This window comes from Opisthocomus hoazin, chromosome 5, assembly GCF_030867145.1.
Source record: "Opisthocomus hoazin isolate bOpiHoa1 chromosome 5, bOpiHoa1.hap1, whole genome shotgun sequence".
Lineage (NCBI taxonomy): Eukaryota > Metazoa > Chordata > Aves > Opisthocomiformes > Opisthocomidae > Opisthocomus > Opisthocomus hoazin.
The window spans coordinates 37832069-37976247 of NC_134418.1; the positions used below are offsets into that span (position 1 = coordinate 37832069).

Sequence of the window (144179 nt, forward strand, 5' to 3'; positions counted from 1 at the left end):
TCTTGGAAAGAATTCAGAAAAGTAGGACTAACGGCATTTCCTGTGATTCTTCAGTCTTTTACAATGGGCAATATTAAAAAAAAAATTGTATTCATCCAGTAGAGGTGCATACCTCTGTATAGAAAATACCGACTGACAGTAGGTTTGCTAATCTTAATTTCTGTGTTATGGATTTATGAGTAGTCATCCACGAGTTCCCACGGAGCCTGCAGACCACTGAGTGAAAAAACTCCGTCTCAGTCCGCTGCGGGTTTATAGTGTAGCACAGCAGTGGGCACACGCTGATTAGATAATACGGAGCAACAACGTCTCCAGTCACTGACTCTGTGGGCAGTACTGGAAATCAGCGCGCGGGGCAAGTTCCTGGCAGCTCAGGGGTAAGATGCTGGGTGTATGAAGGTAGTTTTGGCAATGAGTGGACTATTTAACAGACAGTACGTTCTGGTGTGTCGCACAGCTGATCACAGGTACCATGAATGGCAAAATCTAAGGCCCTAATCCTGCAGAAGTACGAACGACACGAGTGGAGATACTTCTGATTAGACTGCTGATGTGTGCGAAGCTACTCCATTGGGTATCTTCACAGGTCTGGATGCCAGGGTAAGTGCAGGAGAATGTGGAGAACGTGTGTCGGTTTTTTTTTTTTTATTTTCATGTAGATGAAAACATGGGGAATCAAAGTCTTAGTTTAGGCTCTAAAATCTTGAAGATATCTCAGGCTGTTCTATGAGTAGAACCACGACTGACTTATTTTCACAGTGAAAAAATATCTTGGGGGGAGGAAGGATATTTGTGTAGTAAACTAGAACGTTGTAGGATGTGTAGCAATGTAAGTACTGTTCCATTATTGGGTGGGTAGGTAGGTGGGCGAGATGGCAGGGCAGATGACTCGGTTTGCGCGGATGAGTAACGACCCAGTTCCTCTGTTGAACTCAGGTGTGATTCTCTGGCAGACTAATATCGCTGCGGAGGCGGCGTTAATTTGTATTTGCACACTGTGGGGACTGCTTTCCTTAATTCTGTGTCTGAGGTGATGTTGAATCTTCTTGGCGGTGTTTATTACCTCGCACTGTATTTGCTCAGGAGTTCTGCTCAGAAGGGGGAGTTCACTCAGGGAGCACAGGTGCACGGCGTGAGGTAGAGTGATTCACGTGGAAAATAAAGAAATCTGCATTCAAGCATACTTTTCTTTTTGATAATGGAAAGTTCAGTATGTAATTTGGTGCCAATTTAAGGTCATTTCGTTTCCTGCTCGAGAGATGTGGACCGAGCCGCAGGACGCGTTAGCTCTTTCTGCTCTCTGCGACGCGCCGGGCTTGGGGGCCAGGCGGGATAACGCGGGGGGCTCAGGATCGCGAGCCCGCCGTTTTATTCTCGCCCTGGCACTTCCCCGCGCGGTCTGTGGCCGCCGCATTTAACCCTCGCGCGCCTCGGTTTCTCCGCCCGAAAAACAGCGACCGACGCGGCGCGGCGTGGGGAGCCTGTGCGGCGCGGGGATGCCTCCTGCCAGACCGGCCCGGGTTTGGTTTCTTCGGAGAGAAGGCTTAACTGTTGCCGGGCAGCGCCGGCGCTGCCACAGGCGGGACCGGGGCGCAGCCACGCACCGCTGCCCCCGCTGCCCGCCCCGCCACGCCGCCGCCCGTCTCCATCTTCCAGCCCGCTCGCAAGCGGCGGGAGCCGGGCGGCCGCGCAGCCCCGGGCTCCGGCCGAGGCGGCGCGGTCGGGAGCGAGGAGCTCCCCGGGGAGCCGCCCGCCGCCGAGGGAGACGCGGGGGACACCGCGGCGAAACGCAGCCCGGCGGGCGGCTGCGCGGCTCCGGCCAGGCCCGCCAACAGTTAACGGCGGCTCCCCCGGGCCCGCCGCCGCCCCCCCAGCCCGGCGCTACATTATCGCTGTTATTTCCCCTCCTTCCCTCGCCTTCCAGTTTTGGCAGGGGATTAAAGTAGCTCCCCCCTGTGGCAGCAGTGACCCAGAAACGAGTTCGATTCACGGAGTCCTTCCTCCATAACAAGTACAAACGTCAGTCAGAGGGAGTCTCTGCCCGTGTGTGTGTGTGTGGCGTGTGGGGCGCCGGCAGCCGCGCTCCGCGCCCGCTCTCCGCCGCCGCGCCGAACTCATGCGGCGGCCCCGAGCCCTCCGCGCAGGGGGAGCCCGGCCGCGCCGCCCGCCCTCGCCGCCGCCGCCGCCCCGCCGCCGCCACCAGCAGGTAACCGTGCCCGCCGCCGCCCCGCCGCGCCAGCCGGGGGACCCGCCAGCACAGCCATATTTGATGGTTTTTTTGTCGCTCCGGAGGCGGCGAGAGAGCGGCTTCGTGCCGAAGGTCGCTGCCTAGTGGAAATAAGATAGTACGTCATTAACATGGCGCCAAGAGCCGCGCCGCGCGGTGCGGGGCGAGGGGAGGCGGCCGAGTTGCGGCTCCGCTATCCCACAAGCAACTTGTGCCGGGCTGGGGCGGGCGGGAGCGACGGGGCGGTGGGAGGAGGGAGGGGAGGCTGTGCCGGTGCCGGCAGCGGCGGGCGGCTTTTTGTTCCGCTGCGGGCTCCGGCGCGGCGAGTGAGGGACCGGCGCAGCTTTGAAGGGGCAGCGGCCAAGTGAGCCGCCGGCCCCGCGCCGCTGCGGGCTGCGCCGAGGGGCGGGGGGCATGGCCGGGCACCCCCCTCCGTGGAAAGCGTTGGAGCAACTTGGTGGGCAGATAGGAATGGCAGAGCGCAGGTCCCGCGCGTAGCGGTGCGGGGGGAGCCGCGGCCGGCGCCTGTCGCCCTGTCACCTGCATGCCCACGCGACCGGCCGCCTCTCGGCGGGGGCGGGGGGCGTGTGCGGGGGTGTCCGTATGCAGGAGCAGCGCTGTAGGTACGCTGACCTCCCCCCCCCCCAGTCGCACTTGGCACTTGCTTTGAAAGCGTAAAAACTGCTCATCGGTGAAACTGAGCATAAGTTGCCTTCCGGAGGGAGCGGGAGAGCCGCGGCCGGCTGGCCGCCTGCTCGGTGGGCGCGGGAGGGTGCGCTGCGGGGCACCGGCGGGCGTTCCGCTGGAGGCGGCGGGCGGTCACCGGTGCGTCGGTGCCCCCCGCCCCGGCGGCGAGCGCACGGTGTCCCCTGCCGGGGAGCAACTCGGCGGGGCGGGGGGCAGCGGCCGCCAGGTGCACGGCGCAAACTTCGGCGAGGCCGGGGGAGGGGTGCCCCGGGGCAGGACGGGGCTGTGCCGGCCTCCCGGGGCGGCTGCGGCGCGCCGGAGTTTGTTGACGAGGCAGCGGAGCGTCCCCGGCGGTGTGGAAAGGCGAACGTCGCGCAGCAGGGCAAGGAGCGGCGGCGAACGCCTCCAGTTGCCCGGGCGGCAGTCGCGGCAGCTTCGCGGCCCCGCTCCTCCCCCGGGGCCTGGCGAGCAGGGTGGGTCCGGGCGGCGGGGGGCCGGCGGTCCGGCTCCGGCAGGAATTCCACTTGCTGAAATTAGACAAAGCCGCCCTGATGCTGCCGCCGCTGCCCCCCTGCCTGTCCCTGCGCTCGGGCAGCCGCCCCGCTCGGAGGATGATTTTTCCTTTCTTTCTCCCCTCCGCTTTTCCCTTCCCGTCGCCGCCCGGCAGCTCGTTAGCGGCAGGCGGCGGGGCGCTCGTTATTTCGGGGAGGGTGGAGGCAAAGGGTGTTTGTTTGTTTGCACCGCCTGCTGGTTGGTTTCCTGTGACAAGAGGTGATACACAGTTTCCAGAACTGTCTGGGAGTGGGAGGAGAGACAGACACAGAAAATGAGGTCGTCTCCTCGGTGCTGCTGCTGCCGCCGCCGCCGCTCAATCCGCCAGATCGCCGTCCCGTCCCCCCCCCCTACCCCCCGCGCTCCCTCCGTCGCAGCGTGGAGATGGGGCGGGCGGGCGGGGAAGGTGCTTTGCCCGTTTTCGGCAGCGGCGGGGGCTTGGGGGAGAGGCAGCGGAGCCGGGGGCACCAAGTTTGATTTGCAGCCGGGGCCGAGCGGATTGGTGCGGCCGGCGGCGGGGAGGAGCGGGAGCCTCCGGGAGGAGGAGGAGGAGGAGGAGGAGGAGAGGGCGAGCCGGGCCATTTCAAATGGAAGCCGGCGGCCGTGCCGCTGCCCGGGAAGGTGCCACCCCCGCGGGGGAGGTGTAGCCCGGCGGCGCCCGGGCAGGGAGGCGGCTCCGGCTCCGCTTCCCGCCGCGGGCCGTGTCTCGCCGCCTGAGGAGCCCTCGGCGCGGGCGTTAACGGCCGGCGGGCGCCCGAGGCGGGTGTGGGCCGCCGCCGCCCGCCCGGGCTGGGAGCTGAGGTGAGGAGGAGGCGGCGGAGAGCCGCCCCGAGCGGCACCCGGCCGGCCTAGAGCCGGCGAGCGGGCGGCCTGAGGCGCCGCTTGTGGGTCTGCGCTGCGAGCCGCGGCTCCCGCCGTGTGGCGGGGCGGCCCCGAGCCGGCGGCCGCTGGCTGGGGCCGGCGGAGGCTCTCCTCGTCCCGGAGAGGGCTTCGGCGAGCCGCGCCGGGCTGGCCGCTGCCGCGGCCGCTTGCCCTTCCCGCGGCTGACAGCTTGGTGCCAATAAAGTTTGTTAGACCCACCCGCGGGTGAAGTCCGCGGGGTCTGGGGACCGGCCGGTGGGTGACAGGCGAACGGCTGGTTCCTGCCGCTCCGCGCAAGTGTCCAGAATGGGTTACTGCTCCTTGGGTAGTTGTGAGGTGGTACTAGGGATTATGATAGCGTTTAGCAACACATTTTAGCTGACACTTTAATGTTAAAGCAGGGAGACGCTTTTATTCTAGCCCCGCTTTTCAGAGAAAGACCTGGCTGTGATTTGGAATAATTTCCTTTTTAAGCAGGCGCTGTCTTTTAAGTCAGTCAGAAGCTGCCCACATGGGTAAACCTGAAACCTTCATAACAGTTATGCCAAAATATGCTTGTTGTGATTCTATTTCTAGAGGTTTCTCACACTCAGTAGGATATTGTTGAAACAGCAAGGGTTGTACGTTTTAGTGGCAGGATTTTCCCTCTGGCTTCAGATACTGCTCGCTCCCTGCTTTTGAGCTGTGTTTAATACATATGTTTAAAATAATAATAATAAACTCTCCTTTCCCCTCACAGCTGCAGATTTCCCTTCCAGCTTCTCTGGTTTCATTCCCAGTTCACAGCGTTTCCTCAAATGTTTTCTCCATCTGGTTAGGACTGCTGCTTCGTGCTCCTGTTTTCAGCTGGAGCTGACCAAGCTGACAGCTTTTTCTGAATGGAAGAGCTGAACTGCAGTGGATGCAGGATGGGTTGAGTTAAGTCATGGAGCCCAATTTATCATTGCTGAAGATTCTGGGCAGTCGGTTTCACCAGCACAGTTCGGGAATGGTTTGCTGCCACTGCCCCGATTCTAAGGTAGCATTATGAGCCGACTTGCACAGGTGCATAACTGAGCATGTGGATTGCTGAGAAGTGATGGGCTGATAGGTCCAAATTGTGCTTCTGCCTTCCCTTGATGAAATTTTAAATACATGTGAAGTCAGCAGAAATATTCGTCGTGGAGAACACTCTTGGCCTTGGAATGTACTCTTTTGTTTCATGATACTTGGAGGACTTTTTCTCCAAATTTAAGGTCTGTGGCTTCTTTGTGCTGTGGACTGTGCTATGTAGTACTGTAGTATTTCATTCAAGAGCTCTTCTTGTGTCTGCATGACTATAAAATGTTGCTGTCGAAGCTTTCATAGGTGATTAAGAGGAATTGTAAACTTGTAGGTGCATTTTAATGGTGTAACTTATTTCTGATATAGTTCCTCTTTTTTTTTTGGTCTGGGCATAGATGGGAAAAGCCAGGTTTTTTCCTCACTATGTCAAATACTGGTTGGTGAAGACTGGGGTGGTGTCATAAACAAGCTATTTAAAAAGAGCACGGTAGTAGAAACCAAATGTCTTCATTTACTATCCATGTTGTTAAGACTATGTCACACTTCCATTTGTACAATAACTGTTTTGAATTGATTTCTCACATGCTAGAGATAATTAGGTCTTATTGTCATTGCAGTTAGTGGGTTACTTTCAGGAAAAGCCAGTTTTTCAGTTTGTCTTCGGGGTGTACATCTGTCATAATTCCGCTTTCTTCCCATTCTGTCTCTGCAGCTGTTCAGTGCAGTTTATATAGTGACACCGGTTAACACTGTTACAGTTACTTGTCTGTCAGAGGTTGAATTGTACACTTTTTACCCAGAGGTGTATACAGCCCTTAAAAATACTTTAGTAAGATCTGTGCTATGTAAAACCTTTGACCTGAGGATTTAGATTTTTTAATGTATAATTATTTTAAAAAATTTGGTTCCGTTTAGCTATTTGCATAACAAAGACTGACACACTTTACATGTTTCTCTTTGATCATCTCGCTACTTGGGGTCAAACTGAGTGGAGAAAGTATGCTGCGTTCTTAACAGCGCAATAGTGGCATAACATGTTCTGTGGTGCATTGCACCTGGGTGTACCTGTGTGCACACTGCTATGTCAGGTTTATGGGGTGGCATCTAGATTTCTGCTCTGAGGAAGCTAGGAAAAAGGATTTGGATTTTTTTCACTCGTATCTGTGCAACCCCTGGGACTTCAGTGTGGGACAAAAAATGTAAAAGGAAAGATTTTGGCATCCCTGTCCAGTGGTTTTTTTTTTTTTTTTTTTCTGTTTCTTTTAAGTTGATCTCTTGCAGGAGAATGGAGGAGCATGATAATGCTTACTGGTAAAAATAGTGAATCTGCTGTACTGTATCATGTTGCTGATTCTAACCCATTCCACTGCATCTGCCAGCAGATCCTGGGAAGTAGGCAGAAATGTCTGTACTCCTAACCGTATCCTGCTTGACCAACCTGATCTCCTGCTATGACCAGGTGACCTGTCTAGTGGGTGAGGGAAAGGCTGTGGATGTTGTCTACCTGGACTTTAGCAGGTCCTGTGACACTGTTCCCCACAGTATCCTCCTGGAGAAACTAGCTGCCCAGGGTTTGGATGGGTGTACTCTTCACTGGATAAAGAACTGCCTGGATGGCTGAGCGCAGAGAGTGGTGGTGAATGGAGTTAAATCCAGCTGGCAGCCAGTCATGTGGTGTTCCCCAGGGCTCAGTTTTGGGTCCTGGCTTTCTTAACACCTTTATCAATGATCTGGTGAGGGGATTGAGTGCACCCTCAGTAAGTTTGCAGATGACACCAAGTTGGACGGGAGTGCTGATCTGCTGGAGGATAGGAAGGCTCTGCAGAGGGATCTGGACAGACTGGATTGATGGGCCGAGGCCAACTGTGTGAGGTTTAACAAGGCCAAGTGCCAGGTCCTGCACTTGGGTCACAACAACCCCATGCAACACTACAGGCTTGGGGAGGAGTGGCTGGAAAGCTGCCAGGCGAAAAAGGACCGTGGGGTGTTTGTCAACAGCTGGCTGAACATGAGCCAGCAGTGTGCCCAGGTGGCCAAGAAGGCCGACGGCATCCTGGCTTGTGTCAGGAATAGTGTGGCCAGCAGGAGTGGGGAGGTGATCGTGCCTCTGTACTCCACAGTGGTGAGGCCGCACGTGGAGTACTGTGTTCAGTTTTGGGCCCCTCACTACAGGAAGGACATTGAGGTGCTGGAACGTGTCCGGAGAAGGGCAGCGAGGCTGGTGAGGAGTCTAGAGAACAAGTCTTACGAGGAGTGGCTGAAGGAACTGGGTCTGTTCAGTCTGGAGAAGAGGGGGCTGAGGGGGGAGCTTATTGCTCTCTACAGCTATCTGAAAGGAGGTTGTAGCGAGGCAGGTGTTGGTCTCTTCTCCCAGATAACTGGTGATAGGATGAGAGGCAATGCCCTCAAGTTGTGTCAGGGGAGGTTTATATTAGATATTAGGAAAAAAATCTTTACTGAAAGAGTGGTCAGGCATTGGAACAGGCTGCCCAGGGAGGTGGTTGAGTCCCCATCCCTGGAGGTGTTTAAAAAATGTGTAGATGCACTTCAGGATATGGTTTATTAGGAATGGTGGTGTTGGGTGGATGGTTGGGCTTGATGATCTTAGAGGTCTTTTCCAGCCTATGATTCTATGATTCAAATGTTACTTTGTGGCCTGACATTGATAATATTGGATTATCATCTAGTCATTTCATTTGCATAGCATTTTATAAGTATTTTGAAAAAGCCTTAGCGCTCTCTCCAAAACACAGTCGCCAGAAGAAACATTTCAGGCATTGTAATCTTGCCTTTAAAAACAATCTGAGCAATTGTGCCATGTAAGTCCGGGGTTACATTTGTGTGTTTGAAGTTTGTACCTGATCAATGAGTAAAACTCAGAGCTTAGCTTTCAGAGCTAGCATGATGAACAACGATGGAAAAGCCACCGGTGACTTGTCACTGTAAAGCACAGTGCCTTCAGCCTCTGGAGCACTGCAGCAGAGCGCATTGCCAGCCTCACCGGTACTGCCCTGGTGTGGCTAGCTCATCTGCAGGTGCTTGGTGGCTGAAAAGTCATGGCCTCTGCCCCAGCTATGCCCTACATTGCGGTGGTGTGGTTGCACGAAGCGCACTTGGATGCTTCGTCCACCCTTGGAAATGGTGTAGCACTGCCAGCAGAGTCATGGCTGTGTTTGGTTGAAGGCTGGCATTTGTATGAGCTCACTCCCCTCTTCCCCCCCAATAAATGGGTAAATGTTATAATACAGGAGAAACAACTGTCGGCATGGTGTGTGTGGGTCTGTCTGATTTCTGAAAGGATGGTTTTAACGGAAAGAAACAATCATCTTTCAAGGAAATGAAACGACTTACAGAAGTTGCTGGGTTATTAGGAATTTACACGTGTCACTGAAACCTCGGAGTGTCTGGCCTGGTGATCTGGCAGCCCCTGTTGCATTAGGGCTGCTGGACTCTGGACTCTGTTGTAGCTTTGCAAGTGTTGGGCTTACTCTGCAGGTGAACGGTGTGTGGGCAAATGCCCTTCTGGGGGCCGGTGTAAGGTGGAAAAAACAGCTGTAGAAATGTTAGTGATGGAAGATGCAGGGTTCAAAGGCACTGCTTGTTTGGCTGCTTCCTTGCTTCAGAGAAGTGTTATTTTTGCGCAGGGGGTTGGGAAGTTCTGTGGCATGTGTGGGTGTAGCGAAGGTTTTGTGGAAACTTCCGGACTAAATAGCATTTATGTGGTGGCATGCAATTGTTGGGAACTGAGCTCAGTAACTTGGGTGGTCTCTTCCTGTCCTGCAAGTGTTACAGGCTGTGTGCATAGTTGTTACTTACTATTGGTGTGAGTCTTAATGCTTGGCTTAAATACTTCACCCTTTTTGTGCTTACATGTCAATTCTCTTTGCTTACAGGCATAACGATCATAGCCAATTTGTACCATTAAACTCCCTGTGGTACAAGCAGTCTTTACTTCTGACCCGTTGGAATCGACAGACGTACTTCGGTTTCAGAATATGTTTTAATGAGATCAGTGTTGAATCAGGTGCCTTGTATATGCCCCTGAGTATATTAAGTGTATGTCAAAATAAAGTCAAGTGAAAAATACCAACATTTTCGTGACTCTTAAAACTGAGAATTTCAAAGAAAAATGATATTGCTGGCACTCAGGTCTCAGATTAGGAAAGAGAATAAGTAATTTTACTGAAAAAGCTTGCAAGTTTTTCTGTTCTGCCTTCTTTGGTATAAAAATACCTCCTTATTTTTAGTTAAGGATGTCCCATGAAGAATAAGTTACTATAGTTTGGTTTGTTTTTTTTTTCTTGAAGATGAAAAAGCATTACTTGCATTCACAGTATTCTCTGAACATGCTGGGAAAATGTGTATGTCTGTGGTTCAAGATGGAAAGCCTGCACCTGCAGTCTGTACCTAACCATCACTATCCATAATCCGCATTTTTTTAATGCAGATCTTGCGTGACTTGAGGTCGCCATCACCTGATAGAAACCGATAGTCTTTGAGGTAGAGGCACTGAGATACCCTTAAGAGCAGCGTTATTTCAGTCTGTGTGGTTGTAGTTCTTATTAGCTGTTCTAATGTTATCTCTGGATCGTGTGTTCTGAACTGTGGATATGAACATCTGGTGGAAACAGGTTAAAATTATTTAGAAGTTGAAAAAAAGCTGGTTTATTACTTCTAATGACAAAAGTTTTAGGGGATTAATCTTAAGAGGTTTGAGATTTGCTCTAAGAAGCCAAGTGCTGCTTTTCCAGCTGTGATTTAGCTCCCTATAAAGTCAGGTTAGGTTCCAAGATGGGAAAATGAGACCTCTTGATTTTAACTCTTCCCCCCCCCCCCCCCCCCCCCCCGCCATGTGTATCTCACGGAAGCTTCATCAAATGGGGTATTTCTTCTAGTGTTACTTTTGGGAATGCAGGCTTTTCAATGTGGCCAACTTCAGAAACCTAACTAGAGTGGACAAGGAAATTAGCTGCCTTATCTAATACTCTGTACTCCAGGAAAGTGGCTGCTGTTCTGGCTTCTCTTATTTCCTCAAGAACTATGGAGAGTGCTTGATTTGGGAGGTGTGAATATCACTCTGTCCTTGAAACAGCAACAAAAAAGATGTTTAGTTTATTTTTTAAAGACGTGGTAGGAAGGAGAATCTTCTGAGTCTTTCCTTGTTTTCTGAATTTGCAGAAAGTATGGCTAGGAGAAGATGAACTGAAAATATTCAAAACGATGTGGAGGAGCAGAATTTCGAATTTTGTTGTCCATTGCAAGCTCATGAGTGTGTCCCAGTGTATCTATGCTATGTTATTTTGCTTCATGGCGCATAGTACTTTTCAGACTGTGTGAGAATGAACCAAGGAGTGAGGGTTTTGACCAGGAATATTCAAGTTATGTTTCTGAGAGAACTTGATTTTTCTTTGCTTTCTTCCATGTCTTTTTCACTTTGTTTATGGGAGATATTTCCATTCTGAGTATGTTCTTTTACATTGCTATTGTTAATATTTCTGTAAATTATAGGAAAAGTATGTGAACTACTGGAAGAAGTACCTTACAGAATAGGTGTTTATCCCACTGGTTTTGACCTTATAGCAGCTAATTGATTTTTCAGTTCTGTCTCAGCCTGTTTTGGATCTGAATGTTGGCATTCTGTCTTTATAAGTGACCGTATTTGAACTTGGCTCTGGATCTACTACATTTATACCAGATCTGTGTTCAGATGGTTTTGATGGTGCGGGCTGGTCTGTGTATTTATTCATTGGCAGCATTTCCATCTGCCATACAAAGTTCTGGTCTGCTTCAAAGGAATTCTTTTGGAGAGAATTCTTATAGCACTGTGAGAGGTTGTTATTTATGATTCTTTATTCTTTGGCATCAGACATTATATGTGAGCTTTTACTCTATGAAATGGTGACAGAAGGTCTTCGTGAAGTGAACCATTCAGTTTGCCTTTACCTTTAGTGAGCAAAGTTTGCAGCTCAAAACTGTTACGTGTTTCAAAGACAGCCATATTAAATGCCACTCAGGAAGGTCACTCTGTGGGAGGGAGGCTTCCCCCTACATCTGTTTGTGTGTATGATATGAAAAAGAAGGCAATCTTGCAGTGCTTGAGCACTTACAACTGTATTAAGTTAATTGGAAGTGTAAAATAGAGTCTCAGGTTCAGTTGCTGGTGATCTACTAGTGATGATGAAATGAATTCCCTCAAAAATGTGTATTTCTTTTAATAGGAATCACTTTTGGGAGAGAAGATATTTTTGTGTTGTTATAAAAACAGTATCAGGCTTTGGTTAGGCTTTTTGGGTTTCCGCATTTTGGGAATTAGTCTCATGAAAGTTGAAAGCATTATTGAGTTTACTACAATGAGACGTGTTCTCAGTGAACAAACTTGAAGTAGTTAACTGTACTGAAGAGCCAATGAAAAGAGTTTTGCTGAGAGGTTTCTAGGAAATCCCAACTCATGTAAAAATGAGGAGGTTAGATTTTCTGCACCTACCTGGAAGCAAAAAAGTATTTTGGCATCCGATTTCCAAATCTGCACCCCAGAGGTATGTACGAGGGCTTTGCTGCTAGCAGAACACCCAGACCTTGTTGATATCACGATTGATACGGGGTAAGCAGAGACTCAGGGGATTTGATGTACATCTAGAGTCATTGTCAGTTTAACTTATGGTAGATAGGCCTTTCTGCGCTTGTCTTGTCATGTTTTTTCTGCTCTTCAACTTGGACTTTTTAATAGCTTTTTACATGTAAATGCTGACTGGCTATTTACAGCTTCCTTCATTTTTCTGAATTTGGTTTCATTCCACAGAGAATACATGCAAAAATACCAATGCCCTGTGGATAGCAGTTGAAAAGATTAACTTTTTGCCTTTACATCACTGGTTCATGTGCAGTTGAACTCGATATTGCTAGAAGTCTGGCAGTTTGGAGGAGCTTCAGTGTAATCAATTGGTGGTCTGATTCCTGAAAAACAGTGACGTGTTTGGCATGGCACTATAAATGTGCCTGCACGGGGAAGTTACCTTAGAGGGTGGTGCCGTGCGGGGCCTAGATAATGTGTGTTTAGTTAATCTGGGAAAAATTGGCTTGCTACTGCTTATGTTTCTTTTTTTTTATATATAAGTGGATGACTTTAATCTTTGATTTCATGTATCTGGCACTTTAAACAGGAATAAAATCATTCCAAAAAACAGATTAGCCAAAGTAAATATTTACACAAGCAGTTAAAATGTTATTGTATTGCAAATCTAGTGTCAGAATGGGCAGGGGAACTTAAGCGCATTGACTGCAGATATTTAGTGATTTTAAGACCTCTCCGAACAAAATACGCTTTTGTTTTGGGGTGAAGGTGTTGGTGGGGTTGTTGTTGATACTCTCCAGTGTAGTTCACCTGCTCATATGATGACTGCCTAATTAAGTATCCTTGAGATATTCACTGTTCATATTTCAGATGCTGTTTAAAGTTGTTTTCCTTTGTGTGCTGTAAATCCTCAAATGCCATCAGAAACACAACTTGATGACTGTGTATTATTGTCTTGGGTTAAGTGCTGTCTCATTGCTTTGCAGGCTGCCTGCTGTTTCCCGTGGAGATCATGAAACGACGTCGGCTTCCTAGCAGCAGTGAGGATTCTGACGACAATGGCAGTAAGTGCTCCTTTGTTGTAGAGTGCAGTAGGTTATGAGTTTGAAAACACATTTTGATGCAGTGTTTTGTGTGACAGAGGCATTTTGCATATTGGTTGGACTGGTAGAAATGTGTGTTATAAGGATCCAGGAGCACAGGTGCATGGTAGATTCAGGATCCCCCCTGCCATATTGACTATATGGTGTTAGTTAATAACATAAAACAAGAAAAAGTCAGTTGTCATCTTTGAAATCTTTGAAAGCAGTACAATTTGTCATTAAAAGCACAGAACTTGCATGGAGATGTCTGCTAACATTGTCCACAGCTTAGTATTTAATAGAAGTTTGCATTAGGATTTTAAATTTGCTTCAGTGTTCTCATACTCTCTTGGGCAAAGGAAAGGTATATTGCTTCAAACTTAAGTAGAAAAGATTGATGGTGCATATAAGTTGTTCTTTACTTTGAACATTATCTTATTTGAGGAATAACTTTCAAGAATTTCAATTCAATAAATCAGTAATTTAGATACAGAATGTATTTTTTTTAACTGTTTCTCTACTGACATAACTAACACTGAGCTCTGTATGGTATATATATTTCTTATGTGTGGATTCCAGGGATTGATAATCTTTGATTTAAGCAGAAAAAACAAGGCGAGGGGGGAGACGATAAAATGACAGTTTGGGAAAAGTGCCAAGGTGTTTTATTTGCCCAAACAAGCAAGTTGATTGTACTTGACAATAGTGCAGCTTAGCCAGTTGTCAGATTTTCCTGGTTTTAATTTGACCTGTCTGGGTGCACATCTTCAAATCAGAAGTCTTTTGTGAGACTTCAGCCTGAAATGTAACAGAAAATGATCAGGGAGGTTTTCCAGGTGCTTCTGAAAGCTCTGCTCTGAGAATGTAGCCCTGTGCTGCACTGTTGCCTTGCATAGGTGACTACTTCACCTGCATGCATTTCTTAGGTGTGTCTGTGCTGCATGGGAGTCAGCTCAGGTATGGCCAAATCTGCACCTTAAAACAACCTCAGGCCAACTGTTGCTGAAATGAAGGAGTGGTAAAAGTATTGGAGAAGGTGAGAACTAGCAAGCTGGTACGGGGTTAGTCCAAACAAGTACTGAATAAAATCTGTTAAAGAAGTGGGGGCTGTAGCTTGTTTTTGGAGAACTTCGTGGAGCTGGGGGATTTGGGAAGACAAAAATCCTGAATCAGACCTGTTTTGCCTTGGTTAGAAGTTTGCTTGAGGTTATAAAATTTGAAGTCTGTGTGTTTCCTCAAAGGTGATGTGTAGTTCCCCAAAACAAAGATGTGTTTTTACTTGTAAAATAGACAAGTACCAGCAAATGTGATGTCTTTCATTAGAATTTTGCTTTACCCTTTTTTCATTCCCTAGCAACTTTATATTAGTGTTTCATTTTGATCATGGTGTTTATTTTCACTCTCTTATCTGTGTTTTTTTTCTCTTTGATCCCTTCATGTGCCTTGTGTTACGGGCTTTACCAAATAAAATATGAAGCAGATAATCTTGGAATTGAAGTTCTGAAATGGATACAGTTGACTGATCTGTTGCTGATTATAATGCTTGTTTGTAATCTCATTTGGTTTATAACTATCTGGAATAGAGCTGTCAATGTACTGAATTATGTTTTCCAAAAAACTGTATTTTCATCTGTTCCATAGATCAAGATACAAGAAAATGATTTAGGAAAAGAAAAACAAACCCTTGGCCTTTTATGATCTCTCTATTTTAAAGCCTAATTAATATGAATATTTATTGAATAAATTAAATGGCAAAAGGCAGTGAAATTTTAAAAGTATTTTCAAGTATTGTTTGAAATATATACCACTTCTCTTTCATTACACTTACTTTTTCTTGACTTGATTATGATTTTTTTCCCCTTGCGCAGTTACTGGGCAAATTCAGATACAGGTTCCTGCATATTCAATCTATTAGTGTATACATGGTCAAAAAGATCCAAGGGTTCATAATTGGAAGCGGAGATATCACTAGTGTAGGGTCAGCATCTCCAAGGCTTTTTGTCATTCACACTTCCCTGAGAACAATGTCTGATGCTCAGGCCCTTTCTCTCTGCTTGCCCAGTTAAAGGAGATACCAGTAGTTCCTTGTAACTATGTTTAAATGTCAAGGGTCTCCCCTTACAGGCTTCACCTTCATTTAATATTTTCTTGTCTTTACTAGAATTGCTGATTACTCTCACTATGTTAATTTCTGTATTGTGATTTTGTCAGTAGTATCTCTGATTCAATGTGCTGCTACTAGTGAAGGGTAAGAAAATTTTGTTGCCTCAAATAATAAAAGGTAAAAACTTATGTGAATTTCTGGGCTCCGTGTTGAAGCCGTTAAGTTTTCCACTAGCAGTTTTTCCCTTCTCAGAGTTTCCAGAGGCAGATAACAATTAAGTAGGCTATTCTGAGCACTTCAAACAGCCATCTTCTAATTGAAAAGTTGAAATTTTAATCAACACTTAGTTGGAATCCTGTTGCCAAACATCTGCTTCCCTTCAGTCAGCGGAACCTCTTGATCTCTGGTACACTTCTTGCGTTCCCATCATACTGAACTCGATAGTCCTTCATCTTAGAGCTTAGCGCTGCTCTTCCTCATCTCTCAGGGTGAGGGGCGGGCCTCCAACTGTTGGGTTTCTTTGGTTCTGAAGTTGAGTTTTCGTACTGTGCCTTAGCAGACTGTGCGATCAGGCGTCATCATGAGTGTCACTGGATAAATGTTGTTGGGGTAACCTGAATGATGATGCCTCTCTGGAGTAAACTCCAGCGTGTAGACTAGTGCCACCTGGAAAATATTTTGGCATGAAGAAATACACATTCTGTTTTATTGAACTCGGGAACAGGAGTATTTATAAGGTAATAGTAATGATGCTACTAATAATGGAATTTATCTTAAAAAAAAAAAAATGAACATACAAAGATTGTTTTCCATTATATCGCTGAACTGAATCAATTTCCTTGGCAGTCACAAGGTGATAGAAAAACAAACCTCATAACCCAGGCACTGAAGATGTATTATACTGAAGATACAAGCATATCTGTAGTTCTGCAGAGGAAGTAAAAGATGCTCTCCTTTTGTGAGATGAAAGAAGGGGGAATTGTTTTCATTTAGGGGTGAAATACAGAAGAACACTTAACGACATGGCTGCCATCCTAGAGTACATACATGTATTTACTGACTTATGTAAGATACTGTAGTATGGATGGATATATATTATTTTCAGTATTTTAAAGCTTTGCAGCTTAAAGACAGAACCTTTGCTTTTCTCATCACTTCTTTTTTGCCCTCTGACTTTATTCTTTCCCAAAGCTAAGTGCAGACTTCAAGCCCCCAAAAGTGTTTATTTTACGTCCTTCAACCTAACTATTGAAAATTGTTGAGCTGTGTCCCCTTAAAATCAGAGTTTTAAATCCTTGTTTAGACATGAGGCCAAAATAGCATATTTGAAGGACTGAGCAAGAGGTTTCAGTGAAAGCTGTGCACAGCAGTTCTGCAGTTAGTCCCTGGATATCTGAGTGTGTTCTCAGAGATTTCGTTTTCTGAAATTATAGGTCACTTTTGAACATTTTATCCATGAAGTATAATTGAATGAAAAATGGCTGCAGGCATAGTTCTGGATGTTGAACTTTTGTCTAAATACAGAGGAATGATATTGGGAGAGGCTTGGGGAAGGATTTGAGATTATTTGCACCTCAAAGTAATCCTTTTTTTGTCATCTGGCAGCTTGTTAGTTTCTGTCCCTTTCCAGATAATGTATTACACCAAATATAATAGACATTAATATTAGCCAGGCCCATCATAAAAGCCTTGTGATGTACATGCCATCTTCTTCAGAACCTCTATGAAGTAAATTAGTAATGTTTACCTCAAACTCAGTTATGTCCTTGTTACCTGCATGGCTGACTAGGCCTTTGATAATCTTTAAGCAATTTTTGTTACATTGTATTTCAGCTTCCTCTTCTGTTGCAAAAACTCCTTCTCCTTATGATTCCAAGTCTTACTCAAATTAAATGTTAGATACTTGAAGCCGTTTAATCTTTCCTGCTCAATGTTTGACCTGATGACTTATCCTCATTGGTCTGTAAATCTGCAAGGATGGTTTGTGCTGCGTATTCCATGTGCTTTGTTTCCTGGTGAGATGAGGTTGTGCAGTGGAGTAGTTTCCAGTTATAGCTTCAGGGCATTCCTTTTGCACAAATTGCTTGGGCACGTGGACAGACTGTGTCTGAGACAAGATCTGAAGCTCAGACAGTTGTGTTGTAGGGAGCTTGGGTGAAATCCAGGCCCTGCTTGATGTCAGCGAGAGTTTGGTCTCCGCTTTCCATGAGCAAGGAGTTCAGAGCATGATTTTCTTCACACTTTACTTGCTCCAGTGATGCCTCTTCATTTATTCTTGGAGGGGTTATCAATTCATCGTACTCCTACATGCAGAGTGTCTGAGAGAAGAACTGAAGACACTTGCAGATGAGAAATACCTAAGATTTACAAGGTTTCACATCAGTTCCGAGAAATGAAAGATTTAATACTTATGGAGTGTATTTCTGAAATTTAGATGGACCCTCATTCTATCATTGCTAAACAAATACTATTTTAAAGTGAAACATATTTTGCTAATATCCATTCCTCTGACTGAATGATGGGGGTCTTAGGTTTAGAAGGGTCTTTTTGTCCCAGTGGATTCCCGTTTTGCTTGAGATGGATGCCAGAGCGCCTTCACACAGGTTGCTGAATACAAAGCCTTAGGTGTGTAAGTCATTCACCACAGAACTGCAGCCGCTGCTGGCCTGAAATGTGGCAATTGCTTACGCATTGCGCATAATGCTCCACAGCCTTTTATGAAAAGGAAGTGAGGAACATTTTTTGGTTTTCAGTTGAACTGGCTGTTAGGTGCGGCATGGTGATTGAACAGCAGACTGATGTAGTTACAGGGCTAGAATATGAGCAAAGTGACAAGTTTAGTGGTCACTACTGTGCGTTTGAAAAAAGATTGTGGCATTTAGAGCGATGACAAATGGTTAGAACAAGCATCTGATAGGACATTATATCTGAGGGAGGAACATCACACAGAATCATGGAATGGTTTGGGTTGGAAGGGAACTTTTAGAACATCCAGTTCAACCCCCCCGCCATGGGCAGGGACACCTTCCACTAGACCAGGTTGCTCAGAGCTCATCCAACCTGGCCTTGAACACTTCCAGGGAGGGGGCATCCACAGCTTCTCTGGGCAACCTGTTCCAGTGCCTCACCACCCTCACAGTAAAGAACTGCTTTCTTACCTCTAATCTAAATCTGTTTTCTTTTAGTTTAAAGCCATTACCCCTTGTCCTGTCAAATCGTAATAATCATATTCATCACATAATCATATTCATTGTTTTTGGAGAGGCACATTTTTCTTTACAAGATTGCTGAGTACACCTAACTCCACTGGAGTTGAAAGGCCTGACAACATCATGTTATCAACCTATGAATGCAAGCTTGGGAGGTTCTCAAATTGACTTTGGTAATCTGTAGTAAAACTTGTGCTAAAACTTTGTATACTGTTATGGTAAAGCATTGCTACAACCAGAAGCCTTGAGCTAGGGAGCTGGAGTGGCACCTGAGACCCGTGATGAAAAATGAGATGGGGTCTAGGAATTCCTCACTGTTAGAAGAGTGACGTGTGCCTATGCATGGTTAAGTATGTGGTGTTTATAGAACTCAAATGTGTGCTACTGAGAAAAGGGGTGATATGAGGGAATTTGTATTGAACTGCTGTTGCAGGGAGCTGCAAAGACTGTTCATTGTGTGTGTCAGATACTGAGCAATTGTGCGATGTTGTAAAGCACTGCAGAGATCGTATGGATCCGTGCATTGTTCTGCAGCTGCAGTTGGGTAGTTGTCAAATGACACTTAGTTTTGAGTGGCATCAATGATGGCAAGAGATAAAAGGCTGTTGCTTTTTCTGTTTTGATCTCAAATGAGATTATTGTATAATAATACACTATAATGTAAAGATAAGCAAGATAGATGGGCAAATCCTCCAGCAACACAAACTTGAGAAGGGGAATTTGGCTATGTGAAACGATGTCATAGATCGTGTTTGCATATGTGCTGCTTTCTCTGTGATAAGGCCTGAAGACTTCTGCACAGCTCTTTCTATACCTAACATCATGGAAAACTGCCCTTAGAATACTCTGCTTCTATTTTATTTGTGCTGGAATTTGGGTCTAGACATGTGGAGTTATGCCTAATTGACATAAAGCCTTACCGTAGAGAGTTGTGAGCCAGGCAGTAAATGGGGAGACTCTGGGCATTTATGTTTTCTCTTCAGGTTGCAGATCTTTCCGACAGAGTGTTGGCAGCAGCACCTAGTTGGTCTCCGAGTGAGCTGAAGAACAGTACAGGCATCTGGAAATGCCAGTGTTAAGCAGAAGTGACAGCCAGACACACATCGGTGTCGAGGAGGTTTTGCTCTGTTGTGCTGCCTGGTGTTAACGGTGTAGTGGGAGTGTATTTATGGTGGGAGAAGTGCTTTCAGGCTCCGGGTGCTCTGAGGCTTTGAAGTGTTCAGAGGCTGTAGCAGCAAGTAGTTCTCCAGGGACACAGCTGGGTGCCTTGCAGGTGGCTTTGCAACAGGCTTGCGCATGGTGCATGATAGCTGAGCCTTTTCTGCTCATGCTGAGTGGTACATTAGTTGTGGGGTAGAATTCCTTGAAGGCTTGAATTGCTTTACTGGTCCGAAGGAATTTTCTATTTTGATGGTCATTTTTGGAATCAAAACATTTTCTTGACAGATCGTTTAATACATTGATACGGTTAAAATTGATCATGTTTTTCATTTTGGGAAGTGTGTGTTCTTCACAAATACGGGAAAGTAATTCATTCCTTGATTGCTTGCTTTTATTATCAGGAGGTGTATGTGTTATATACACCCTGTAGTGGTATTACAAAACCACTGTATTTCCAGTGTAAGGTGTGGATAATAGACTAGGGGAACAGATAGTTTTCCTACTCAAGTCTTAGAAGTTTCCTTTCCAGCACCAGTAGCGCGTTAGAGCTTTGCCTCTCTTGCTGCAAATTACACCTAATTAGTTGTTTGGGATTTCTTTTTGCTTTTTGTCTATAAGTGGATAAATGCAAAGGGAAAACTGAGACATGTAGTAAGAGTATGATCCTACTCCCCTTGTTCTCAGTGGCGAAAACCTTTTGGAACATACAAACACCTAGTCCATTTGAAAGGATCCTACCTATAAAAGAATCAGAGTAGTCTTGATGTATCTCCTGGAGTGACGATGCTAGCTAGGCTGGTGTGTTCATCCTTAGCTTGCGTAGTCATGTCACAGAATAGGCGCTTAATAAGACACCTTGTATCTCTGCTGTCTAACGATGATAGTGATGTGTGTTTTGAATGTGTTTATTTAGCTTCATGCTTTGAAGTTGTGTATTTTTTATATTCACTGTGATTCACATGGCTTTTGGTAGCATGGGCTCTCTTAACATATCATTAATTTTCCATTTGCTGTAGAACTCATTTCTCCCGTGAGGTATATAATGTTAACTTACAAAAGTTTTACATCTTCCAAATCCCAGTGATTCAAACTTCCTTCATGTTTTTTTTTTTTTTGTTGTTGTTTTACCAAAACTGAGTTTAACTCTGTCATGATCTTTAGTTGTTTTTCTGGTCTTGGTGATCCTATTCCAGTTTGGGACTAAGGGTAGTATTCAGAAAACTGTTGATGAACGTAGTCATTTTGGATACTTACATGCAAGAGGATAATTTTGGTGAAAAGTGTCTGGAATCTTTCTAAAACAGCTCAATTAGGTTCATGTGCTTTTATAATACAGAAGAGCTGTTTTGAATCCTGTGTTTGTTTTGATCACAGTAGATTGTTCCTTCCGTATAATACAGGAAGGGGTCTTCATGTATTTAGACATAAAAATCAGATCATTAATCACTGCAGTAGCTGTAATTGCCTATGAACTTCTTCTTTCAGTGAGGTCCTTCGTCTCGATTGGGTATGAAAATATGGAAAGGATGCCTAAAAGACAAGTAACATCCTTCATTTTCCTCCTGCACTTTTATTAGTGTACTCAGAGTGGGTTGATTGCTTATTAATGAAAGCAGCTTTGACTAATTCAGTGACCTGGTCTTGGCACTGTTGAAGGCAGTGATATTTTCCAATTAACTTTAATGGAAGCAGAGTTGAAACTCTTATTTGAGATTTAAAAAGTAGTTAAATGTAATACCGTTATGGACTGGTTATTTAACTATCATTTGACTGGCTCCTTCAATTTCTTGCACTTCTGTGTAAGTGGTGGTGGTTGTTTCAATTTGTGAATGCATGCCTTATAGTTGGGTTTTGTTTATTCAGTGAGTAAATGTTTTCCCTATTGAAGTGAAGCCCTTGCCAAAGGTCATCTGTTAGCAACAGTTGCAGATCTTAGTGGGCTGTAAAAATTCAGTCCCATGAGAAATTCTTCCACTTTTTTCTCCTGGTATTATGTATAGTCAGTTTACACTGCTCAGAAAAATAAACAGTCTCTTCAGTAACTTACTAAAAACATCGTGTGTTTTCACTGTGCATTCACCAATTTTATGTGCAAGGAAACAGCTATTACAGAGCTATGTAAGAAACAATTTCTTCCCTTATTCATTGCAGGAAGTTGGTTGGCATGGAAAAAATACTCATTATAACATATCCTGAGGAAGGCTGGCAGCATTTGAGTTGTCTCTTACGGATGGAAATTTTACATAGTATGCTTTCGTATAGCACTTTAAAAAAAAGTAATTTAGAATGAAGATTCTGTAGCTTTGGTGCTAAGAGTTGACCTTTTGTGCTGCGTGGAACAGTTAATTAATCCAGTGGCCTTACCCTTGTGTACATGGACTGTGTCTAAAATAGAAGACACATTTAAGACACTGTTTTGATGCGTAGCATCTGCAGATGACACAGTAAAGAAATGGAGATGGAAGATACGGCAGGGATTATTTTAGTCCCCACCTTTGTAGCTTCTCTGTGGCATGAGAGAGACCTGGAAATTCATCTTTTAAGACCCACATTAAAAAAAAAAAAGCAGCCCATATGCTTGCTTACTTGTCTTCAGTTTATGATAAGTTGTCATCAGAGCTGAACTAAAGCACACAGGTAAAGATCCAGAAGTACATCATACTGCTGCTGCTCTAATTTTGCCAGATGCATGCATTACTTGGGAACAATTGTGTTAAAGCCTCCAGAGTAACCAGCTCTTCTCCCACAGAAACTTCAGAATCAAACATCACTTTGCCAGTACAGCTTGTCGTTCATAATTCCTTATTGTGTATGCAGACTCCCTCCCCCAGGTCCAGGAGTGTACGAAACACTCAGATCCACAAATGAATTAGAAATTTCAAAGTGTCTGACTTGCTGATGCAGTGGTCTAACTAGCTGAATATCTCAGAGGCAGATAGTTGGTCAGATATTAATGTCTTGGTGATAGAAAATATCAGAACCCACAAGAAATGAATACTGATCTGTGTGGGTATGTATGTAGTCTATGTCTTCTGGTGAGGTTGTTGATTAAAGAAATCACATCTGTCTGAATGTTAAAATATTAATATATTTGAATTGTTACATTGCAGGAAAAATCTGTGTTTCTGTCATGAGTTTTAGCTATATCTGACACTTTTTGAGTGATTTCACTTATTCCCCTCTTCCTCTTCTAGGTTGAGTTTGGTTGCGGGCTGATAGGATCCTCAGAAGGAGTTCATACTGCTCCGTGTGTTTTTTCTTTAGTTTTGAAGAGAATAGTTAAATGCAATGGTAGTGAAATGATCTTGGGAGTCTGGCTTTCTAAAGAGATTAGTAAATTGCAGGTGGTCACTTTTTTTCCATTTGCTGTTCTTTTTTTCCCTTCACAGAAATAGAAAATTACAAGTGTAAAATAGAGGGACTTAGGAAAGGTGCCCATGACTTTTTAAAAACCTTTCAAATCATCAGTTTTTATATTAAAACACTAACATTTGCTTAAAATAATCTTTTCTGTATTCTTACCTCCGAAGGTAAGATTTTTAGCTGTTTGCTGCGTACCTTGCTTCAATTTTGACTGTAATGCGTCTTCTGTGTAACGTCTGTTACTCACCGCTGTGTTACAGAGTGGTTTTTGTTGGGGCAGATTCCTTAATGCATTGCTAGCTGAAAAGAGTAGACAAAAGCATAACTGCAACATAACGAATTCCTCTGATGACTTGTTACTCCGTCATACCTTTCCAATGAAAGTCTTGGACAGTCATTTCACTTTGAAAATGGTTTTTGTTTTTAAGAAAGAACTTAGCCCTTCCTATGCGATCTGTTTTTGAGCAGTGCTTTCTGATCCGCAAGAAGTTTCTGCTGGATGATGGGAGGCGATGTTGCTTTTACGGACTGTAGCCTTACGCTTTCTATTCCTAACATCTGTATGCACAGGCAGTGAAGACATGAGCACGGTGGGAAGGCCTTTGCGTTAGTTCTGTTTTATTTATCTACAGTTAATGCCCCGAGCTGAAAAATCTGTGTTCATCCTTCAGGGTTCAACATGTAGATTCTAGCTTACCTATCCTGTAGTCCTTATTGCAAGTCCTTCATCTCTCCAACGCATGAGAATTTGGCTTTTTTTTTTTCATTACGGCTGTGTAGTTGGCAGTGGAAAATACCTGCCGTACCTGTAAATCTTACTGAATTGAAATGAGGTGATTTGCACAGGTATAATATACTCTGGTGTCAAAGCACTACCTTGCCAATGGAGTGTACATTCTTTCTCTTTTTCTCCTGTTACAGTATTTCTGAAAGCTGACAAGAGACTCTGTCAAAAGGTTTCAAGGCAAAAAGCTATAATTTGTTTGGAATGTAATGAATAATTATGCAGACAAAAATTGTACAACCATGTTGAAGGATTTTCACAGGAGGAGAGACAGAAGCTTGTTTTGTGGGCTCTGCTGTGTGTGCAGTGGCCCTGTGCCTAATTTTGAAAAGCCTTGCTCTGGTAAAAATTGGGTAACAGATACAGATATTCAGAACATCAATATGTTACCTTCAAAGAGTACATCTCAGGCTATCAGCAGACCTCCTGCTCAGTTATTAATCTGCAGAAAGTGGTTTATTGATGCTCAGAGGGAAGCATGTTATGAGGTAGCTTTCTTCAAATGCTGAGTGGAAGGCCAGTAAGTGCAGTGCAACCAGTTGATGCATGTATCAGTAGAAAATGATAAACAAAACAAAACTAGAAGAGTGAGCACAGAAGTTTACAACTGAGTAACTTTTTATTTTCTGGTTCCTTTTGAAAAGGGTCTTTTGGAGGTTCGTCGTAGAAGCCTGGCTCTGGCTTGCCTTACTTGTATAGTCCCACTGAAGTCAATTGGCCTTCTTGGGTGTGCGGGGAGAGCAATGGCGTTTATGGATACATGGCAGCAGTGTCTGCAAATGATCATTTCTGCATCCTAGGTCTGTCCACCTGGTCCCAGCATTCCAGATCTCGACATCGGAGGACTTCGTGTTCCAGACATGAAGATCGAAAACCTTCTGAGGTATTTCTGGAATTTGATTTGCATTTTGTTACACTTATTAGATACAAAGCCATATACATGTTCTGCTAATGGATCAATTTCTTCTGATTAACACTTTCTTTTCATTTTGCTACATTTTAGCTGGCATCTGCCCCCCACCCTTGGCCCCCACCTTTTTTTGTATTTGCCAGGAGATCAGGGAGTTCAGTTGTTGTCACAGCCGCTGCCAGCACCAGTTTCCATCTGTGGATTTTGTTATAGTCTGACACCCATTCAACATAGCTGCATTTCTTCTGGTATTTTAAGCGTCAGGGTTTATTTGTAGCTTGATTTGTGAACAGTGAAAATTTACATTAGGTGCATTTATGTCATAGTTGGTATTGGGTCTTGGTATGTGATCTTTGTTAAAGTGCTTGTCAGACTAGAAATCTGCTTCCTGACAGTTCTGTCTTGCATAGTGCTTTGAGGAAGTCCCATCAAGGGAGATATAAATCTTTGAATTTACAGCATGGATCAACTGTTAGTAACACATAAACGCAATCCAGTTCCTTGGAAATGTTCGTGCTGAATCTCCCTATCTTCAGGCAAATACTACACTGCGGACTTTGTAGAGGCTGCAAAGGAAGCATTAGCTTCAGGAGATGGAATTTCTTGATTTAACGTACTTGCCCAATACCTGTATTTCTGATGCATTAGTGAGTGATTGATGTTGAGAAAAAACATGCTTTATTAATCTCCCCAATGACAGTATACCTGAGTCCCAGAGAAGAGTTTTCACAAGAAGAATCCCATTCATTGTTCAATGTGAACTACACCTGTTTTCCAGTCTTCTGTTTTGATTGTTGGCTGTTAAAGAGCTTTTTTTTTTTTTTTTTTTTTTGGTGAATGTGGAGGCCCCTGGTGAATTTATTCTTGCTGGTGATAGTCTTGCTTTCCTTAGTTATCTTTTGTACGTCCCTTAGAAGTAGCCCCTTAGACCCAGTTTTGAGAACTGCCTCGTGCAAGGCTATCAAGAAATAATCTGAGATAATTATGAATCTTGCTGTTGTTTTTTGTGTTCTTCTGTTTTCTTCTCTCTGTTTCCTTGCATTTGTTGTCAGAATCTTTGCAGTTTTGTGCTGTTCTCTCTTGTTTTCTCAGCCTGGATGGACTTCTGATACACTTGCCCTTAGCTCTGTTCCACAGTCTTTTCTCTCTCTCTCCCTCTCCCTCCATTCACATTGTCTCTGCTCGCCACAGCACACTGTTCTGATGATAAATGTGCTGGCAGAAAACTGACACTTGCTAAACTCCCCAGGTGAAATCCTGGTCTCACTGAAGTTGGTGGCAAGATTCCCATTGACTTCAGCGTGGCCAGGGTTTCACTCTTTAGCTTTGAAGTGTTCAGTGCTTCTGAGAGCCAGCAGTGCTGTAAGCTCTGCTTTGCTCCGGGCAGTCTGATTGCATCAGAAATTAGAGCAGAAAGAATGGTGTCACAGGGCCACCGGCCTGGGAAGGAGTTTCTTGGCTGTCAGCTGCTGCATTAGCTTTGCTTTTGAGGGAGGTTGTGACAAATTTGTCTGAGAGCCTGAGTTACTTTGGCTCTCAGACTGAACAAGTTTCTTGTCCCGTTTTATATTTTAGTCTTCAGTTGACATTTGGTTGCTTTAGTTCAAATCACTCGAAGTGCAGAATCCCCTGGCCAGCTGTGCTTGTTTGTTTTGTGAACCAGTTTACTTTGTGGCTTATTTTTAATTTCTTGATTGGAGCCTCACAGGACTTGTAATTTGATTGTTTAAAACATTTCATTATACTTCATTACCTGCATTCACCCTTTCCTTCATATGGTAATATTATTCTTTATTTTTTTAACATTGGCAGTTTTTCTGAACATGTCAAGATAAGTGTTAAGAAAAATGTCATGATTTTGTGCTATTTTTATGACAAAACCAGAGTGGAAACGGAAACATACTGAGGCAGAAGTGGGATAGTATCTATGTGTTGGGAGAGAGGAGAGTTTTCAAGATGTGCAGCGTGGTTAGGCAAATCACACTTCGAAATATCCTCAGAAGTATAATTAACCATCAGGTTCACTGTTTCCCTAAAATACTTCCCAAAAATCGTAGCGAATCTATTGAGATTTCGGGGGTGTGAACAGCGTGTGACAGAAGCAGCTGTCCTGGGGGGCACCTGATTCGCACTCAGTATAGATCTGGTTCCATCTCAGCCATATGCAACAGCTGGCTGGAGCTAATGTAAACCAGCCAGTGCCACCACTGGTCTGGGACTGGGTAGGGGACTGGGAGGTTGTGTCGCTTTGCCCATTAGCAGCTCCATGAGAGCATCTGGGAGCACTGCCCTGATGATTGGTCTTTTCCTTTGTAGCTCTGCAACGTGGGGCTGGGTGGATGTTGACTCTGTCTGCCACAGACTGAGAAGTCTGCAGGGGAACTTTTCTTAAGATGTTACCTACCTTTTCCTTGTGGTGCTTGTTTTCTGTCACCTGGTTGCTTTTTAACATTTTCCTGTGAACATGACATTGAGTAGTTAAAAATTTGTGGTTGTGGAGGAGTGCTGAGTGCCGTTGCTGTAGTCTACAGCAGCCTTGCCTTACAGGGAAAGCAGGGTGGGGAGAGCTGGAAGACATGTAAACAAGTGCAGGCTTGTAATCCTGATGCTTCTGATAGCACCCTTTGCTTTCTGCAGTGCCGACAGGCAGCGGCAAACCAGGCTGAAGCTGCCAGAATAGTACCACAGCATGCCCGCTACAAGAGTGAATCCCCTTTTATTTCGTTCTGTGGCTTGCTGAAGCCGGCATCGCTACTTGTTTATGGCTGCTAACCAAAAAGCTGCCGAACATCCTGCTCGTTTTAGAGGTGGATGCCTTTGCAGAGGCAGAGTAAAATTACAGCTATCATGCAGAGGTGTGTGTAACTGGTCGCATAACAGGCACCTGTGCTGAACATGGAGCTGCCACCAGAACTCCAGTTTGGGTCTTATTTTGTTTCTTATCTTTTGGGTTATTATTTTAAATACTTGCACAAAGAGTCATCTCTTTAGAATTTCCTCTTGTGGCTGGTCATGGTAGAGTCACGCCTTGATTTCTGCCACAGGGAATTTCTAGAATGTCTTTGGATTAGTCAGAGCTTCAGTAGTTTAAAAAACCCCAAAACCAACAAAACACAAACAAAAAAACTTGGGGCAAAAATGAGTCTTCCTTGTGCTGCTGTTTTAAGATGCAAAATTCCTGCAGCTTTTATTGCAGCCCAAATGGAGGTAAAAGTGTGTAGCACTTTTTAGCGTCATGTCTCCAGTGCAGGGTGAGCACCAGTATTTGTAGTGGAGCTGGCTGGAAGTCATTCTGTCGATGTTTGCACCTTCTGCCACCCCTTTCCCTGCGATGAAGCCAAACTTCGGTCCTGCAGTGGGCTGGGTTAGTTCACTGCTGATACAGTGACCTTGTTACAGGCTGTGCTCCATGGTTACCCTGAAGCTGTGAATCATAGAGTGTAAATATCAAATGTCAGTGTCTCTATTTTTCTCTCTTGGTCACTCTCTTTGCAGGTGTTCAGAACGGACCTGATCACTGCCATGAAGTTACATGACTCCTTCCAGCTGAACCCTGATGAATACTATGTGCTGGCAGACCCCTGGAGGCAGGAGTGGGAAAAGGGAGTTCAGGTGCCAGTTAGCCCAGGGACCATCCCAGAACCAGTAGCCAGGTATAATTTGGAGGAATGTAAACAAATACACATACGTTTATGCTAGCAGCTTATGCCTGCGTTGCCTTGGCTTCTTGAGCTTTATTCCACAGCGTGTAGCTAGAAAGGTCTTGGTTCTCAGAGACGAAAAGCAACCTGCTTCAGCTTTTTGAATGGTTGGAGAGGTCAAGAGTCGGGCCCGTTCTGCCTGTGTGCTGAAATACGAATGTCAGATAATCATTTCTGGCATTACGTTAGGATGGAGTGTGATGACAGAACCTTAAAAATAGCTGCTATTTTTAAGCCCAGACTTGACCTCACTTGGCATTGCTGGGAGAGCCCTTGTCTGCTGCAGTTTCTTGTGCTTAGTTCCAACCCAGAGGTTCCTTTCAGGGAACAGTTAGACAAGCCAGATTTAAGGGCTAGAGATTACACAGCATTTATTTTGGTTTCACATTATTTTTTTGGTTGTTTCATTTACTGACTTAGGAAGTTGTTTGTTGTACAACATTTCAGCTGGTTTAAGAACCATCCAGATGTGTCTGTAACTAAATATATTAATGTGAGATTTTCTAGCTCTTGTGCAAGAAACCCTTATTTTCTTTACCTTGTTTGTTATGCTTAGATACTGTTTTCTGTTTCAGATCACACAGTACAGTTGTAAGGGCAGGAGTGGGCTGTAGCCCATGTATCCATTTTATGCTTAGTTGGGATTGGAATTGGAGAAAGTGAGAATAACAAGGATTGTTGTCAGTTAGTGACATTAGATCTCTTTGAGTAAGTCCAGGCTGGCCATGAGGCGTTACTAAAGGACGCACCAGTGCTGGTGGGGCCAGAATAGCCCAATCTCTGACACACAGCAAAAAATTCTGGGTGATGCTGCACTGCTTCCGTTAGGTCTGCATCTGTCAGCTTTAACCTTGGACTAGGGGGACTACAGGAATGTTTGTCAGCACTTTTTGTGTTCTGTGCAGCAACCTGCAGAGTGCTGCACGGCCCCACTTGGTCTGTGCAGTGAGGAACGTACCCACACATCAGGTAAACCCTTGCCTTCCTTCTGAAGGTTTGGACCTGGAACTCCAAGGAGAGCACGTGATTTTCCTCTCTGCTGTGCAGTTTAGAGCACGGGAGCGTACCATTTCCCTGCAGTGCTCATAGCCTGCTCCATACTGACCTCACCCAGTCCCTGCGTAAATGCACACACGTTGTATACCTGTGCTCACATTGTCTTCTCCTCACTGCTTTCTCTTTCAAACATCTCCAACGGCTGCAGAAGAGCAAGGAGACCTATGGACTTTAGCAGAGGGAGACCTTCCAGGGGATCCCCACCCCATATCTTTCAGGGAGGTAGTTTGGTAGCTATATGAGATCCAGATACTCTCTTAGGGAAAAGCTTTTCTCTGCCAATGGCCAACAGAGATGTTGCTCCAAATCTAAGATATTAAAGGAGATGGAGAAAGAAGGCATCCACAGTTGTAGGTCCCAGCACAGGAGGCACCAATCTTACTCAGTTGCTGAGCCATCTCGTATGGTCCTACTGGTGAGCACCTGCTGGTCAGAGTGGCCTTCTGATGCCTGATTATTATCCTGTTCACTCCCTCACGAAACACTTGGAGAGCCCTGCCGTGGTGGTGCTGGAGTGCTGGAACTGTTCGGTGCTAGCTCTGGGAGGGGAGGGAGGTGTTCTGTAAATTGAATCAGCAGTAGTCAAATGGTAGAACAGAAGCAAAATGCTAATGAGGTACATAATAGAGAATAAAAGGTTTGGGCCTGGTAGCGACTGGTCAGGGCAGCGGGGTGGGGAGAGGAGTGAGTCTGTGTGGTGATTCAGTGTAAGCATGCGGTCACGTGGGTAATTGAGTTGAATGTGGGTTTTGATATGTAGAAAGTGTTGCTTTTTTTTGTTTTACATCTTTCTGTCACAGAAATAGAGATGGAGGTGGTTTGTTTTAAGCCAAACTACCTGTGCCTGTATCTTCTGTGTCACTATTTAGACAGCACGTGCAGGGTGCTGGCCAGAGGTGATTTCCACGTGGAGAGGTACTCAGGAAGGAATTTATGGTACAGCAAATTCAGAGAGCAGTGCCCAGTTTAAAGTAAATTCTCTGTGAGAAGTAGTAATCTATAATATTTTAACACTGTGCAGTGTGACCGGGAGCAGTTTGGGCAGTGCAGTGAGGCTGGCAAGGTCATTCAGATTCATGATGTTCCACAGTCCCCTTCTGCACCTCAGAAACCCCAAACTGAGCATTTGGCTCTTGCTCACCATTCTCAAATTGCTGTCTGAAATAAGCTGGGTGAGGGCAAGATGTAGGGCTGTGCAGGAGACTGAAACAGGTAGAGGATTTACTGAGATCTATGTGTGCAGATACAGTAGTGGCAGATCAGGGTCTTCTGATAGGAGGAGGAATCAACACGTTGGCCCTCAGATGGGGACAAAATCAGGTGGAGGATGTCCTGCTTGTTGGGATGCTTAGGCTATTCCCAGCAGAACTTGTGTCTACGTGGAGTGGTGCTATCTCCTCCCTTCTAGCACTAAAGCAGAAAAAAATCATCAACACTGGTGCTGCAGGAGGTGGTCATTTGGCTGCGTGGCCTGTCACTCCTGGAGCATTGCATCGTGAAATGGGTTTCATCCAAACTGAATTTCAGAGAGTGCAGTTAACTAGGAGAAGGCGCAGTGTCCTCTACTGAGAGAACCGCGCCGCAGGTGGACTGATGGAGTTGGCTTGCTGTTTGGAGGCAAGTCACCAGCTTGCTGGTATAATGACTGCTGTCCTTTGTGAACTGGGTGGTTTTGCCCCCAGCTCCTGGCTTTGCACAGTTACAACATTGCAGGAATTTCACCTGGAACAAGTTGTATGCTGTAGGTACTTTACCATTTCCTGAACCACTGCCTGTGGTCGAACAAAAATTCAGTTGGCTTGCAGCTAAAATACATTTTCGTGGTTGGCTGTTGGCCAACTGGAGCCTCCAAAACCTGAGAGAAGGTAACTTCAGCAGTGGCTGATTAATGTTTGTGCTTGGCCCAGTATGACATTAGTGATTGTGAAAGAGGAAATGTAGACGCAGGATGCCAGAGCTTGGATCTGCTTGGGTAAGTGAAGGTGAAGCTAGTGCAAATTACAAATTGCTGATTGTCTGAGGAAAGGTCGTTTGAATTTCACAAAGATGGCAATCCCATAGCTATGCACACACGCACAAAAATTCAGAAGAAACATACTGTAAGAAATAAAACTTCAAATGTAACAGGAAATACAAGTTTTTCTCTTGAATTTTCTTGATCTTGGTATTGTAGTTTAACAGATTGATTTAAAAAAAAGTCTTAAAAACAGAGTTTAACATCTGCATATATGGCAGCCGTCACTACAGAAGTACAGTGTTCCTACTCTATCTTTACACAAGTGTGAATTTCAGGTAAGAGTAAGCACAGCTGTATCCTTTAGTGTTTTCATTTTATTTAGGGTTCTGGTAATGAGTTGGGCTTCTAGACAACTCCAGTTAACTTCTTATAATAGTGCCAATCTGTTATGAAAGTGCCCTGTACTGTTTTCCCATCTCAGTGGGGCAAGATGATTGCTTAGATGATTGCTGATGATTGTTAGTCACTTTGAATGAGGCATTTTGAATTCTCTAGACACAAGTCTCTTGGCAGCCCGGCATACCTGACATCTGCTTGTCTGTTTGTTTTAGGATTGTGTCTGAGACGAAAGCTGTCACGTTTACACGTCCCAGGAAGTACATTGTGTCATCAGGTTCAGAGCCTCCAGAGCTGGGCTATGTTGACATTCGAACGTTAGCAGACAGCGTGTGTCGCTACGATCTCAATGATGTGGACGTAGCATGGTTGCAACTTGCCAATGAAGAATTCAAAGAAATGGGTGAGCAATGACTGCTTGTGTTTTTGTTGCCTTTTTTTTTTTTTTTTCTTTTAAAGTTGGTAATCTTGAGAATAACGTTAGGGAGGGCAGCAGTGGGAAGAGGTGATAGAGGTGTAAAGAGATAGCAGTCGTATAAGTCGGGGTGGCCGTGGGAAACCAGACCTGATGTGATTAAGCCCTAAGATATATGCGTTCATAACAGCGGCGTTGTATCTGCTTCGACCAGGTCAGGATCTGGCCACGTGGCTTTTTCTCTACTGCTTTCCATTTCACAAGGGAATTCTTACAAAGTTCCTATTTTGCCATCAAGGTCCTTGAAGAGAACATCAGATAGACCATTCAGGCAGTTTTTCAAGTTAGTCCTCTTGTTTATTTATTTATTTATTTTTCTCTGGGTCACATATCCGTATCATCTTTTGAACCAGTGGCGTTCAGAGCGCAGAATGCAGGCAAGGAGTCTTGGGAGGTTTAGAGGACCTCCGCCAGCTGCATTGCGCAAGGAGTGAGACAGTCAGGAATTCCCGCGGTGGTTTATTGGAGGATCCTCCCAAACCTTACTGTGAGCGTGTGCTCCAGCTGCGAAGCGGGAAGAGGAGCTGTCACAAGGGGAGCAACTGTTCCCTTTTCCACAGGATGGCTTGGGTGTGGGAAGGGGCAGGGGAGCAGGGCCGGAGCAGGAACGTTTCTTCGGTAAGGCGTGTGCTTCAGGAGAGGATGTCACCAGAATTGAAGAGGCTGTAAGGCAGCGCAGAGCTTTTACCACGTTGTTTAGATAAGGGAGAAGATACTGTGCCAGATGGAAGAGGTTTGGACACGTTGGTGAACGCTGTTGCTTTTTGTTTTAGCGTTGTGGCAGTTCCCTGCTTTGGGTTACAGTTTAATCATATGGGTTTTACCTGCCTGTAGCCCATGCATGGCATGGCTTGAGACCTGGTAAACCACAAACCGACCATTTATAACTCTTTAAAAAAGTTTCTCCTTTTTAAACCCACGTACAGAAGAAACAGATGACCTAGCCTTGACCTGGTCTCTTCTCCCAGCCTTTTTTCCAGATCTCAAGCCAGGCCTGCTCAGGTTTAACAGTGGGCTTAGATGATTTCAAAACAATTAATGATTCAATAGTTTAGGTTACCTTTCCAGTTATCTTCGGGAAAACAGCAGCAAGTCCCCTTAGCTTTCTTCAAACTAAAATTAAAAATACTTTTTATCATTTGTAATTGATATCCATCTGTCCAATGTAGATAATCTCCTCTCTCTGTCTTGTGCCAAAACCAGAAGAGGGGGCTACCACAGTGTTACATGGGGGCGTGAGTACCATTAGCAATAAAGCACACGAGAGGGGCTCTTCATCACGCGGCTTTTTACCTGTGCATGAAGCCCTGTGGTAGCCATTCTGCTACACCAGCGTCACCTTCAGACCTGCGTGTTGCACGGGAAACACTGAACAGCTACAGTTTGACAGATCTGATCTTCAGTGTTGCGTTTTGATGTAGTTTCTTCTTGTTCGTTTGCTCTAAATCGTGATCCTCTCAGTTTTGCTATACGCAGAGGGAAGGAAATGCTCCTGAAACATGTACCTGGGTGCTCTGTCAGACACTGCACTCTACAGGTACTATTAACGGGCATTTGAAAAGGGGAGTGTTTCCTGATCTGCAGCTGCAGCACTTCCTTTATGGTGTCCCTGCAGCTATGAATTCCCTGTGTTTTCTTTGATACCTGCTGGAGTACTTCAGGTACTGAAAATGGCTAATCTGTCTTTAAAAAAATGAATGTAAACATTTGAACTGAAGCCACAGCCCCTTGGTTCCCTTTTTTTAACCCATATAAATGTACAGGCAATGACATATCTCTAAGGGCTTTTTATAAAGTGACAGCAATCGTGAGGTTATAATTTAGTTGCAAACTGGTCTAAAACCTGCCATCATCTGCTTTGCCTGTGCAGTATTTCTGGGCTGCAGGCAAAACTGGCTCTCTTTCATCAGCAGGATTTTGGATGTTTCCTCCTGGTACCTTTCGGCTGCTCAGTTTGCGTGGTAGAGGATGCATTGATCTTTGCTGCAAGGGTTTACCTGTCAGTAAGGGAACCTGGAAGTACTTTTGTAGAGTGTTTGCCTTCTGATCTGGGGGAGCCGGAGAGGTTTTCTTCTTCTTCGTTTTGTGGTGCTTGTGGCTCAGTTGTTCACAGGGAGAACCAAAGGGAGGATGTTCTTGTTAAAACAGGCATCACGAGGTGGCCATCTTCTGTATGTCACAGTAAATATTAGGTATTGGGAATTAGACCAAAAGCGGGATATCTGAAGCCTATGCTTCGCTGTGGTGATTTAAATTATGGAAATTCTTGTGCTAAACTGACTTCACAAGAGGAGAATGCTTGTTTGCAGTAGCGTAGCTTTCTTGGTTTCACAGGTGTTTGAGTGGCATGATTTTGTGGTAAAGGTTGGTGTAGTACCAACCGGGAAGTGTTGCAGCCAGCTCATTGTCACAGCAAGCAAGAGATGGAAGCAAGAGCAGGAAGCACTGTGCTCTTTTGTGATATTTTTCTTGCTGCTTCTGTGATAGGTATTTTTTCAGGTCTATAATAATAAATTACTATAATTAGTATTCTATAATTCAGATTGCTACAATGTAATCAGCCTGTAGTTGTGGCGTCATGAATATAGTTCTGATGGATGCTGTTTAAAATGACCCAATCCCAGATTAGATGTTGCATTTATTTATTGTCTGAGATTTGATGTTGCATTTATTACAACTCTGTTTTTCACTTTTTAAAACAAACTAATTTATTGGTGTAGCAGGGTCTGATGGAGACCTCAGTGGCAATTGCACCTGTTCGGGTTGGAACTTGTAGAAAAACAACTACTGTTGTTAGAAACTGCAAGTTTACTACAAGTATCACAGCAGATTTTGTCACTGATTTCCCCCCTCTGCCCCCATCACTTTTGGTTCAAAACACTCTCAGACCTTTCACCAGTGAGTCAACACCTGAGCTGCAAAATCGAAGCAAAAGCCGTAGACAAGTGCTGTCCCAGAAGGAAAAATGAGAACAAGACCAGGAAGCCAAAATCAGTTTATGCAGATTTTTATCAGGATTTTGAAAGATTGGTTTGGATACTCCACTTCTATTAGTTTGATACTGTTATAAGCCTTATTTGACCTTTTTTTTTTTTTTTTTTTTTTGCAGTTTCCCTAGTTTATGCTGGAATAGGTATGATTGTCTACAAATGAATTGTGTATATGTAGGGGTCGGCTGCATCTACTCAGCTGTTGAAAAAAGAAGCTGGAGTTATGTGTGGCGGTGCTTACCACTCTTTCCTTTAAATAAGTAACAACTCCTGTTTCCCAGGAATGCCTGAGCTGGACGAGTACACGATGGAAAGGGTCTTAGAGGAGTTTGAACAACGATGCTATGATAACATGAATCATGCTATCGAGACGGAAGAAGGACTTGGGATTGAATATGATGAAGATGTTGTCTGTGACGTCTGTCAGTCTCCAGATGGAGAAGACGGCAACGAAATGGTGTTCTGTGACAAATGCAATATCTGTGTGCACCAGGTATGGCGGCCAGGACACGGGGTGGGGGAGTGTGGGGGTGGTGACAGAAACTTTTCCAAACTGTTAAAGATAACAGGTTGGATTTTTCCCAGTGACAGACATTGATCTGATGAGTTCTTGCAGGGTTAACAAACAAGCGGTGGGATGAATTCACAGATTATGTAATCGAGAAGGAGAATTGTTACATGTAATTCTAGAAATGTCATGCTAAGAGGGTTAAAAGTGGTATTGTGGATGTGTGGAGGAACTTACAAGGTGAGGAATTGCTTCCCCAAAACATACACACGTGTATTGTTGTTGTACCTTCTCACCTGGTCACTTCTCTTGCTGTATTCTTTTCCTCTCTTTCTGCACACTTCTGGGGCTAATCACCCGCTCATTAGCTGAACATGGGAGACTGGAAGAAGTCCTTGATTTCATAGCAACAACTGAAAACATCAGTATTATCAACATTCTTCTCGTACTAAATCCAAAACAGCAGTTACTGGGAGGAAAATTAACTCTGTCCCAGCCGAGACCAGGACACCCACCTTTAGTATCAGCAATGTAGGCTCAGCAGGGAGAGGAAAAAAGAACTTTCAGGCAATCAGTAAGGACACGGGTAGGATTTATTATAGTCATTGTAATTTAATTGAGAACCTGCTGACCTGAGCTGAGCTAATCAAGTACTATTATGTGCCACCTTTTTGTGGCAGTTAAGAATTCTTCTTGGCGTGGAAGAACAGATACACTAAAATTGTATCTGTTTCTGTGGGTGCTTCTTACTGTGGCAGGTGCCTCCCTGTCAGCCTGTCCTTCCTTCCCAGCTTTTATAAGTTTGCTTTGTCATTCAGTGTTTGGAAAGCTGTGTTGTCGATGAGCAAGAAAGGCATTTTCTTGCATATGTTACTTACATGCATTTGTACTAATGGTAAAGAAATATGCCTGTGACAGCTGTAAGGTACAAATGGCTGTCTGGGAAGATACTCAGAGTACAGTGGACATTTCTAGACCTGTAGCAGTTCTCTGATCACATCAAATCTGAAACTTAGGAGACTTGAAATTGACACTAATTTGGACAGAGGCCTCCATACAGATGTAATCTTCTGAAAAAGGGGATCTTAATTGGTTGGTGTTCTGCGCTTTTCCCTTTAAGTAAGAAGTAAAACTCAATGCTTTGGAATAACGTGGAGTGTTGCACAGCAGAGCTCTTGAATTTGTGGTCCTTGCCTTTTGGCAACAGTCCAGTTGCTGTCACGTGCATTCTTTGTGATACTGAACTTCATCCTAGCTCACTGCTGGCAGGGTTGTCTATCGGGGGTCCCCTCGCTCTTTCCCAGTGGAGAAGTGGGCAGTGTTTTTTTGCATAGCAGCTGGTCGTGACTTCTGCTCCTTTCACTGAAAGATCTTTTTCAGGAATGAATGGGTAGTGTGGTTGGCTAAGTTCATGGAGGCATCCCAAGATCCTCCGCAAGCTGATATTTCTATAGCATTGGAAATTCCATAAAGAACATTTTGAGAGGTGTGAGAGGCTACATGTAAACAGCTAAAACGTAACAGAAATGCATGTTGTTTCCTTTGTTTTCTGCCCCTTTTCTGTAAATGGGAATACAGGCGTGTTACGGGATCCTGAAGGTGCCGGAAGGCAGCTGGCTGTGCAGGACGTGCGCACTTGGTGTCCAGGCCAAGTGTTTGCTGTGTCCCAAGAAGGGTGGTGCCATGAAGCCGACCCGGAGTGGCACCAAGTGGGTCCATGTCAGCTGTGCTCTGTGGATTCCAGAGGTAGGTGCCGATCCACTGGGAGTTCAGGGCTGCGGGAGTTCTGGGAGAGAAGAAATCTGTTAAAACCATTGTTTGACCTAGCGCGTGTTGTTGCTACCCTGAGTGTAGCATATATATATGGTACTACTTAAGAAAACAGTATAAAAGATTTTCAATTAGCCATAAAGTCTGGCAGGATGAAGCATCATCTGTAAAGAAAGTAATTCCATTACGTTTGTCAACCAAACCTAGGCCTCAAAAGATTAGGCCTTTGCTGCTGGCAAAGCTCATTTAACAAGCACACAAAGTATCGTTTTATTTTGTAAATGGAACATTAAAGGTGAATTGAAAGGCCTGGATGTGACAGTAAAGAGTTCACATGGGTCCTCATAATCAAAATACTCATCGTGTGTATGATGATTTTAAGTTGGTGGGCTTCACCTTGAAACTGTTTGGTTCAAGCAGTGAGGAGCTGATTTTTTAAAAAAGTAATTTTGATTTTTTGAGGAACTTGGGACATGCTAATTTTGCGTACGCACAGAAGACATTTGATTTCTTTGATAAAACTTTTTCCCTTTTCAGTTAACAGTGTAGTAGTCACTCTGGTTTTTTTTTTAACCTTTGTTTCTCTTAGGTGAGCATTGGAAGCCCAGAAAAAATGGAGCCCATTACAAAGGTTTCTCACATTCCCAGCAGCCGGTGGGCACTGGTGTGCAGCCTTTGTAATGAAAAAGTTGGAGCTTCTATACAGGTAATTTAGTCACAGAAGTGTCTGCATGTTTTGTTTAGTTAGCTTGTGGTAGATACACAAAATGTGTATCTGCAGTAAACTTTGATTTCCTGTTTGTTACTATGGACTTCATTGCACACAAAGTGCTTTTGAATGTTAGTGTGCTCTGACTTTCTAGTAAATTTTTAATAATAATAATAGTTAGGTCATCCCATAAGACTTCCTAATTTGTAGATATGCTGATAACATTTGTTTGTATGCTGAAATAAAACTTAAATGTTGTTGAGGAGAAAACCACATACAAAAATGGAGCTTCAATGCTGAAAGCTTCTGTGCCGAAACCTACCTGCTAGTCCCTATTTAGTGACTTCTCGGACAAGGTGGATACCTCAGTGGGAGCTGAGTATTTCCTGTAACAACCTGAATTTCTAAGGTGCTGAGCATGCCCAGTGCTCAGTGAAGTCGGAGGAAGTGAACACCTTCACTTTGATGATAAAGCTAGTTGTAGCTTTGAATTTGTAATTCTAGGTACTGCTTGACATTGGACTGTTTTGGCTGTAACTATTTTTTCTGTAACTGTTTTGTTGTTGGTCCAGCTTTTAAGTTGCTGGTGAGAATATCCGATCATTTAATATTGGGCTTTTTGAGCAGCAGCAAAGAAACAGATTATTTTGACTGCTCTGCTCTGAGATTCCAGCACGCCACAAGCTGAGGAAATGCGCCCTGTTTCCTCCATCAGTCGTGGGTGGATTCTGGAGCCGTTGGTGTTTCGAAGGGGACAAAAAGCTCCTGGGTGTGAGTTTCCCAGTTCACATTGCTGCAGAGGCGTGCACCACGTTATTGTTCTGACTTGTGGTACTCACTTGAGCTCAGGGATGGTGACTGCCCAAAACAGCAAGGCAGGGCAGAATCAAAACAAATGCCCGGTCTTCATAGTTCCAAAAAAGAATGATTTCCATGTGCAATAAATAATTAAAGTATAAAGCCATTTGTTTCATACCGACAGCTCACATTCTTGGGCCAGTGCCAGTTTGTCTCATTGTGTACTTCTGAAATTCTCTCCGTAGTTTCAGTTGGATTTGGATTCAGCCTTTCGCACTGTAGCCTGTGAATTGTCACTGTTAAATAAATAACTGAATTGATCTGCACCGGAGCATTTCACACTGGGCAGTGTGGTTTCACGTGCATATTTATATTGGCTTGTTAGCTGTAAAGCACTTGCAGATCCTTTACAGTGGAAAATCACTCAGAAATGTTAAATAATAATTTTAAGAACAATTTTAAAATCTAAAGAGCTTGAGAAAACACATTACCAAGCCCCAGATTTTTGAAAGGGGCGATACTTGGTTTCCTGAGACACAAGACAAAACTTTGACCTGCCTTACTCGAGAACAGATGCTGAGAGTGAGGACAGGTGACCCGCTCGGGGCAGTGTTGTGATTGTGCAGAAAGACAGTAGAGTGTAGCTTAGTACTGTGGTCATGTTCCTCACCGTTAAAGTGCTTCATATACTGCAGCAAAATGATCCCCAGAAAGCTTCCTGAGACAGATGGGAAGATACTACTGTCTCGTAAGAAGTCTGAAGAAGTAGAGCCCTTTCGGTTTTGTGGCTAGCCTGATGTTACAGGATCCATGATGGTGAGACCAGCACTAAGACGCAGAAATTTCTGAAGTCCTGTACTTTTTAAAAATTAGATATTATCCATTTCCTTTTTTCTTCTGCTCCGAGTATTTGTTGAGGTTGCCAGAAAAAGTTGTAAAACAGCAATGCAGCAGTAGTTCCAGTGAAACCTATTGGTCCGTTTCCATTTAAGGAATGTATAAAATAGTAAATGTTAAGTAGAGAAAATAAATCTGTCCACAGCATATAAATTTGCAATCGTAATACCTCCTTGCAGAGCTGTCCCCTTCCTCTGCTGCTGTTGTGTAGTTGAAGGTGTTTTGTCCATTCTCCAGACCTGTGCTGAGGGGTAACTTACAGCAATTTAAGTTGAACACCTGAGTAGTTATGTATGTTAGTGTGCTGGGGAGGGGGGTGGAGTGTCTCTCTCAGAGTATTTCTTCGGTACCACCTCTCCCCTTCTAGTGACGACGCGGGCTGACATGCAGGCACGACGGCTGCCTCTTCAGACAGTTGCACATTTGAAATGATGGGGAAGAGACAAAAAATGGCAGTTTTGCCTGACATTTTATAGGAGTTGTGTAAATCTCAGTATCCTTAAAGCTAGCAGTGAGAAATATTTAGATTTGAGTTGTGAAATTTTATACAGCAGAGAATAACATTATACAAAGGCATGACAATAGAAAGGGAGCAGCGTTAACTGGATGAACCCAGAGAGCAAGATCCCCCAGAGGGGTTACGAGATGTGCACAAGGGTTAGAAAAGCCGGCAGCCGTGAGTGTGTGTCAGGCTGGGCAGGGAGTGGCTGGGGAAAACGAGACTGCCTGTTCTCCCAGGTTCAGCAGATTTCCTTCTGATGAGACAGGCTTTCCCCTCCTCTCCCGATAACACACCAGCCACACCAAGAGCTGATTATTCCAAACAATAGCGGCTTGGAAACCACAGCGAAGGACTCCTCTGTATTGTGTGGTGTTCCAATTGGGCTGCTTTCCCCCTGTCTGTTAGTAAGAAAGCAAAGGGCAAAAGATGCTTTGGTATTCTTTAATTCCCATTGGTTTTATTAAAGAATGTTCTTTTGAAACTTCTGCAGTTTAAAGGTACTCTGTTGTACCTCTATATGCCATCTGGCTGCTGAGTCAACCTGAGCAGGAAAACCCAGAGGAGACAGATATTTGGTGTCTTTACAAAGTACCGTGCAAACATCCTAGTGCAACGCATTTCTCTTTAAAGTTAGATGGCTGGAGTTAAGCATAGTTGTGTTTCCTCCCAGTTAATAGCACTAATGTTCATTTCCACTTTAAATTCTTTTCACTGGAGGCAGAGGTGTGAATTGATACAAATGCATATGTATGCATGTGTGTATATGCATACATATATATATTTAAACCTTTCAGTTTGTGGCTGGCAATAGCTATGACAGCATTTTGCAAGAGAAAGTTACATATAATTGAAATCAAGTGCTAAATCAGCTGAACTAGTGCCCATCACACTACGATGGCTGGGTTCACTGGGAGGGAAAAAAAAAGACAAAAAATTGAATTTCCTGTTCTCCTCGTCCCCCGGGTGAAGTGAAGGCTGTAGTCAGTGAAGTGGTGATTGACAGTGATTTAATATTTGACATTATAAAATTGGGAGAACAGGAAGAAAAAAATTCCCCTCGGTTGAGGCCTTTTGGGTAGTGCGGGTCCAGGTGCTGGGAAAGACTTTTAATTAAAAGTACGCAGCTGGCCTGGAGCCACCGAGATGTTTTTCCCTCTCTCTCATGCTGGCGCAGCCAAAGGGGGACGCTTTCCTTTGTGTGACGCTGCCTGGTGTGAGTGGCGCTGGTGACGCCAAGAGCACTCCTCTGGTGGGTTTGCTGGCTATTGAACAGCGTGACTGGGCTGGGGACGGGCGAACCACTCCTGTCCCACTGGGCCACTGCGTTGCTGCCTGGCCTGAACGCACTAAATCGTAAACCTAATTAAAGGGGAGCAAGACAGTCCATGCAGCTGAGCAGCAGAGCGCCGGTGACAGGGTTGTTCTTCAGAGCAGTCCTGGCTGCTGGAATAGTTCTAGGCGGTGTGGCTTCTTAAAGTTATATTTGATTGATTTTAATTTAATTTCTGTAGTGTTCAGTGAAAAACTGCAGAACAGCCTTTCACGTCACCTGCGCATTTGACCGTGGCTTGGAGATGAAGACCATACTGGCAGAGAACGATGAGGTGAAATTTAAGTCGTACTGTCCCAAGCACAGCTCCACCAGGAAAGCGGATGATGAGACTTTCAGTGAAAGCCCAGGTCAGGAGAACGGGAACGGGATTCAGGACAGCTCTCTTCCTGCCCACATCACCCCTTTCCACAGCATGGATCAAAACCAGGAGGAGGCCCACAGAGTCAGCCTCCGCAAGCAAAAGCTCCAGCAGCTGGAGGATGAGTTCTATACCTTTGTCGAGTCTTTGGAAGTGGCTAAAGTGCTGCAGCTGCCCGAGGAGCCGGTGGAATTCCTTTACCAGTACTGGAAGCTGAAGAGAAAAGCCAACTTCAATAAGCCTTTGATTACCCCAAAGAAGGATGAAGAGGACAATCTGGCTAAAAGGGAGCAGGATGTTCTGTTCAGAAGATTGCAGCTCTTCACACACCTCCGGCAAGATCTAGAGCGGGTAAGCCACTGTGCTGCCTGCGCTTGCGTGATGTCTGCTGGCCTTCGTTAGCCGCGTTTCCAGACTGCGCCCTCAGTTATTGCCCTGGCACGCAGACACACCATGCTGCACCTTAACTCAAAGTTCTGTTGTCAGAAAAGACCAGTACCGCTGAATTTCTGCAGAGCACACCCGTTATCCTTGTCAAAGAGAGGGTCAGCTCACAGGGCCAGCAGGTCTCGGCGTGTAGTATCCAGTCTCCGTATAACTGGATTGTCGTATTTCCACTTACGCTTTTTTACTGATTGACACTGATGGCTGTGGACTGTACTGCAACCCCCAGCTGGAGCTTTTTTAGCCTTTAAGGGCTTTCTCTGCTCCTTTCATCTGGCACACAAGGAAAGGATTATGAAACTTACCTTGATTTGCAGCAGATCTGTTTCTCAGTGACACGGCAGAGTGGGATCACATTTGACTGGGCTGTCTGTGTGGTCGGTTTGGGAGGCCCATGACACTCCACTCAATCAGGTCTTGAATGTTTAAGGAACAGTTCAGCAGGATCAGTTTGGTGTTTTGTCTTAAGTACATCTGATGCTGTAATGACCTGAATTCCTTCCTTTTTGGTTTTCTGGGGGTTAACTAGTAGAGTTTAAGATATGTTGGAGCCAGAAAGAGTACTGAAATCATTTTAGTTTTTCACGTCCATACGGCATATGGCTTGTGTAGGCCATGTGTGGAACCTGGCTCGGGGGTCTGACCTCAGCCTCAGTAACCCGTGGGTGGACGAGAGCCTCTCTTCCAGACTGCCATCCCGTCTTTAAATCAGGACAGGGGGCGGTCATGCCTCCACTGCCTCCTTTGTACAGGATCCTGGTGGCTAATCACTCTTCTAATGAATAATTGCAGTTTTTCATCTGAAGTTTTTTTCTAGTTTAAACTTCCAGCCCATGACCCTTCTCTAGCTCGGTGAGATAACTGTGAGCTAGCGTCTTTTGTTCCTACTCTGTTTGCTCAAGATTTCTTTTAATCTTCTCTTTGATCAGCTAAGTAAGTTGAGTTTGTCATGATGTTCTCTGTATCTTAAGTTATTCTGTATGTATCCTTTCCATTTTTAAGTGTGATGTCAAAACAGGATACACCATTCTAGTAATATTTTAATACTCCACTATTCCCACTGATTGTCCATCCAAGATAAATTGGATGAAAAAAAACCCCGGGCCTACGTTTTTTTTCTCCACTTCAAGCTAAAGTCAGGTAGACTTAATTATGAATGACATTAGTGACAGTGTCAACCATCTAGAAACAGATTTTGAAATCGTGCCATCCAGCTCATTAACGAAACAGGTCCTTCTGTGGACATGGCAAATCTGTTGTGCAGCTTGGCTCGGCCAAGGCAAAGAACAAACAGTCATGGACTGTATCGGAAAGGGTACCAGGCTAGACGAATCCCCTCTAATTCAAATCTGCCGGGTAACGGCAGTTACTTAAAGTACTGGCTGTCCCTGCACTGGAAGCCTTAAATAGAGCAGGGCTGTAGCAAGATCAGCCACACTTGTTGAACGTCTCCTCCGCAATGGCTTGAGGTCACCCTACAAGGCTGTAATCCACAGGGCACCGCGCTGCACGCAGCTACACGGAACCGAGAGAGGAGCCTTGGAAACACCCACGGGTGCTCTCGGCACTTCCCTCATCTTGCAAAGAAATAACTTCTGAGCTCTAGGGGAGTGGTGGCTGTTAAACTTACACAGCTGTCTGGATTAGACAGTCACATTTTCAGGGCAGAAATGTAGTTCTCTTCTAAAAAAAACCCGAGATAGTAAAAATAAATAATAGTTGCATTAGTGTTTCCAGTCCCTGCTATACCTCCATCGTGCCATGGCGTGAATACACTGGCCTGCCTTCATGTTGGTCAATCAGCCCCTGCAGTGGCAGAGTCATCAAAGACTGGCACTGTTGAATAGCTCTCCACATTTCATGCTATTAATTAAATATAATTTTCTGTTGTGTCTCAAACAACGGGAAGCAAATGGTGCTCAGCTATTTAATACTGAGTATATTTAAGCACTTCCACCATTTCTCTAGATTTCCTATATATATGCACACATATATATAAATATGGGATACAGGTGTTCACAGAAGTTACTTCTGTGCTGTGGCCCTCCCAAATCTGATCAAATAATCTGTCAGTTAAATGGTATTTAAGACTCTTTTCTAAGACGTGTGTTGAAGAAGGTTAAACTTCAATACATTACTAACTTGTTTAAATGGTGTTTGGTACTTAAACTGAACTAACTCAAAGCACAGATTGACAACATTACAGAAACACAGTTCCTGTAACACTCATCAACTTGATGTCTTCTAGGTGCGTAATCTCACTTACATGGTAACCCGAAGGGAAAAAATCAAGAGATCTGTTTGCAAAGTTCAAGAACAGATATTTAATATCTACGTAAAGCAGCTGGAACAAGAGAGAGTTTCAGGTACGCTTCAGTGTTATCTTTTTCACGTGAGACCACAGGCCAAAGCACTGAAAGGTTTGGTTACAGGCTGATGACTAATTTTGAAGGGATCTCATTTATTCATATTAAAATCTTGTGTAGTCTGCATCAGCAGATTGGAAGAAAAAATGCTAATCTCTGTAGCTCTCATGGTGAGCACGTTGCTAGAGGATCTGGTAAGTCTGTGCTCTTCTCCATGGGGCACTGAATGGCTTCCTGCTTCAGGTCCCGTCTGGTATGATTCTCCACTGACTCCTTACGACAGAGAGACCACGACTCATATTCACATGCCGTATCGTACGCAGTCAGTCCGCGGTTATTAGTGCTGCTGCATTAGTGTTTAGGATGTGCTGCTTTGCATCATAGATGGCAGTTTAAAGAAATGCATTTTGATAAGGTAGCGCACTGGTTTTTAAACACTTTTTTTCTGCCTAATCTCATTGACAGTGGTCTCTTCTCAGAAGGATGAATCACTTCAAAGTTACTGCATTAACTAGATTATCCTTAAAGTATTCAGTAACCTAATAAAGTGTATTTTAGATCGCATCAAGCAGACCCACTTGCTGGTTGCTTGTTTTCCCCTCTCCAAGGAGTTTCTCTGTCCTGGTGGATATAGCAGTGCTGGGATTTGTATTTGCTACAGGTGTAATTAGGTGCAGCATGGCTACAGGGAAGTAAACAACACATAGCAGTATGTTGTGAAATCACAACACAGCCACATAATTGTGACTTAAAGGTGCTGGATAGGCAGCCAAATACCTATTTATGCTGGAGAACACTTCAGGCGTGAGGAACAGCATTAAAATAGGTATATGCAAAAGTGGTATTTACCCAGACACGGAACTGCTTGACTTTAACTTAATTTGTTTACATTTAGGTGTGCCTCCCTCATTCTCCTCAGTGGAAAACACGGTGTTGTTCAACAGCCCATCTTTGGGCCCCAATGCCCCCAAGATAGAGGATTTGAAATGGCATTCTGCATTCTTCAGGAAACAAATGGGCACATCTCTAACCCACTCTTTGAAAAAACCACACAAGAGAGACAGAGTAAGAAACAGCTCTGGGAATGACAGCAAATCCATGCTGGGGCAGCCCAGCCAAAGGGAAGGGGGTGCAGCTCCAGGTGGCTTTTTAAATTTTGACAAGACCTTTGCAGAAACACGGATTGTATCAGCACAGCAGAATGGCATAGTTGTACCCGACCACAGAAGAAGACAAGACAATCGGCCACAGTATGAGGTGACCAAGGCGGAACTAAAGGAAAAGACTTCTAAACACAACCACAAACCACTAAGACCCACAGAACTCTCTCAGAGGCAATCAGAAAACAAAAGGGCTGTGAACCACTCCAGTGGTAGGTCGGCACCTGGCACCCGGAGGGATATAGTGCCTAAATGCAATGGGGGTCTTGTCAGAGTAAACTCTAATCAGACAGTAGTTAAAGTGCCTACGACGCCCACGAGCCCGGTGAAGAACTGGGGCGGATTCCGAATTCCAAAGAAGGGGGAGAGGCAACAGCAGGGCGAGAGCCCAGAGGAGAGCTGCCGCCAGAACTCCAGCTACTCCTACCTGGGTGTGGGCAGAGTTTCACCGAAGGACAGGGCAAAAAGCAAGCTAAAGCCTGACAGCGAGAATGATGGGTACGTCCCGGATGCTGAAATGAGCGACTCAGAGACTGAAGTGGCTGAAAAAAAGTGCAGGCAGCAGAGGCTCAGTCCCAGCAGCACTATGAGCAGAAGGATGGACATTATTAGGAGAAGCATCCTGGCATCCTGATTGGACACAGGGACACGGTGTCACCACCGTGGTCAGTAGAGTCACTGCCTACAAGCCAACTTCGCATTATTTATTGGTGAGAGAGGAGAGTTCTTAGACATGGCTACAGACTGACAAATTGATAGCCCATTATTCCTGAGCTGTAGAAACATGTTTACATGCACTTAAAGCTGGGTTTTTTTTTGCTTCCCCCCCAATTCTGTGAGAAGTTTGAATCTCCTTTATTTGCAACTTTCCCGAGTAAGCAGAGAAGTGACATCACTACTAAAACACGATTTGTGATGAACACTAAAGTAACTCACAAAAACCTTTTAGAAGGGGCTAGGGTGGGTAGGGGAAGTAGGCTGCATTCATCCCTTTTAGCTAAAAAGCACTGATAAAATTTTACTCCCTTCCCCGCCTTCTGGAAAAGCACAAGCTCTGACTTTAACTAGTGTGTAGTGAGTCGAAGATGGTTGTTTAACCATACCGCACTGCTGAACCCTGTTACAGATGGTCACGTTCCTTGGAGGGCGGTACGTCTTTCTCCTCTGTTTGCAGAATGTTTTCTGTTGCATTCAGTCTGAGCACAGATGGCAGCTCAGAACCTGCCGTACGCTCCAGAGTTTACATGTACATACACCTACAAGGTGAGCAGGTTTAACCAGGCCGTTACACAGGAGGAGGAGGAAGGGCTGCAGCTGCCTTACAGTGCAACAGCTTGAAACGGCTCAGGCTGAGCACAGAGGACACTCTGCAATGGCTCAGTTCTGAGAAAGAGGTCAAGCCTGTGGGTTACTGCACCCGGCAGAACAACCCGTCACCATTCAGTCAGTCACCTGTCTCCAGGAGTACGATGACAATTCAAGGAAAAAAATCTCTAAAGGCACTAGTCAGTAGGATTTCCCAAAGCCCACCATGTATGCACTAATGGTATGTATTGGGAAAGCCAGGCTTATGACACTAAAGGGTTGCTTTAAAAGGGATGTGAATATATATTTTTAAATAGAATAAAATGGAAAGGCAATAAATTGTGATTAGCTCTTTACAGTCAAATGCAGAAAAAGTATATCCTTCTATTCTGGACTAGATTTGATGGCAGAGGGAACTCATTCTGATTGTGTACTTTTTTTTAATAATTGCAAATGGCAATAACTAGTAAGCTATGAGCAATAATATTAAACAGATCATTAGGAGTGTTAGGAGCCTGCAAATTTTGGAATTCTGCATAGATGTAAGTCAGTATGTACTGGTGAAAAAGTTAAGCAGCAATGCGTTACAGAAAGACAGGCATAAAGACCCCCCTCCCCCAGCCCCCCTTTTCTACGCCTAGCCTGCCGTTCTCACATCCACTCACTTTTTCCCCTTGCCTGTTGAGCAGGGAACACTGAAAACGCAGCAGAACTCTGCCATAACTGAGTCTTCCAGAGGATTCAATTGAGGGGAAAAAAAAAAGGCGGCTTATTAACACCCCATCTTGCTATGCAAGTTATCTCTTTATTAAGTATTTCAGCAGAATGCATCCCTGTTGTTTGTTTTAAAACTCAGAAGTCTTAACCTTTTGATACCTTTTGGGGTGCTGCTGAGGAAGGGGAATTTTGTGTAAGATGATAGTGTACTTTTAAAATACCATTGCTGGTCCCAAGAATTTAACTTCACAACTTAGAGAGGTGAAAGTCAAACAGGGCACTGGTGAATCTGAAGCTTCGTAGTTGCTCTTGGGATGTGTTAAAAGTACTTACTTGCTCAAACAACAATGGACAGACAAAAGGTAACCGCAGGTAAGTTCTACTGGGCATAAAGCAACGTTTTCCAGACAGGCACTGGTATTTTCTGTAAGAAAGAAGCTCATGACAATATAGGGAATTGTTTGTCAAGCCATAGATGGAATAATCTAAATTTTGATTCTAAGTAAATATTTAACCTCACACCACTTTGGAAGAGGTACCTTGTTAATTTGCACTATGACGAATGCTAGCGTTGTGCAGAATTAATGCCTTATCTGTTTTCTCCCCGCTGTTTAGGTTAATAAGCTTTCTAATGTTTCAAGTTAAGCTGAACCAAAACCAAAAAAGCTGTAAGACGAGTGCAGTATGACCAGCTCTGTAGGTTAGTTTTGTCTCCCATGCTTAGCACTCAGCAGAAGAGGTATTGTTAAGTACTGCAGTGATAATAGAAACCCACCCCTGTATTTTCTTGGGCTAGAACCATTTGTTGAATTTCTGTTTTCAAGCATTACCTTCCCTTGTGCAGACTGACCAAGAGAACTTTGATTATGATTGGTGTATTCTGTCAAACTGTAGGCTAGTTGAACTTCTGTAACGTTGCCTGGAATGCCGTGTGTTAGGTTATAAACTCACACAAATCTAAATGAAGGGTTATACGTGTTGTGTATAAATCTTAAGTTCAGAAATTTCAGAAAATTGTCATTACATTTGTAAAACCTTGTACAGAAGATTTTTCACTATGTGCCTAGCTTTGGTGTCCATTCAGCTGAAATGAATTAAAAAAGGTGCATGAAGAGAAACAGAAATAAAAAGTATATGTAGAGATGACTATTTTATATTACATGGCCCAATCCTGTATTTATTTTCTCCCTTTTTTGAAGTATTTATAAAGACCTAGTTGAAGACAGCTGTATTTTTTGTTAAAATATTCAGTAGAATTGTGCCTTTTTGTCTGTATGTGAATAAATGCTGTACATTTTTGCAGTATCCTTGCCAGCAGTGTTTTAGAATTTGCAGGAGTTATTTTGTTTGGGTTTTTACATAAACACTTCACTGCAATGATCTGAACAACTTTCATGGTTAAAATAAGCATTTAATTTGGATTATTAGAGGTATCAAAATGTACACTGCGGTTGCAAGATTTTCTGTTTTTGAGGAATAGTGTAGGGTCTTGTTACTGACAGCTGTGCCTATCCCATCAACAGAACATTGTATGCTTTTATCCTTGAGATCCTCAGAGAGATGTTGCTTACTTCAGATAGTTCCCATTTGTTGCTATACGACATCCTTCCGAAGCCCATAATTTTCATACAGCTCTTCAAGACACGTACGCTGCATGTACAGTCACACCCTGCGCTGCCCCCAGCCACACCGTGCTACCAGAGGGCACTCGCCGCTGCAGCAGGATCTGCGGGAGACAAGGCGGGAAGGGCACTGTGGGGCCTTTCCTCTTGCTTCCTCTTGACTCAAGCTGTGGAAACACGGGGCGGACTTGGAGCAGAGCAAGAGGAGGACAAGGCTGTGAAGGCGTATGTCTAGCAATACATCTTGAAAGACAGCGACGGGGAAATAATTTCTCTCAGATCTGTACCTGTATCACAGGCATTCGCACTGCGGGCAGCTGTGAGTGGCAGACCTCAACATCCTGTTTCAAAGAACGAAGAGTAAATGATGGCCCTCCTAAGGGTTACTCGTACAAGCTCTTCAAGGCCCAAGTGACAGTCTGAAAGAGGTTCTTGCAGCTGCTTTACAGGTCTTGCTGTCAGCAGCCCTTCTGCCAGGCACTGCACTGCTGGGGTTACCCGAGTCCGACGGGGTCAGAGCCAAGCGCAGCTTGCTAACCACTTAGACTGAGAAAAAGCGTCTTGTATGCAGTGACAGATCTTTCAAGATCTGGCCTATGCCAGAAGCTATAGGGCTCTTGGGAAAACCCAAAATGAAACTCGTACTACTATAGTCAGTTTCGCTCACCTGTCGAATGGAAGTAATTATTCACCTAGAAACTTTTCCTAATAAACACAGTCAAGAACCAAGTTTTACTCAATGGGGAGCATCAACAGCACACCAGGGAGTCTTTAAACCACTCAAAAACTGGTGTTGGGGCGGGAAAGGAAGGTAGGGGAAGCAAAAACTTTTCAATGGAAGAATGACAAGAAATACATACATTGAAACAAATGTAAAACAACCAAGACAGATGGTTGAAAAGCCTGCCGCTCAATTCCATGAAGCAATCTAGTATCATGAGGGAAAGAGCAAAACTTACCTAACCAGCAAGCCTCCAATTTTAATTGCCTCAGCAAGTGCCTTTCCTCTGAAAGTCCCACTTGAGCACTGTGCCAGCAGCCTCCTCTAGAAGCCAAAGGGAAATGAGAGGAGGTGGTGGTAGGATGATGAGAGCTTAACTTGACCACATTCCCTTTTGCAGTTCAGACAGATGTATTTGGTCAATTTTTCACTGCTCAGAGGATTAGGCAGGCAGATGAAAGCAGGAAATTTTTTCTTTCTTGTGTCATCTGCTGTAATTGCTCTGCTGCCCCTTAACTGTATTATTAGGTGCTTGTGTCATCATTGCAATTCATATTCTGGCAAATAACCATAACAAAAGAGCTACACCACCAACTGAAGTGAATTAAAAGGGAACCAAGCAGGTGTCCTTCTGCGCCTCAAGGAACAAAGACGCAAATTCTGTTGCTCAGAAACTTAGAACTGCCCACCGTTTTCAGCTGGGTTTCACTTCACAGCTAGAGCCTCACTTTATGGAGTGAGTGGGGTTAATAGCTCACACCAAATCTTCCAGGTGGTCTGCCGTCATCTCAGATGTGCCTTATGCAAATGAAAATAAGGTGCTTGGTCCTTACCACCCTCCGTATCATATACAGGGTTGATATGGATGAAAAATCTCACTGCAACAGACATTTGGAGCTCCTGGACAAAGTATCCATGTTGCTTTGAAAAATCTTTGGAGTCTTTTAGCAAAATTAGAGAGTGCAATGCATACAGGCTGTATCAAACTGAAAAAGCACTAGTAAAGATATGTCTACAACTGTAAGAAACAGTAACTTGCTCTGCGGTAAGCAGAAATTTTTCTTCAGGTTGCATCCATCTTGCAGGCTCTACTTGAACAGCCAGGTTTTCAGGAGGTGGCACAAACTCTTACTTCGATGTGGTGATCAACTTCGATGTGGTCTGTCCTCTAAAATGCAAATATGGTGAAGATCCACTGTGACAGACATACGGGTTTGTTTTCAGCAAGCATTGGGTAAGCATTATCCATTCTATGGACTCAGAAGTTACATACCACAATTACTCTTCACATTTAGGAGGAAGGACAAGAAATTAACATCACTTACATCCAAGATAGGAGCACTTCAGAATCAGTTAAGACCTATCAACTGTTTATGCTGAAAGCAAAAACAAAGTTCAGCTCTAATTTTAGAATGATACATATGAAGTTTCTCAACTATCGAACATATGCAAGAGGATTCCCTCATACTGGCATCTGTGGAATTCAAACACACTATTCTGAAATGCATAAAAGCTGGATGACTTCACCAGCCTTGCCCAAACTGAAGTAACAGAGAACTGAAGTTCCCGGACCCGGACAAACTGAGCAAGGGACATTGTGAAACAGGAAGCAAAAGCACAGCTGAAGACAGACTCTGGTCCTTAGAAATGAGCTGTTTGAATAGCCACAGCAGCATATTTTTTACTGTTTCCCAGGGGCATCAGAACAAATGGAACCAAATTCTTAAAACTGGAAGGCAATGGAGGCGTTTCCCCATTGTAACGCCTCCCATAAAACCAGCACATATTTGACATTCATGATGTAATTCGTGTCTTGCTACAATTCATAGAAGATCTTCAAAATGTTCCCACGTCACTGCACTACAAAGAAAAATTAAAAGTATCGGCTGTATGTGAGCAAAGCCGTTCATGAATTTCCATGTTACCTATTCCCTGTACACAATCTCCTCGTAGTTGGAGCTGGTGTTTTTCAGACCAAAAAAGACCAATAAGCCAGAGCACTGTATCAGATTGTTTCATCTGCTACATTAAAGGACTTTAATTACATCATTTTGCAGTCTTCTTCCAATCTTTACAATGCATACAGATACAGTATCTTCATCCACCCCCTTTCTTACCTGAATAAACCAGAAAATGTTTATCTAAGCTTTACAAGCCTTGCTATGCATTTGACTTTAATGCTCCAATATGGAAGTTTCTCCAGAAATCCTCTTAACCCCAACATGGTGGGAATGAACAATACGTATGTTTAAATATTTTCCAGGTCCTTCAGGGAAGCAGCTTTTTTCTTCTGTGTAGTCACCAGGCTGAGCTGTAATTAAAAACAAAGTTTATTATGTAATTGTTTGTAAGATCGAAGTACCAGTAGAACTATGGAAGGTGTCACGAAGGAGAGGGAACAAGTAGGAATTTGGGATAAGCAGTAGAATTTACAACACACTCTACAGATGACTACTGCTTTCATCTTATTTCAGATCCCAAAGAATTCAAGATGATAAAAGATTAGGCAGCAGGAGTACACTTTAAAGACATCTACACAGAATACTCACATTTTAAACCTGTGCAAATTTCATCCTGTATTTTTTATGTTTCTTACTGAATTACTATTACTTCATAATAAGTTAAGATTATAGTCATTGAACCAACCACAATAAAAATGTGATTTTTAGACTCCCTCATAATCCAGCTCCAGCCTATATTGGATTTAATTTTACAAGCAAGCTGGATAACGTAATGAGAATACACAATTAACTCAGAATGTAGCCCTCAACCTACAGATTCAGAATGGTAACAGAGGAGTTACCATTCTGCATCTGAGGAAGCACACACAAACATCCAGTCTTCCGAGAGCCAGAAGAGGACAAACACCTTGTTTCCTCAGACTCAGAAGAGCAGACATTGTTGTACCAGTTACTCCTGGAGACTGCTTTTTTCCAGCCTTTAGCGGGACAGCGCTGGTACGTCTCTTTGCGGAGGGGGTGATGGGGAGATGGAGGGGCTTGGCACAGCAGTTCTGAAGTCCCTACGAGGAAGCGGTGCCTGACAGCTGGCAGCAGTAACCTCTGCCAAGCCTGACAAGGGCAAGGCAGTTCTAAGCCTGGCAGCTAAAATCTGGAGAACAATTTAGCTGCCAAACATCTTCTCAAACCTCTTTGTTACCTTTCAGAGGGAGACTGGTGAGGAACAGTTAATTACTGGTGTTTTCAGGAACAGCAAGACCTCTTCCTACATGGGCACTGAGGCCAGGAATGTACTCCCTTGAAAGGTGACATGACTGTGTTTTTTAAGGGAAGACAGCACCTCACAAGTATTAGAGCTGAGCAGATCCATAGAACAAACAGGAGGTAAAAAACCACAAATCACTCTTTCAGAGCAAATCTTCACCAGCTGGGTAGACCTTGTCATGACAGAGAGCATTTACAGCCAGGAAACACAGCTTGGCAGCTATGCCTGTTTAGTCACTGCTGCTGGGGAAAAAAATGCCACTTGTCCTCACTGGACAACCAAACATTTCCTCTCTGCAACTCACATGGGATCACCCACATTAAACAGCTGTAATTTGCAAATAGGTTTCCTAAACCACTGTAAAAAATTAGGAGGCAGGAAGACCACCTTTACTTATTAGGAGAGCAACCTGATTAACAAATTTGCTTGTCAAAGGAGTGAACCCAGCGTATAACCCTCCATGGGATTTGCTTCAAGATGTACAGCTTGAATAGTAGGGAAAAAAGAACACTGGGATGGAAAAAGAACCTCACCCACTGTGCAGCAGCGAAAATACAGAATTATAGGTAGCATGGGGTTTAGACAATTAAAAGACAAAGTTTCTCTCTCTGAAGAGAATAAAACCTTTCCTCCCAACATCCCTTATGTCTACAGATAGTGAGTAGTACTGCTCAAAGTTGAAACTGAGTTGTAAGAGAACTGGAAAAGGAAGGCAGCAACAATTCAGCTCATTAACTGATCACAGTGGTTGCACAAGGAGGTCTTCGGCATACGAGCAGCCCTAACAGCACACCTTCTCTGAAGTTCTCAGAACTGCTGAATCATGTAGTAGGCATGTTCACTATGGTAGCAAGATACATACACCATTCCTTCCTTCCCCCCTTCCCGTGGCCTGGAAAAAAACAAGTATTTCCTATTCTCTCTGCACAATTTTCAGTATTTTTGACATTACGGGACTTACTGTGCCTGTTATACACAGCTGATGATAACAACTGCAGTGGGGTTACTTCTGCAACAGCCTTTGGGGACGCAGCTGCTGGAGGCCACTACTGAACATGCAGGTGGACAGGCACAAAGTTAACAACTTTGGGAGTTCACAGGACATGGCAGAAGGTACTTGAGGTTGCAATTTGATGAACACTGAACAGGTCCACATTATCAGTTCTGGTGGTCCACAAACCATTTCCCCATGCTCTTTGTGCAGCCACACAATGAATTAGACCAGGGAACTTACCTGGCTGAAAAACCCCACAAACAGCATTCCCACAAACAGCTGTGCTGCCTAGCAGTTTTTATCAAGGCAGTTCTCCAGCCATCAGCTCACGACGTGCTTTGTTTTAAATCGGACTCCCCAGGAGACAGGTGTAGGAATTAGGACAGCATTTGCTTTTTATCACGCAAAGCCATCGTTTGTGACTGCTGCAGTAGGTTACACCAAGCTAAAAACCACCAGCTTCACCTAAACAGGGGCTGCAGTTTTTTAAGGAGGTTTTTTTTCCTCTTTGTTAACTTGCTGCCATTTCTGAAGGTGGAAATGATCATACACCTTCACTCATGCATTTTGAACCATAACAAGTTTAATTCACATCAAATTTGTTTCCATAAACAAATCTATACTGTCACTTAAGCATCCTGTCAGAAGGTGGCTTTTAATTGCATATGCATCAGTTTTGTGATGATGCATCCAAAATACAAGCTTGTTGATAAAATTATATCAGTAATACTGCACATAAATGATCACTTCTGCCTCAGGAATGATACAAAGTCAGTATTTTTGTACTATTCAATGGGTTTTTAAAATGCGCTTAGATAACATGTTTTTTTGTTAGTTTTGTACCTTTTGAGACGCTGTAGCTGCCCTCTGTTCTGCCTGGCTTAGTCGCCTTTGAAGCCTATTGATGTATTCTCGATATTGCATCACTAATTTTTCATCCTGTGTAAATGAAATATCTCATTACAAATGCAAAGTTCTTTTTACTGGATCCATACACACTGCAGTGAAAAAGCTTAAAACGAGAACCTTAAGAAGCGGAACTGTTTCCCACTTACAATAAGACTAAAGACATACTGCTGGCACATTATAGGGGATTTCCAGCTCAAATATGGTATCATGTGACTTTTCCAATCAGAGTAATCTGCAGAGGAAGTTTTACTCATTTGACCATCTTGAAGTAAGATGCATAAAAGCTGACATTTTAATTCAGGTAATTTAATTTACGCAATCTTACAATGTAAGTGTTTTAGCTGTACTCAAAGGGAAGAAGAATATACCAGATAGTACAAATGAGATGATAAACTTCCTACAGATTTCTTCTGTTCTCTTCATCAAAGGGTATACATAAAGTCTTTCTTAACCACCCTTTACTTACAGAAATCTAGTCTTGAGTCAGCCCCATTTTTCTCCACTCAGTAATACAGCACTACAAAAAACAACACAGAAGGACTTATCCTAGACAGAATTGAATATTCTCCCAGATTTATGAGGCTGACAGGATAGCCGTGGCCATTCTAAAGTGGCCATTAATTATTGAACAACACACATTCCAGAACAACCCTGCCCTTAATCTTTAATGGATAATGCTTTTATCTACATGCATATATGCACATGCAGTGTAAATTCTGCTATAGGCATAGTATGCTGAGCAGAATTTCTTGTCTCTGCATATGCTACATGATCCGTAACACAATGCCTACTCCTTTTCAGAGGCATGCATGGATACGCAGGCATAAATGACTTCTGCAACATTTCCTGCATTGTCTACAATTGCTAGATTAGTAACCTTGAAAGATGATCTCTCCTTTACCTTTTCTTGTAATCTGAGAGTAAAGTTAATTTGCCTTCCTGCTGTTTGAATGTGTCAGTCAGCAGCAACTGGGGTTTTCCAGCTATGACTACTCCTGTCAAAAATCCTTAATGTTTTCTAAACCAGCAACATAACTCATCTAAATAAGTTTCTGTTAAGATCCTACTGTGTGTGCATCAGGTTGTAATTGAAAGTAGTTGTCATATCAGTCATTATCTTACCTCAGTTATCTTTTCATTTGCCGCTTCCAGCTGAGAAATGAGCTCCTGGCTACGAAGTTTTTGTTGACTCAGCTCGCTTCTATCAATCAGAAGAAAAGATGCTGATTAACACACAGTAGTGCATCAGTTATTGGGAACGTAATTTCATGGGTACTTTCTTGCATTGTAGGGGCTTCCGCTGTATTTTTAATTACAGTGTTGCTCTTCAAACAGTGATTTCAACAGCACTACACAGTGAGCACTTCTATGTGATGCGTCCTCAAAACTATAATGGCAGAGGAATGAGATGTATTTGTTTGAATGAACAGGCCTTTGTCAAGAGCACTGACATTTTACAGAGGTTTTTTTCCATTTATTGAATCTTATTTTATAGGCATCAAATATGCTATAAGCTGCATTTGCAAAGTGCATTCAATTTTTAGATTAACATTCTAATTAGTGTCCCATAACCAGATTTCAATGTGGACATTTTTGAAGGTGCTCTGAAGTACCTAAACCCAAACCCTTCTATACTTGTGAAACAGACAACAATGTAACACTTCATGAGGAAAAGGAAAATGCCACCTTCTTCAATGCAGTCTTTTTACTTTGATACTGAATGAGTTTTATTGACCCTGAATTTGTACAGTATTGAAGACAAAAAATACCTGGGTTATGGTAGACATCTCTGAGTTGGAGCTCAAAGGAAACAGTGCTTGCCTCCTGTCATCCCAAGCCACTGAAGAAGAGGGACAACCAAGGATGGAAAATACTCTGAACTTGGGTAATTTTAGCCAGAGGAAGATGCAGAACTAAATGAGCTGCTCTAACCTTTGACCAGTCTCTACTCCACTAGCAACAGCCACCACAAAAAACGGTGTGATCAAGATTCTTGCCCCCCTGTTTCACCTTCTATGTTGAGGTTCAAACAAATTTGCAAAGAGTAATTTTTTAATCCGTTCCCACTTCACCTTCCTTTCCTACCTTGAAAGTATGCTGAAATGGAGTCACCTTCATGAATACCTAGCACATTGACAACGCTCAGAAAAGCGATACCTAACCTTTAGGTGCCCTCCCTGTTACTGAAACTATCTGCATTGTAAAGGAAGCTAAAGCCTTTGTTCCGTCTGGGGGAATGGAGGCAAGGTAGAAGATCCTTTAACCTCAGATCTCCATCTTAAAAAGTCTACAATTTTAACGATGGCATTTAGTTCTCAACAATAATTTACTCTTAAAAACTTTTAAACCTAATATTTCATTAAGTTTGACTGAAAACTGCTATATGGCACTTGAAATACAAGGTTGCAATATATCTGTTAACATAAAGTTTGGAGTATACCTGGCTGGTGGTTTCCACTCCCTTGTTCTCAACCAATCCGTTTAACGAGTTGCAGGAAGATATCAAAAAAATAGTTCAACATGTTTTGACTAGCTGCTATAAAAAAAGAGACTACTACATAGGCAGATATTTAAATGATATTAAACAGTTAAAATTAGATATAGATTGTACCTGTGTTACCACATGTGAAGATTTTTATATAAATTAAAGATGGATTCAAATTCCAGGATCAAGACAGTATGTTAATACTTATCACTATTACTGCAAATCTTGATCAGTATCAAGCATCAAGATGAAGCATTTTCAAAACAGAAGCCCTAATGAAGAGCCGTTTTTTGAAAGTTGTTTTTATAAACTGTTTTATTAGAAAAACATTAATTTTATAAAATTCCTGCCATATCTTTTCAGATACACCTTTTCAAAATAACCTCCCTAAAAACCATTCAAACACTACTCCTTACAATGTGTAGACTGCTTATGTTCAAGTTTAACTAGACTAGAAAAAAAGGCTTTGAAAATAAGGAAATTCTGAAATTCTGACAAACCATCTTTATTGTTACATCAACTCAGAAGATTATCCAAACAGATTAATTTTCTAAATTAAACATTCTTAGTTACTGAAAACAATCTGTCTTCCATACTTGTACTGACGTGTGGAAACAGCATTCTTAACAGCACTGGCCATTAACGAGTTTACATGCGCGTTTACAGCTGTGTATCAGGAAATTATTTTTATAATCAGATCACACCGAACATGTATTTAAGGAAAACAGTCTAACCTTGTAAGTGAAAGGAAACGTGACGGCTACTGAGCTAGACAGTCGATTCATTCTGATTGTTAACCCTCCCCCAAACACACATTAGGAGATTGTAATACTAAAATTGAGCAGTAACCCCAACTGCTGAATAAGCACATCAGTCCCTACTCCATATTGCCTTTGTTAAGTGAGTAGGAAACAAAAGGTGAGCTTTTAGCATTTTGGCAGACGGGTGATAAATCTGCCAGCTGTAGCAAGTACATCGTGCAAAGCTCTCACATGACAAATACAGCATGTGCCAGCTATTTTTCCAATTGAATTATACTATAATATGCTTCAGTTACTCTTAGCAATTAGGAATTTTGTATACTGCCAGTACCTGCAGCTGTCTCTCATCCTGTTAACTTTTTCCTTTAATGAGCATCTTAAAATAAGCAGCGATGGCTGCCAAACATTACAGAAGTTCAGCCAAGAATAATGTTTTAGAAATGGAGGAAACTTCCTCATCTCAAGATGCTATGCAATCCCCTCAATGCACTGTACAGGACGTAGGCAGAAGGAGCAGGCAGTCCTGGCCAACACTTCATACACAGACACCAAAAAAAGATTTCTTCAGAGGCAGATTCTTTTCAATTATAGGAAAGATAAAACTGAGAACTCCAAAAAACACACATGGCTACCGATGAGTCAGGGACTCTTAACTATGACAGAGAAATGTTTCAGAAGCAGAAACTGGAACAAAGGCACCCAAAGTAGCTGCAACCAGATGACTTAAGCTAAGCAAAGTATCTATACTTAAAAACAATATGGCAAGGATTCCTGTTCTGTAGGTACTGACAATCACAGTTTAAGTGAATATTAAAAAAATGAAGCCATTCGGTATAGTTGTTCAAATATAACGGGTTTATGTTACAACAAATATTTTTTTTTCCCACAAAAGTCATATCTTACTACTAGACAACAGTGTCAGTGGTTAAGATTGTTAATTTACCAATTTCTTCATACTATGCATGAGTATTAAATTTTCTTACTTTTTTACTAAAGAGTTAAGATTTTTAAAGCTCCTCAGATGCACTGTCATATGAAAGTAACGCCCAAAGTACTGACCCTCTTTATCATTTAAGCCAATGTTTATAAATTGTCTCATGCACTCTTTGTTTTGTAGATTCAGTTTAGATTTCTAAAAAGAGAACAGACTTGTGCATACCTATTACTACCCCTACTCGGGCTAAACTGTACCTTAACTGAGCAATCATCCAAAAGAAGAGCCCAAAGTAATATTCATAGCAAAGCTGAGAGAACTGTCAACTTCCTGTAAAGTTCTCAAGTTATAAGGTCTACCTCTTTCCCATCTGCAAGATCTACTCTACTGAAGGGGCATTCTGTGGATAATTCAGTCCCTTCATTGGATGTGACACTTTGTTACCAACGTGAAACTTGTTCTGATCCCTGGTCCAACAAGAATCATAGAATCATGGAATGGTTTCGGTTGGAAGGGACAGTATAGATCACCTAGTTCCAACCCCCCTGCCATGGACAGCGACACCCTCCACCAGACCAGGTTATTCAAAGCCCCATCCAACCTGGCCTTGAGCACTGCCAGGGAGGGGGCAGCCACAGCTTCTCTGGGCAACCTGTTCCAGTGCTCGCCCTCATAGCAAAGAATTTCTTCTTTACATCCAGTCTAAACCTACCCCCTTTCAGGTTAAAGCCGTTACCCCTTGTCCTATCACTACAAGTTCTTGTAAAAAGTCCCTCTTCAGCTTTCCTGCAGGACCCCTTCAGATACTGGAAGGCCACAATAAGGTCTCCCTGGAGCCTTCTCTTCTGCAGGCTGAACAACCCCAGCTCTCTCAGCCTGTCGTCACAGGAGAGGTGCTCCAGCCCTCTGATCATTTTTGTAGCCTCCTCTGGACCTGCTCCAACAGGTCCATGTCTTTCCTGTGCTGAGGACTCCAGAGCTGGATGCAGTACTCCTGGTGGGGTCCCACCAGAGCGGAGCACAGGGGCAGAATCACCTCCCTCGACCTGTTGGCCACACTGCTTTTGATGCAGCCCAGGACACAGTTGGCCTTCTGGGCTGCAAGCGCACACTGCTGGGTCATGCTGAGTTTCTCATCAGCAGCACCCCCAAGTCCTTCTCCTCAGGGCTGCTCTCAATCCATTCTCTGCCCAGCCATCAAATCCATGTCTCTCCAATTTAGAACAAGGATTTCATGTAGAACAGTGTCAAATGCTTTGCTCAAGACCAGGTAGATGATGGCAGTTGCTCTTCCCTTATCCACCAACACTGTAACCCCATTGTAGAAGGCCACCAAATTTGTCAGGCATGATTTTCCCTTAGTGAAGCCACGCTAGCTGTCACCAATCACCTCCTTATTTTCCATGTGCCTTAGCGTAGTTTCCAGCAGAATGTGCTCCATGATGTTGCTGGGAACAGAGGTGAGACTGACTGGCCTGTTGTTCCCCGAGTCTTCCTTTTGTCCCCTTCTGAAAATGGGGGTTATGTTTCTCCTTTTCCAGTCAGTGGGAACTTCACCAGACTGCCACGACTTCTCCAATATGATGGATAGCAGCTTTGCAACTTCATGTGCAGTTCCCTCAGGATCTGCAGATGCACCTCACCAGGTCCCATGGACTTGTGCACCTTCAGGTTCCTCAGATGGTCTCAAACCTGATCTTTTCCTACAGTGGGTGGTTCTTCATTATCCCAGTCCCTGCCTTTCCCCTTCTGCGACTTGGGTGGTGTGGCTAGAGCGCTTGCTGGTGAAGACTGAGGCAAAAAAGTCGTTGAGTACTTTAGCCTTCTCCATATCCTGTGTAACCAAGTCTCCCATTTCCTTGCAGAGAGGGCCTACATTTCCCCTAGTCTTCCTTTTATCACTGACGTACCTATAAGAAGCTTTTCTTGTTGCCCTTGACATCCTCAGTCAGATTGAATTCTGTCAGGGCTTTGGCTTTCCTGACCTGATCCCTGGCCACTCGGACAGTTTTTCTGTATTCCTCCCAGGCTACCTGTCCTTGCTTCCACCCTCTGTAGGCTTCCTTTTTTGTGTTTGAGTTTGTCCAGGAGCTCCTTATCCATCCATGCAGGCCTCCTGGCGTTTCTGCCTGACTTCCTCTTTGTTGGAATGCACTGCTCAGAGCATGGGGGAGGTGATCCTTGAATATTAACCAGCTGTCTTGGGTCCCTCTTCCCTCCAGGGCTTTGTCGCATGGTACTCTACTGAGCAGATCCCTGAAGAGGCCAAAGTCTGCTCTCCTGAAGTCCAGGGTAGTGAGCTTGCTGCATGCCCTCCTCATTACCCTAAGGATCTTGAATTCCAGCAATCATGTGCAACGAAAACTTGCTCTTGGTGTTGGCCACTGCTGAGGAGTCTGGTAAGGGTTTATGTATAACCACCGATTATCTGAAAAATTCTTTCTCAATTTACCTCAATTCTTCTCTTCGTTCTCAGGATTAGAACATAAAAATGTATGAAAAATACTGATATGCTAATTAGAAGCGATTAACCACCTATTATCACTTGTATTATGACCTCTTTTTTATTTGTTTAACATATATTTGTTTATTTATATAGTTCACATAAGTACAGACCAGTCGAGGTGGACTTTACAGAATGAATGAATAATCTGCCCTTGTTTAAACTTGCATACAGTCTTTCACTTTATTTTCTTTTTGTAAATGCTGGCAGACCCAGTTACCCTGTTTTTGCTTAAATTGTCATCAGAACTTTGCTTAAATTGTCATCAGAACTTTCTCCCTCACCCCTTCTCAATCTATCCTGTATTCTGTTGTTACTGAAGCTTGTTTCCCTCCAATCTACACATTTCCTAAATGTTCCTTTGGTATTACTGATTTTACTTTCTATCTCTGTTGTCATTTACTCTTCTCAGCTTAAGTCTGGAGAACTATATAGCTTTATAGACAATGCTGTAAGGTCATAAGATCAGCCCTAGCCTGTCTTTCACCCCCAAATATGGGCATAGGAACCATCTTTCTAGACTGTGGTACTTCAGTGAAAGCAAGAGTCTTCAAAAATATCTGTATGTATTCCTCATTTCTTTCAAAAGTAAATTCTTTCAAATGAAGACAAGAAATATAAAAGAAGCTATAAGCACTTGATACTGTTTTTTTACCACAGCTGTCAAAGGCAGATCACCCAAGTCCCTTGAAGTTTTGGGACACTCAAACTGTGATCTTAAAGAGCTTGAGAGCTTACAACTTTACAACTGGAAGCTCTACACCCTTTAGATCAGCAACAACAGCAACAACAACATGGACTGCTTCCGTTTCTTATCAAATTCCACACAAATTTGTGGAGAAGTGACACTGAAGATCAAAATAACTTTTTAAACATTAAACCTAATTTCGATTTAGTTATTCATATTATTTAACCAATGTTCCAGATACAAGGGGAGGAAAAAAAACCCAACAAACAGAAACTCAAGTAAATGTCAGTTACTAAATTAATGAAAGTATACTAGTTAAGATTGTTCACCAGGACTTACAAGCTCTTTTTGTGTTATGAAAACAATTACCTTTGGAAATAAGTTTGCTATTATATAATATATAATTATATAATTTCTGTACTTCTCTCCTTACCATCTTCCATTTAAACCCCTATAAAGAACGTGAAAGATTACTTTTCGCCTCTCAGAAGTTCATTTCATTCTCCTGATTATTCCTGGTCAGAACTGAATTGGTGGTTCAATTTCAGACCCTAGCAAAGATGCAGCTGTCAAAATGCAAGCCTGTTGAAACACAGCAAGTAGTCAAACAAATTCAATTAAAATTAAGTGTTAATATGCATTTCTGTCTCAAAAGCCACATCTGTCCTTTGGTCTTGAGGTTGACCCATCTGGCGGGAAAGCCCCTACCCAGCTGCTCGCTCACTCCCCCCCAGAGGAAAGGGGGAGAGAACTGGAAGGGTACAGGTATGGAAAAAACTCATGGGTCAAGAGAAAGACAGTTTAATAAGTGAAGAGAGAAGAGAAAAAAAAAAAAAAAAAAAAAAAGATGCAAAAGCAATCACTCATCACCAGGAGACCAATGCCCAGCCAGTATCCAAACAACATTTACTTCGGAAGAACTTCCACCCAGTTTTATTGGTGAACACGACATGATATGGCATGATATCCCTTTGGTCAGCTGGGGTCAGCTGTCCTGGCTGTGCCCCCTCCCAGCTTCTTGCCCACTGCCAGCCTGCTTGCTGGGGCGGCAGACTAAGAAACAGAGAAGGCCTTGACGCTGTATTAGCACTGTTCAGCAACAGCGAAAACACTGCCGTGTTATCAACACCATTTTGGTCATAAATCTAAAACACAGCACCATACAGGCTGCTATAAATAAAATTAACTCTATCCCAGCCAAACCCAGTGCAGGTCTTTAAGAAGCATTAAACTCACCTTAATTTAAAATATAAAATTCCTCCAAACTCAATCTGAGGGTGATAGTTTTTGTATGTGTTTACAAAAACATATAAAAAGATATAGATACAGTTTATGTTTTACATACATACACATTCTTAGAGAAAGAAACAACCTAAATTCAATAGAAAAGCCTTGGGACAACTCATCTTTAAATAACAGTTCTATGCCACCTTTTTAGAAATGTTATAAGTAATCATTCATTTGCGTAACTATTTTATAATTCTAAATATTTGCTGTCTAAGTTCACTTCAGTAAATGTCATTAGAACTCAAAGTACATCTAAAATGGATACAATCAAAAGTCAGAACAGCTTCGTTTCATAGTCTGCCAGACTAGACATTTTGCAGGAATAAAGAGAATAAACACTAGTCATGAGTTGTTAGTCATGCTGCCAAGAGCAATGATTTTATTTGGAACGACGACCTGTGTTGCAAGTAGCACTGACCTTCTTAGTTACCTTGAAGACTGACTTTTGGCACAAGTATATTGAAGCAAAACTGGTTCCTTGCCCTCTTGCACGGTGAAGATGACGTTTATTACTAATAAATCCTTCTAAAAGTGTACAGCATCTTAAGACGCTTAGATAGAAGAAAACTCTTCTCACAAATGAAGACTGTAATGTATTTTTATGAAGAAAATGGTGGAGTTTAGTCTACCAGTATTCAATGCATTGCCTAATGTTTCAGCACTGTTTTTAATTCCAAGTTCACTTTTATAGGCAACGATTACACGTTTAACTTGAACTGAGACCCAAATGTCCAAGAAAGCACAGAATAATTCTCAGTGAAGCCTGAAAGTATCAATTTATTCATTTATTCACCAATCATTCACTCTGCTCTACTTTTTATTTCTCCTTAAGTTTTTTGAAACTAAAAATCATCTAACGTTCACTGATGTTGCTTCATTTCTTTTAAAGTATTTAACTCTTCCTTTAAGCATATGGATTACACCTCACAAACTAAACACTGCAGACTTTCAAGATTACAAATGAGCAGCACAGAATATGGAGAAGTTAGCAACTGCTCCTGGGAAGTTAGTAAAGAAGCCAAAATGTTTCAGACACTTTCACATAGAAAATGCAAGTAATGAGGACAGAACTGAAAACCAGCAACAGACGATGAATTTAAGGCAAAGGAATAGGAAACACCAACACCTACACTAACAAATGGGACACTGACTCAATGCTTATGAGAGCTCCACTACCAGCAAACTTGTGGTGAAATGCAATATAAAATGCTTTTATGTAAACTGCCTCCCCAATATACGTGGATATGACCTTGTTAGGAAGTTTATAACTTTCTGAAACACATTAACTTATAAAGGACACTACTATGCTGTAAGAGTAATAATTCATATTAAAAAATGAAATTCTGGTACATGTCATCAACACAATCCCTGCATTTGCTCATATATTTACATGAATCCAATACATCAAACAGTAACTTCATGAAGTGGCAAGGAATATCTCAGACTGTCCTCAAAATATATTGAATAACCATGATATGCTGCTAAATGTGGACAGCTCTCTATTTAAATCCAAAAAGGGTATGCTGATATCTTCATCTAAGTTCATAGCCTGGCTGCCCAGTCATGACAAGATGAAGTTTCCAAGGAAGATACTAAATTTTCCTTACAAGCTCACAGTTTCACTAACCCTCTCAAAACCACATAAACTTAAACTTGTATGTACATAGGAAAGCTGAGTGAACATCGGCCTTTCACCTGGGCCCAGCTATGAGGCTCGGTTTCCTGCGTTAGCCTCAAGAGGACTTTCACACAGAACCTTTAATTCAATAGATCCTGTTTACCCAATATCCATCTATTATTTAGTGGTCTTGCTGACATTTCCGTGACAAATGCATTTGCTGCAAAATTATTTTGCCTTTTAAATAATCAGCAACTTTATTTTAGTTCACAACAAAGTAAGAAGTCATTTGCCATTCTGTACTTGCACTCAAAATACTTACTCAAAATGTTGCTGTGGTAAGATCAACATAAATGTGATAATTATTCATTTATAATATAAGCAAGGACTTTGCATTGAATAACTATTACTGTGTAACCCAGGAGGTAAATTTCATACCAGCTGCATTCTGCACTATATAGCTAGGTATTTGGTAATGCATGTAACGTGAAAAATAAGCCGGTTTTAAATTTTCTATATAATACTTATAGATTCTGTTCTAGCCACATGTCACCATAATATCAGAGCATCACTACACAGATTTCATTATGAAATTGCTGACATCAGTTTAAATTACAACCTTCTGGAAAACTTGTTTCTATTGGCAGCTTCCTTGTCAGGTACAGCAAATATTTGACAAAACCAACTGCTTCTAGCTTATACAGTACGCAGAAGCATCGCCTATTGAAATCGCCTTAACAAGTAACTGACTTTGCTTTTAGACTTGCACCAAAATATCTACAGAAGTCACTAAGAATCATGCGGACTGTGTATAGACTGACAATTTTTAATATGAGATGAACGTTTTTTTTCTATTGTGCTCATCAGGCAGTATTGTCTGATAAAGGATGCTAAATTATTGCAGCAGTTTTCCAGATGATGCCACACAGGCAGTCTCTCACATAAACAGGGACATCTTCAAAATTCACTACCTATCTCTCATGCAGATTCACAAAGCAGACTTCCTCTCACGTCTGCTATATTTTCTATGTCAGCATTTTGCTGCAGTAAGGTCTAAAGCTTTTGGTCCGCTATAACAACATTTTAACACTTAACATCAAAACTTTAAGAAGGAAAGCAGCTGTTTCACAGACAACTTTGTTTTGGAAGTCTGCAATTTCTCCCTTTTAATTGGAAGTTGCTGAACTACATTCAGGAGCCACTTATGAACCTACACGCTCCACTGTGAGAGTTTTTGCACTTTCATTTACAGAAAATAAACTACAAGTTTAACAGCTAAAATTCACCTTAGCATGAAACACTACAAAGTATTTTTCTTCTCTAGTTACTGCATTTACAAAATATGTCAAAAAAGCATTAGTAAGACCCAGCTAATTACATACAGTGAAGCTATACAACTAAAACTGTCCCTGAATAAGCACAGCTCCCAGTGTCTTGCAGACGTGCTCAACACTGTGATGACTTCTGAAAGCGACTTTTTGCCTTTTTAAAGAACTGTTTACTAATCTTTGCAAAATGCAGTGTATTTTAAGGCAAAATAAAGCCAGCCTGTATCTGGATAGATAAGGTAAAAAACTCAGAACCATTTACTTAGTGTCATGGTTTAACCCCAGCTGGCAAGTAAGCACCAGACAGCTGCTTGCTCACTCCCCCTCGGTGGGATGGGGGGGAGAATCAGAAGGGTACAAGTGAGAAAACTTGTGGGTTGAGATAAAGACAGTTTAATAGGGAAAGCAAAAGCTGCGCGTGCAAGCAAAGCAAGATGAGGAATGCGTTCACTGCTTCCCATCGGCAGGCAGGTATTCAGCCATCTCCAGGAAAGCAGGGCTCCATCACGCATAACCGTTACTTGGGAAGACAAACGCCATCACTCTGAACTTCCTCCCCTTCCTCCTTCTTCCCCCAGTTTTATATTGCTGAGCATGACATCATATGGTATGGAATATCCTTTTGGTCAGTTGGGGTCAGCTGTCCCAGCTGTGCCCCCTCCCAGCTCCCTGAGCAGCCCCAGCCTGCTCACTGGTGGGGTGGGGTGAGAGGCAGAAAAGGCCCTGACTCTGTGTAAGCATGGCTCAGCAGTAACAAAAACATCCCCGTGTTACCAATACTGTTCTCAGCACAAATCCAACGCGCAGCTACTATGAAGCTACCTACTGTGAAGGAAATTAACTCCACCTCAGCCAAAACCTGCATACTTAGTAGAGGTAAAAATGACCAGAATCATAATGCAGGACTTGTTTTTCTAGAAAAATGGACAAAAATGTTATCTCTAATTGGATTTAGTATGATTTTGAACTATCTGAAAAATTTAAACTGAACTAGTCATCATAAGTAACTATCCACTACTACTACAAAGTGTTCTAAACACTCAGAAAAGTAGCACTTGAAATGAAAAGCAGATCAGTGAAGCGGCTAGTAAAACAGAAAGGTCATCAATAAAAGTTTTATCAATTATTCTTGTATTTCAAGGAGGATGGAACTCATAGCATTCCTCTATTTGGACAGACAATAGGTACAACTAGTCATGATAGACACACTGTGTCACTTTAAAGAGGAATGAAACCAGTTTCAAAGGGAAGCACTACGACATAACAAACTGCTATTTGTGAAGTTCGCTGGAGGTCATGCTCACATATTTCTCTAAAAAAGATGGAAAGCCACTTTAGAGTAGTGGCAAGGTAGATTCATTGTAGGAAACATTTTCAGGAAGTTACTTTCCTTACTTGTGTTTAGAAACTTGGATTCTAATTCTACTCACACCATTGGCATTCTGACAACTAAGAAATGTCAAGCTATGCTTAAGAAACTGTGACTCCAAAAGTTGCACAGGATACTGGAAATACTATGGTCTGAGCTGAGAATATGTAAATCATTATAATAATAAACCATGAAAAATCCAAAGATTACTCCAAAGGAAATACAAGCCAGAATTCACAGGTTTCCACTTTTAATGGGGCAGAAGTTTTGCTTCCTTGTTAACGTGATAGTAAGCAAGTTCTAAAAATCAATCTGAGTGAAGAGCTATACATGAGTGCATCCTGCACTTTAAGTGACTGAAGTTAAAAGGTCATTTCAAATTTCTCAAATTATCAGAGCTGCATACTCTGAATTTTTCTTCTAAAAACTACTGAATGCACTTTCTAAGAGATAATATGTGCAACATTGTATTCTTCTCTAACCATTTTAATTTTAAAGAAATGAGACTTCTGAAATGAGGCTTCCTATCTTAGAAGCTACCGTGTACCAGTCTGTCAATCTCCTCCAATTTTCAACCAGTTTTGAAGAGGAAGAGATCTTGAGGACATAAACATCTAAGTAGTTCTATAAAAATATCAGGCTAATTTATTCTCTAATTTATAGTCTACTTGATCTAACTGACAGAGTTCATGAGCTTAGAAATAAAATAAAGCCTGAGGCAAACATGTATCTTTGCCTCTGTTGAGAAAAAGCCCATTTAAAACTTGGTCTCCTACAAGCACCAGCTAGCTGGCTGACCAGAGCGAGTGAGTGTGTCAGCTCCAGCCAGCCACAGTTTGGCGGTTACTTGCCAGCCAAGCACAAGACATGCGAGGAAGTTGAGGTGGAGAAAGGCAATACCAGCAAAGACACTACAAATCCACTGTGCACAGATCAATTAAGTTACATTTTAACTCTGTGCAAAGTGTCCACACACTGAAAAGGAAAACCAAGAGAAATGTTGATGCCGTACCTGCTTATTTCATAAACTGATCAGTGTGGATTCTTAACTTTTTTTAAAGGATATTAACATCCAAGTAGAAGCAAACACTATCTATAGCAGTATGCATTTAAAACCAAGATAAGTTTGAAGAATATATTTCAGACATATCTGCAAATGACTAATTTCTCACTGGGTTACTTCCTTCTCTATTGACTCATTTCCAATAACGCCACTGTCTTCTCTAAACCGGTTGATGTCTGTCTGCATATAGGCTCACAGGTACCATAGGTGCTTGTATTCCTCAGCATCTAGGAATCATATGTAATCTGCATCTGTGTCTGTTGCATGAGATGCCCTTGTTCTCATGCCCTTTCAAAACTGAAAATATTCATATATTCTGTGCTGGGAAAACAAATGTCAGCTAGTTACCTGGCAACCTGTATGAAATAAAAGAAAAGTTTGTAACATATTTTTGCTTAGGGCAATCACACAACTCATTTGTATCCTCATTTATAACAGCAACTGCTCAGAAGAGAATGTGCATCCCAATAGGTTTTTTCCAACTTATTTTAGAAGTCTGGAGATTCACTCCACAACTGATTTTATGGTGATTGTTCTGAATAGCTATAAATATAGAGGTTTTCATAATCCAAAGCTAAAATTCCCTAAATTGAGCGTGCTATATCTTGAAAGAGAAAATTAAAAGTAATATATTCCATTTACTTTTTCTCACTACAAAATTCCACACATCAACAAGATGCAAAATTTCCACTTCAGCGCTAACTTCACAAAGAGCATCAAAAGTTCTCTTCAGAACATGCTTTCCTGTTTTGCAGGAAGCACATCATCTAGTCCAGCTGGGTTAATGGTTTTTCACCACATGTCTACTGCTATAGACCAGACATAACTAAAACTGTAATAGCTTCCAGAAGAGGAACAAAATTACACTTACTTTAGCTTACTGATCCTGGCTTCTGTAGTTTCAGTCAAACGTTTTGTTTCTTCTTTCCACCGATTTGTTGCTTTTTGCTGAGCTACTAACAGACGTCTAAGTACAGCAGTAGACTTCTGACTGGTGTCTTCCATCTCCTTAAGTCGAGCTTCATATCCATGTTCCTTCACAGAATGCTCATGTTCCATTGTGCTTATCTACAAAAAAATACAAGTCAGGTACAATCAAACCTCTCCCTTTTTACTCTTTCTTTTTTTTTTTTACACCACTTCAATTCAATTTATAAACATTTGTTGAAAGCATGTAACGTACAATAATTAAACTTGTAATTATATGCTTAAAGAGGTACACATTCCAAAAGCCAATTTAAGCAAATAGTACAACTGACAATAAAGGATAATGAGCTGCATATGCCTATTTTTATAAATAATCTTTATCCTTCTCCCTTGTGTTTCCTCCACAGAAACACGTTATTTCTTTTTCATCTTGCTAAAATGTGTTAGGAGTTTCTTAACTGTGTCTAAAATCAGAGGAAATATTTCCTCTACATCAGAGGAAAATGAAAGCAAGCAATAAATCTTATCTGTGACTATAATGGAAGCCTGTCTGATTAAAAACGAGACAGACAAAGATCTGGTATATGCATTATAACTGCTACCTGTCTGTTACAAGACTCTGATCCTTTGTTTTTAAACTACATTTGACCAAAGGGTTCTGGAGTTGGAACAAGATTTCCTGTTTAATTTGACTGCTTCCTTTATCTTGTGGTGGAAAGTGGAAAACGGATTTGAGATGGTACCCATTTGTAACTTGTAAAACTGCTCAGTGAAGTCTTCTTCATTGCTGCAGATTCTTAGATCCCTTTTCAATATCTTTACATTCCTGGAGTTAAGAGCAGAGGGGAAAGTACCAGCTTTACATGTTTAGAAAGCACATCAAGGATCAAAGCTGTTTCTCCCTCCAGAAGCCAAAAGGTACCATGAATCTGCTGAGGTTACTGTTAAATCATTATCCCACCTGCAGTCTGTCCACTGCATTTAATAGAACACGTTCAAAAAGAACGGCCATCTTTCAGCTAATTATCTTGTTTGCAACTATTCATACAGAAAAATCTTCTCTGTCCAGAAAATGCAGAACCAATGTTTGACAACCACACTATTATTTATTAGTTACACACTGCTCTGACAACACAGTGGACATACAAGTAGATGAACACTGTGGACTGAAAGCCACACAGAGATTCCTAACACATTACAAACAGTAGATAAATGAAGATCTGGAATTGGAATAAGTGAAGGAAAATATGTTATTATTTAATCTATTCATTTTACAAAAAGCAAAGAACATTTTGGAACTTCTTATCAAGCAGAACTTAATACATATTAAAATACAATTTAATTAGCAGAGATTGAGTTACCCAATAGATTTTGAGGACACACAATGCTACAATAAAATTACTTTTAAGTAGAAATGAGGAAGCATCATTGAAACTTTAATCCTTAATTTAAACTTTAAATTATTTTCTCTTGGAACTGCTGCCTTATTAAGCAAGTATCAGTCTTGCATTACAATAAAAATAACATGCAAATCATACCTTTATTTTAGCTTTTTGTTGAGCCTTTACAGCCAGTTTTCTCAAGTCCTCAATTTCTTTTTGCAATTGTTCATTCTCTTGCTGAAGTTTTAGCCTTTGTTCACTGACAAAGGCACTCTTTTCTCTTTCTGAATCCAGAATGCTTTGCAATTTACAGATAGCTTCCTGGCAACGAGACTTCTCTTCCTCAGAGCTGAAAGAGAAGAGAAGTCCTGTTGGAACTCAAGAGTTGAACAACTACCATACTAGAGAAAAAACAACATACGGGGATAGATCTTTGGTCTGACCCAGTACAGCTGTTCCCCTGTTTCTTCCTGAAAGTTTGTATTAGCTCACCATGTTTAATGGGCTTGAGCGCCAGAACTATGCACAAGTCAGCAAAGAATTTTATGGAGATGATGAATTCACAAAACCAATCTAATATTGTAGATATCACATTAAAATGACAACATGAAAGAGAAGATTTTCATTTCTATAACATTTCCAGTTTGCCAATTGAGGACTGTTCTGCCAAAGTGACAGGATTTACAATCATCAAAGTACAGAAACAACTAAAGCTTCCAGAGAATCCTACACTTTTCATGCTGAAAACAACTTGGTCTAAAAACGTGTACCACCTTGTACTTTTTACCATTGTATTCTTGGAAGTGCAATAATGTCTATTAGCTCTGAACACAGACCTGAAACTCAGTATACTATGAAAACAGTGTTCTGCATGTACTAGGAGATACCACACTGTAAATGAATTTATACAGTAATTAATTTTGCCTGAGTATTTCATGGAGTAACTTTTTCTACAAACAGGATTTAAAAATGTAGTAATATTCCAAATAATATGCTCCTATTTTCATTTTTTTTTTGTCAAACAACTGCTTGCAGTTCTCACCTTGTAAAGAAATCTTTCATTCTACAGTGCGTTATCCCCTTTAATTCTTTTCTAGTAATTCATAATTGCCCTTGCTCCAGAATTATGGTATCTTGATACTATTCCTGCTACTGGTTAAAAAGATGTGACAAAAACCTGACACGCTATCAACAATTTAATTAGAAATAATTTCCATTGTTTTCCATTCCAATTCTGTAACATCCATTACTCACTTCATTTCCAGTTGTTTCAGTTTATTTTGTGTTGTCTGAAGACTTAGCTGAAGGTCACCTTTTGTAGCTTCTGCAAGTAAATATTTCTGATGCAGTTGCTCTAATCTTCTACTGTCAGATTCACGTCCTCTGTCTTCCCTGTAAATCTGAAGAATAAATTTACATGTAAGATCCTCTTTACCTTGCACATTTTCCAGTGATTTAAAACAAAACTAAATTTCTACCATTGTTGCTGCTACTTGGAAAAAAAGTTTTCAAAGATTTGGCATTCATTTACTTTTCTGCCTACTGAGCTTACGTTTAACCAGAATATGTACCAACACTCTTTCTGATTATGTCAAACATCTCTCCTTTTTCACACTTTTCAAAGAGCCCTCTTTTTAAGTTTAGTATTACAGCTTTAAAACACTTTCCAGATTAAAAAACCCCATACACATTAAGATAATTACATGAAAATTCAAAATTAAGAAAATCTACCCGAAAAATAAAATAAGAAAATCAAGGGAACAAAAACCCCATGAGAAACTGGAAAAATCAATATATGTTTTCCTTCTGAAAAGAGATTTTAAGTGTCATGTAAAAATGCATGCAATTTTCTTACCTTTTCAAGTTCTTCTTCTACTGCTCTCTTTTCTCTAATGGCTCGTTCAATTTGATCCTGTTTTTCTCCACATTCCTATGTTAAAAAGTCATTTTTAAATAAATCTAATAAAAAAAATAACTCAAACTAAAAATTCAAGAACTGTCAAAGCCAAAACCCAGTCATTATAAATGTAAGTCTTGCTGCTGGTATGTGTGCATGTGGTTATATTGACCTGCTCGTTATTTTCTCTACAGGATAATTCCCATTCAGTATACAGACTAAGGCATGTAAAATGAAACCTTTTTTTAATAAATTTAATCCGTAAATAGCTGCACATGCACTGAGCTCTTTCGGTCTCCCATATAATTTGTTACAAGTTCCTGGTTGATTCAAGAATATGACGACTGTGATGCACAGACTTTCTCTTAGCATCCTTCATCAGCTTTGATATACTGCATTTCTACACATCCAACTATAGATACGCAATACTCATCTTTCCATGCTTTATTTATCCCTGAAAGAAACAGGGATACTTAAGGAAAAGCCACCACACGGGAAATGTTTTCTAGAGCACAGAATCTCACTGTCAAGATGCTTGTGAACTATGATAAGAATATGCATAACTCAAGGAATGAACTTACACAAAGAAATGCGTGGATGTGCAGAACTGTATTATTTTATGCAGAGCCAGGCAAGACTCTCAGTATAAGTAAGATCTGATTCTATACGTATAAGGCAAATCTGCACATTAAAAATTGATTTTTAAATATCCTTTACATCTAAAGCACTGACTGCTAAGACACTGCACACAGCCACTTTTGTCAAGTAACATGAAAGATACTGTACGTTGCATTAATGTCTGCAGATATACAGGATGTAAAGTGCTACACAGTAATAAAGCATAGTCCTAGATAATTATCCATTAATCATATTTTAGTTGACTTACTTTTACCTAAATTTAATATTTAACTCGATAAAAACTAGAAGTCTCAAACGTTTTGCTATCAAAAATACTTTCACCAGTCAACACCATACCATCTGAAGAGCTGAAAGTTCTTCTGTTAGTCGAGAAATCTGCACATTATATTGCTTCTTTGCAGAGTCTACCTGCAATCAAAACCAAAGTAAAATTAAAAAATTAATCCCATGAAATATTTTTCCATTCTGTTTATATATATAGTCTATATGTAGTGCAAGTATATAAATATATGGGACTGCAATAATTGACAAATCTTCCTACATAAATGTTAGAAAGAATATTTATTATCAATCCATACTACTTTAAATAACAGTGCTTAGCAAAAAAAAAAAAAAGGCAGAAAGGAAGACATCACAAGGCCTTGCTTACAAAAAGAACAGTAAGACTATCAGGAAAGCTGCTGTCCATTAGGTGCAGGTTATTTGCAGTTTTTGTAACAGGTATTTTTAGATCACATAACAAAAGTATTAACACCTGGAGAAACATGACAACTCACAGTTTAAAATTTTACTTTTTATGCTTTTGATAGATTCAGTTTTACTGAAAGAACATCAAAATAAGAAATAGGACATTTCTAACTGTCTAAACTTTGATTAGTAAATCATTGTCACAACTAGAGTGCTTATCCTTGTTGCTCTTTAGCTCTTGCACCTTCTTCAAATTATGTATGACATTAAATATCGCAGTTTCAAGTAATCCACACAATTTTTGTGATTCTTTCAGGTAACCACCAAACAGAATGCACAAACCATCTTTATCCTCATTTTAAAGGCTCTGAGAATTTAGACAGTATATTTCTGAAACCTCTTGAAATGAAAGGATAGGGAAAAAAAAGAATCCTTTCACCCCCATACAGTACACATGTACATTGTGTCACAATGAAGAAAGTGAAAGGAGAGATAATCAATTACACCACTGAAAACTTTCAAACAAGAAAATTGCTTTACCCTGTTGTCCACTTTCAACAAAAGACATTGCCAACACATGCCAGTAACAAGCCTTTATTTCCTCTGGAGTCTGCCTTAAAATAAAGCAAGTCTCTTTGATATGCAAGTAATTACTGAGAACCTCCAGGCACATTAGTCTGCATTTTAACTGCAGATGGGACACAACATGGAGAAAATTAATTCTGTGACTAGCCTTTTATCAGAAGAGCTTCAATTTTTCAACTGCTCATAACAACAATAACAAAAATCATAAAGATACTACAACAGTTGTTTTAGTAATTTCTCTACCAAATTCTGCTTTCTAAGTGTGCTGTAATATTGAGCCTTTTGACTGTTAGCTGTACTTGGTAGAAGAGTCTTGCTTTCCTAAATGGGGGAATATTTTTAAGTACTGAGATGCCAAAAAAATGATAGTATAACTTTCAACAGGTCCTATCATCCGAATGCACATAAGATTCCATCAGTAACCTCCAAGATGAGTCCAGGTGTCATAAATTAAATACCTTGATACTAACACAACACTCAGTCTGTTGACATGCTACTGAACGGAATCTCTGAAGTCAAAGTGCCATTCTTTACATCTTCACAATGCAGCCTTCTCTATAGCAGTGTCTGTACGGACATTAACACTTTCGGTTCTTGAGAGAGTTAAGAGTATAATTTAGTTCAGAAGAATAGATATCTAGATAACAAAGCTGAAGAATACAGTACTTCCAGCATGCTGCCTTCCTACCTACAGTATTAAAACACGTGCATAGAAAACTGCTCATGATGACCGTGCACCATCAATAGCTTTTCACGCTGAGGAGAACCAAAAAATCTTCCCATTCTTTCTAAACATCATAACTTACTGCCTTTCTAATTCTTGCAGCAGTATCTTCTACAAGTTGAGCCATCTTATCTTTCATGTTTTTTATTTCCTCCTCCTTTTGTTTCTCCCCAAAGAGTGCCTAGAAAAAAAAATAACACCTTGAAATACTACTGATAAGATTTCAAAGGTAACATTGTATCTAGCACTGAGAGAAGAAACCACACATTGTCACTGTTTAAAAAAACCTTTTCTCCTTTTTACTTTGGAGTAGCTGACACTGCAACCCAATGAAAAACATGAACAGGGAGAACATTTTGCGCTAAACACAAGATTCCTGCAAATCAGAACCACACAAAAAGTTTGTGTCAGTAGATGCCTTTTTCTATTGGGACTTCTTATTGGGACATTCAGATTTTGGCTGGGCATGGACTTCTACAAAAGAAAACATAGGCACTCAGACCAAAAGGCAAAGGTACTCTCCAGTGTTCTCATCTGGTACCAGGACCTGTAATAAAAAAAATGCCAACAATGATGCATAGAAAGTTCCCGGTTAAGAAACTGAATACCTGTATACACACACACACACGCTCCTACATAGAGCTAGTAATTTTTTTGTGGTTGATATACCAAATTACTTGTCTCCCAGCAAACCAAAAGTAAAGGAATAAAAATTTATAAGCAACTAAGGAAGGTGTACGCAGTTCCTTTCATGGTGCATAACAATGAACCAAACAGCTCTTCAGCATCAATGAATGGTAAGAATTACAGAAAAAGGTGTAGCAAGGAACCCCTCCTCTGGAGGATGCAAGAAAGCTACTGATGTTAAAGCGTAACAGGAGATACTGGTCTGAAAAGATTACAGAATATAGAATAATCCTTGCTGGGCAAGATCAAAAATCCTAGGCGGCACATAGAGAATATGTAGGTGCATGAAGGGAGAAAGAAATAAACACGTCCCTAATGGATGATATAAATTCAGCCTATAGAAGAGTACTCACTTCAGGCAGCAACATGCCACTTCATTGGTCATACCTCTTACACTGCTCCCATTCAATTCAACTTTATATCTTATTTCTCAAACTACTCTTTTAAAATTCTGCTGTCTTTTTGTAAGCTTAGCTTTGTGTGCTTTAAAACGTTAATGTAACAGAAGCAGCATTATTATGAGAAGCAGCATTATTATGACAGCCTGTTACTTCCACCCCTCAGTCTCTTACAGAGCAGGGAGAAACCTCCTTACTGCATGGCTACTGTCATCACATGTGCATTAAAGCTCTGTCTTGCCAGCAAACACACTTCATTAGATTTCTAAAAGCCTGACTTGAACTGAAGCTTAGCATTAAAACCCAGAAGAGCCCGTAACAGACAAAAGTTTATCCAGCCCTGTATGCTGTCTCCTAAAGGGGCAAACAGCAGATACTTCAGGAAAGTTAAGAACTGGGAAAACAGATCAACAGACATGTCAAGACCTGCTGGATAGACCTTGTTCTTTAGGAAATTTGGGTGGATTGTTCTGTCGTGAATTTGACTGTTTTCATATCTATACTTTTGGCATACACATCCTATGACAGTTTAATCACATATTGCATACAAAAAGTTATTTTAAGGCCTCTCCACATGCTTTCTTTGTTGACTCCTCCTGCACTTTCCTAATTCTCCAGTGTCTTGGCTGCAATGGCCTAATCAAAAACTGCACACAACGGTGCACTATGTTTAAAGGCATCTTTATTTTGGACTCTCATTCTGAATATCCTATTCATTGTATCAAGTACCACTGAGCACTGTGTTAATGTATTCTTAAGAGACACCCACACCATCTCCTACACTGTTTTTTGACTCTTAAGACTAAATTCAGCACCCAGTATTGCACATTTTAATTTCTTCTGCCATTTTATCACACCCTACAAATGCCTTTGTAATTTTTTCCTGACTGCAGACTTCACCCACTCATAACTCAGTCACTTTTCCAGATTTCTTAAGAATAATTAAGATCTGAACAGAGAACTCACTCTCTTGGTGACCTATGTTCATCATAAAACAAAAAAGTTCCTTCAGTTTTAGCTCTTCTTTCCTAACCATTAACAAGTCATAAATTCATAACAGGACCTTCCTTTTTATTCTGACAGCCCAATTTGTTTATAAGTATTCAATAAGAAACCCTTCCAGAATTTTTCAAAATTCAAGTTCAGGTACAGTATTATCACTTAGATTACCTTTATTCAGGCACTCAACACAGTCTTTGAAATGTATACTGTATGACAAGTCTAAGTAACGTATAGTCATATCACAGTTTGCTGTCTTACGCATTACTAATTTTAGTACAACAGACATAAAAGAAGCTTGGTTGTGTATGCATGTATGCCTGTAAGAATACATAATCAGACACTTCACAACTGGAACTGGTGAAAGTATTCTAATACCCAAGAAATATCTTCATTCACTGCCTTACCTGACTTTTTTGTAGATTAGCTTCTTCCAGGAGCTGTATGCAATCTTGGACTTTTGCGACAGCATCATATTTCTCCCTTTCTAGATTAGCGTACTTTGTCTGAAGCTCTCCAATTTGTTTCTCCAGGGCTGTTCTTTCTGTTCTCAGCTGTTCAGCATCCTGGACAGTAACACGTAACCTACAAGACAGTAATAATTTTACTCATTTAACAATAAAGCGCTTCATTAAGACACTAATTCTTTCAAAATAAACTACTAGGAAGTACTTTTGAATAAGTCGCCAAAACTGCATTCCTGGTTTTATGCTTGGTTTTGGACAGAGTCTTTGAGTTTAATATTCATCAAGTCCTAGAAAGAAACAGAATTAAAGGAGTTAACTCAGATGTCTAATCTCAAAAGATCCTTAGAAGAATGTTGCTATCCTGGGATACATCACTGAAAATGTTCTATATTAAAACAGAATAGAACAGCCCCAGAAGGAATAAAGTTCTCCTCTGTGGAGGAAATGGAATAATTGGATGTGGGCAATGAAGTTGCAGCTATACCATTAGAACAAGAAAACCACTGGTAATTTTACGACACCTCAGAAATTCTTATTGTTTAATTATGATTGTCAGTATTGGCAGGCACAAAGAAGGGCAACACAGTCTCAGAGGCATCCTCAAACCAATCTCAGAAAGTTCCACAAGTGCTGGTGGTTCAATAAAGTGCACAGTTCTAAATATCCATGGTGAGCAATTTGGCAAGACTTGTGCTGTGTTTTCAAGTAGCCATGCTTTTTTACTTTCTAACATGTTTGTAATAAAACATACAAAGATAACCACTCTATTTTTGTAGAACCAAAGCACAACTTTTGTAGAACCAAAAACCTACAGAAAATAATAAACCTAGCTAATTTTGTAAGACATTCTAAAATAAACTTAAGAGCCTCCAACAATGCTTAGGCCAGGGAAATTCATTAAGTAGAGGCAGCCACACAAATCTGTGCAACTCCTCGAGGTAGTACTTGACCACATAGTCACAAGGTTGGTTCCCTAGTAATTATTTGGTTTCTAGAGTTATTGAAGAGTCTGCTAATCACGCTCACTAGGCTGTGACCAAGAAGGGAAGATGAACAGTCACACAATTATTTCAATAACAAATTTACGAATTCTTCTTAGCTATCAAGTCCTTTGACTAATATTAATAATTCAACAACTGTTCGTGATACTTGAATCAAAATCACTGTGCCCAGCTAAGTGTGATATCCTTGGAAAGTGAAAGGGGAAAAAAAACCCCAACATAAAAGAATCCAATTGGGTCTTCGATCTTCCAGTAGACAGTGCTGGAATTAAAGTTCTATTTCTTAGCAGGTATTCAAACTACTTTTGTAACTAGCATTTATTGTCAATAAGTGTGCTTTAACAGTTTTATTAAATAATCTTTTTTTGTATAAAGATTGCTGAAACCAAATCTTATTTAACACGGAAAGAAAAATCTTTATTCACCTCAAAATCAACTAGTTTACATAAACATTTTCAAATTTCAGTGTCAGTGTCTTTCTTTAGAACTCCACTTAAAGCTAATGAGTCGAGTAACTAGAATTTATCCACTAGCGTGAAAAATATATACCTCATTTTTTCTCCATTACAGTCAATAAAGTGGTCTGTTTTATCATTTTAAATACACTGAAATCAGAAGCTATTCTGAAAGGTTGCAGAATAGAACAACTAAGATAGAAAGCAGCCAAGCATGAGATATCTCTATTTTAGAAAACAGAACTGTTCAGAAACATAAAACCAGAGGCTGAAAAAAAGGTCATATTTCATCTCACTTGCACGTATCCTGTTACTAACACCCAATGAACCATCTTTACCTTGTTTCCAATTGTTTTATACTAGACTGCATTTGCTGCAAGCATTTGTCAGATGCTGTTTCTCTTTGCTGTGCAGATATGACGTCTTCTTCCTAGAAAGAATATATGCATTATCCAGACACCATCTGAGCTTCCCTGAACAAAATTAAGATATACTAACATAAAACAAGTTAGAGAGCAACTTGCAACTAATTTAACGCCAGCATTCAGATAACTGACTAGCCATTCAATTGCAATAGAAAATTATTCCTTTCTCTCGAATACCTTTCTCTCCAATTGGCCTTGAAGCTTCTCTGTCAATCTGGTCATTTCATCAACCTTAGCATTTGCTGACCGCCCATGTATTTTGGCTTGCCTGTATAAAGAAAACAGTCTATGAATTACATCTAAATTGTTACAGGGGAAAAAAAAAATTACTCCACTACAACTTTGTTGAAATACCTGGGAAGGGCAGTCAGATTTCATAATACTGTTCCTACAGGGCAGAAAAGGTTTCCCACCATTTCTTATTCTCCTTCTTACTATGTGGCAGTGAGAGAGGAATACCAAATTCATTAAACAATTGTCCTGTGGAAATCACTTCCTAAAGATGGCTTAACAAGACAGTGTACATGTTGACTAAATATTTGGGAGGACTAGGCAACCAAAAACTTTAAGTCATTCTATAACTTAAATATTATTGGCCACAGATACTTAATAGAGAAATCTTTTCTAGAATTAGATTTCACTTTGTAAAGCAATGTGACCAGGAATTTAAAAAAAATCATTAACTACTTCTGAAGAATCTAACTGTTGTGCTTTGTAATCTGAAGAGGTTTGACAAGCTGAAACAGAAAAGGAAAAAAAACCCTAAGGACTAGTTAATGAATCAGACTTCCGCCTCAGTAGAAAAGCTTATTGAAATGATCAACCCTCCTACTCCTCTGACTTGGGAACTGAAAGACATAGAGTCCTTCACCGGGGGTGTAACCCAATTATTCAGGCTGCACATTAGGCTAAATTTAAAGACCAACGACTGAATGTATGATCAAGTTAAAAAAGAGCAAACGTATTAGATATGGTAATGCAAACTGGAGCACTAATAGTTATGAAAGAAGCTAGAAAATATTTAATGCTGTTAATAATCAAATTTGAGCAAAAAATCCTTATAGAAATAATAATTTTAATTTAATGGCATAAAAGACAAGAGCGTATTATACCTAAGAAAATCTAAAGTAAAATATACCTAATCCCAGAAATTCTACAGCAATTCATTAATTTCAGCTTAATTAAACAAAAAAGCTAATTTTGTTATAATTTCTTTAAAAAGTAAAAACAAAGATAAAAATGTTATTCCCAGACACATGTGCCTCATTGCAGGTCCAAACTTTGACCTTACTCCATCTGAATGATGTGCTTTTCTCCTATAGAAAGTACTGTCAAGTTTATGAGGACATTAAGTTGCTTCCCCAAAAATATTTAAAATGTGTTGTAAATGAAAACAAAACAAAAACTCAAAACCCAGCGTAAGCAGGGAAAAATAACAAAAATATAAAGAAGTCATAAAACTCAGAACTGCTTAAGTACTAAAAATGCATTTTCATGTCCAAATTCAGATTCAGATCAAATTCAGGTGTGTGTTTAGGAAGCAAGAAACTGATTCTAAAGATGCAGCTTTTATTCTTTACTGTGCAGTATGTCTTTAACATAATCTCGACAAGTTATCTCTGTTTAAAAGTTTTAAGATTCTGAAATGCAGATACCTGCCCTAGCAATGCCAACAAAGCTACAAAACACTAAAGCACTAATAAACGTTTTAATAAAAATTCTAGCATATAAATAACTGAAACCTGTTCAGACCTCAATTCTCTACAGAAATACATCAAATACTGCATTGTCTCTATGCATAGCAGATTATGATCCTTTAATAGCTAGCGTAACAGTACACAAATAGTGTTTAAATAGTACAATGTAACTGTACATTTTATATTCAGTTTATGTAAACACTGATGAGAAGCAATGACTCAGTTCTCAAACACTTCTCAGGCAGTTTTTGCCCAAATTTCAGGTTGGTTTTTTTTTGGGATAATGTCAGCTTCTGATCCGAAGAACAAAAGCTAATATCACCCTGAAAATAACTTCCAGGAGAACTCTTAATTGTGTTCTCTTTTTCCCAGATTACTCGCCCAAACTTAATCTGGCAGTCTGCCTTTATGCATGCATACTGGAGATACAGGATGACAATGCATCAGGAGCATGTTTAAAATGTTTTATGGCTACTTGTGTTAGATTGTATACTTTGCTATATATTTATCTGAAAACACCTAAAAATTATCGACATACATTTATAAGCTTAGTAACAGCAAAACCTCAAAACTACACTCAATCTAGGCCATAGAAACGTAAATCCTCTTATACACAAGTTGGTTTTTTTTCTTAAAATCTACTTTTGCTTTTCCAGACTTGTTACTCTATCACCATAAATCAGTGTAAATCTATTAAAAACATCCAAAAGGATTAGAATTGTCTGCAATATATACTATATAATCCAGGCAAACTACATCTATGTAACCTCACGTTACAGAAACAACTGGTGAAAATATTCCAGACTTCTTTGGGAATCACTGCAGCGCTTACTTTAGAACTCTATAGAGCTGTTGTCATTAGCTGTGCGAGTATAATAGTGCTGGTTTTAGGGTTGCAAGAACTTTTAGCTTATCTCAGAGGAACGTGAGGGTAATCAGTGCCTGCAACTAGATATGCAGAATTCCTCCATGAGTCTCCTTGCCCAAAAATAAGAATGCTATAGGGAGAGTAACAACAGCAAAGGTTGCTCATGATCACCACCAGTCAGACTAAATAGTTAAAAAGACACTGCTGAGATGATGAGAGCTTGAAAATAAACATGAAAACTTGTGATTGCGGCTGACAGACCTTAGAGTGACAGCCCAGCCGTGGAGCTGTGTTTGACCCTGTCAGGAGTCACTCCATGGGCATTGCCACCTCTTCCCAACCCTGAGAGCAACTGCCCCACCAGACCCCAGGACCAACCTATCAGGTGTGCCTATGGGAACTCCTGGGGGGCTTTCTCAGCAGGGCACAACCAGCAGACTTCAGAAAGCAGCACAAGTACACATAAAGCTGGAGCACCCCCACCTCCAGCCAGATGGGTGTGCAGATGGGGGAACACATACTTCCCAAAAAGGGAGTATCTGTGCACGTGCTTTTAATCCACGCTTCCTGTGAGAGAGGGAATGTACCTATGTAAGAGCAAGCAAGAAAGTGTGTGAGATCAGCACTTCATGGAGTCAACTGCAGAAGGCTGTTTATAGATTTATTTGTTTGTTTATTAATATGTTGCACATGCCTAGTATCATGGTTTACCCGTTACATTATTAATATTGACCATTGATGTACAGGCCACTGATAGTCCATTATTGACTAATGGTATACAATTAACTGCTTTGATTGACTTAAGCCACGTGGGTTGAGCAGTCTTGCCCAGCCAGAACATATTAAATCAGAAATTTAGGAAGATGCTACTCCATCCCGGTAAATACTTACATGAAAGTCTAAATTCACTCACAATTTGACTATTTATAAAACAGCAACTAATCAAAAAATATGCATATAAGTTTGGGCATGTGTGGGTAAAAGTTCAGAGCAAGATGATCCACTAGCTTTCAGTCAGTCCCAGACACTTCCACCTTTTAACATACATTCTGTCTGAAGCACTATTTAAAGCAGAAAACATGCACTTCCCTTCTACCATCCACGCTCATTTGCACAGTCAGTTATACAGATCCTGGTGTGTATACGTGACTATGAACCAAAGAGTTTGACCATTTTGGTTGTCATGACATACTCTAAATTATTTGATCAAAGCAGTACCATTAAAGAATTTCATGCCGTTCCAAGGATCAAGCCTAAAAAGGAGTTTTCTTTTAAAAAACGAAATAAAAGATAAGACCAAAGGAAATCATGACACCTGTAATTTTGACAAAAACACTCAACTGGCTGCTCAACCACAACCTGAATGGTTTTAAGTTTGTTTCTTTTGGGTTTTTGTCTGTTTGCTTTTTTTAAAATCAAAACCACTGAAAGTGTTAGAAATGCAGTAATAAACTGAATGTTGGTACCATTTATTGAAAGTCTAAAATAAGTTCAGTTAATGCTAATTGTTTTCACACCCACTTATTACATGAGTCAATGCAAGCATGTCAATGCAAGACCAAAGATTTATAGATGAATGAAATACCAAATACTAATACCCTCTGCATGGAAAGAAATTCAAAAAAAAGTAGGGATATGAAAATGTTGTTCTTTCCCTTTTAAGAATTAAGCAGTAAGCATCCACAAACACATTGCAAGTGATGACTGAGTTTGGAAATACTTTATTTTAGCGAATACCCCAAATATCACCTTGATCTTTGACTGCTTGTCATGTTTTCCTTCTCCAAAACACACTATTTTTGAAAACAGTTTTTCCATGGAAAAATCTTGGCTAATAAGAAATGAGAGGTGCTAACAAGTCCCCCTCAATACACATCTTCCGTGATTGATGTAACTTTGCATTTGTAAGGAGGTTCTGGCTCTAAATAGGAAATATGCTACCCCAACACTAATGATGCATGCATTTGTAACAAACTTAAGAGGCATTAACTGAAGCCATTTTAACTATTACTATCAAGTCAGTCTGCAGTACAAACAAGGCCCATAATACACCAGCAGGTTAGAAAATACTGTAAGATATTTAATAATTTTTTTAAATTGCATAGTTTATACCTCAGTTGTTTTCGTAGTTGCTCGAGTTCCACATTCTGTTCTGTTAGAGTTTTCAGAAACTGTTGATTGCTCTGCAAAATAAGGTGATATTGGTAACGTGTCCCTTATCATATTAAAAATGTTATACATTCAGAATTGTTATAGGGCATTACTACAGAATATAATACCATAAAAATTGCCAATAAGGTATATTTAGCATTGTGTCTGGTCTCCAAATGCCAAGGTTTAGGTAGAATATTTTAGAAAGGCAAATGCAGAGTGATGTTACCTAATTCTCCCCTTCTTTCACCGTATTTTGGTAGTGTAAGCACTTAAGAACTTCCCAAGATGAGGATTGTCACAGCTCAGACCTACCATCTGCATTCCCATCTACCTTAGGTGTCTAGAATGCCTCGTCACAGTGAGTATCACAGTAGGGCACATATTGCTGGAAAGAATTCCTTTGTTTTAGAGACAAGACACAATAAGCAATTGCTGCTCCTTCATTTTTTCCATGCCAGCCATAATGCTGGAGGTGTCATTATCCTTCAACTGTCTTCTCATTTGACAATCATTCCATATTTTTGTTACCCTACTTGTCTTTTGTTACCTTACGAGCCTTTTCTAGATCTTACTTACACCTTACATTGAGATATTAGAGATGACCACAACTGCAGTCAGCATTCAGGATGCTACTGTACTGTGGACTTCATCACAATATATTCCTTTTCCCTCTCTCCTAGTAATTGCTAACATTCTTCTTGCTTTTTTGACTGTTGCTAAGAATTGTTTTCAGACACTTCCTACTTCTAAAATACCTATTGTCAGTGGTTACAGCTAATTTCAAGACCACCACAGAGTATTCAAAGTGAAAGCTCCCTCTTGCCCACACACATTATTTTGCTTTTATTAATGCCAATGAAATGTCAGATAAAATTCATTCACATACTCAACATCATGAGATCTTTCTGCAAATTCCTGCAGTTTATTTCAGTTTTCACTACCCTAAATAGTTTAACATCAGTAGTGAACACTGTTGCCTCAATACTGGATCTCACTTCTAGAACTTTTATAAATATGTTGAACAACTCTAACCTGAGCACATCCAGGAAACACAGCTGTTTTACCACAACTAAAAAAACCCTAATTACTCTGTCTCTTGACTTCCTATTTTTCGGTTTGTTAGTTCAAGAAAGGGCATGCTTCTGTATCCCATGACATCTTTATGCCTTTGGCAACAGACCTTGCCAAATGTTTTATGGATACGTGAACAAATGGATTACCTTTCTCTCATCTGTTTCATCTCTTTCAAAGAGTTCATATATTTCACTCTCTCCTCTCCACATCATCTGTTTCCAATTTTATGATTTTAAGCATTCACCAATTCTGTTTTTTTGAGGTACCTACTACTGATTTGCTTGTAACAGTAGATCAATGAGTCTGTAACTTCCAAATCCTCAGCAAAACTGCTTTAAAAGTTCATCATTGTATTTGCTTGAGATTGTTTCCAGACAGCAATGCCCCAGTAACTCTAAAGTATCTATCTTTAGAGAACAGTTAATTTTGAGACCATTACTGACTACATAAGGCAAAAGTTCCGCTCTGAGTGCAGTATTTTGCTTTTATTAATACTAATGGAATAGGTTGCAAACAGGACAACTGCTTGCAAGATGCAATTCTGTAGTAATCTGCAATATACTATTCAACATTGGTAAGGGCTCAACTGAAGTATTGTACTGTTTCCAGCATCACAGTTCAAGAATGATGGCACAATTGGAAAGAATTTAAGGGTGAGCAAGAAGAATGGTAAGACATCTTTAAAACACCGTCAAAGAACATGTAAAGACTTAACTTGCTTTGAACAGAATAGAAAAAGCAGTGAAAGGAAAAAGATGGCAATATAAAAGTTTTCAATAACAGAGGCACTGTGATAAATAATGCAGTAATCATTCCTTCATATTTACAATACCTCACACCAAAAAAAGAGGTTCATATTTTAACATGAGGTCAGATGTGAGGAAAAGAGGTTCCAGTGATAAAGATAGAAGAGAGTAGACTACATAGAGTAGATTAGGAGTCTTTCTGCACTGTCAGTATCCAAGATAAACATTAATCAAAAATCACGCAGGGATCACATCTTTCAGAGAAGAATCTGCTCAACCAGAAACTTCACCAAGTCATTTACCTCAATTTTTCCCTGATATTAAAATTGTTTGTCAGTCTTGGAAGTCCTAGGCTAAAGATTAGAGTAAGAAGTCTCACAGTCGAAGGATATGGATGAAGCACTAGCAGATGATTAGAGCTCCGAACAATCCCTGAAAGGGTCAATGACAAAGACACTAAAGCCAGCAGTGGAACTGATATGAACTGACAAACTTGTTGCAGAGCTGGCCTATATAAGAGGCCATCACTTAAATAAATTTTTCCTTTGTGAAGCTGGTTTTGAACATGTGACTTAAGCACACTCACCACATACTAAAATTCTGAGGGTAAGCTTACCACTGACTTCATGAAGAAAGCACTCACATAATATTAAGAGCTAACCTCTCAAACACCCTGACTCGGTGTTTAGATTCAGGAAAAAGGCCATTACTACTTGATTTTTGACTGGTCCCAAGAAAAGTTTGCAAATGGCACAATTTCCCTTGCAACCAGGTATGTATGAAGGACTTTTTTCTTTTATGCTTTGAGGTTCTAGTAGGGGAAGAAAAAAAAAATTACTAGGTCACTGGTCAGAAGGTTTTACTTACGAACTCTATTTTCTCATTGGCTATATGCAGTTGCTGAGTTAACTGTTGAAAGCCAGTCAGTTGATCCTAAAAAGAGAATTCAGAGCTTCTTATAATCATTATCATCATAAAGAGTGTATAATTTAGAGATTTTCATAGTCAACTGAAAACATTTGTAAAAAAAATTTATACATGTTGCAGGAAATTCAATATGCCTTTGTAGATTTTATTTAGACTGTTTTTAGCTGTTGACCTCATAATCTTGAAAATTACATTTACTACTGAAAAATGTATCTGAATTTCACTCAGATACAAACTGCCTCCTTCCAAAACTCATACACACTTATGATCAAAGTATGAAAGCATACATGAGCAGTGCCTTTAAAGAGCCACACAAACTATGGTGCTACTATAAGTGTTTTTGCTAAGCACAGTAGTAGAAATGTACCCCTAATTAAAAAATGCCTGTACAGACACCTTTATTGTGCTCTTTGCCATGTAGCATGTCTTGCGTCCATATAAAAAATTGTTCAGTTAAACTCTTGAGTCCCTGAACGTGAACTCTGTCGTCCTAGGAAAACTAGCATAACACAGAAAAATCATCTGCAGCATGCTGCGTCCTCAGAGCGGAGAGAGGACTCAAGTCCCTGAGCTGGAATATCTACTAATTGTGCTGTGTTTTTCTAACAGTTTCAAGGCCCAGTATATGCCAGAAATCTATTTCAACAACTCCTTCATTTACTATGTGAAACCTTCAATACAATATTCTCTCTCATCTTGGCTTTCTGACAATTCTAACCTTAGTTAGTCTTGGCTATTTTCTCCTCCTGCTTTAGGAAAAGCTAAAAAAAAAGCTTCTTTAACTGAAAAGGTATTTTCTGTAGGTGACCAGTAGCACTTAAGAATAAAAGGCAGCTCAACCTCTTTCTTGTTACAATGGCATTAAAATCCAACAAGAATTTAGTTAGCAATGAAAAGCTGAATCTGACAGCCCCAAACCCTCCAACAGCTACCAATGATTCTGTATGCTCTACTACATGTATGTTACCAGTAACTGACAATGCAGCACAAGAAATAATCTAATAGCAGGAACAGGAGCAAAAAGTTGGAACTACAGGTAGGTAAGAGAGTCCTCATAACTATTTACTTGTAATAATTATGAAACTTGACAGAGCACAATACCTATACAGATATTTTTCCTGTTTCTGAGAAAAGAACATATGCTGAGGGGGACTTAATACTGAAAAAGAACAAAGATCAGTACAAAAAATTTCTGTTATATAGGTGAGCTGCAACTGTGCCCACAAGTCTAGTGTACTTGAAAATGCAAAGCAAATGTTAAAAATTTGTAGTATCTCTTTACAGACCGAGAAATATCTGTAATGAGGTACATACAGGCATGAGGTTTCTATTAGTTCTTCACACACTGAGCATTTTTATATAGCTTGTCAGAGCAAAACAGCTTCTTTTCTGAACTAAGATTTCCTAAAACACCTTCCCCAGAAAACAGCAGAAGAGAAATAGGTTGCTAAACACAAGCTAGCATTAGAAGAATACTGGTGAACTTGATTCTTCATCTGTCTACAGTCCTCTTTATTGAATGACAACAGGATGAAGACTACTCTGACTATCCCACTGTGACCTTACAGATGAAATTCAGGATGCAAACATACGAGAAAACACGAAAGACTTCCACCTTACAATTCAGAAATCTTTAGCAGCTTTTTCAGATGTTGAACTCTATTGAAAATTTTCAGCCATGCAATTCAAACATGTGACTATTCATACGCACATGCATATCTTGTGCACACATACATATATATACACCAAGACTCACTGCATTCCACAAGTTCTTGCTCATATATTTGAAACAAGGAAGTTTTCCCAATTGTAATGGTACACTTAGCTGATGAATCAGTGACCACATCTAACCACTCAACTTTACATGACTGTTACAGAAAATAATTAACGGCACTGGCAGAACCTCACCCCCTCTACTTCAGTTTGACTAAACACAAACCCAGAATCTCCACAGTATAGAAAGACATTGCAAAATTAACAAAAATGTAAATGAAAATTACTTTCTGCTTTTGCCTTTCAGCCATGTGAATCTGCGTTTCGGTCATGCGTTCCTGGTACTGCTGCTGGAGTCGATCGTGCTCCTGTAATAGAGTCTGCCAGAGCTCTATTGCTTGTTCTTTTTCCTAAGTTACGAAACAATGGTTTGTATAAAATATTCTATTATAGCACATTTGCCTTTATCTATCATTCTCTAAAAAGAGAAGTCTTTAACTTATATTTTGAAGAAATGCTATTTTCTGTACTTTTCTCTGCACGCACTACAACTACACAGACAAAATACCAAATTCAGATGCCGAAAAACAGATGCTTACAAGTTCAAATTCCACCTACAAGTAAGCTGCAAGTCTCCCAGATTTGTTTTATAGCTCAAACTGTTACAGGTATTTACTGTAAGTCTATAGCATATATAATATTCAAATACCAAAATTCAGCTGTCCATTTAACTTCAACTTAAACCATATGCAACAGGATTGCCACATCATTGTAATAAGCTAAAAAACTTTCGCTTATCTTTTCAGATTTAAATATTATCTTCTATATCCCACATATACTTGCCCCCTCGTATCACATTATAATCTTTCTGACTAAAATGACAAGCTACTACAAAAACTTGAATTGAACAAAATATTTCATTAATTTCCTGGTCAGGAATTCAATATAAAAATCAAGTCAATTAGTTAAAATTACAGGCTCAAATTAATATTACAAATTTCTTACATGAATCTAGGAAAGAAGTTATTTCAAGTCTTTAAGCTCAAAGTGTAAGTACTTATTTCTTCAGCTACAGAAAGTCAAGAGGACCTCAAACAGTCTCAAGATTCTGAACCAAGCAATAAAACAGCTTCCCCCTAGTCTGCCAAGGCACAAGAAGAGAAATAAGACAGTACAAATGTTTCATCTCACACACTTGATTGATCAGTTGTAGTTGTTCTTGAAGGTTTCTCACTATGCCTTCATCTGCAGGAATATCAGTTCCCAGAGGCATGAAAGGAAGAGCCTCCAGTTGCTTCTCAAGAGCCTCTTTCAACTCTGCATGCAGCCTGAAATTCAAAGTAGTAAGTTCAGCAAAGTTTTTCTTTAACAGGGATTTTTCTTTAAAAACTGAAGTATACTGTATTTTCAATCTGTACATATTACTTACTTCTAAGTCATATTTAAATCTATTACGTTCTACAAACACAACAGACAGTTTCAAAGAGTTTAATATCTAGTTCTTTTAGAAATGTGGTTAAACCTCCTGGTGCTGTAATCTATATTAAGCACTTAAAGACTCTAACATTAAACTCCTGAGTATGAAATCTTCAACTATTAAGTAGATTCAACAGATTTCGAGGTCCTAGTAAAAAGCTTTTTAAGGTTTAGAAATTAAGAAAAACAGCAGTACTAACAGGGCAGTGCAATTATTTACCTTTCATTTTCCTTGGTAACTTGTTCAAAGTTTAGTCTCATCTCACTCATTTGTGTCTAACAGAAAAACATGCAAGAGTAAGCACTCATTTCAGTGACAAACTTTGGTAATTCTTTCATCTTTTAATTCTGACTGATACTGTAAAAGATGGACACTAATTCAGCATAATACAGTACATGAAAGTAATTTTCTTTTTCAAGGAAAGTCACGGGATGCCACTTAAATTTAACAGCTGCGAAATCCTGGTATAGTCAAGCATTCAGAAGTTACTATGAGCATTAAACCTTTTAGAATTCTTATACCTCTTACAGATTGATTCTTAATTAATTCAAGTTATTTTAGGGATATATTGGACAACCCTCATCTTTTATGCAGTAAGCACTTGAGAAAAGAGTTTAGGAATTAACTAAGGAGAAACTGTAGCTACATGAATCAAATGGACTGTTGCACTATTTAGTTAACAAAACAAAACCATAGTGCTTCTATTGCCTTCTGAAGTCAGCCAAACTTGAAGACTGCATTTACAGAATCTTAATTTGTTTGATCTGTCCATCATAAAGTGCATTAAAACAAAACCAGAGTATAACTTCTGCATGTAGATCACAAGTAAAAACTGCTTTCTGTATGGCACAGGTTTTAATTATTAAATATATCACTTTGCTTTTCGGTGATCATATAAAGCATTAAAAAGGTTCATTTGTCTCTGGTTGAAAGGAGGACAGTCCCCCTCCACCTCAGCCTCCGTAACATTAAACATTTAAAGGATTATTTGAATCTGAAGAATTATTAAGAATGAAGAAGGCTGGGTGTATCCACACTTGCAGGACTGAGCTGGACTGCATGACCAAGATCAGACCTGTAAGGCAGGGGTGAAACAGCTGCCTCATCTGAATGTCACCTAGGAAAACACCTGCAACCATATTAGAACACTTAGAGAAATAAACCACGTTTCATTTCAAAACACTACTTTTCCAAACACACAGTAATCTCTGCAAATTAGACAATCTCCCAGTCTTTTCAGAGAAAGCTCTCCGTTCATCCATTTGAGGCAGACTGCAGTCCAGCAAGTTTATGAAGCATGGCACAGGCATACTTTCCTTTATTGACAAAAACTAACGGCCTAGATATTAATACTATAAAATACTAAGAATACACAGTCTGAAATGTTAGGAACATCCATACCTGATAAAGCTGCAGCTGTTCTCTCATTTCTTCCAAGTGTTTATCATACTCTGTGATTAGAGTTGACAAGCTAAAAAGTTGAAAAACATGCTTAGAATAAATTTTGTAAGTGCTGAAGCATTGTTCTGATAATTCACTAGTTTCACAGAATTCTTGATTTTAGAGAACAGGAAATAGTCACTTTATTTCCAAGCTTGACATTCACCAGAATCAAATGAACAAATTTAATTACTACTTTTAAAGTATGATCATTCAGAGATTTCCTTTATAACAGAACTAGAACATGGGACATTATAAATGAGCATTAATACAACGTCAATATTTCATCCATAGAATACCAAACGATTAAAGACTAGACTTGGTTACTGCTTTCACATACAACAGTAAAACGGCCTACAAGACAATGTAAAATAATGTAGTTCTACTTATATACTTTTTCCTTCCCAATATTTTTGTAATTGATCATAATTCTGTGAAAATTCTGTACAGGTCTGGAGTGATAATGCCTTAAAAGCTAACAAGAAAGGATAGGATATTTTTATAAGAGAAAGGGAATGACAATGATTACTGAACACTTTACTAACAGGCAACTGTTAGTTGAAGATTGTCAAACAGTTTATATTTTTAAAAACCTCCACCTGACCTCAACAGACAGCAGTTACCTGTGTTACCTAGATCAGTACAATCTTAACTGCACTTTTGTTCATTACCCTAAAATTTAGACTATACAATGCCTTTATTCATCTCTTCTCCTTTTATTTTACAGATTGTGCAAGAAAAGTCATACATTTGATTTACCGAATAAACAGAATAGTATCTAAAACCAACTGCTACAGAACACTTTTGTAGACCTCCACTCACAAGTCCTCAGAGCTGTGAACACATGTACGCAAGACCAGGTTCACCTGGACATTTACACTTTCAAAAGCACATGACAAATTCTTTTGAATACTTCGTACTATTCCCACTTATCATTTGGAATCAGTTACCTTTGGTCCATCATCCTGGATCCTGATACACCATCACCACCAGGGAGATTTTTCTGTAATGGTACACTTTTACACATTAGTACTTGCACATGGCTGCATGCAGTTTTAAATCTTTATATGCAACCCAGAGCTGTTGTTCTGCCTGTACTGTAATCATACACAATATCCCACGTGATCACTTCCAGGTTTAGGTTCATAAATACTTGAGTGCTGGCCCAATTTGAAAAAATTGTGATTTATTTTAACTGGAGATGCTCTGACACAAAGCATAATTGCATCTGAGGGGGAATCATCTCAATCTTAAAAGAACAGTCACAAGTTTGTGTAAGTGCCAAGTTCATTTCCATGCATCTCAGCATCAGGAAAGTGCTCATGACCTAGCTTCTGCACAGACTTTCACATAGGCTTATGGTAGCTAGCACAAAAAGTTCTCTTCACATGAGACCAACCTCTTAGAAAAGCGAAGTCTGTAAAAGTGTAGAAGTCTACTACAGTAGAAAACAAGTATTCTTTCAGGGATCTATTCTTCTGCATAAGATAAACTTTAGAAAATGTACCAAAAATACCAGTTTTATTCTGCTGATGATTGGAAAAACAACATGCCACTCTAGACAGACCCAAAACAAGGCCAGGCCACATTGAAGTGGGCTGTGCTCTACGTCTGCAAAGATGTTTGTCTCAAAACCTCATCACAAAAATTCTTACTACTTCCATCCCTGAGCTGACATACCTGCTCAGCAGTAGCTCTCAAAATCTCATCTGTTTCATACCGTCCAAGTGACACATTTAGCCTCTGATCTGAAAAGTACAAAGTTTGAGAATCATAGCTATAACACAAGCCATTATCTACATAAACCTGACTGGCAGTTGGAAATATGTTTAACAGTGTGGTGCTTTGAAGGCACACAACGTGCTTCATATAATTCTTCCATTTAGCACAATTATTTAAATGAAAATAGAACTTGAAAAAGCCTACAAAGACTGTGTACTAATAATGAATTCAATTTCTTTCATATTCCTCCTGTTTTCTTTTACAGATTCAAAAAAATGAAGTTTCTGCCTAGAAAACCCACAAACACATACGTATCTTAACAATTCACAGGGAGGTCTAAGTGCAACAAATCACATTTTGTGTCCAATTCAATTAGCTGGATGTTTGACAATTAACCTGTTGTTGAGAACTCAACCCTGCAGTTCTCAATCAGCATTAAACAAACTTAAGTCAAGAGTTTCACTGATAAATGGATGCGAGTACATCCAGAAGAAACCCAAACAAGAACGAAGACATGCAGTCTGTCTGTATCTGCTTTTTCTGAAAGAAGCAAAGCATAACGAGCAATGAGACTTCACACTGTTGAGCTGGGAACATCAACTAATACATCACTCTTCCCTATTCGTCTAACTTTGGCTACTGGGATTTCAGAAAATACTTGTATTACAAATGAAACCAGCAGAAGGCTGGAAAGGAGAACTAACAGCTCTTTCCACTTGATCACGGAGTGTTCTTTGATCTAACAAAAACATAGTACAGCCAGCCAGTCAAATGACATGATTGTCCCGCTGTATTCAGTGTTGGTGTGACCTGCTTGCAGTTCTGGGGCCCATAATTTAAGAACGATGTGAAGGTCCTTGAATGTGAAAAGGATGATGAGGGGCGACCTTACTGCTCTCCACAGCCTTCTGACAAGGGGAAGTGGAGAGGGAGCTGCTGATCTCTTCTCCCTGGGATCCAGTGACAGGATGCGTGGGGATGGTTCAAAGCTGGATTAGGGGAGGTTTAGACTGGACATTGGGAAGCATTTCTTATACTGAGAGGGTGGTCAAATTCTTGAACAGGCTTGCTAGAGAGGTGGTCAATGCCCCAAGCCTGTCAGTGTTTAAGAGACATTTGGGCAATGCCCTTAACAACTTGCTTTAACTTTTGGTTAGCCCTGAATTGGTCAGGCAGTTGGACTAGATGATTGCTGTAGGTCCCTTTTGACTGAAATACTCTGTTCTAAAAGAATCTGAGTAACACCTTTGCAACTGGAATGGGTAAAGAGGAAGAAAAAGGAAGTCAGGAAGGTAATGCACACATTTCAATTTAAAACAACTTCTCAGCCTATTTTTCTTGATACACATCCCATGGTTATTTTTCTGGTTCTAATCTTCTAAAGGAAGATACAGGAAAAAACCAGAGGGAACAGAAAGGAGGTAACAGTAAAACCACATCAAGGAACAGGAAGTGGAAAGTAGCCACCCTGACCAGCCAAAGCAGTCTTCAAACATGAGAGGCCATAGGTGCAAAAGAGGACAAACCTTAAACACCCCTTACAGAGGTACTGACCTTCAACAGTAAATCATACAATACATTCTGACAAAAGTTCTATGTATTTAGTAGCTTATCACAAAAATATGTAATGGAATGGATGAATTATTATTTGTAGGGTTGGCTGCTGATACTGCAAAAACCATTCAGGCAGAACTCAACTTATAACTGATCAGTGCCAGAGACTAGCATTTCATTCCGAGAACCTTCTTTACAGCTACATATTTAACACAACAAATACTTATTCTACAAAGCTAAATATAATAGTGCGTAGAGGATCTGGTTTTATGTGTATTGCACACATTCATCATTTTAGAACTTTGGTTTCACACTCACGAAACATGAGAAACAGCAATCCATATATCAGACAGAGCAGGCCTCAAATAACTTATGTCTCAGTTGGCATGCAAGCCAACTTCAAACTTGTCATTTGGCACTTTTCAAAGTATATGAAGTTTTTTAAAGAGAGAATTAAACTCCTTGACAGAAAAGGCAACTCTTACCACTTCACAGTAAATTTAGTATGAGCTCTATTTAGAGCCTAAATATTTACAAAATAAGAAGCTACACCCAGACAAATTAAATACATATGAAAAAGCAAAATATCAGCATTTGAAAATCCATGATTTGTTCAGATCACAGTATAATAAATACTCATGCAAAGCTTGCTAAAGACATGGGCTTTTGAGCCGGGATGACTCTGTTGGCTCAGACCTTTTCTGCTTTCTACTACTAACGTCCTTGAAATCAAGATCTGGTCTTTCACTTTTGGCCACCCAAAGCTGTCATACAAAGTTTAGTATCAATTGTAGTTTTGATTATTGAATGATGCACAGCCATAGCACTTTATGCACTGTGATCTTGTCCTACCTTCTGCCATGCTATCAAATTTTCCTGCAACTCTAATTAGTGATAGGGCCAGTAACATTATTCGGACAACACATCAATCCATTCCCTAGTTATAGAAGTATAAACTGTGCAGAAGCAATTTTTGCTGGTAAGTAATTCAAGCACACCCTGATTCAGTTATACTAAGCTTACACTATCAAAATTGTAACAAATAACACATAATCAAAAATACTGATTTTAGTCTGTAAAGCAAATTTTATGGGTAACTGGCAAGACAGCTTTTTTGCCTTTTAGATATAAGCCAGGCATAGGAAATGCAGTAGTTTCTTAACTAGAGAAAAGAGCCATTATCAGAAAAAAAATGCATGCGTGTTTGGCTGTTACCCTCATTAGCAGCTTTTAATTACAGCTAACCAGAAAACAGTTTTGATGCTATTCACTACAGCAAACACTGGAAGAGCTACAGAACAGAAACCTTTATTGCCACTACCACGGGCAAAAGGGTTTCTCTCCTCTGTAGAACCCGACCCGAGCTCCCGAGAGGCAGCGTCCAGGCCCCGGCTCCTCTGCTCCCCCCCTCAGAGCCCCGGGGCCGTGCCGGGAGCAGGCGGGCAGCCCACGAAGCCGACCGCTCGCGGAGACCTCACCTGGCTCTCCCCCTCTGCCGAGCTCAGTGGCCATATTTCCAGCGGAAAGCTTCACCGCCGCGGAGGGTGCTCCCCCCCAGGAAAGCCTGCAAACACCCGGGGAAAAGTCGGCTATTTCAGCCGCTCGCCTCCCCCGGTGCTCTCCGGCAGACAGGGCAGGCGAGAGCGGTTCAGGAGAAAGGCGACGGCTCCCCTCGCCCGCCGGCTCACCTTTCTCTGGCTCAGCGGCTGAGCGGGGCGGGGGCGGCAACCACAGCCCCCTCCCGAACCTGTCCCTTCCCCTCGGCCGGGCGCAGCGCCCCCGCCGCCGGAGAAGGAAGCGGCCCCGGCACTAACGGCACTCACGCGCCTCAACAACGGTTACCCCGCTTGGCACCGCCCCCCCACAACTGCCAGCGGCCGAGGCGGGGCCTGCCTGGCAGCGAGGGCCGGCGCGCGCCCGCCCACCTACCCGCTCCGCGCGCCGTGGGCGGCTCAGCTCTTCCCTGAGCGACCGGCCCGGCCCCAGGCAGCGTGCCGGTCACGTGGCAGCGGAGCGCGCGGAGCCAGGAACTCAGGAGGCAGGCTGTGCGCGCATGCGTGGTGGGGCGGCTGCGGGTCCGGCCTGGAGGCAGTGGCGGGGTAAGGCGGGAGGTGAAGGCTCTCGGCTTGTTGGGGAGCTGAGTTTTCTGTGAGGGTCGCAGCGGATGTCTGGAGGCGTGATGTTAAACTTCTCTGAGGAACTTACGGCTTGAAGATAGGCGCTTACGCGTTAAACTTCTCCTCAGGAAATGCTGCCGCTGCCCTTAGTGGCTGGAGTAGCTGGGGGGTAGCTGAAACCAGGAACAGTCTCAAGCTATCTAGGAGCTTGTGTTTAGTAACGAAGTCTTAATTATGGTAAAAGCTGCTGTCTCTTACTGGGTTTCCAACTTTTTCCCTAGTTCTCTTGGAGCAATGAAGAAAAACACGGGTCTGACTACTTCCTGCCTGGTTTTGTCCTTGTCACCAGCATCGAGAGGGTTTGGGAGGGAAAGCGAACATCCCCTGGGTAGGGGCAGGCATGGCGGGGTGAGAGCGGCGGGCAGCAGCAGGTTTTTCCTTGCTGACGGGATCTGAGCCTGTCAGCTGGGTGTTGTCAGCTCCGGGTAGCTTGAGACCGTGCAGTTCGAGTGCTTCTAATGACTGAGAAAACACTTATTGTAAAACTATTTCATTTAGCGTTTGCATCTGTTTGCAACATATTAACAGCTGGATGAGGTGTAGTGTTAAAAGGTAATGAAAGAACTCCTTTTGCTGTTTTGAATGACTTTTACACCATTGCTGTGCGTTGCTGGTTTTATTGTAGTTGCAAAACCACGCTAGTAGCCAGCTTACCTAAGTCTATGCAATGTAATAAACTTAAAACTTGCACCAACGGCCATTAATTTGGAAAATCCTGGATGTGCTGTCCTGTAAATGGAGCAACCCTAGCACGAGGTAGACCTCTAATGAAAGCTGATGCATGTTTTACAATTTTCCTTATTACTTTATGGCTCTTTAAAATTTGCATGCTCTTCTATTCAAGAGTAATACTGGTTTACAACGATAGGCTTCATGTTCATTTCAGTGCACTGTAAGCTGTCCCTGCAGGAGTTTGGGTTTTTACCAAAAATGTCCTATGTCACTCATACAGTTACAAACAGGAACATAAGTCTCTTGTGTTTCATCTTCATTTTAGACACTACAGTTACACTACTGTCTAAAGTAGTCTAGCAGATTCTATTATTTCACTGATTTTTTTTTTTTAAGCATGGTGTGTTGTGACAATTTTCCTGAGACAGCCTTTCAGATCTTGTGCACAAGAAGGTTCACATTGCCTACTTCAGTCAGGAACTGTGATAGCTAGTCATGTAATTCTCCCAGGATTTTAAGATCTTCCCAGGCTACTTTTACTAGAAGGCTATATTATTCTCAAACACTATTGATATCTGGCAGTATTTTCAAATAGGTGTTTCAGATATTTGCCTTGACCAAATGCAATTAGTTAAATATATTAGCACAAGCTGAAAATAGAATAATAGAATGAAGTGTTGACTTCTAAGTGTGTAATGTTAGTTTAATAGTGTAATACAAAATTACTTCATAGCACTTTATTAACTTTCTTAGATGTACCCATCTACTCTTAAATTTTACTTTTTTGAGTAAGTGATCCTGCTTGTGGAATTCTGTCTTGTTTCCTTTCGCAGTAAGTATGCATAAGGCATGTGCACTCCATTTACAGAAATTCTGTTCATTTCAAAACCCACTAGGAATGCTCTTTCTATCTGTGGATACTTCATGCTCATGCTGCTCGGTGTTTGCAGCTTAGAAAACCAAAAACACAATGCTTGCCTACATTTCTTGTGGATTAGTATTTTCTAGATCAGTTTAAGGACAAATAGCCCATTGAATATGTTTCAGCAGCTGTTTGTGTTGTGAATGGGAGTTGTTATTCAACATATTGCTCTTTTATTTGGTGGCGTATGTTGTAATTATTGCAGAAGAGTTATCACGGTACTTGCTTAGAATACCTTTTCTTACAAGTTCTCTCTTTTAAACTGTGGATGGCTTTGCCTGTTTGAGTTATTACTAATACTGGACTGTGAGCCAGTTTCTGCTGGCTTAAGAATGCTGTTAGGACACTGTTGGGTGTCTTCCCTCCCCATGCTTTATACATTAACTGTTTTCTTTCAGTTTGTGTCATCTTGCTTCCAGAAACTTGCCATTTGAGTTGGAGTGAAGATTAATGATGGTAGAGTCTTTCACACTTACTAGGGCTACCCCAGGTGTCTTGAATAAAGCACGTGTAATGCTTGTTTAGCATATCATGCAGTTAAAATGCTGACATAAGGATTTCATTAGTTTTCAGTTTATCACCTTTCACAAGGTTGTATTTAAATAGGCTAATATTTGACTTTCCTGTTTTACTGGACTTCTTAATTTGTCTAATTACTGAATCTATTGCTTCAGATTTTCTGTAATCCATCACACTTCTTTGACCACATCATCATCTCCTTGGTCATGAGTGTATCTACTTGCCTAACGTTATTCTAGCTATTTTACTGACTTGAAGAGGGGAGGTCTGCTGCTTTTCAGCATGAATGTCAGTGAATAGAAACTGGCTAGTGTGACTGTAGCAGAGGTTATGAGACACGGTTAATGTGTTGTAGTAAGAGCAAGGCAATGGCATATAGGGAGGTGTAATGCATGTGGTTACATTCTGTCTTGTATATTATACCTGGTTGATAACACCTGCAGAATGTGGTAAGTTATGCCTACGTTTCTGTGAGTCTCAAGAAAATGGTATCTGGGTAGAGATGAAATAACCCGATTTAGTGTTCCCACTTGAAGGAAGGGTGATTACAACTTAGCTACTGAGCTAGCACCTCTCTGGTCACTGGACTCAACAGCATGTGCACAGTGCTCAATCAGGCTATGTACTGCCAATTCCCTTCTTGCATGGCTAGGAGATGAGCAAGGGAAAAAATCAAGGATCATTTTTGTGCAGGTGGGAAGGAACACGTAATACTGAGGAGGAGAGGGATAAGGGGTTGTAAACTTGTTGGGAAACTGGGCTCCACTGATTCCTTTGCTTATTAAATAGATAAAGGCTATTCTTAAGGTTTGTACTGTTATTTCTAGGTAACAACAGCTGTTGCAGTGCAGTGTTCTCTGTTCTTGCTGCTCTGCAAACATTCAGTGTGTTTAATAAGAAGTGCTTGCGGTTTTCCTTGAAATCCTGTAGTTTGGTTGGTTTGCAATGACCATGAAGGAAAGTTTTAGCCAATTGTTTCATCTTCTTGCATCTCGGATTCATGGAAGTTTTTTCTCAATCTGTTTTTTTGATATTACGAAATTGTCTAAGGTCATGTAGTGGAGACTTTATTTTGTTTATCTGTTCTCTTGATAAATATTTCTGATGGTTTTGGAAGGTGTTTATTTAGGTACATAGTTGAAATACCTGAAGTTTGGTAAGACTTCAAAGTGATGTGTAACCATGCAGGTATACAAACCTGTGAAAAGCATTTGTGTAACTGTATATTTAGCTGCCTTATAAAGCTAAACTTTCCCAGCTCTTCTGATGTCTAAAAACATGATTTGATGATTGACTTGGTACGAAAGTATGATTTTTTCCTAGCCAGACAGTGTAGTTGATGCTGAAATGGAATCTGAGATCTTCTTTGACAGAAATTTCCTTTCTCATTTATGTAGTACATGAAGATGGAATTTACAATTAAACACACCTGGGATGATTTACCTGTGAGCCATGAGCCAGTAACAATTGCGTTGAAGTCGGACAATGCAGGACTGTTAATGGAAGTTAATGCTCCCTTCTTTAATGATCCTCCAGCACCACTTGGAGAGCCAGGGAAACCTTTTAGTAGTCTGTGGGACTATGAGGGTAAGTGTAACTGTTCTGCTACAAATATATCCGATTTGTGTAGACACTGGTGTTCCTCTGTAGTTAGTATGCCTGGTCTTTATAGAAGAGTCTGTGATGGTTATTTTTTCAAACTGATCTGATGGTTGTGAGTGTATGGCATTCGGTTTCTTTGGTCACAGTACTGCTTTTAAAGATCAGATCTGAAATGTAAAGTAAAAAAAATTTCCTTTCTGTGGGGAAGAATACTGCTAAAGAATTCAGTTGTAATCACTGCCTTACCTTTAAACAGCTCTTTAAGTAACTATAAACCACATACTATATTCAGCTGTAAACCACCCCAAACTGTATCAAGAGTGATCCTCTTTTTCTAGGTGGTAAATTGATTTTCATCACTAACACTGCTGGCTATAAGATGACTGGTTGTTTTATTGTAGTGCAACAATACAAATGACTATGAAAAGAAGTGAATATGTTATGTCACTTGTTGGCCATAAAGAAGTGGAGTATGATGAGCTGGGTTGATTTCAAGAATGATCAAGTTGACTCTTCCTGATCCTGTCTATAGCATAGGCACTCAAACGTAGTTTCTGGATTACTGATGTAACTTGCAGAATAGCAGAAGCTTGACATATTTGAATATCAAAATAATTTTGTGGCATATGTATATAGAAATGCATTTGCAGTAGGTAAATAGAAGTGAAATCCTCAAGATAGGTTCTACCTTTGCTTTAAGAAGTAGAGAGCAATAACTAAAATATGTCTATTTTAATCACTTTTACAAAGTCTGTTTGAGGAATAGGAAGGTGAAAAACAAAGGACAGCTTATAAAATATGATTCATAACAGTACCCAAATGGAATGGGGAATATTCTTGTTGTAATGCTATTTTCTTTCTCCTTTCCTGTCAATACTTTCACTTTTACCTGTTGCTTTGAATAGTGCAAGAATTTAATGTTTCCAGCAGTTCTCTTTCTGATTATTGAGCTGTTCCGATTAAAGCTCTACTAGAACAGTATTAGCACCTCTTTGATAATATTATACTAAATAGGCTTATGTAAAAATAAAATAATGAATCTTATCTAATTATGATTCTAACTAAAGCTTTCTAATAATGCCATTGCTGTGAGAAACACCGATATAGTTGTGTTTTGTGTTCCTGAAAGGTGATTCAGCAGTGACATCTGGCTTTCAGATAGACCTGGAGTAGTAATACCCTGTCCAAAGTATCAGCCATCTGCAGGGAAAAGGCACTGGAAAGCTAAATGCTTTCTTACTATTTCTGAGATTTAGCAGTCTTAGTTATGGGGTGTGTGCTCTGCTGCGAGTGTGTTTTCCTCTGTCCATTTTTCTTCTGGTCTCTGGTGCTCTGGATCCTCAGGCTACCAGCAAACACAAGACTTCTGCACTGAAATGCTCTACCTGGAGCGCATGCTGTGATGTATACTAGTATGATTGACTATATAGATCCTACAAATCCTAGTATGATTGACTAGGATCACTCTATCTTGGTCAGCTTTGTTCACAGCAAGCATACTAGGTGAAATAGCTGTGTGGTTGTGGTTTTCGTACTGCATTGGCACTTAACATTAGTTAGTAGACCTGCTGTTTTTCTGCTGCATCAAGATGAGTGTTTCCAAAGCTGGAGCTGGTAAAGTAAATAAAATTAGTATATTGCTTTATAAAGCTCTTTGTGATGATAGACATTAAAAAGAAAAGGTCTTGAAGTTACAATTATGGCACAGCTTTTCAAATAGTTAGGAAGCTGTCAGTAACATGTACACAGCTAGACAAACTCTGGCAGGGTACAGGCCAGAAATCATGAAAACAGAATTGGTTTAGTGGGATATGAAGGTGTCAGGCTATTACAAAATAGTTAATATAAAATACTGACAGCCTTTTTTTTCTGCAGTTGTAGAAGCATTTTTTCTGAGTGACAGAACTGAACAGTATTTAGAAGTTGAACTTTGTCCGTAAGTACAACACTGTGAAAAAGTCACAAATGTTAATTTGCATTTCTAGTAGTAATGCTTCTAAGATATATGTGTGAGGAAGACTGGGTACAGAAATTCTTCTGATTTGAGGAATGTACACACTTGTGGCAGAACAGTACACAAATAACTTGGCATCAGTTTAAGAAAATTGTGCTCCAATTCTTTTGACAGCCATGGACAACACTTGTTGCTGCTGCTTTCTGGCAGAAGAAGAGCATGGAAAGTAAGTGGTCAAGTACCTTCAGAATGTACAGAAAAACTAATTGATTTTATGTACATGTTGCCTGATTGGAAGGTGATACTACTTTTTTTTTTTTTTTCCCCCCCTCCTTCCTTTAACAGGAAGAACTTCCTTTACAGTTTGAAGTGACCAAAATGAAAACCAAATGGGAGGGTAAAGCTCGTCTTCCTTGGAATTATTTTCCACCATGCACTAACAAGTTCAACGCATTTGCAATTCATGGCTCAGGAGAAGAAAGAAAATATGAAGCGCTTCATCCCGTGCCTCGACACGAACTCCAGGAAGGACAGAAACCAGATTTGTAAGCATGAAATTAGCCCTCTTGTAATGTAGTTGCACTATTCTTGGAATACTTAAAAAAGCTAATCTGATTTTCAGATTGAGTGCCACTAGTATTTTAATTATACTGCATAGCCCCAGATCCATTGGCACTGTGCTTTTTATAAAGCACTGTGGCAGATAGCTGTAATTAGTGCTTGGTTTCTATGTTATCCCCTAGGTGCGTAGCAAATGATGCATTCAACACCATTGGTATCTGTTTTATCACCTTCCTCAGCTATATCAGAGAGGTTGTTCTACTTTTTCCTTGCCTCCAGCACCTCCTGAAATGCCATTTAGTGTTAATTTCACCAGATACATTTCCAGTAAATCTCTTTTCCTTCTCCCCTACTGTTCTAAACAGCCTCACCTCTACACATGGCTCCATGTTATGGAAAAATTTGAAAAGGCAGACTAAACTGAAAAGCATAATAAAAGGATACCCAGTATCAATAGAAAAATTAGAATATCTTGATTTTTAAATTGTGCTTTGGTCTTGTTTATTTTTCTTTCACTGTGAGGCTGAGATGATTTGATAAAAACTGCTAGTTATGGGCATTTTGTGTATTAGCTCTAGAGGGTACACTATAGTTCTTATGCAAACTTGTTACTCAACGTACAATGACAGCCAGGTAAGGTAAATTTTAGATAAATTACCCTCTTTTGCCTTTGCTTAAGAAAGACTTAGCTTCTGCAACTCTTTATTTAAAAGAATTTGAAGCTATTGCTAGTAAAATACATTCTCTTTATCAGTGTTCTATAAGAAATAGATACTTTTATTTTTCTGTGGTAAACTGGAGGGTGCCTGTAATATTTTTCAGGAGGGGATTCTTTCTATAGCACTCATTCCAAAAAACCCCTTGACTTTCTCAGAAATTGGTAGCAGATGCAGTTATGTGAGGAGGTTGCTCCTTGCTACTTTAATTTCTCTCAGTTTGTCTTTAGTCTTACAAATTACTTTCTAATAAGAGAATTCCGTTTACCGTTTTAAATTATTAATGTAGTGTCGGATGTTCTGTCTACTGTTTGGCAGTTGTTTAATGTGTTGGCTTCAATGTCTTCCTTCTATTGTTTCTGTATGGTAGCCTAAAGGAGAAATTCTTACCAAGAACTGATTCATAATGTTTAAAGGAAAACGTGAATTCTGTTCTTCCAGAGAGATAAATTTACTAGCTTCATTACCCTATCCAGCCTTCCTCTTTTCTGTAAGGAAAGGATGTCCCTGTGATATGATTTTTCAGTTGGTCAAGAGCTGTAAATTTTTACTCCTAATGGAGTGCAGATACGTCATAAAGCAGGATATCATTGTGCTTTTGCTCTGACTGCAGTTCCAGGCAATGTAAGTTGAGGGAGCTGAAAACGTGAGCACTTTAACTTCACTTTATGCTGTGTGATACTTGTTCATAGCCGAGGATTTAGGCCTGTGTTTTCCAGTACAAGATTTTCAGAAACACGGTAGTGTTTTTTATTTATAAAATCAGGTTTTGGAAAATGTAAACATGGAATGCTGAATACATTCCTGTCCAAGAAAACCTGAAAATGAAGATTAATTAAACCTATTGAGGATACTGCCTTTTATTAAGACACATACTATGAGACTTACAATTTTTTTGATTTTTTTCTTCTCTCTTGGCAGTCATCGCCTGGAATTTTTCAGAGATTTGAACCTGAAAGCACTAATGGGAGAAGACTGGAAGCAGCCTGAGTCAGATATATGGAAGTCTCTCACTAATTACATGGATTGAGGCATAATTTTTTATAGCATTAAGGTTGGATGAAGCTGTATGGAAACAACTTCTTCATTCGGAGCAGAGTTTGTAAATATCAGATTAGTAAGTCTTTCCTTGACACCAAAAGCGTTGATCAACCTTAAAACCAGCTGAAGTATCTGGGTCAGTTGATTTTAAATGTACGAAGTATGCAACAGCTTGTGTTTCTGTTCTTCTGGTTAAGGAGTTTTTAATCTGTGCAGGGGATGAATCTGCTCCTGCCAATGAAGGAGGAAGAAATGTGCTAAAATTACAGCTCCATTTTCAGGGGAGCTCTAAGCCTGACAAGGCCAATATCTGGCTTGGAATCTTTCAGTTTCCTGTAGTTGCTGCATTGCTGCTGTATTTTCACTGCTATGTGTTTGTTTCTTGGATATTGAATGAGATTCCTACGTGTCTGTATTTTTGAATTGCGATAAGGAGAAAGAATGCCTCCTTCAGGAACAGAAAAGAATAAAACTATCATGGCATTCTGTGGCCCAGTACTTGCATTGCAAGATGATGTGAGGGTATAACACTAGCCTTTTCTGTACCTTCCTATACCTCAAGTTTTCCCTTGCACAGTGCTGAAGGTGGGACTTAATCTGTGTTACTTTATTAGCAGACCTCTCTGCTTCAAATTCAGTGTGGAATTTCTAGTGATATTTAGCTACAGAGGGTAGAAATACAAAAGGTTTTATGTATTCCAGGAAAAGTTTCTGGGAGAAATAGTGTTTAGTAAAATCTTTTGATATAGTTGTGTGCCTGCAAAAGCTTGTTTGTTCCAAGACCTTGTCATATCACCTTAAGGATTCAGTTCAGATGTATGAGAATTTTGTTTGCATGCCACCTAATATTGGAAGTACTGTAGTTGTGTGTGCCTACATTTTCTACATATGGGCTTGAATATTTTTAACAGTACTGAATACAATTAGATGGTAACATCTGATCTGTAGACTTTCACAGAATTTACAAAGGAGATGTTCCTTTTTTGTCTAGCATAGTAAGTGCTGCTGGATTGTGGCTACTGACTTGATCCTATATAAATGAATGTAGCAAATGGGAAGCTTACCCACTAACCAGATCCTACTTCTGAATAGTAGGTGACTTTAAAATCAAACTTCTTTGCTTTAGTTTAGAATGAGGATTCAGAACAAGACATGGTCCTCAGTCCTTTACTAGGAAGAGGACTTCCTGTATCCTGTTGAAGTGTCATCATCACAGAGTGAAATCCGATCATCATCTTTAGTTTTGTGAGAAGGATTGTTTTAGGAGTCTGAGAGAATATGGCTCAGCCTTAATTGAGGTGATATTGGGCAGAAAGGCTTAGGTCATAGTGACACTGTTGAGTTTAGGCCTGACTACTTGGTACAGACAGTGTATGCCTTACTAACTACTATGCCCTTAAAGAGGAGCTAGCAGACTGATAAAAGGAGAACATCCTGCCCAGAAGGCGCTGAAAGCTGGATGGTTACTGAAGCAGCATAAAGTTAACAGAAATCTAGGGAGACTAGGAAAAACGTAAAGGTGGCAGGGGGAGATCGAGACCACTGACTCAGAACTAGAAAGACTGCACTCCCCCCAGCTTGTGAGCAGGTGTAGTTGAATAAAGAAGGAATATACCTTTAAGAACAGCGTATAATGCGATGAACCAGTCGGAATGTAATGAGTAATTTCTTTGTTTTTGTAAGAGTATATAGTCCTTGTGGCTCTGCTAAGTGGTGTGCTAGCTTTGTGGAATTATCACCTAGCACCTATAGCTGTGCAAATATGCAATAAAGACAGTATCTCTGCTCTGTGTGTATATTGGTTTATATTACCCACCGGGGGTGGGGTGGGGGGGTGGGGGAGTGGAGACAGCAGAGGGAGTATCCTTCAGAAGATATGCCCTGAGGATGTGGTGTTGAATCTCATCCTTTTGTGTGGCACTTTCTACTGAACAATTTAGAATTCTACAAGTTCCTGGAAGGGACTGGTGTTCTTGCAGTCTAACATCCTGCTCAAAGCAGGGCTGTTGCTGAAGCTAGATGAGTATGCTCAGGGCCTTGTTTGGAGTTTTGAATAGTTCCGAAGATGGAGCTTCAAATGCTCTGGGTAGCCTGTTTCAATACTCAACTGGTTCTGTAATGAAAACTTATCTAATTGCCATTTCCCACACTTCAACATGGGTCCTTTGTGTCGAGAGGAGTGGCTTTTTCTCAATAGGTACTGATTAGGTAACTGAAGATAACTCCCCATGGTTTCTTTAAATGTTATCATTCTTAGTTTTCCTTTTGTGACTCTGACTCTTTCCACTCACACAATACTGACAGACAACTTAAAAGTGTAACTTGTGTTGTAACTCAGAGGCAGCAATACTCCCAGGCCTTTCTTGTTTATTTAGCTCATAAATGGTTCTAAAAATCTTCTGTGTAGCTCTAGACATCAAAACGCCCATGAAGTTTTGCACAAGACTACTCTCGGTTATGTTACTAAAAGAATTCTCTGTTCTCTTGTGAGCTTGTATGCAGCAATAACCATAGTCTGATGATCATGTTTTCTTTGCTGTCTTTAAATTTAAAATTTACCTGCAAATTCTGCCTGAAAAGAAAAGAAATGGGGATATCCTGCCTTTGTGAAGAGCATGTCAGTATGGTTAAGATCACAGATAGAATGTTGAGAGTTTTTGTTTTGGTTTAGATTCGCTCTCTGTACTTCCATTTTTATAGAACTAGTGCACTTGGCCATCCAATTGTTTTTACTCTAATTAGACACTATAGATTCCTTGCTGTAAAGTGCCATCTGTTGAAAATTTGAAGTATTGTACATTCAATTGTTGGCTTCTTTTCTACCTTCAATCCATGCACAGTTTTCTAAAGAATGACATCAGTCTGAAATATTGAATAATCCAATAAATTTTGATTAAAAACATCTTTTAGATGGTGACTCTCAAAGCTGCTTTTGAAAGTTCAGTCAAAAGGAAAAAAAAAGGCATTTCACGAAACTTTTAGACTTTGTTTTAGACAGTTTGTCAAAAAAGTGCGTGCAAAGGTTACTATTTTTCTCACAAAGGTTGTTTTCATGTGATGAATGATGTATCTTATACAAAGGACAGTAAATAAAATTATTTATTCAGAGGCTTCATCTCATTCATTCCTACTTCAGACTGACTACTTCAGATTTGACTTTGAGTACAAATTATAAACTTTGAGGGAATTACTTAATGTCCCTGAGTAATTTAAAGTAGAATAATTTTCTCTGCAGTACAAAATGTAATGCTAGATGCCTCTGAAAATGGGAATTACCATACAGACTTTATTCAAGGCACATGCTACTCCACACTGCTGTCAGTTGTTTTCACTTGTATGCTTCTAAGCTTTAAGAATCTGTTTGAACTCGAAGTGCTGGCTTCCATCAGATGGTTTCCATATGGGTTCATGAAGTGCAGTGTTAGAACCTGTGCATTGACTTCTTTCTAAAGGTTTACAGTTAAATTTATCCCTTGGTAGAAACTTGTAGGAGAAAGTCTTTACATAAGGCATATGTTAGGGGGAAGCACAGTGTCTTGGCACATAGTAGTGAATGCATAGCGCATCAATGGACAATACAATGCTTGCCAGCATCACTTAAAGCTCGCAGGACTTTGCAGGGGTGGGTATCAATGTTCATTGAGATGACTAGCGAGTTTGTAGCTTGCTTGCTCTGATCTGCTTTTTAACCAGGCCTTGTTTTACTCTGTGGAGTCCAGTTGTAGCCTGTCTTTCCTGAATTGCCTCTCTTTTTGATGACATACGAACATGAGGAAAAGACAAAACAAACTCTGTTCTGCATAAGTTCCATTTATGTATATGTTGATTCGTTGTTAATCATGGTCTAGAAGGTATGTGGTTCAATCCAGTCTAGCTCAGTGCGTGTGTGTATGTACATGCATACATATATATAGGCATTCAGCATTGTGCTGTTTCTGTATGTCGGGCTTGTGTGAAGAGTAATAAAGATAAAGTCTCTAAGCTGTCACACTGAATATACTTTATGTAGGATATCAGTGTGATAAAATGCAGAGCTGCACGATAGAAAGCATAGATCGTGTAAACACTCTGTCCACAACTCCATTTCACTTTGAGGTGGATTTAAACACTTCAACCCTGTGAGCACTTCTTAACCATTGCTCTCTTAAAAAAAAAAAAAAAGTCTTATAAATGTTTCCTGTGGATAATATTTGGCCTTGTGCCAGTTCTGTCATGTGACATAGTGAGTGGAGAGTCAAAGATGCAGGAATTTTATTACTTTGGAAATGGGAGAATACCCACTGGAGGGTGTCTCGACGGGCTTAAGGACTCATCATACGATCAATACGATCAGACAAAGCCAGTTTATTGCGCTGCAAACCCGTGTTTATATAGTTCCTTGCCATGCGATAGCTCTAATGTGATTGGACGCATGCACTGCCCACGCGCTGTTCACACGTACTTCTCAGTCTCTGATTCCTGCGACGCTATCAGTCACGCACATCAAACTGCTCCTCAAGATCTTGTTTTTCTTGCTAATCGCGGTTAATGCAGGCCTCTGTTCCTCATTGTGACCTTGATGCCTGCTCCATTACTGGCTATCAAGGGTCAGGCCCAGAGTATCTGGAGGGCTCACCACATGGCCGTGGTTCCCCCAACAGGGGGGTGCACAGTATCTTTTTTTTAGCTCTGCGAAAGCTTTACATAACCTTAAGTATGACATTTTCATATGTGATAATGTTGTGACAATTTTTAATTATTTTACCGTATTTAGTAAGAATTCCTAATGAAATGAGTCCGTTGCGTTATTACTACCTTCTTGCCTTCTGGAAATGTTGTCATTGCCTTTTCTGCCACCACCACAACAATTTTAAAATCCATTAGCCAATTTCAGCTGAATGAGACAGAGGAAATGACGATCTTGAAAGATACTGTATTGTTGCAAAATGTGTGGACATGAACAGCTGGAAGCAGTCCTTCAACATAGTACCCCAAACTGAGGAAAAGGAGAGATTATCTCTCAGCCATTATCCTGTAGCGCCCAATACTTGAAGCAGTTGGTGCATGCTTAACTTCTGTTGTAGTACGTATAGCCTCTTACCTTTATACTTTGATTAGAAAACTAGCAAATGTGTGGAGCTTAAGGGATATGAGGTGCTGTCACAGAGGTGAGCTTAGATTTCATAGATCTATGTCCTAGTGTTACCTTGAGGTAAGACGCTTAGGAGACAGAGCGTATGTATTAAATATAAATGTATGAGCAGCCATGTTTTGTTAGTCCTCCTGCTAACAGATACCACACGTGGTAAATATCTAAGCATTTTTTCAATACTTTTTTTTTTTAAACTTGGGGGAATAATTCCCCTGTTCCTGTATTTTTTTGGGGAGAACATCCTGCACAAAGGATAAGGGATGGAGGTTCCACAAGGTTAATGCCAGGGTTAGCTGAAAACACAAGGACATAGCGTCAAATTGTCATTGCCTGTGAAATGTGAGCTTGAGAGTACTGCTCTTACTCAAAATGCTAGTTGAGATAAGGGATACATTTCTATTGCTTACATAGTGTTCTATACTAATAGGTATGGTTTTTTCCACTGCGGCCAGATAGTTCAGAAGAAACTTTTAATTAGTTCTGATACAACCAACCTACTGTCTATAGGGCAATAGAATTATCTGTCTTAGTTTATACTGTTGTGGTATTTGATTTACTAAGTTTAATGAAATGCTGAGCAGTTTTGCTGTAATTTTAAATTTTTTTTTTTTTTTTGAATCTTAGTGAATACATGATCACTTGAGGCAGAATGCAGATTTGGATATTTGCAACTTCTTATGAGATGATCAGACTGAATAATCTGGAAAACAAAAATACTGAGCTTGATGGATGAAAAATATACCTGTAAAGAGAACTTAGGCTCATTTCAAGATTTCTCTCATAAGTGCATTTCTAAGCTCCTTGTGATAGTGGTGTATAGTAGTTTATTACTTGTGAACTTAAATATGAAAACCAGAGTTCTACAAGACTCTGCCCTCCTCATAATTTTAGTGAATCTTTATTGAGCAGGTGTTTGAAAACATCTTACGACTGCACTCCCAAAGACCTTTTTTTTTGTGCTTCTTGCCACTAGGTGGGAGAAGAAGGTTATTAAAACTACGCCTTGGTGTTACCAGCCTAGTTATCCTTAATCAGATCCACTCCTTATCTTACTATATCCTTGATTTTGGAAAAAAGGTTTTTCAGTCAAGCTGATGAGGTCTTATTTTGATTTTTTGGGATATCTTTAGCGAAAGAAACACTACGTCATGCTGTGTTGTTACAGTTCTAATGTTTCATTTCCTACAGTAGTATTTCTATAAATATTTCTGAGAAAAAATTAACAGAAGATAAATTCCATAAGGATTCAGTCTGTAGTATAAGAGATACTGCTGTGATACACAAATGATTTGAATATTCTTTTGGTTTTTTTTTTTTTTACAAATGTCTTGGATAGTGTCTTGCAAACTTTCCAGAAAGGCTAGATTTGATTCTGAAGGAATAATCTTTTTAAAATACAGCCTGGTTTGTGAGAGGTGGTGCACCCCTTCAGGGGTGAAGGTTGAGTGGTGCAAACACTCTGGAGTGAAGCCTGGAAGAGAGGAATGTGAAACAATGTGAAAAACTGTATTGTTCTTCAGTACAAATATGCAAAAAGAAAGTTTTCTTCAAATAAAACTGGAGTGGTAATGTGGCCTACTGGCAGAAGTGATCTGTGTCTCAAATGCAAAGATGGAGCAACTTAGGCTGTTACGTGATGAAATCTAACACTACGTGTAGTGACACTGCAGAGTTTGTTTTGTTTTGTTTTTTGTTTTGTTTGGTTTTTTTTTTTAAGATTCTGGACAGGAATAACATTTTGCTGATGGTTTTGTATACTTTTTTATAATTTTCTGTAATGTGCAGGGTCAGATGTTAGCTAGTAAGCTCTAAATTCATGCCAGATAAAGTATGTTTTGTTTGCCATGGCTGGCATACCTACTGTATTCTCTGTTCTAGTTAACTGACTTGCATTGCTACTAAGTTAATATGTGTACTGCCCAGCACTATGATGATACCAATACTGATGAATGTGATGTTAAGTACTATGTTGCTTGCTGTTTGTCGTTCCCAGGATAAGGTGTTTTGTGCCTCTGAAAGGCACAGTACAGAATGTTTGTTGTATTTTAAATTCTGACCATGTAAAACACTTTCAAAATGCGACCAGTACAGTGCATAATCTCCTGCACATAAAATTTGAAACTATTCTTTGACGCTGCCAAAGCCATCTCTAAAGTGGACTTCATTGCATTTGATTATAGTGCATTTATAAGAATGCTATTAAAGTTTCATAGTTAACCTGCATTTCTTTTATTGATGATTCCTTCCTTTTGCTTTTAGTGAGTGTAGTTTACTACAGTGTCTCTGAACAGTGCTTCAGCAAAAGTACTGAGAAGTGCTTTAAGCCTGATTATAGAACCCTTATTTACACTGGTTGTATAAACATGTGTTCATACAAATAGTCCCAGCGAGATCAATGTAACAGTTTAAACATAAAATGTATCGCAGTTAAGCCTTTTCCCCCTCTATTTGTCTATCTGTTGTAATTAGTATCAGTATTATCAGGAGAATTCAGTTCTAGAAGCTAGTTGTATCTGAGCATACTGCTTGGCACTGCTTGTTTTCTTTCCTCTGGTTTAAAACAAACAAAAGCCTTAGCTGCAGGGTGTGTGGGAAGGCTTTAAGTGATGCTTCAGGAAGCACTGTTTGTATCTGCACTAGCTGTGAACATACCAAAATAGGTTTGTGATGCATTTTCAGAAATAATGCTTTAGATTACCACTGAGTATGTGTGTAAATACCCTCTGCCAGTTATGTAGTTTATTTGCAGATAGAAATGTATTCTTACACATGTGGTAAACCAGAGCTAACTAAATTGTGTTAAAATAGCACTGAAATAAAATCTAAATTACTGTGCCTTCACTGCTGTTTTAAAATCAACCTAGCTAGACTAGTTTAGTGACTTTCTTGGAATATGTAACAGATTCTTGAGGGGAAAAAAAAAGGAATTTTCAGATGTCATCTTTTAAAAATACAAAACTACCCTTTGTAGAATACCTGTTTAGCAAGTTTAATCTTGTCTTTCATTTGATGAGTTTGCTCTCTTGAACTCGGTGACTGCATGCAATGAAGTTTATGTCTTGGTGCCATCTCTTTAAGTCTATGCAATTTAATTGGTTCACTTCCTGCTTACTGCTGAGTTTACTTCCATCAGCAAATTAAACATTTTGGAAACTGGTACTTTTTCAGTGATTTATAGCTTAAAGAATCATAGAATTGTAAGTGTTGGAAAGGACCTTAAAGATCATCTAGTTCCAACCCCCTTGCCATGAGCAGGGACATCTTCCAGTAGACCAGGTTATACAAGCCATGGTATTTATATTTAATTGTGCCTGGCACTTTAAACAATTGGTTCTTTTTTTAAAGTTCCATATTACTTTCCTAAATGTTATCAGAGTGGTCTGTAACTTCTTATGCCAGGTATCTACTTCAGATCAGTACTATTGTCAGGAGGAGTCTTTTGTAGTCTCTCTGAAACAGCTTTTCAGAAACTATTCTGTAAGTCTTCAAAAGAGCTTTTTGTCTCCTGACGGGTGCAATCTCTGAGGATTCTGCAGGGAGTGGGAATACACCACTGGCAGGCAGAATTGCCAGGCTTTAACTTGTTTCATGTTGAGTGGTCTTTCTGCTCCTGGTGACAGGTTATATCATGAGGAATGCTTTTTTTTTTTTATGAGCACCTATTGGTTAGGTTAGGGCTGTCTTCAGCCTGGAAAAGAGGTAGTTTGTGATAAGGGGCTACAAATTACTGTATACAGTTTGGATACATGTAACAGCAAAGAGAAGCTGGACGAGGGTCAACTTGTTCTAACAGGAGGAGGATGGACTGTCATACGAAGCTAGCGAGTGCCGTGCTCAGAGCGGAGAAGGGTGGTACTTTTCATAACATTGTACTGCCACTGTGTGTTTGAGAAGTTTCTGTGGGTTCGGTGGGAGGCTGGGAAAGATATTTGGAAGAAAGATAAAGTGGAGGTTTTTGAGTATATAAAATCCGAGGGGCAAAGTAACTCTTCATGCTGGTGTTCTCAAAATCTCATGCTGAACTCAGGTACTGAGAATTGGAAGAAGAAAGCTGCTAGGATTCAGGAATTGGGAAGGTCAGTCTTAGCTGTTGTGGGCTGAGTCTGAACCGTGAAATGAAGAAGTAATGGGAAGCACAGGGTGGGACATGGAGCTATGAAGGAGGACTAATTCTGGGAAAGGGCATAAAATATAAAAGCAGCTGGACAAGAAGATAAAAGGGGATGGCTGGGGATACATGATTGAAGAGCTAAGGGAAGGTAGGGAAGAGTAGACTTGGCCTGGCAAAACGTCTACGAAAGTCAAGGGAAAGAGCTTTGAGGGAAAAGAGGAAATGGAAGTAAGGCCAGGAAAAAAAAAAAAAAAAGGAAAAGTTCAGTGGCTTCTACAGGACATTCTCTTTAGATCCAGGAATACTTTCACATTCTATTGCTGTTAGCAGGCCACCATGAAAGCCAAGTGCTAAATTTGTCTTTTGTGGTCTGATGGACCACAAAGAACTGAACTAGTATCTCATTGCTATTGCTCTTAACCTGTACTGGAGGTATTAATGCGATGAATAAAATTGTAGAGGTGTAACGGGAGCAGGATGAGATTACGTTTAGTGGTCAGTTGTGAAAAGTTAGGTTTCAGTCACTTGGCAAATATCACATAAAATTCTGTGTCAGAGGAAGTAATACAATTCCAGTTACCAGAATATCATTCAAGTTACTGAACTGTGATTACATCCCTTTGGGTGGGTGGGTCGGTTGGTTGGTTGTTCTGGATACTCTTCCCAGCTTCTGCAATAAATGCAGAAATCTTGCTGGTAACAGATTCGTTCCCTGCATGCTGTCCCTCATGTGAAATGAGAGTACAGAATAAAAGTGGTAGTTCATGTGGTGTACGTAGTTCAATGTGGTGTAGGATCATATAGTCATAGACAAGAAACTAAATATGAAATATATAAGGCTGCAGAGTACTCGGTCACTTCTGAACTATGAGTAGTTTATGCCAGAGTGGCCTTTTATGTTCCTTTATTATTCTTTGATGGATCCCTTCAATCACTTCTACAGACTCTTTTGCCTCGAGGACAATAGGTGAAGAGATTGCAGTCTGTATATCACAAATCATTGGTCAAGCTAGTGTTAATCAAGTTTTCCTTAGATTGTTAAATAGATCTGTCTATCTTATTTGAATTTTTAAGTTGTTGATATAATCTGTGTAGAGTGGAAGAGAGTCAAATCTTCCTTTAAGGAACGTCATACTTCAAACTCTGCGAGGTCATGTAGTAATACTGTTCTTTGGGTAGGAAATGGTGACTATATTGTATCTATTCAGATAACTGTTGATGAGATAGTCATTAATGAAGCCTTTGGGATGTAAGATGGTTTTGAAAGTTCAGTGCAGGGTGCTGCTGAAAAGTGGGCAGCTTTGTCTTCCCAGTGCCTCTGGCTTGGTATCCCTTTTTCCAGCCATGACGTGAGTTGGTATAGACAACAACTCTATAAAGAAGCAAATAAGCCCTTTCCCCTCCCAACACTGACCCCAGATCCTCTCTCTCAGGGGGGTGAAAAAACCAACACCAAAACACCTGCAAAAAAACCTATACCAAAACAAACTTCAGTTGAATGAGTATTGACATAAAGAAGGGAACATAAACATGGACATCGGGTCAGGGAAAAGGGTTAAGTCCTACAGTTTAAGGTATCAACAAGTGTAAGGCACTTGTTTCCTTTGAAGGAAGGGGATTTTTTTTATATGCTGGAAGTTTCTTCAGACATGAGTCCATTTCCACATATTGCATCTCTGTGGTGTCAAGACTTGTTGAGATTTAGCATTCAGGATTGGAGAAGAATATCTAAACTAATGAGAAGTGGAAATTTATTTTTTTATTTCTGCACCTGTTTAATTTTAATAGAGAGGTAAATTGACTGCTTTCCATCTCAGTTAATCTGTGGATTTGATGCTTGGGTGAGTCTCTCCAGATTAATTAGCAGGTTTAGTAAATGATGTAGGGAAAGGTAATCACATTCTACATGTGTTAGGATCACAGTGCCAAGTTTTTATTTTCATCCTCCTGAGTCTACAATGCCTGAAGTGCTTAAAATTGTGATAACAGTGCTTATAAGATGTGTAATTGCATGTTACAATGGGGACTGTTGCACAGGTTACATCACAAGCATTGACTGTATTCACCCAATTTTGTGTTCATTGTAATGTGAGATGCAGAATTCCCCTCTTTGGTTATTAACACCTTCCCTCTTCGTGGTTCTTAAATGTGTTCTGAAAGCCCTCTACAGTTTTCAACAATGTCTGTTTTTTTTCTGCTGAAATCCATTTTTTTCCTGATAAGTGAGACCAGAATAACCTCCTTAAAGTAGAACTTTGACCAAAAATCTGTGCAACTTCTTTCTCTGTTTAGCTTGTGTATCAACATGTACAGCTCAAAACATTGGTTTAGCCATTACAGCCCTAAAAAATTGGATTTTAGTCAGAAGAATTGTCTGCTCTGTTTAAACTTCATGAAACGTCTGTATTTTTTTTCTCCACTCATGGAAAGCTAATTTAATTAAAAATAGATGGTGCTAATTGAGAAATGTAATGATTCTTTTAAACTATTAGATATACTGCTCTTAAAATAAGACATTTATAGGTAGAAGCTAATGGCTAGTTTATTAGAGCTACTAATTGTCTATTTTTTTCAGCAGCTCTAATATAACTAATTATGGTCATAAGGGCTGCATTGTTTAAAATAAATTCCAGATATTATACAAGATGAGCTTTTTGTTTTTCAGTAGGCCACGTAATGGGAGCCACCTAGCATTGCTTTCACATTTTTTGGCACTTGTGGTCTTGCTAACTTAGTTTTGATGTTCACTAAGGCCTATCACGAATAGAATTAATTGTGGATGGTTGTGTGTCTTTCAACATCTAATTAGAACATACTAATTACAAGCTGTTTTGTGAAGCCTGGTTTCCATTTGATTTGTGTTCTGTGTTCCCTGAGCCCTTCTATCTGCATTAGAGATCATTTAAGAATCTTAGGTCTTGTTAGAAGAGTGGCAGTTAAGGAGCTTGTAATTTCTGTCACTGTGAACTGAGTATCAGTCATCTGTTTCTCACAAATGGAGACAACAGGAATATGTTGAGAATTTTTTGGTGAAAAGATTAACAGTTTCTTTGCTTGCATTCATATCGTCAGCTTTCAGTAAGGTCTGTGAGCTTGCGTTTGGCATCTTAGGAGATTTCTTGAAGCAGAACATAGTCTGAAGCATTTCACATTTGTTTAAGCTCCATTAGCACTGGTATTGAAGGTTATTTTTGTATCTAATGGTTAAAAGTTGGCAGAATCTGAAGTGATGTGTGGGTCTGAAAGGCTGAGTGTTGGGAGACATTGCACACTGGAAGAGCTATGTTTTTAAGAAATCCACTGATGCCACCTGTTACCCACTCTGGAATATTAATATTTATGATTAGAGATGTGAGACCATAAGTTGCAATGAGTAGTACCATGCAGCACATAATGCCCATTTGGAATCAAATGCTATTCACATTGTTTTTGTGTCTTCATAGCCTTAGTTATGAACTGCGTTTGCCTTTAATTTACACAATAAAACCAGACTGCATTCTTGAACTTTTACTGAATTAAATGCATGCCAATGGAGAAAGTTTTCTGCAGACAGTGCTCCCCTCTGCTATAATTTTCCACTACATATGTGGAAAAAAAAAGTATTTACATGGACAAGACAAGTAAGGACGTCTTAGAGAGTGGTAGGTGTGTTCAGTGCTTAGAAACAATTCAGATTCATGTGCAAAGAGTTCTGTTCAGGACAAGAGATTGTGATTTTTCCCCAAATACTGACAAAATCCTCCATTAATAGGGGACAATAATTGGATTATAAATAAGTTAGATACAGCTAATTGGGTACAATGTCACTGACTTCATAGTTATTTCTGTAAGTACAGCCTTTCTCTGTAAATCTCACATGACAATTGGGATTAGATTGTGCCTTGCTGTAAATTCACAGGAGCGAATGGAGCCTTTGTCCTTTCTCATTGCTAGCCACAGTGGTGAGAGTCAGTCCTAGTGATTTGCTGTTCTAGCTTCTTGGCTAGTAAGTAGAAGGTTGATGGTTAGAGGTGTTCATCCAGATACAAAAATATCGCAATGATGAGTTGTGAATAAACAGGTAAGTATACAGGTTGAAAGGATAACTCTAGTATTCTAATGTTAATGGTAGAGAAATAAAAGTACGCAATTTCATATTTATATGTTAACTGTTCTGCCCACACATGTACTTTTTCACATTAAAAGAATTTCTAGAATAAGAAAATTAGGTCTGAAATATTTTCCTTGATAGGTCACTTTTAAAACAGATTTGGCTAGTCAGTTTACGTGCCTAATAATACATGAGGATTTTTTAAGGCTAGGATTCAGAAATATTTTTCTGAATTACTTTATGTATAACAGCAGTAGACAGAAGAAGACTCTTAAATCAAGAAATGCTTACTTATACATGGTGCTCCATTTTGAGTCATAAAGGAGTTATTTGAGCTATTTTTAAGAATAACTTTTTTCAAGAACAATGTAGCATAAAATCTAGGAATATGTAAAATATTTCTGATTTCCTATAATAAATTCATACATTGCCAACTATTTTACTTAGTAGGTTTCCATATAAAGTACACTATCTTCAAGGTGAAATGCAAGTAATTTTTTAATGATCTAAAAATAGATGTGAACCATCATGATAAAATCAATTTCTCTAATATCTTTTCTTTTGATGTTTTTCCCAGTTTTTCATTTATAGAGAGGTTTGCAAATTGGCATTCATTGCTCTTTTAACCATCTTCTCCTTTAGCACTTTTTTTTTTCTTCTGGTTACTAAACTCTGTACATTTAACTTCATTTGTTTTAGTGTCTTAAATCATTGAAATAATGCACTTTGAGCAATGACAGGATACTTCCGTATCTCTTGTAAATTGGCTTAGGTTACGCAGTTAATCAGAAAACTGCTCTGTGGATATCTCTTTATATTCAAGTTTATACTTAAGCTTTATGGACACTCTATGAAGACCAAAGCTGGTTTTTTCCCTATTAATCATAAAGAAATCCAGCCTCAATTTAACACATTGTGCTGAATACAAATACATTTTTTCAATAGCTCATACTTTCAATTAACTGCACACTGAAGTGAATGTTTTTGGAGTAATAGGATTTCTGTAATGTGTGAAAACTTTGGCAGGTAGCTTTTTAATTAAGAGTGTTAATTTAACCCAACAGTTGTGAGAATGGTTAGAGTGTGTGTCATCAGGACTGCAGGAACTTTAGTTGATTATATATAGTCTTTCATTATACTTTTAAGGTTGTAATCTGACTCCTGTTGAATTAAGTGACAAAACTCATAGGATTTCACCCTGTGTGATCAAAATGTTTCTTGTACTTAAGCAGCAAGCTATCACTCTTTTTTTTTTTTAAAAAAAAAAAAAAAGAAACACTGCTGCTTCTGTTGAGGTAAGGATTTGGTATGGTGAGTTACTAACTTGATGCTTTCGTTTGCAGTATAACAAAAGGTCTTGTCTTCTGTTGGGCTGTGGGAAACCATGTAACTTGAGACAGAACAGCACGGTCTCATGACCCTGAAGGATCAGCGCATCCTGTGCCTCCCTTCTCTGTTCTCATGAGATAAGCTGTTTTCACACATCCAGCTGCAAAAGATCCTGGAAAACAGCAACTGTGAACTGGCATTCACAAAGCCACGAATCCAAAGCTGATTGGCTCTAGTAACTATTGTATTAGTATATAAGGTATTCACTTGAGCAATAAAATGATTCTGATCGAGCACAAGATTGGGGTCTGTGAAACCATTCACCACATTGGGCCGGTGAATTAGTTAAAATTTTGTGACATCAGGCTCATCTGAGCCTTGCTTAGCCATTCTTCTCTGATCTGGAAGATAAGCAGCAGTTCCCTCCATGATGTACTAAATTACCAGTACGGATTGGAATTTATGCTGTAGTATATCCGGTGATCTGGTCAGGACCAAACCAGATTTTTTCTGAAAATGCCAGTTTGGCTGGCGGGGGTATGTTGTTTTTCTTGCAAATAAGAGAGGAGTTTTTTTTTTTTCTTTGCCACAGTTTAGGAATACAAGATATACAGCCACAATTGATAGGGTTGTATGTAGTATTGTGACAGAAGAACGGTCTTCAGAAGTAAAATTTATAGCAATAAACTAGGTAAACTTGTTTTGACGAAGAACCTACTTTCTGCAGAATGTATAATGAAGCAAGTGGGGACACAAAATATGTGAGAGGGGGAAAGCATACTTCTACATTTCTGGAGGTGGTCTTTGCCTTTTCCAACTCAGAGTTTGATTGCATCAAAAGCTTTTTTTCGATATCCCTCAACCATAGATTTTTTGGAGGTACTCTTATGCATATCTGCAGCATCTTGTGTCTGTGCAAGAGCATGATGTAAATAAAATTGGAGCCTGCAGTTCTTAATGCACATAAATATTCTTTGTCATCCATCACTTTCTGTCCTAATGGGTAGCACTTCTGTTGTTGCAGGTATCATAACACCTAATCATGCAGTAACAAAGACTAAAGAAAAAAGTAATTTTTCTGATTTATCTTATTTTTTTTGTATTTGCCTGTGGTTAGACATCATGATTGGACAACTTAATGATTGTCCATTTATTTTTCATGAGTCTTTGAAAAAGCTGTGGAGGATAGTTATCGTCCACAGTAAGAGTAAATTTAATACTGAAAAGCAGTTATCTTCAACCATGGTAGTGGTTTAGCCATTGCTGTCTTAATTCAGAGTGTCCGTACACACTGTTTTATGATTAATACATAGAAACTAATTTGTACCCTTACATCAATGCTGAATGGAAAAAACGGTGGTTTTCAAAATGGAAATTTCAAATTGAAATTAAAAATGGAAAAACTCATGATACCACTGAGCACTTTGATAGGACGCCTGCACTCTTCAGTGTGTATATGGACTTTATGAAGTTCTTGTTACTGGCACGTGCAAGTAACATAACTGTTTAGAAATTAATTTCATAATATGGTGCTCCATTTAATAGCACCTGTAGATCTGTTTTTATCAAAAGCTGATCCTAATTTTTTTCACAAACTTTTGTTAACAACAGTCTATGACGACTCAGCTAGATATGTAGTCCCAGCTGCTATTTCTTTTTCCATTATCCAGTTGTATTAAGACAGCTAAAAGTGACTTGAATGATGATTTTCTCAGTTAAGGAATTATTGAAGTTACCACGACTATTTTAATAGCAAGCATGAGAACAGTTCTTGTGTTGTCAGTCCCCATGTGCAATCTCAAATGGGAGAGCAGGGAGGTGTATAGGAATGGCACTAGGTTAGAAAATGTTCTGAACAATCTGTTATATCCAGCAGGAATTACTACTCAGTTAATTTAGTGGAGTTTGACCTCTTTAACAAAAACATTAAATATCTCTAAGTATACTATTGGTGTGGCAGTTTGAATAAAGAATACTGTTAAAAATTACAAAGTAATCAAAATCAGTGTCTATTTCAACGTGCACTTTAATGCTTGCAATGCTAACATTCAATAATTCTTTTCTATAGGTAATCTGTATTTCTTAAATTTATGTGTTGAATCTTTTGTTGGAGAATCAGTTGAATAATCCCTATATAATAAATAATTATGAAATATAGAGAAACTTGGAGATCCTTGTCTGAATAATGCAGATCATGAAAATAACTTGGAGTATTTAAAAATGCTTTAGTTCAAAGTACTTTGCCAATATCACATTACAAATGAGGTTCAAATTTTAATGACTTTCTTTTAAATGCCCTGCAAAGGGATTGTTCTGCTATAAAAAGTGGATATAAGCTGGAGCAGTTAGAATGGTGTGTCATTTGTTGAAAGTATTTGCCACCTGAGAATAACAAATTCTATGTTATCCATGGATATATGATTGGAAGAATTAGGAATATTTTATCCAATACTTAAAGAAGAGATTGAACTGAGTCAGGAGCCTGATTTGTGAGTATGAACAGTTCCTTTTTGGCAGTAAAGCAAGATTGGGCTCTGAGGCCACTGAAGTCTGGAAATAAGGTTTTTTTAATTTTGACTTTAACGCGTTTGGGATTAAATCTAGAATTGTATGTCATCTAGACTGTCATCTGCAATGAGACTTTTTAGCTAATGAAAATATGGAGCATCCTATGTAAATTGATTATTTGCATACAGTTACAAGGAATTAATGTTCTAGAGGAAATGTAACAGCTGTATGCAAACAAGTTGCAGAGAATATATTCAGCTGTATTCCTCTATGCAGGAACACATTGATTTCAAAGCTCCAGGGCTAATTTATAGTGCCCAGTGGCTCTGATTTCAGAACTTAAGCAGGATATTGTTAGAGAAAAAACTGCCGTAGCATTTTTTCCTTCATTTCAGACTTGGTGGTCTGCAGTACCGCAGAATTTTCTGGCTGCCTGAAGGACCCTAAGTGGTCTGTTTAACTCTGTTAGAGCATGTTTTCCTATTTGCTGTTGCAGCAAAGGAATTGGAAATTCCTCTCTCCCTGCCAAAAAAGCATATTTATTTGCCGCTTTAAATTTAGTATTTTGATATCTAACTACCTGGTTGGTGGGAATATAATAGCATTCCTATTCTTAATATTATACAATATTACTATACAATTGTTATTATGCAGTAGTAGTTCAGATAATATCAATAAGCTCTTGATAATTACTTGCAAAACCAACTCAAAATCTCATGATATTTAAAGCAAAACTGAATTTTGCTGCTCTGAAATGTGTGCCCAAGACACAGTTGTATCTGATGAGATGCATATATAGCCTTGAGTAACGTTAGACTTGCATGTGGCTCCATATGAAAGCCAGAGACCCTGAATTCTGGTTTCATCGTGTCTAAGAGAATTTAATTTTGAAGTGTAAATTATTAGTGGAACTCGTAACATTCACTTGCACACTGTTCTCCTGTTCCTTATTTTCTCTGTTAGTTACCATTTGGTGTATTTCAAAATGTTGTCAAAAATGGAATCTGGGAGAGATTTGGAAACCAGCTGCCTTACTGTTGTGGATGTAGACAAATCAGTTCCTACTGTCAAGTAATAACTAAAACTACTTGAAAACAAATGTCTGGTCCAGATCACTGAAACTGTGTTGTCATATGTTGAAAGTCACATTCAGGCAAATGAGTAGGTTCTGTCATCTAAGGGACTGCACTTCCAAGTACTACTTAGATTTTGCATTGATTGTTATGAATTATGACTGTGGGATAATTGGTGCTTTAAACTTCTCTTCCTGGGCACAACATGCTTTCCTGAAACATACCCTTAGTGGAAAATATTTGGAATTATTTTGACCAATCTGTGATGGTATTCGTATTATAAAGCTATAGCTTAATCTCTCGAATTGAGAGGGACTTTGTTGTTCATGTTCTGTTACCACCAACTGTAAAACCATGTTTTTTGTGACTAGTTGGAACATTTATTTATATAAAAAATAACTGCTAACAGCTTTAATTTTTTTCAGCTGTAGTGTAAAATTGTTTTCCAGAACATCAAAACACTTTGCAAAACATGATTTTTGTTTTTCAGTTAGTCATACTTGGTAGTCACAAAAGCAAATATAACTTATCTTCTTGTAGGGAAGGAATAAGCCCTTTGTAACAGCTACTGTTTAATTATAGCCACTGTGTACCTGTTCCTTCTGGATCCACATTCTGTCTTTGCACATTTTTGTGTAATGTATTTCAGAGTGACTCTTGGGAATGATCTTGTGGAGCTGCTAAAATTGGATTCTTTCCAGTGACAGAAACGGAATTCTCTCTAATGAGATTTTCAGAGTAATGGAGAGACTGCCTAGGTCCCTCATATTTGTAACATGCATACAGGAGTATAGTGGTAGATAAGATGACAGTGTTTATGAACTGTTTATTCTAGACAATTCATAATTTATGGTTCATGGTAATGACTTAACTTTTCTTGGATCCATGTAGATTTTACAGGATTTATGCACTCTGGAGTGTTTCACCTTCCTTTGCTCTAAATAGAACCTTTAAGATGAAACTCAGTAAAGAATAAACTGATTCATAAAATCTAAACTGTTACCCAAAAAAATAAAAGCATGACTGCTTTATATAGACAATCCTTCTATAATGTTTTAGTAACTCCTTTTTAGAGCATGAATTTTATAGGTGGCTGAAAAGAATAGTTAATAATAGGGCTTCTTTCAATTAAAAACAAAACAACTGGTAACTGTTACTGAGCATTGCTGGATGTTACTGTTCTATCAAAAAAACAGACACTGGTATCGTTCCAAGTAATGAATCAGCTCATGACCATCCATTTTGCTGTAGTTAGGAGCACCTTTTCACTGTGACCTTTTATGGCTGTCTCTGCAGTTGAGAACATTCCCCTGGTCATGGTGTTCCTGCAATGCATAGGCCAGTTTTCTGAGGGTAACAAAAAAATGGAAACGTGTTTAAACATGTTGCTGCATTAACTTGTGTACTGTGGTTTGGGTCAAACCTTGTCTTAGATTTAGTACACCGATCTTCAAGTCAGCTGCACGATTGAGTGTGGCTTGAAGTCTCTGAAAACATTCTCTGAAATTCCTTATAGTGCCACTTTAAATGTAAGTTTAGGAACTTTAAATTAAAGTGTGTTGAGTTTTCTTTGCAGAGTGTTATTAACTAGAGGATTTCTGGATTAATTTAGCAGCCAGGTCTGTTCTTTCAGCCATAAGCCATACTGTCAGGGAAACTTAATTACACTTTAAGTGGGATGCAAATGAGTTGTGACACTACATCATTTCACATGAAAGGTTCATTACTTACATTAACTGCACAATGCTCTCTCCTAAGCATAGGGCTCATTACAATTTTTCTATTTTTTAGCATGGCTACATCTGAGTACGGCTTTTATTTTTAATATGTCTTTTCTTACTACATGTCCTTTCTTTAATTGTTTAAGCTTTAAGCTGTTGAGTTTATTAAATGAGTTGAACCTGAGTAGCATAGAAGATACTAAAATAAAGCCAGACTTTATAGGCTTCCAAAACTCTCACTTTGGATTCATTTATCCTCTTTTGAGTTTTCGTGTGTGCAGAGCTGTTGCATTTACTTTGATACGAGACATCTCTCTGAGTAGGGATGTACATTTTTTGCTTCTTTACCAGAAAAATTAGAAGAAAATAGGTGCCATTATTCTTAGTGATCTACTGTATTCATTGAGTCATGATAAACAATGATGATTCTTTTACAGTGGAAGGAAATGTGTTTATAATGACTCAAATTTAAGGAATTTTGATTCACTGTTGGTCATTCTCAAATGAGAAAATAACTTGTAACGGTATGTCTTAAAACGCCTAGACCAACTCCATAGTTGCTTGGTGGGTTTGTGCCATCAGCCAGTTTTGCCTATACCGGTGAAAGAGGTCAAAAGGATATTTGTTGGAAGCAGTGTTTAGTTGTCTTTAAGTCTTAATTCACAAAAATACTTAATTTTCATCTAAGTGTTGCTCTATATAATGTCCTCTTTCTTGTTTTAAAAAGAGGAGTGGGTGTTTGTGGGAGGGTCTTGCTTTTCTGTCACAACAGTGAGTGGCCACTTAAGTGCATTAATTATTCTTTCTTGCAAGAATAACACGTCAATATTGGCAATTATTATGGTATATTCCTCAGGTTTTATTTTTACCTTGCATAGTGGAACTAATCGATAGCACTTCGAAACTAGAGTGCAGCTATCTAGCACTTAGATAGCACTGAAATTGTCCATTCTCGGGAAGTCCTGCAAATATATTTGATAAGAAAATAAGTCTTTGGGCTTATGATCAGTAAACTAGTTTTATTTGCAAATTCACACTAAACTAGATTCTAGTTAAACCCTCTATTGCTGCTTAGGTAAGGTCTTAAAGGCAAGACTCTCGGGTACTATCATCACTTCACTGCTAATTTAATAATTACCAGTTAATCTAATAAACCCCATTCTGTTTCACTGAATTTGGTGCTCATGAAAAACGCCAACATGATATCCTTGAAAGTATCTGGCGATCCAAGGTCAGTGTTGTACTGCACCTCTCTTTTGTACAAAGAGCAACTTTATTGCCAATTCCCTGGTGTTCCTGAGGAACATGCTGCTATAACCCTGGCCGCAGAGGGTGAGACGGTGATTCTATCTCAATGCCTGCTCAGGCTGTTGTCAAGCGCAGAGACTGATTTCATGCTTTGGTAGCATCAGTTATCCTGCTGAAGTCAGTGGGGTCGCTATGGAACAGAGTGGGATTACTCCTTGAAATCAGTGGGCCTTCCCTAGGTCTGAGTTTCATTCTGACTTTGGTAAAAACGACACCTGAAAAGTTCTAATGAAAAATTTTAGGTCGGCAGTCTACCTCAGTCCTGTTTTTATGCATCTCCGAAGTGTGTATATCAATGGCTCATTAACTGCAAAACTGCAATTTTAAGAAGGGTATCCAAGTTCATAAACACTGTTTGGCATGCTTCTGTGGACCTAAGCAATGAAGTAACTTGCTTTTCCTTAGGGGGACATTCAGTATCAGCAAGCTGTCTCTTAATTTCATATCTTTGCTTGCTATTAGATTGGAACACAGAAAAGTGGAGATCTCATGAGCTTTCCACTAAGTTTGAAAGAATGTATGAAGTAGTTTTGTGAAACTTGTGAGAAGGATTACCCAAAATTAATGTGCTGCATTGCTTTCAAGTATAAATGCATCTTCTCATGGTTTAGAGCAGGGCGGCCATAAACAGTGGCAGATGCTCCCTGTTAACCCCTGCCCTCCCACCAGAGGAAGGGAAAAAGGAGGAAAAGGGAGAGAGACTTACAAATTGTATATAAAAACAGCTTTACTAATAACACTAATAATAATAAGAGGAATAAAACAAAATAGGCAAAACCAATACTGAGTTCCCCGGAGCTGGGTGCCGGGCGCTGGTGTCCTGCCAGCAGCTGGCAGGCGGCACCAGGCAGTCCCGGACTGGCCTCAGCAGTGGGCAGGAACTGGACTCAGGGATGCACAGATCGCAGTCTGGATCAGGATCGCAGGCAGGACAAGGAGCAGGGTCCTCTTCAGAAGGCAGCCATGGACAAAGAGAGCGAGACCCTCGTGATCCCCCAGCTTTAAACTGAGTATGATGTGCATGGCATGGAACACCTCGTTGGTCAGTATCGGGTCTCCTGTCCTGTCCGCCCTTCCCTGCAAGTGCAACCCTTTGCGACTCCTCACTTGCGCGACCAAAGAGGTCTATCGGTGACTTTGGCTGCTATAGCAAAATTATAAACAGGGGCCTTTTTCTGCATTGCTTTCCTACCATTATCTCAGTATAACTATAAAGATTAGGTGTTACCAGCTTTGGAGTGGACACTGTCTATAAAATTTGCAGCCAGCTTCAGAAAACTGCAGTTACTTATAAGAACTTAGCTGCAAGGAAGATTCACTAAAAGACATTGGTTCTGTTTTAACCAAAACCAGGACAACCTATAACTATTTTCTGGACTGAAAGCTGGCTCATACATAACTATCACTGTACCATCAACAAATTTTGATCTTGCCCCTTCTTTGAAAAGTAAGTGCTTTATGAATATGCCTTTTTTTAAAAAAAATAGAACATGTTAAAAAATGTAAACAAAACATTTTTGAGGTATTTACTCTTTTGGCTTAGATGATTCCTCCTTTTTTAAAGAAAATTATGTAACTTCTGTTACACCTTGAATTTTCTGAAGGCTATATGAACAAGCTGACTGTAATTAGATTCTAGAAACAGTTCACAAGCAACAAAGGCTACTTACCTTTTTTAATGAAAAATTCACAAGAGCTCAAGTACTTCACTGGTGGAGGATGTGAAAGTCGGAGGGTAGACTCGGCTGCAGTGACCATGAAATGGTCGAGTTCAGGATCCTGCGTGGAGGAAGCAGGGCGATAAGCAGGATCAAAACCTTGGACCTCAGGAGGACTAACTTTGGCCTCTTCAAGGAGCTACTGGGAGGAATCCCGTGGGCCAGGGCTCTCGAAGGCAGGGGGGTCCAAGAGTGCTGGTCGCTTTTTAAACGTCACTTCCTCCATGCTCAGGAGCGGTGCATCCCCCAGAGAAAGAAATCTAGCAAAGGAGGCAGGAGACCTGCATGGGTGAACAAGGAGCTTCTAGTGGAGATCAGGCAGAAGAGAAAGGTCCATGGAATGTGGAAGGAGGGACAGGCCACTTGGGAAGAATACAGGAATGTGGTCGGAGCATGCAGGGATGCGACGAGGAAGGCCAAAGCCCACCTGGAATTGAAGCTGGCAAGGGATGTCAAAAACAACAAGAAGGACTTCTTCAACTACATCGGCATCAAAAGGAAGGCTAGGGACAATGTGGGGCTGCTGCTGAGTGAGGTGGGTGTCCTGGTGTCGGAGGATGCGGAGAAGGCAGAGCTACTGAATGCCTTCTTTGCTTCAGTCTTCAGTGCTAAGACTGGCCCTCAAGATTCTCAGGCCCCGGAGTTAAGAGAAGAAGCCTACAGAGAGAACGACTTTCCCTTGGTCGAGGAGGACTGTGTGAGGGATCACTTAAGCGATCTGGACGTCCACAAATCCATGGGCCCCGATGGAATGCACCCACGAGTGCTGAGGGAGCTGGCGGATATCATTGCTGAGCCACTCTCCATCATCTTTGAGAGGTCCTGGAGGACAGGAGAGGTACCCGAGGACTGGAGAAAGGCCAAAGTCAGTCCAATCTTCAAAAAGGTCAAGAAAGAGGACCCAGGGAACTATAGGCCGGTCAGCCTCACCTCCATCCCACGAAAGGTGATGGAGCAGCTTATTCTGGAGGTCATCAACAAGCAAGAAAAGAAGGTTATCAGGAGTAGTCAGCTTGAACTGACTACTTCACCAAGGGGAAATCATGCCTGACCAATCTGATAGCTTTCTACGATGACATGACTGGCTGGGTAGACGAAGGGAGAGCCGTAGATGTTGTCTACCTCGACTTCAGCAAGGCTTTTGACGCTGTCTCCCATAACATCTTCCTAGGGAAGCTCAGGAAGCATGGGCTGGATGAGTGGTCAGTGAGGTGGATAGAGAACTGGCTGAATGGCAGAACTCAGAGGGTTGTCATCAGCGGCGCTGAGTCTAGTTGGAGGCCGGTAACTAGTGGTATCCCCCAGGGGTCAGTACTGGGCCCAGCCTTGTTCAACTTCTTCATCAACGACCTGGATGAAGAGTTAGAATGTACCCTCAGCAAGTTTGCTGGTGACACAGAACTGGGGGAAGTGGTGGATACACCAGCAGGCTGTGCTGCCATTCAGCGTGACCTGGACAGCCTGGAGAGTTGGGCAGAAAGGAACCTGATGAGGTTCAACAAAGGTAAATGCAGGGTCCTGCACCTGGGGAGGAACAACCTCATGCACCAGTACAGGCTTGGGGCGGACCTGCTGGAGAGCAGCTCTGCGGAGAGGGACCTGGGTGTCCTGGTGGACAAGTTAACCATGAGCCAGCAGTGTGCCCTGGCTGCCAAGAAGGCCAATGGCATTCTGGGGTGCATCAAGAGGAGTGTGGCCAGCAGGTCGAGGGAGGTTCTCCTTCCCCTCTACACAGCCCTAGTGAGGCCTCATCTGGAGTACTCTGTCCAGTTCTGAGCTCCCCACTTCAAGAAAGATGAAGAGCTACTGGAGAGAGTCCAGCGGAGGGCTACGAGAATGGTGAGGGGACTGGAACATCTCTCCTCAAGGAGAGACTGAGGGAGCTGGGCTTGTTCAGCCTGAAGAAGAGAAGGCTGCCAGGGGACCTTATAAATGCTTACAAATACCTGAAGGGTGGGTGTCAGGAGGATGGGGCCAAACTCTTTTCAGTGGTGCCCAGTGACAGGACAAGGGGCAATGGGCACAAACTGAAGCACAGGAAGTTCCATCTGAATATGAGGAAGAACTTCCCTCTGAGGGTAATGGAGCACTGGAACAGGCTGCCCAGGGAGGTTGTGGAGTCTCCTTCTCTGGAGATATTCAAGACCTGCCTGGACAGGGTCCTGTGCAGCCTACTGCAGGTGACCCTGCTTCGGCAGGGGGGTTGGACTAGATGACCCACAGAGGTCCCTTCCAACCCCTGCCATTCTGTGATTCTGTGATTCTTTTCGAAGGCAGACCAGATTCGTTGTACCAGAAAGGAGAAATTGTGCCATGGTGTATTTCTGTAGGTTATATGTTTGTGAATATATGTATTCCCAGACTCAGCAAGAGGGGGACTAACTTGGCAAACTTGTCAGTGAAACTGAATCAACAGACAATATGACTTAAGAACTTTGTAACCTGTTCACTCAGAACAGGCTTCACAGAAGTCACAGTGATACGGTCATGAGAATTATCCAGGCCTAGGCAAAAGCCCATTCTGAAGCTCTATTGGAATGTTCCACAGGTTTTATTCTGGTGCTATAGGAAGAAATAGAGACTCCTAGGTGCAGTCAGCTAAGGCTTAGGACTTGTAACACTAGCTAACTCTTGCAGTGCAGAAAAAAGAGTTCATATGGAATCGTTGAGCAAAGCCAAGCAAGAAATGGGATTTTTAGTTCATAGAGAGCTTGTTTCGCACGATTGCATGATGTTTGGGTATTTTTGATGGACTGGAGATCTGAAAGCACTTTTTTTTTATAGGTTGATGTGTTTTTTGGAAATGTTTGAAAGCTTGCTTAAATAAAATTAACTTCAATTCACTTTAATTCGATCTCTTAAGAACTGAACTATTCTCAAATACTAAAGTTTGCCTTTATAAACTTTTAAGACATTACCCTTTTTTAGGTATATAATGCAGTGAAAAGGGAATTGAACTTTATGGTTATTTACCTTTTTGGTGTTATCTAGCATTTTTGTCTCTTTCAAAAAAATTCAGTGCTCCCCCCCCCCCCCGCCCCCACATCTCCAGCTTTAATACTTTTTTGAATGAGGTAAGTGCAAGATGTATTGCGCAGATACTCTGCTTCTAAGCTGAAGAGAGAGTTGGGACTGAAAGCAGGATATTGTTTACTGTGCGTTCCCGTTTTTGGGAGCAACCTGACTTTAATGGCTGGTATGTAGGAGGCTGGACTGGAAAAGGCTGTGGTCACAGGTCCATTGCTTTCCCCAAGGGAACAGAAAGACTTAGAAGGCAGAGGCACAAGGAGTAATAATGATGATAATGGAGCTTGTGGGTTCATTCTTACTTTTTTTTTTTTTTTTAGGCTCTCCACCATTTATCTACACTAGAATTTTTTCCAAACTCAGAATACCCTGAGCTCAGGGTAGATGAAAGAAGATGGACCATGCTGTATATTAAGGAAGTTGAATGAAGTCCCTACAAAAGATCTTACAGAATGCGAAGTAGTCGGATTGAACAGGTACAGGCAAATATAAACATAAACTAGGAGATATCAATTAAATGTGGTGAAGGAGACATTGCATTAACCCAGCAATTATATTTAGGACTACCCTTTTTAATAGCTGGCACTGAGCAGCATTACTTAAACATGTCTTTTCTGAAGAGGCAACTGTGCTAGTAGTTGTGCAAGTAGTATTAAAGAAAGAAGGAGGTCCTTAAACACTACAGAAGTGACTTTTGTAACGTTGCATTCCAAGTCATTACTGGAAGCTTGAGGATATTTTCTGTAACTATTGTTACAACAGTAAATTGTGAATTTTAATATTTCCACTTAGTAGTAGCTGATTTACTGAGAAACTGGGTCTCAGGCCATGTATATTCCATTCATGACTACCTGGATGTGAATATGAAGCATAAATGCATAGGTCTTCTGTATATATCCTAAATAACTTTTGAGGGAAAACAGCTTACATGATTTTGTGATTTGGAATTGTTTTTCTCTTATTAATATTTGAAACTTCTCACGAAAGTAGTTCTGTTCCTGAATTCTGTTCTGTAATAAACTCAGAATTTTTTTTTTTAATTATAGAAGTGTCAGATTATTATTTAATTGCAGTTAAGGTAGAAAAATGCCTTTGCAATATCTGTGAGAACAGAATGATTCTAGGCAGTGCAGCTTGTTCAGTGCATGAGCAATACTTGGATTTAAAACATTTACCACCACTAATTATTTCGATGCAAATCATTAGACTTTCTGGAATACAATGGAAGGACAGTTGCTGAAAACTTTTGAGAAATGCAGCCTTATTAATCCTTTAAAAAATGATTGGGAAATAAGTCGGAATGATTTGGCATCTCTAAACTTGGTTATTTGTATTCAGCTAGCTAGCAACCTAGAGGCCACCTGAAATACTTTGGTGTAAAATATGCTAAGCTGCATGGTAGGGAAACAAAATACTGATAGAGACGTATTCCTGTCTCATTTCATTGTGTGTAATCTTGGAGGGAGGCAAGACACAAGTAAAACATCTGCTATGAAAAATAAATTTCAAGACTTTGAGATCAGCCTTCAAACATTGTGGTAAAGTACCTGTAAAAATATTCCTAAGGAGTCATGTATGGGGGGGAAAATGGACTACTTTAATATGTCATTAACAATTAAGGATCTCTAGCACTACTGTTCAGACATAGAGTTGCACATAGAGTTAGAAATTCAGTACAGTTGTGGAGAAGTGTAATACCTAAAACAGTTTTGAGGAATAAAAAGTATACCAATAAATCACTTGTCAGTGTAGATAATAGAATACTGAATCATTTTCTATCAGCTAAAGTAAAGGTTATACACAATTGTTTACTCAAACAGTATAATCTTACTGGAATATTAAGCATTGACTTCCATGGTTGCTGAGGGCCAGAATGCCTGGGAGTGAGTGGGTAGGTGATCTTCGGTGCACTTTTCTGCATGATTTTCTCTGCTGCCCCTTTCCTGCTCTCTGTTGTGTCTGTTGCTTTTGCTGAGCGAGGTGAGCTGAGAGGAATGGGGAATGGACAGCACTTATATTTTAGCCTTTGCTGTACCTGCCTTTCTAACTCATACTGGGGAGGGTGGATGTGGGGAGGGAGTGGTAATTGGAAAGAACTAACCTATTACTGATAAAGGCAAAAGGTAACAAGGAATTAATTGTAATTATTTCAAAGATCCTGCCTTCAGCTCCTCCTGAGGTACAGAAGTTATGAACAGCCCAATTCATAATTTACAATGTGCTTTTGTAATTGAAATATTTTACCTTTTCCTGAAGTTGTTATAATTTCTGAAAAAGATGCTGTGGTATTTAGTAGCAATAGTGACAGCAATATTTGAAAGACAATGATTATTGAACTAAGGGAAAAGATTGCTTTCCTTGAAAAAAGAAGATGTTGACTCTAAATATTATTCAGAGTGCTCTGAATAAGAAAGCGTGGTAAATGAATAGCTTGTTTTGCTTTGAATAGTAAGATGTTAAAAATCACAAATATTTACATTTGAATAGAAGAACTAGGGTACTTCAGTGTCTGTACATCTAATGGTCTGTTACCAGAAACACTGTTTTAAAGTAGCCTTTACAAGTATTATTTTTCTGCCATAAAATTGCACAGAAGGTGGGGAACATTATAGATTAAAAGTAAATTGCAGGAGGCAGTTGAGACTAGACATTGCCGCTATTATATTGAGTGTTATTTTATGCCAAATTAGTTTAAATGGGACTGTCTTGAGACTCTCATCTCAATAAGATTTAGCCTGAAACAGGAGTTGCACTATGCCCACAGTGGTCACTAATTTAGTTTTTTCCTTTGTGATGTTTCTTTATCAGGATTTTTTCCTGTGTTCTTTGATGTCATGAATTTTCTGCTGATATTCAGAGAATATAGGGAATCTGACCCCTTTGCTGTTTTGAGGTGAGATTATAAATTACACTTTGTTTTTTTTGTAGTTGCTGTAATCTCATGAAGACTATTTATAAAGCAAGGCTAAGGGAGCATTAAATCCTGTTTTTAGTATGAAGCAATACTATTTCCATTCAAACTCATGTGATGAGGAAGAAGCTTAATTCTGTCTGGTTTAAAGGTGTCAGAAACTGCAATTCATTCTCCACACTGGAGACTTGAACTCTTTTTTTTTCCTGTCTGTATGACCTGTCACAACAGCAGTGTGAACTATAAACAAAAGTTTGCATTTTTATATTTTAAAAAATGAGACAAGACTTAGATGAAGAAAAGACATTGATGATACTATGTGGCAAAGTTTGCATTTTTGTATTTTAAAAAATAAGGCTTAGCGAAAAAAAGGCATTGATGATACCACGTGGTAAGTGGAGTGTATGAACTCTGTTATGGACATGTATGCCTGAAAGCTTGTTACCCTTTAATCAAGATGGCAAAAGCAGCTTGATTTACTTACAGTATTTAATTCTCTCTTGCTCTTGAAGACATGGACACTCATCTCATGGTGTGTTCGCTTTGAGTAGTTCATTACATTTGCGTTGTGGGACCTCTGCTAATATCATCCCCCTCCTGGATGTGCAAGTGAAAGCATAAGAAAGCGTTTAAATCAATGAAGCTAACAAATAAACAACATGTGGCTGATGCATGACCTGTCAGAAAATACAGTGTGTAGGTCATATCGATGGCTTCTGGTGAAGAACCATACTGAATATTGACAGCAGAGTCTGTATGTTATGAACATCTAGTTGGGATTATGTTTACATGAAACTATAGCGAATTAACAATAGCAAGAAAAATATGGTCCAGCTTTCTGCTATGAAAAAACTATAAAGTATTACTTCTGTTCTAGAAACATGTTTTAAAACTTAATTTCAGATATACAGTCTATATGAGCCTTTTATTTCTGTTCTATATAAGAAAGAAGTTGGTGTGAAACTAACAGAAAATTATCTCTTCTCAGGAATTCTCAGTTTATTTATTTTTTTTTTAATGTATTTACATTTTTTAATGTAGGACTTACAGAGCATGTAAAAAGCAAACAAAAAAGCCGGAGGAAAATGATCCAAAAAATCCTTGTTACTACTTGAGTGATTGTATTTCTTCTAAGTCACTTACACCCTTGTCCAAATAATAACCACAAATATGCCATGTTTAAGAGGTGCTGATATGCTGTGAATTACCACAGTTTTCCCTTTTGAACAAAATAAATTTATGCTAAATTTTACTTGTTCAGGATGGCTAATGTAAAAGAAATTGATATTAGAAAACAGAAACAGAGAACAGAAAAAACCAGAAACACAGTCTGTGTTGGGATGTCTTTTTAAAAGGAATTTCACAAAACGATCATGTTAGTCCAAGGTCCCAAAGTGGTTGACTATTTCAATTCAGGTTACTGTGGATGAATTTTCCAGGCAGCTCAGTCCTTACTCTGAGTGCAATGCTTTTATTTTGGTATAATTTCTTTAGTAGTTCTGAAGTATTCTGAAATATTGACAGATAATACACTGGTTTCTGGATTGCAGGTCAAATTTTATCAAATGACATACCAACATTCCACTGAAGTTTTTGTCTTGTCTTCCTCTCAACCTACTCTTCAACTATAAAGAAATATTGCATTTATTGTGTAGAAATTAATAACTACTTCAAATTCTGATCAGATTGGAAAGCAAGTGAATTCTGTCTAAAATAGAGGAAAAGTAATTGAGCCTTTTGAATTCCAAAAGGTAAGTATAGTTCAGTATTACTGTAAACACAGTGAGCACCTATTCTATGCGTTTTTATGGCTCTGATATGTTTGTAGTGATCTTAGTGCAGGGAGTCAATGAGAATCATATTACTATGCTTTCCAATTTGTCTGGCAAGTGATTTTAGAAGAACCCAGTGAACACACACCTCATCTTTAGCACCCGAAGTCTTTATTCAAGTAACTACAAGAATAAAAATGGAGCCAAATAACTTACCTGTATACATAATTTTGAAAGACTTTTGGCAAAGCACTTCACCTATAATGTGGAAAAATGTTTGTATGTATTTGCATTGTAGCTTGCCATCTACAAATATTTCACCTGGCAAAAGCCGGGCGAAGCATCATTTGTACAGAAACACTTGCTAGCAGGATAAGCTCTACAAAAGTCTAACAAATTAAAGACCTTGCTTAAATGTCACTGAACTTGTTTTGTTGCTTCTGTGATATATATTACCTGTGGTGATCTTCTCTACAGAGTAAGAGTGTGGCAGTGCCTAATCCGGTGGTACAGACCATTTCTGCCGTGGTGTGTGATATGTGCCTTTACCTGTTGTTACAGTTAATAAGGGACTGAAGAATCTAGAGTGTAGATTCTAAACAATAGAACTGGGCTGCATCCTATACTTTTGAGAGAGGAAGATTCATAATGAAAATGAAACTCCTAGTGGGGTATAACCTAGTTCTCACTGAATCATATTTTTAACATAAACTAATTCTAGTAGCATCTCTTTGGTGAGCTTTCCTTCACTTGTGTAAATTATGACTTCAAGATCTTATTGTTTTGGAGATATCAAAAAAGAGTATATAGTATGTCTACAACGAGAACATAATGTTAGTCATAGCAATTTCTGAATCCTTTTACAAGGATGATAATGAGATATAACAGGATTTAACAGGTATTATGTCATGGCCATTTAGGACACTGGCTTGACATAGGTCAAATTAGTTTAGCTAATGAAGGATGGAATATTGTGTGAATGGCCCAAAAGGTGGTTAGACAAACAAGGGACCATTAAAAGTGAATGCAGAAAAGGCAAGTGGTATTTGTTGGAAATGGCTTGATGTTCAGATAAAGAGGTAAAGAACTCTTACCAGTGTGTTATCAATATGGGTATAGCTTTGGGATTGTGACCAAGTGAAGGTGCGTGGTATGCAATCAAGAGAGTAAAGTAAAATACAGAATTAATACATTGATATAATGTCAGGAATTATCCAAAGGAAGATAACAGAAAACATGAGAGGGATGAAAAGATTTATTTATATAGGAGGAAAAAAAATAGTGTTGTACATGGCTTTAGTAGATATTACTAATTGTATAGCATCTTAAAAAATCTCGCACTAGTCTAATTTTAGTCTTAATTTTAGGACAAATTTTTGTATAATCCATTGTGTACAGCTGTGCACTGTGACAATTAACATCTCATTACAGTTTTTAGAAAAAATAATTCCTTAATGATACCTGATACTCTATCCACTTGAACTTGATCCTTTCATTAGTGAAGACAGAAGAAAGATACCACTGGCACCCTCTCATTCTAGACGATTTTGAATCTTTTTTTTTTCAGTGCAATTATTGCCTACTTCTAAGGGGCTGACACTGTGCCTTGAATGACTTAACACAGTTTGAAAAAATGAAAAACAACCCAAGCCTGTAAAATCCTTCCATTTAAGAACTGTCTGTTCATCCTTTCTTTTCCTGGAATTAGGTGGAATAACAATCATAAAAGACTTATTTGGAATGAATGTATGCCATAAATATATTTTTACAGGGTTTCCTCTGTAAGTTAGCATTATGCTAAATAGGCTATTATTTTAAAGCACCATTTTACTTTTCTAACAAGCAGCCTGCAGCTTTTGCATCTGTGTGCCATCATGACACCCATGGTTGTGAATGGTGTCTGCAAACAGATTTTTGGTGGATTTTTAAATGAAACTAAAGCTATGCTTACAATATGAAATATTGCACCTCAGAATGAAGTAAGTTTCAGTTGATTACAGGTTTTTTAAACTTCCAGTCTTACAATCACAGTAGCCTGGAGGTGGCAGCAAAGTACATGCAAGGAAAGTAAAATGAACACCAACGCATACACAAGCAAGAGATTAATGATGCTATGCAGTACTGATGAGGACTGACTAAATGTATCAGCCTTTTCTAGCTTAAAATGACAGTTCAGGTAAACAGAGGGTTAATGTATTTATCTATTGTTTTAAATTGCATTGGTTTCACCTATATACACTGAATTCCTCCTTTTACATCTCCATTTTTAGCAAGAGATGGAAGTTTGCATGTTCTTTCCATTTCCACTAGCTTCTAAGGCAAAAAGACTTTTTGATTAAAAAATTTCAAGTTTTGTGCACCAATCCAACACATTCCAAAACCTATCTTCACGAGTCTGCCTGTATTTTTCAAATAGCTTTTCTCAGTCTGGGAACTTATGCATTTCAATCCCTCTTGGTTTTCATGTCTTCAGCATTCATAATGGTATGATTAACTGGCAAGGTGATTCATACTCTAATAACAGATTGCAAAGGACATCGTATTAGGCATCCTAAGAGTCCTCTTTACTCCAAAGTATACATACAATAATGCCCAAGAGACATAAGTTATGGCTGCTGTACCTTGAATAACAAGAACAGTGAAGTGCTGGCAGAAACATTATTAAAATGAAAGAGAAAATTCCTGGCTGCCAAATTGGAACTGTTCGTTTCAATGTTAAACTTGTTTGTCAAAATACTATTGGGTGGAATTGATAAAGCTGCAGCCAGAATGTTCTACAGGTTAGCAGTCTAATGCGGGAAAGTTCATTTTAGATGGATCTAAAGGGGATTTTTTTTTTTTTTTTTTAAACAAATATAGTGTAACCTTTTGCAAATGTGTAGCTTGCTTTGTTGGTTAAAAGGGGAGGCCTGGAGTACGATGGGGCCATTTTTTCACAGACACAATGTGGGCAGTAATGGCACAATTTCTCTGCTCCCGCTTTACTTGTGTGCCTAAGCCCCAGCTTACATGAAGGGCTTCAGGAGATCAAAAGATGTCGTGTTCAAGAGAAATTTTATGTTTGACTGCTGTGAAACAATATGCACACTAAAGCTTTGTATGAAGTGATTACTGGGAGAGGGAAAGGGGGATGCATCTGGGTAGCGTGAGAAAACAAGCTTTAAGGTCTTCCTTCCTTCCTTTGGCTTCAGTGGTGAGAATGATGGGCAGCTGTAGCTGTCAACTGCATGGAAGTAGTGCTAGTGGGGCCAGCGCAGGTATGACTAACAGAGAAGGGGTCTGTGCCCTGCAGCTGTGACGTCTTTTGCTGGAGCTTCAATGAAAGCCTGTAAGGAAACCTGAAAGCAGAGTCCATTCTTGGCAATGTAGGGATACGAGGTCCTTTTCCTTAACCCTTTAATATATCCAAAAGGAAGACAGGTATTCTAGCACCTGTTTGAAGAGGAAGGAAGCAGGAAGCCTGACAGCTTTCTAAGATTAGTAGGAATGTGTAAGGGAAAGGCTGAGCACTTGCAGAAGCTGTTGTCAGGCAGTGTGTCTTTCGTGCTGAGTTATAGAACTTGCAGCATGGTTGAATCGTATCTCTGCTCTCTTGGCTTCTCACTCTGTGTGGCAGTGACAGTGATGGTGTGGTTCTAGATTGCCCCTTTTGTGGCAGGTGTGACTGAAGTAGCATTCGTCTGCACCTCCTCCTCTATCTATGAGTTCTTGCATGCTTTACTATTTTGTCAAACCACTATTTCATCCATGGCTTTTTGTCAAATAAAGGAATCATAAATGCTACTGATACTGTTTCTAAATAGAGTGGTATGACAGTATAACTATCATAGTATAACATGTGACTATGTTATAGCTACTGTGCATGAGCAGTAAACGACCTCTATATTTTAAAATACATGGCTAAGCCATTAGAAAAATATTTTAGATTTCTTTAGAAGATTTTAATTTTTATTGTTTCGGTGAACCGCTAGAAAGCTACTGCAGACAGCTTTTTTTTTGCATTGATTTACTATGGGTTTTTCCCAAAGATGGAGATAAATGGTAACACTGATAGATTTGAAGTCTGTAAAGGGACATATTAATTTTTCAATCTTCTTCATAATAAAATGTTAATCTGTGTTTAAAAAAACAAACAAACATTACATGGATTTACCCTGAAATATGAATTTCAACCGAATTGTTGATTTCAGGGAGACCTCTCCTTGAAGTCCTTGAAACAGTTATGTTTAACTAATAACCTTTTAGTTTAGCTTATGTGGAGCTTAAGATCTCCTAGAACTTGTATACGCAGAGGTTTACATCACTTTTGCTTAAACCACTTTGCTTGGGATTAACTTGAGTCTTATTTCAGCATTTTACCAAATATATGGTCATATAGATAACAGGATTCTGACCCTAAAGTTTTGTACTATGACAAATTGCTAGCTGAGTTAGAATGCATGTTTTAGGAAGAAATCTACACTTGAGTCTTAGACATCAAGTGATGTGAAGCCGATCGGGTCAACTGGGTGTTGTCCCAAGTGATAATTAGCCTTACTGTTTACAAAAAAGGAAGAAAAAAACCTCTTCAATAATGCATTTTAATCTTCCACTCTTCAATCATTGATCTGTTTTGTCAGATTGAGTTGTGTCTTGTAAGTGGTCCTGTTGACTATTGTGGGACTACACAAAGTACTTGATTTGAATACTGATACTACAACCTGGCACTCGTACTGGAGGACAGCAGAGACAACAGTTGTGTTCGGTGCGACCAGGTAAATGATCTGCTCAGCCTGGTGGCAGAGCTGAAAGAGGAAGTGGAGAGGTTGAGGAGCATCCGGGAGTGTGAGAGGGAGATCGACCGGTGGAGCCGCTCCCTGCCCTCCCTGAGGCAGAGGCAGCAGGAGGTGGCTCCACAAAAAGCAAAGGACCCCCTACCCTCTTGCCACCGAGCAGAAAGAGGGGCCCTAAGAGATGGGGGGGAATGGAAACGGGTCCCTGCTCGGGGTGGCAAGCGAATCCCCTCCCGGCCTCCCTTACCTGCCCAGTTGCCCTTAAGCAACAGATACGGGGCTCTGGAATGTGAGGGACCGGCCACAGAGGATGTGGGTGAAGGTGAAGCTCCATCCAGGGGGTTGCCCAGGACTAGTCAGTCAGCCCCAGGTATCATGACTGCCTCGGCTAAGAAAAAAAGGAGGGTAATTGTCATAGGTGATTCCCTTCTGAGGGGAACAGAGGGCCCAATGTGCCGAAGGGACCCATCCCACAGGGAAGTCTGCTGCCTCCCTGGGGCCCGGGTTAGGGATGTTGCTAAGGAACTCCCTGGTCTGGTGTGGCCCTCTGATTATTACCCCCTCTTGGTAATGCAGGTTGGCGGGGATGAGATCGCAGAGAGAAGTCCCAAGGCCACCAAAAGGGACTTCAGGGCACTGGGGCGACTGGTTGAGGGATCAGGGGCGCAGGTGGTGTTTTCCTCCATCCCATCAGTGGCAGGGAACAGCACTGAAAGTGGCAGGAAAACTCACCTGGTTAACAGGTGGCTCAGGGACTGGTGCCATCGGTCCAATTTTGGCTTCTTTGATCATGGGGAGGTGTACACAGCACCGGGCCTGTTGGCGACAGGCGGAGTGCAGCTGTCTCAAAGGGAAAAAAGGATTCTTGGCCACGAGCTGGTGGGGCTCATTGAGAGGGCTTTAAACTAGGTTCAGAGGGGGAAGGGGTCATAGACCACCTCACTAGGGATGAGCCCAGGCTTACCGTGCCAGGATCAGGGGTGAGATTGACAGCCCAGCTCAAGTGTGTCTATACCAACGCACGTAGCATGGGCAATAAACAGGAGGAGCTGGAAGCCATTATACAGCAGGACGGCTACGACTTGGTCACCATCACAGAAACGTGGTGGGACAACTCGCATGACTGGCGTGCTGTCATGGATGGCTACAGACTCTTTAGGAAAGACAGGACAACAAGGAGAGGTGGTGGAGTTGCCCTATATGTGAGGGAGCAACTGGAATGCATTGAGCTTGGCCTGGGGGCAGATGAAGAATGCGTTGAGAGCTTATGGCTTAGAATTAAGGGACAGGCTCATAAGGGTGACATTACGGTGGGTGTGTACTACAGGCCACCTGACCAGGGGGAGGAAGTTGATGAGGCCTTCTACAGGCAAGCAGCCTCACACTCACAGGCCCTGGTTCTCATGGGGGACTTCAACCACCCTGACATCAGCTGGGAAGACCATACAGCTAGGCAGGCCCAATCCAGGAGGTTTCTACAGAGCATCGATGATAACTTTCTGATGCAAGTGGTGGAGGAACCAACAAGGAAAGACGCACTGCTAGACCTTGTATTAACAAACAAGGAGGGACTGGTGGAGGATGTGAAGGTCGGAGGTAGACTCAGCTGCAGTGACCATGAAATGGTCGAGTTCAGGATCCTGCGTGGAGGAAGCAGGGCGATAAACAGGATCAAAACGTTGGACCTCAGGAGGACTAACTTTGGCCTCTTCAAGGAGCTACTGGGAGGAATCCCATGGGCCAGGGCTCTCGAAGGCAGGGTGGTCCAAGAGTGCTGGTCGCTGTTTAAACGTCACTTCCTCCATGCTCAGGAGTGGTGCATCCCTCTGAGAAAGAAATCTAGCAAAGGAGGCAGGAGACCTGCATGGGTGAACAAGGAGCTTCTAGTGGAGATCAGGTGGAAGAGAAAGGTCCATGGAATGTGGAAGGAGGGACAAGCCACTTGGGAAGAATACAGGAATGTGGTCAGAGCGTGCAGGGATGCGACGAGGAAGGCCAAGGCCCACCTGGAATTGAAGCTGGCAAGGGATGTCAAAAACAAGAAGGGCTTCTTCAACTACATCAGTAGTAAAAGGAAGGCTAGGGACAATGTGGGGCTGCTGCTGAGTGAGGTGGGTGTCCTGGTGTCGGAGGATGCGGAGAAGGCAGAGCTACTGAATGCCTTCTTTGCTTCAGTCTTCAGTGCTAAGACTGGCCCTCAGGAATCTCAGGCCCCGGAGGTAAGAGAAGAAGTCCACAGAGCGGATGACTTTCCCTTGATCAAGGAGGACTGTGTGAGGGGTTGCTTAAGCGATCTAAACGCCCACAAATCCATGGGCCCCGATGGAATGCACCCACGAGTGCTGAGGGAGCTGGCGGATGTCATTGCTGAGCCACTCTCCATCATCTTTGAGAG

The 144179-nt window shown here is 40.6% G+C and overlaps 3 protein-coding genes across 11 annotated transcripts; 2 read left to right on the forward strand and 1 right to left on the reverse strand.

Annotated features, from left to right (window-relative positions):
- The first annotated feature begins 306 nt into the window (after positions 1 to 306).
- On the forward strand, positions 307 to 49302 carry JADE1 (jade family PHD finger 1). Of its 7 annotated transcripts, XM_075420963.1 has the most exons (12): positions 307 to 377; positions 458 to 600; positions 12929 to 13006; positions 24446 to 24528; positions 28051 to 28208; positions 31881 to 32068; positions 35412 to 35623; positions 37217 to 37384; positions 37998 to 38114; positions 41826 to 42356; positions 44698 to 44815; positions 45711 to 49302. In XM_075420963.1, exons 3-12 carry the CDS (start codon positions 12955 to 12957, stop codon positions 46607 to 46609), a joined length of 2526 nt encoding a protein of 841 aa, XP_075277078.1. In that variant the 5' UTR covers positions 307 to 377; positions 458 to 600; positions 12929 to 12954; the 3' UTR covers positions 46610 to 49302. The 7 variants fall into 7 exon arrangements, with proteins under 7 accessions (XP_075277078.1, XP_075277079.1, XP_075277077.1 ...); XM_075420964.1 differs by lacking the exons at positions 307 to 377; positions 458 to 600 and adding an exon at positions 1977 to 2019; XM_075420962.1 differs by lacking the exons at positions 307 to 377; positions 458 to 600 and adding an exon at positions 2152 to 2206.
- Positions 49303 to 52381: 3079 nt separating this feature from the next.
- On the reverse strand, positions 52382 to 98101 carry SCLT1 (sodium channel and clathrin linker 1). Of its 3 annotated transcripts, none has more exons than XM_075420971.1 (22): positions 98079 to 98101; positions 97628 to 97713; positions 94554 to 94621; positions 93824 to 93876; positions 92835 to 92904; positions 91653 to 91708; positions 91152 to 91284; positions 90244 to 90366; positions 88184 to 88249; positions 85455 to 85525; positions 80955 to 81045; positions 80691 to 80782; positions 78837 to 79014; positions 76428 to 76526; positions 74686 to 74757; positions 73669 to 73743; positions 73068 to 73213; positions 71970 to 72162; positions 70376 to 70572; positions 56591 to 56669; positions 55403 to 55498; positions 52382 to 52651 (listed from the first exon to the last, which is right to left on the reverse strand). In XM_075420971.1, exons 2-22 carry the CDS (start codon positions 97659 to 97661, stop codon positions 52589 to 52591), a joined length of 2055 nt encoding a protein of 684 aa, XP_075277086.1. In that variant the 5' UTR covers positions 97662 to 97713; positions 98079 to 98101; the 3' UTR covers positions 52382 to 52588. The 3 variants fall into 3 exon arrangements, with proteins under 3 accessions (XP_075277086.1, XP_075277085.1, XP_075277087.1); XM_075420970.1 differs by lacking the exon at positions 98079 to 98101 and adding an exon at positions 97838 to 97903; XM_075420972.1 differs by lacking the exons at positions 91653 to 91708; positions 93824 to 93876; positions 94554 to 94621; positions 97628 to 97713; positions 98079 to 98101 and having other exon boundaries at positions 52384 to 52651; positions 92835 to 92906.
- Positions 98102 to 98119: 18 nt separating this feature from the next.
- On the forward strand, positions 98120 to 108100 carry C5H4orf33 (chromosome 5 C4orf33 homolog). Its single transcript, XM_075420973.1, has 6 exons — positions 98120 to 98248; positions 101837 to 102026; positions 103917 to 103977; positions 104170 to 104221; positions 104341 to 104540; positions 106194 to 108100. Exons 2-6 carry the CDS (start codon positions 101840 to 101842, stop codon positions 106300 to 106302), a joined length of 609 nt encoding a protein of 202 aa, XP_075277088.1. The 5' UTR covers positions 98120 to 98248; positions 101837 to 101839; the 3' UTR covers positions 106303 to 108100.
- The last annotated feature ends 36079 nt before the right edge of the window (positions 108101 to 144179 follow it).

What these genes read in the sequence shown, in the direction of transcription:
- JADE1 (XM_075420963.1), top strand. Translation starts at nt 12,955, where the DNA reads ATGAAACGACGTCGGCTTCCTAGCAGCAGTGAGGATTCTGACGACAAT. An exon ending in GTGCTCTGTGGATTCCAGAG is followed by an intron (nt 37,385 to 37,997) that starts GTAGGTGCCGAT and finishes TGTTTCTCTTAG; the next exon opens with GTGAGCATTGGAAGCCCAGA. An exon ending in AAGTTGGAGCTTCTATACAG is followed by an intron (nt 38,115 to 41,825) that starts GTAATTTAGTCA and finishes TAATTTCTGTAG; the next exon opens with TGTTCAGTGAAAAACTGCAG.
- SCLT1 (XM_075420971.1), bottom strand. Translation starts at nt 97,661, where the DNA reads ATGGCCACTGAGCTCGGCAGAGGGGGAGAGCCAG. An exon ending in CTGCAAGAATTAGAAAGGCA is followed by an intron (nt 74,758 to 76,427) that starts GTAAGTTATGAT and finishes TTTTGATTGCAG; the next exon opens with GTAGACTCTGCAAAGAAGCA. An exon ending in GCCAGGATCAGTAAGCTAAA is followed by an intron (nt 56,670 to 70,375) that starts GTAAGTGTAATT and finishes TCTGATTGATAG; the next exon opens with AAGCGAGCTGAGTCAACAAA.
- C5H4orf33 (XM_075420973.1), top strand. Translation starts at nt 101,840, where the DNA reads ATGAAGATGGAATTTACAATTAAACACACCTGGGATGATTTACCTGTG. An exon ending in TTAGAAGTTGAACTTTGTCC is followed by an intron (nt 103,978 to 104,169) that starts GTAAGTACAACA and finishes TTCTTTTGACAG; the next exon opens with CCATGGACAACACTTGTTGC. An exon ending in GAAGGACAGAAACCAGATTT is followed by an intron (nt 104,541 to 106,193) that starts GTAAGCATGAAA and finishes CTCTCTTGGCAG; the next exon opens with TCATCGCCTGGAATTTTTCA.